The sequence below is a fragment of the Rhinolophus ferrumequinum genome, chromosome 14, assembly GCF_004115265.2.
Source record: "Rhinolophus ferrumequinum isolate MPI-CBG mRhiFer1 chromosome 14, mRhiFer1_v1.p, whole genome shotgun sequence".
Classification (NCBI taxonomy): domain Eukaryota; kingdom Metazoa; phylum Chordata; class Mammalia; order Chiroptera; family Rhinolophidae; genus Rhinolophus; species Rhinolophus ferrumequinum.
The window spans coordinates 36,036,838-36,181,016 of NC_046297.1; the positions used below are offsets into that span (position 1 = coordinate 36,036,838).

The 144,179-nt window shown below is 37.9% G+C and overlaps 3 protein-coding genes across 15 annotated transcripts; 1 reads left to right on the forward strand and 2 right to left on the reverse strand.

Annotated features, from left to right (window-relative positions):
* The first annotated feature begins 10,893 nt into the window (after positions 1-10,893).
* DPY19L4 (dpy-19 like 4) lies at positions 10,894-82,552 on the forward strand. 13 transcript variants are annotated; one of them, XM_033125896.1, is made up of 20 exons: positions 10,894-11,013; positions 16,682-16,792; positions 20,075-20,205; positions 22,608-22,732; positions 31,794-31,884; positions 32,139-32,260; positions 32,402-32,547; positions 45,815-45,938; positions 50,001-50,135; positions 52,623-52,757; positions 52,857-52,955; positions 53,491-53,564; positions 56,123-56,281; positions 56,991-57,110; positions 66,840-66,960; positions 68,794-68,850; positions 69,521-69,603; positions 72,091-72,223; positions 79,903-80,061; positions 81,659-82,552. In XM_033125896.1, the coding sequence occupies exons 3-20, from the start codon at positions 20,202-20,204 to the stop codon at positions 81,821-81,823; spliced, it is 2,052 nt and encodes a 683-aa protein (XP_032981787.1). In that variant the 5' UTR covers positions 10,894-11,013; positions 16,682-16,792; positions 20,075-20,201; the 3' UTR covers positions 81,824-82,552. The 13 variants fall into 13 exon arrangements, with proteins under 13 accessions (XP_032981787.1, XP_032981782.1, XP_032981783.1 ...); XM_033125891.1 differs by lacking the exon at positions 20,075-20,205; XM_033125892.1 differs by lacking the exon at positions 20,075-20,205 and having other exon boundaries at positions 52,626-52,757.
* Positions 75,287-76,339, reverse strand: LOC117033680 (peptidyl-prolyl cis-trans isomerase-like 3). The gene has a single exon (XM_033125903.1). It carries the CDS (start codon positions 75,861-75,863, stop codon positions 75,378-75,380), a length of 486 nt encoding a protein of 161 aa, XP_032981794.1. The 5' UTR covers positions 75,864-76,339; the 3' UTR covers positions 75,287-75,377.
* Positions 82,553-124,862: 42,310 nt separating the features above from the next.
* Positions 124,863-128,763, reverse strand: LOC117033561 (caprin-1-like). The gene is given in 1 exon segment (XM_033125678.1): positions 124,863-128,763. A coding segment is annotated over 1 exon segment (2,130 nt). The 5' UTR covers positions 128,749-128,763; the 3' UTR covers positions 124,863-126,618.
* Between the last annotated feature and the right edge of the window lie 15,416 nt (positions 128,764-144,179).

Sequence of the window (144,179 nt, forward strand, 5' to 3'; positions counted from 1 at the left end):
TGATGCTCAGTTCTCCAATATTCTCTAATCCAAATTCTACCCATTCGTTAGGACCACAGTTAAGTCTTGACTGACTTACCATTTCAGAGCTATATACATTGTCATTGTCACTTAACATATATAATCTTGTTATAGAGCTCAAGTGTGTCAGTTCTGAATTTTATGACCACAAAGACAGAAGGTATATACTTGTATTTCTTGTTTATCTAGCATATTTCTTTCTGTTCACTCAGTTTGCCCATGTTAAGCATTCACTGAATGAAGTTCAGTTCACCTGGGAAAGTTTTTCAGTCCCAGTCCTTGTCTATGTCATTTACAAAAATGATTTGTACTTCAACTTTGGGTCTGTGCCATCATCTGCAAGGAGGTGGCAGAGACCTCTAGACAAGCTGAGCTTCTGACCCATGTTCCTCTTTTCTTTGATGTCTCTGGCAGGCATTTAATGTTGCCTTCCCTGCCTTCACCAAAAACAAAGTTGCCTGGGATAAACTGGTTTTCCTATTTAGCTCCCTGAAAGTACCTTGTGTAGCTGCTCTTCTCATGGCAGAAAAGAAAACTAGGCAGTAAGGGTGATAGGGAAGGAAGAGAGAATGGGAGTAAAGAGGACTGGAATATATAAAAGACCTTCAAGATCAATCTCTTAGGTATTGTAGTTGATTATACAATTTCTGTTCTTACTTTCTCCAGCTCTGAAAACAATTTTTCTTTAACATAACACAAAAGTAGATGGAATAATAAATACCATGTACTCTCTATCAGTTTCAACAGTTACGAATCCCAGGCCAATCATGCTTCTTTTCCCCACTGTTGTATTATTTTAAAGCAAGTTCTTTGGGTCAAGTTCAAAATTGAGCCCCTGTAGGGAGGCGATGCTCTTAATGAGAAGAGTAAAAGAATAGGACTGAACTGGTGGAATATTGTTTATGGACGTCTTCGGTTTAAGGTTAAATCAATACAACTGCTTTAATCCGTTCTCTGGTCCATGCGCTAATATGAAGAAATACGGACTAGACAGAAGATGATCTAAATTTTGAGGACCACAAGGATACCAGGATAAAATTGGGGAGTAAGAGCCCTGAGTTCCTTAGGGAGAAAATTGTTTTTCTACATTTTTGCTGCCTCCTTTCTGTTGAGATCTTGAAGGCCAAGTTCCCAAGGTATGGACCTACTAGGGGAAAAAAGGTTCAGAAGCAAACTATATGACTTCACCCTTGCTTAAACCTATATTAAAGGGCAAATGTTCTTATTTCAGTATAGATTAGTGCAATTCCTAAGAGTGAAAGATGGAAGGATATTTGGGGCCAAGCTGGTAATCATTACCTTGGAAGCTGTAACAAAACTGAGAACATATAAGCCCAACAATAATAAGCATTTTGTTGGTTAAATGAATTTTCACAATAACCTATTACAGTAGGTACTACTAATTATTTTATAGACTAGGAAACTGAACTGTTAATAAAACAGGTTAATAAAACCTGCTCATGGTTGCATAGAAAGTAAATGAAAGGATCTGGAAGATAAAGATTTGAAAACTGGTTAATGTGATTAATATTCTCATAGTTGCTCCTTTATCTGTTCTGCCTCTTTTCCTAGCATTGCCCAAATATAGTTAATTGTTTATAGTGTCACACAGTAGGGCTTCATAGTGTTCCTTTGGTCTGCCTTTTTACTTTTGCCAGCATGCCATTACTTCAGCAGCTGAATTATTTAGTAGCTGCATAAGTTGCTGTTCTAGAAGTGAATGTTGATAAATGGGTGTGGGGACAGCCAGGAGTGCAGTTTCCAGGCTCTTGGCCTCACTTGGAAAGATGCTGGCTCAGGTAGTAAATGGCCATCAACTGTGATTGGATGGCCATCAGCTGTGGTTCGTCGGCCGTCAGCTGTAACCAGTGAGCCACTGGCCACAAATGTAATGACTGTGGCTATGCTAGCAGCAAATGGGGGCTAACAAGAAGATGGTGGCTGAGCTAGTAAGAGTGGATTGCAGTTAGCACAGCGGATTGCAGCTAGTAAGTGAGGTTGGTTTGCAGAGAGAAGTGGATGGCAGGTTGTGGATCATGTGGCTCCTGCTTCCTGTGTCTCCAACCCAGCTGCCAGCGAGAATATGGTGGTATGACTCCCCTATCTATGGCTCCATGGGTGTTCCTTTTTTGCCTCACCATGTCCTGCGTTCTTCTGTGGGGAGCGGGAGCTGAGACCCCGCATGACACCCTGCGTGACAATGGGTAATAAAGCCGCTGTTACTCAAATTTGAGCCAGTGTTTTATAAATAAAACCCATTTGATAGAGTTAAACACTAAAAAGCACATTTAAAAAAATGTGGAATTCTCAGCGTGTTTTGATTCTCAGCCTCCTTTGTGATTCATCCTTCCATACCTGAGAGTGTTTCTCATGGTTCCTTCCTCAGCTGCCTTTTCCATCTATTCATTCTCTGAGCAAACTCATTCATTTACTTCCACACTCCTCTGCAGAGCTATGGACATTTATACCCAACAGTGTAATAGATATTTCCATTTGGAAGTCTCCCCAGGCACTTCAAAGTCAACATACTTAAAATAGAATTTACCTTCCTCTGTCTAAAACCCTGCTGTTCCTTGAATTCTCGTTACTTCAGGAACAAGCACCATATACCATCAGGTGTTAAAATTAGAAATTCATGCTTAATTTCCTCTCCTCACCATCCTAGTCACCAGCATCTCATCAGTTTTTTGCCTCAATATTGGACTCTTTGCATCAAGTTCTGCTTTCCTCTATTTCTAGAATGCTTATTTTAAAAGAACAGTCTTAAGTTAAAAACACAGACCTCATTACATGTTTTCTTTTTAACTCTTTTATTGAAGTATGATTGAGACATAAAAAGTTCCTATATTTATGTATGTACAAATTGATGAATTTGGAGATAAGTATACACCAGTAAAATCCTCACCACAATGTCACAAACATCCATCACCTGCAAAAATTTCCTCTCGACCTCATTATTGTATGTGATAACATAGCGTTTGTGTTCTTAAAATCTTTTTTATTTTTTAAATTTTTTATTAGTTTCAGGTGCACATAGCAACATAATAGACATTTAAACCCTCATATCGTGATACTCCACCCCCCAAGCTACTACTCTTTTGACATATAGCTGTTATAATACCATTGACTATCTTCCCTATGATGTACTCCACATCCTATGACTATAGATATCTATGTATTTAGTTATAGTTGGCATTGAATATTATTCGACTTCAGCTTCAGTTGTATAGCACATTGGTCAGGCATCTACACAGTATATGAAGTGATCCCCCTGATAAGTGTAGTGCCCATCTGGCACCTTACATGATCTTGACGTTGTTGTTGCAGAGAGAAGTGGATGGCAGGTTGCGGATCGTGTGGCTCCTGCTTCCATACTGTATTAACTACCAATTTGTATTTCTTAATTCCTTCACCTTTTTCACCCTGCCCCCAACCCCATTCCCATCTATCACCCTGATAGATCCAGTACCTATCTGGCACCATACCTAGTTATTACAGTGTTATTGACTATATTCCTTATGGTATACCCTACATCCCCATGACTACTGTGGAACAACCAATTTGTATTTCTTAATCCCTCCCCCTTTCACCCACCCTTAACACCCCTGTCATCTTAAAGAAATCCCTGTAAGATTCCTTGTAATGCTTGTTTGGTGGTAATGAACTCCTTTAGCTTTTTCTTGTCTGGGAAGCTCCTTGTCTTTCAGTTCTAAGTGATAGCTTTGCTGGGTAGAGTAATCTTGGTTGTATTTCGTTGCTTTTCATCACTTGGAATATTTCCTGCCACTCCCTTCTTGCCTGCAAAGTTTCTGTTGAGAAATCAGCTGCCAGTCTTATGGGAGTTCCCTTGTAAGTAACTAACTGCTTTTCTCTTGCTGCTTTTAAGATTCTCTTTGTCTTTAACCTTTTGTGTTTTAATTATGATGTGTCTTGGTGTCGGCCTCTTTGGGTTTATCTTGTTTGGGACTCTCTCTGTGCTACCTGGGCTTGTATATCTATTTCCTTCACCAGGTTAAGGAAGATTTTTGTCATTATTTCTTCAAATAGGTTTTCAATTCCTTGCTCTCTCTCTCTTTTCCTTCTGGTACCCCTATAATGCAAATGTTGGTACGATTCATATTGTCTCAGAGGCCCCTTAAACTCTCAATTTTTTGCATTCTTTTTTTTTTTTCTGTTCTGGTTTGGTGTTTTCTGCTACTTTATCTTCTACATCACTGGTTGGATCCTCTGCTTCATCTAATCTACTGTTGATTCCCTGTAATATAGTCTTCTTTTCCGTTATTGTATCTTTTATTTCTGACTGGTTCTTTTTCATGGTTTCCATTTCCATTTTTATGCTTCCTATTTCTCTATAGCGAAATTCTCTCTGAGACCAGTGAGCATTCTTATAACCAGTGTTTTGAACTCTGCGTCTGATAGATTGCTTGTCTCCATTTTGCTTAGTTCTTTTCTGAAGCATTATTCTATTCTTCTATTTGAGACATGTTTCTTTGTCTCCCCATTTTGGCTGCCTCCCTGTGTTTGTTTCTGTGTATTAGGTGGGGCTGCTATGTTTTCCAGTGTTAGTATAGTGGCCTTATGTAGGTATGTAGTGGTGGGTTCAGTGGCACGGCCTTTCTAGTTGCCTGAGCCACACACTCTTGGTGTGTCCCTTGTGTGGGTTGTATGTGCCATCCTCTTGTAGCCTTGGTTGATAATTGCACATCAATAGAAGGGACTGACCTTTGGGCTCACTGGTTGTGAGGACTGGCCTTGACTACAGTGGAAGAGTTGTTGTGCAGGGGCTAACCCTACCAACCAAGACTTTAGTGCCTGCCCAATCTGCTCCTTGGGTGTGTGGTACTTGGAGGCGGCTGGGTGATGCTCCAGATCATTTTGAAGCTGGCCACTGGTGGCGACAGCCCCACCACCTTAGAGGGGATCCGCTGTCAAGTCCAGTCACAGCTCTTGTCCCAGTTGGAGCCACCCAAGAGGAACCACAAACAAATCTGCAGATGGCTGCTGCCTGTGCTGTGTTTGGAAGTTCTTGAGAGGCCAAGCAAGCCATGAACCAAAGCTGGCTGTCGCTCGTGCCTGCTTAGGGCTGCTCAGCCAGAGGTACAGGACACGCTCAATCCAGGTGCTGCTTGTCTGGGTTCCACGAACCTTTGAGAGACCCTAGGAAAGTCTGCAGCATGAGCTAAGGCAGGCGATCTGCACAAAAGAGCCACTGGAAGAGACCTGGGTATGCCCAAAAGTTGAGCAGGGCTGGGTCTCGAATCGCCAGGGTGTGACAAATGAACGGTGGAGACTCAGATATGGCAGCCACCTGCATCCTCACATGGGAAAGGTGGGAGGGCTCAGCAAAGAAACAATGGCCTGTACCAGCTCCCCTGTCTAGAAGAATGCTGCTTCTCCAGCCCCCGTCCCAAGACAGACAACTCAGTTCCCCCCCGTATGTCCCTGCCATCTTTCCAGCTGGTGCCCCAGCACTGGAGCTCAGAGTGAGTGATTCCGTTGGAGGGTAAGTCCTCACATGGTCCCTTTGAGAGCAGCCACACTCACTCTCACTCAGTCACAATCTCCACTGGTTTTCACAACCAGAAATTATGGGGACTTCTCTCCCTGGCACTGGAACCCTGGGCTGGGGTGCGGCTGGGATCTCTCACTCCTCTGGGGGTGGAGGGGACCCCCACAGCCGAAATATCCCTCCCAATATTTAATGGTCACACACAGGTGTGGGACCAGCCTGTTCCACGTCTCTGCCATAACTACCAGTCTGGAGGTGGCTTCTGTGTGTCCTTAATTGAAAGACTTCAGTTCTGCTTGATTTTAGGTGATTCTCAATAATGGTTGTTTTGTAGATTTGTTGTAGTTTTGATGTGGTTGTAGCACAGCATTTACCTACTACACCATTTTGGTTGTCTCCTTAAAATCTTTTTATTAAAGGTCCCCATTTAGTATATGAAAAAATCCACACACGTCTGACTACATGATAATCTATGACCTACCTACATTTTGAACTTGTTTCAAGGCACACTTCCCTTCATGCTCTACTCTTTGTTGTACTTTTTCTAGTTCTTTGCAGGAGTGATGCACTTTAATCTGTGTTTCTTCTGCGTGAAACACCATTTTGTTTTTGTTATTTCTCTTCACTAACTGCTACTCAGAAATATTTTTCAGAAGGTGTTTCCTGACTCACTAGACTCAGTAAGATCTCCTTGTAATCAGCTCCCCATATTGTAACTCCCATCATGGCAGTGTGTATCTTCTTGCCCACTGTATTCTTAGTGACTACGCAGTGCTTGCAATATATGCAATAAATATTTGTTGAAAAAAGTATATGTATTCCTAAAGGTGAAAACTAATGTGATTCTGTACAGCTTTAAGAATTTTTATAAATTTAAATGTTGATAAATAGCAAAAATTGGTTTTCTTTTGTACCATTTAAAACTATTTTTTAATTTTTTATTGTATTAAAAAAGAAAAAAAGTCATAGCAATTTCCCTTACATATAAATTGCTTTTTAAACAATTTATATTACATTTTTAAAAAATACATTTCTTTTACATAAATTGTTATGATAAGGCATAATTTTGGTGGGAAACATTTTCCCCCCAAATCATTGTGCTTTTTTGGTTTTGAGATACCTTTAATTTTGTAAGTGTGATTAGTCCTCTCACCACAGCAGGTCTAGATATGCCTGGTAAACCATGTGCACTGGCTCTGGTTGACTGACTGAGGAGTTCAGTGGCAGCTCCAGGACTGCACTATGCCCATCCAGGTCTAGCCTGAGCCCTTTGTAGGGTGGGAAAACAGCAGGAGCAATTTCATGTGTTAGGGCTTTAAGAATGGCAGATTCTTTTCTGAATTAATGCAGTTGAGGCACTCAGAGTCCACTTGCTATTAACTGCCTCCCCTGTCATAAGAAAAATTCAATCTGTTATTTACATGTGCCCAGAAGGCCTGAAAGTAATTGGTGCTAGGTGGCTTCCAATGGGGCAGTCTCAATCCATAAAGAGGGTTGATAGAGTTAGCAAAAACAAATGAAACACTAAACTAAACCCAAAACAAGATATTCAGTTAAATGGCAATTTCAGATAACAATTTTTAGTATAAGTATGGCCCAAATATTGCATGGGACATATTACACTAAAATATCTTATGTTTTATCTGGCAACTGTAATATAATTCAATTTAACTGAATTTCACAAATATTTAGAGTGCTTTACTAAAAGAAAAGAGGAAGGATTCTTGGTATAAAGTCAGTAAACTGTGTCTACTAAAATAGAAGCTTTGCCTGGGAAAATCTCAATAATAGGCCACTTAGTACCAATAATGCTTTCATCTATTTGTGAGTATTATTTCACATGAGCTATTTGGTAAAAAATCTTTTCCTAGAGGAATCTTAATTCTAGAAAAACTCCTTAAGAAAATGTCCTATAATGTCTATTATGCCCAATCCAAAACATTTAAATAGAATACACACTGTTTAATGTATCCCACCTGAGTAGATTATATAGTCCCGGTTTGACTCTGTTGGTTTGTATGATTATAGCTCTCCCATTCCATGAAAAGGAAGCCCCTTTTGATGAGTGATAATAGGGCAAATGTATTCAGGTGGCACTGAAGCAAAGCTTCAAACGATGAGGAACAAAATGACGCCTACTTGAGGAAACAACTGTGGGAGCAACTGACAATATACACTTTATCCCTTTTACAGAAAAAGTATAGGGAAAAAACCCAAAACGTTAATCCATAGTCACAATTAGAAGTAGTGACAAGCTGAGACAAAACAGCCTCAAATCAAAGGATAGGTCACACGGATAGCGTGAAATATACAGTTTATCACGTTGGTCCTCTAAGTCACACCCACAGTTAATATTTACTATTATCAACAACTTTTAAGTCAGTTCTCAAAATAGTTGTCTACGATGTGTTTTCAAAGAGTTGAAAGAATGAAATAAAACATGCCCAAAATACAAGCCAGAATATAAAGGTGGTTATGGCATTATGTTTTCAAAGACAAATCACAGTCAGTTCAGACTTCACAAAGGATATCTGAAAATAATATAAAGATGTTGTTGACCAATGGATAACTAAGATTTTTATTACATAATGAAACAAACATTTCTTATCTTGAATAGAAAAGCTGAACTATACGAACATTTTACACTAATTATTCTGTTACTGCTAAGATGGAGCATGTGACAGAAAAAATGATTTTGAAACAGCTTTGCCTGTATTGTTTTGCTTTAAAGTAGGTAAATCCTCAGGGGCTTTTATTTTATATTCTCATAACCTGGAAGTGCATTGTGGCTCAGAGAAAGGACATGATTAATTTCAAGATAGAAACCTCAGGAATCATCTTCAACTCATTTATCACATCCAACTTGTCATGAGGCCCTATAGATTTTTACCTCCAGCATCTTTTGAATCCATTCTCTGAACATTTTAATTCCTACTGCCTTATTCCAAGCTTTATTTCTTCCCCAGTTTTCCACAATAGCCTGCTAATCTACATTTCCTAAACACTTAACTTCTTACAGAACATTTCACGACTTCCTAAAAATATCAATTGCATAAGGGAGTCTTCAAAGTAGCAGAAAAACATATTGCTCTTTGAGAGTAGATTGTAAATAAAATACTATTTGAGGATTAATGAAGGTATGGCAAAGGGTAATAAAATGACCCTTCACAATTTGTACTGGAAACTGGAAGGCTATGGTTTGCAGTGGTAAAATAATCAAATTATCATAGGAAGATAGCTTAGGACCATGTATCCACTAGCTCTGTGCATTACCATCTGGAAGCAGCTGGTCTTATGGGATTATGGAATGACCTACTGAAAAGTCAGTTATAATGCCTATAATGCCTGCTGCATGGCAACATCTTGAGCAGTTTAGATTCTGTCTTTTTGGATGAAGTATATATTTTGAATCAAAAATAGCCTAATTCTCTCATAACAAAATTACAGAGGTTTGGGGATAGACTGATTCACTCTCATTATTCTTATGCGGAGATTTTAGGGGTCAAGGGAAGAACGTTTCTACTAGGGAACACAATCATGATTCCACTGATTTCTATCTGAAGATTGAATAATTATCTTTTTTTTTTAAACAGGACTTTATTGGGGAACAGTGTGTACTTCCAGGATTTTTTCCAAGTCAAGTTGTTGCCCTTTCAATTGTAGTTGCAGTTGGCGCAGTCCCCCATCCCTTGCAGGAGTTGAACTGGCAACCTTGTGGTTGAGAGGATGCGCTCCAACCAACAGCCTTCTAGGAGCTCAGCGGCAGCTCAGCTCAAGGTGCCGTGTTCATTCTTAGTTGCAGGGGACAGAGCCCACCAAATCTGTGGGAGTCGAGGAATCAAACCGGCAACCTTGTGATTAAGAGCCCATTGGCACATGTGGGAATCAAGCAGCTAGTCTTCGGTGTTAGGAGCACGAAGCTCCAACTGCCTGAGCCATGGGGCCAGCCCCCTGAATAATTATATTTTCTTTCATATTTCCATTTCACTTTAAGAAGCTATTTCCTCTATCCACTACTGTATAGAGCAGGCAAATTTACAAGTAAGTCCATCAGTCACCTTGACGTCATCATGAAGGAAATATGAGTATGGACATCACCTCAAGACCTTTGACTTGGAAAACAGTGATCCTCAGTGGCCATTGTATTGTTTTCCCATGAGGTGGAGCCCTTGCAGTGTGCTCATCTGATAAGCAGTACACTGGTATCTGCTGCCCATGTCCATGGAACCTGCCACATCTTGCAGTTTTCAAGGTCCATGTATTCTGTTCTCTCTGCTTTGACATTGGTCTTTTCTGGTCCATTGGTACCCACCGTTTCTACCTCCTGGTCCAGTGCTGAAAGCATTACAAATTTACAGGCAACTAAAGGCATAAAGAGTTCTTGGAACTGTTTTTGCACAGTACTGAAAACTGATAGCTGCTCCCCAAATATCCTAACTTGACAAAGCTGCTATTAGGAGAATCTTGCTGTCTGTTAAGAATGGGACATCCATAATTACCCCATGACTTCAGTGAGTTCTTAACGCTTTTTTCTCTTGCTTTAAAATGAGCACTTTGTCAGTTCCTAAATTTACTTCTACGTTCTCCTGGTATTTGTTAGAGAATGTCAGATATAATAAAAGTGAAGAGAAACAGTATACCAAGTTAAAAGTATGTCCCACAGCTGTGGAATATCTAAATGCATCCTGCCCCCTGTATAGAGCATAGTATTACTGTTTTTACTGAAAAATAGTTTTTACAGTATTCCTGAAATATAAAATCATGAAATGCAAAAGTATTTGTTTAATCAGTTTGGGTGGTTAAAAACACTAAGCTTCAAGTATAAACTTCTTTCTTGTAATGGTCAAGCGGCTACTAAACCCAAGCGCGTAGTTAGTGTTCTGCCGAACTCTGAAATCCCCGAGAATGCAGGCCCTGACAGGAGTCCCTAGGCCTGGGTTTCAGTTCTGGCTTTGTCCAGATTTATGATTCACACCCCGCTGGACTTCAGTTTCCTTTCTGTAAAATGGGGCCGGGATAGGGGCTGGATCTGGAAGATATAGCTGATGGTATTCTCTAAATCCATAAAGTGAACCACAAAAGTCGCGGACAAAACATGCTCGGGCTCGACACCTTTTGGTAAGGACCGCGAGAGAGGAGGTGCTGTCACGGGGCCACCAGCCTCCTTCTCCCCGGAGGAGCCTGACCTGGAGCGCTGGCTGTGAGCGTCGCCCTGGCCTCGCGTCACCTTTCTGCCGGCGCAGGCTCAGGAGCACCACCCAAATTCTTCCGCCACTCTCCGCTCTCTGGTTCCGGGGACGCCTGAGGGGACGCGGTTGGCGGCGACTCCGGAGGGGGGCGGGTCAGGAAGTGGGGGTGCGGCGACCAAGAACGGGCTTTTGGCGGTCGAAGGCTTCCGCGGCGCTGAGGGCGGGAGATTCCCGACAGCTCGGGAGTCACAGGGGTGCCCCCGGCCTTCGCGGAAACGATGGCGGAGGAAGAAGGTAACGGCCCAGGGTCCAGCTCGCCAACTGTCTCCCGACGTCTCGGGAAAGAGTGGCGTGGCGCGAGGGTTGCGGAGGCCTGGACCCGGGCGGCCGCGTGGGACGGGCAGGCGTTAAAGAACTGGCCAGCATGGGGATGTTTGTGAAGAAATTCAGAAGGAGCCGAGTGAATGGCCGGAAGTTTTGTCCGCAGAATTGGGAACAAAGGTGGAGTTAAAGTTAGGAATGGGGTAGGAAGAGCAAAAGCTGTGGGGGAGTGGTTGAGAGGGAGGGTTGTGAGCCGATAATTCATGTGGTGACGGATAAAGCTTGGTTTAGAAGATGCAGGTTTAGGTACTGATTGCGTATTTGAAAGAGATAGTTGTTTAACCAGATGACCTTCGTTGAGTGCCCTCTTAAGAGGACCATGGATACTGACAAATGCAAAGTTACCAGCTGAGAGGAGCCGTATGCCAAGGGTACAAAAAGAGGCAGGAATTTGGGATAAACGTGGTAAGGTGGTTTGGGAAGGGATGAACAAGCAGAAAAGAAGGCCAGGTTCACTTAAATGGTAGAGGAAGATAGGGCGAAGGACTGTAAGTAGTTGTGGAGAATTAGGAGGTCAGGAGTGCTTTGAGGGTGAAAGTGGGTGGGCTGGAGAAAGCTTTCCGTACCCCCGCAGGGCTAATGCCAAGAAAATTAATTCTTACAGCAGTATTTAGTAATAGAAAATGATAGGTATGAGAGAAAAATGGGGAGTTGGGAGGAACTTAGCTAATAACAGCTACGACTGGAAACATTCATGGCATAATAACTTCATGATACCTGTACTAATTTCAGGAGCAGATACATATGATGGTGTCACTTGACTGAGCAGTTTTCATTTTGGTGGAAAATATGACTTTTTACCCTATTGAGGGGGGTTGTGAATGTGATCTGTTTAGATTTAAGTCTTAGTGAACCAAGAGTGCAAGGACGGAGTATCAAGAATTCAGTGGAAAGTGATTTTTAAAAAATTAATTGAAGAAGTGTTTGCTGTTTTCTGACTTGCTTTCCTGCCCTTATGCTCACTGGCTTCATATTTGTCTTCTTTTCCTTGAGTTTTCGGAGTGTTAAAACTGATTAAATTTAAGACATTCAACCTAAAAACAGCTTCAAAAACAAAACTATAGTTTTTTAAGGAAGAATGTAATTCCATTTATTGCCTTTGTTTTATCTTGGTTGCAGTATATTATTTAAAATATTTTTTGATAATTTTTTCCTTTTCTAATTGTAAATCTGTGGGGGTAGGCTGATAAGCTAGTTTGTATGTTTCCATGAGCATTTTCATGCTTAAGTTAAAGCATGAAAAAATTAATACTGTGGTACTAAAGTCTTTAATGTTATACATCATCCAAAATGAGAAATTGTTTTAGGAGATTATAGTTAACAGCTAATTAAATAGAGATGATGTAGGACCAATTAAAAAGACCACACTATTTTGTGAAATTTACTTATGTAATATAAAATGAAAAATGATTTTTGGTTGTAGAATTACAGATATTCCAAAATAATTAAGTACATCTTATATAGGACAGATAATGGATTGCAATTATTTAAAATATAATTTCATTTAACATGTTTTTAAATTCCATAAATATTTGGGTGCCTACTGTGGTAGGTGCTGGGATATAATAGTCAACAATGAATGAGTAAAAAAATTCTCTTTTATTATAATAATGCTAGTAATGATACTTATAGCAAGCATGTCTGTGTGCCAGGCATTTTTCTGAGTGTTTTACATTTATTTGGCACTCGATACTTTTTTTCTCAAAACACATATTATCTTGTATTCACTGTATTAAAATTAGACTAGTCTAATTTACTTGTATCCACATGTTCTCTATATCCCTTTTTACTTATCATTTATGCTCACCTGGATCCTCTTTATTGTCTCACTTTTTCTCTAAGTAACTACTCTTTAGGAATCTCATCTTCCAAAAAATGTCTTTCTTGGTGCTATACACGGTCAGGGTTTTTATATTTATGCTTCCTGAAAGAAATGTTAGAGCAAAGTGACAACCTTGAGTAAAGTAGTAATAACACTTCACTTGGAAATTGCTATGTATAGTCTGGATGGACATTTGCACGCCTATTGGTAGCCATACTATCTCATGAAGAAGGTCACTGGACCGGAAATATCAGGTTGTTTTTGTAGCTATGTTATCATTTTCATTTAGTTTGACTTTTTCTTTGCAATGCTAAAAATGTAAAATAATGAAAAGAAACTTGAATTCTATCCACGAGCTTTCCTATCAGAATTAATAATCTAGTTTGTCCACTGCTTTGGCCTTTGTTACTTAGCCATCTAGAGATTCTTGGCTTTGTTTATCAATTTTGAAGTTATAAGATCAATATAAAGGAAATGAAGTGAAATTTGCACCCAATCAGATTTGTTACTTGGTGACAGTCAAAAAATCAGTTTTAGGGACAAGGTTGAAGAAATTGACTAAAATGAATTCTGTATTTTCCATGTTGTACTTTTTGCTCCCACAATTTTATGCTACTGAAATTGACATGTTTGAAAATCAGTGCATGCATTTAATATGGTAATTTTTTCCCCTTGAAAAACTGTTATTAAATAGTATTTTTAAATGTATGGCATATTAGACTTAAGAAAATATAGTATTATAGATCCTTTATAGAATATTTATTTGTATGGTCTTTATCATTGCTAATATAGATTCTTGAGAGATGACTGTTAAGATTTGTATGCTTCATAAATTATTTGGGAAACTGCAAAATTTTTGTATAAATTGTACTTTTATAAATAAAGTCCTTTTATGTGCACAGCGAACACTTTATTAAGTCCCTGTAAAGTGATCATTTTATAAAGAATTGTATTTGTTTGTTTGTTTGTTTATTTGTGTTTTTTCAGGGCCCATCATCTCCAAGTCAAGTAGTTGTTTCAATCTAGTTGTGGATGGCACAGCTCACAGTGGCCCATAAGGGGATCGAACTGGCAACCTTGGTGTTATGAGCACCACGCTCTAAACAACTGAGCTAACTGGCCACCCCAAAAAATTTTTTTATAAAAAGGAAAATGATAGTTTTTTGTAAAGAACACTTTTTATGTGAATATCCCCTTCCAAATTTATTTGTTTAATTTATTTATTTTTGCAGTTTTTAAAGGTTTTATTGGGAAAGGGGAACAGGACTTTTTGGGGAACAGTAAGGATTTTTTCCAAGTCAAGTTGTCCTTTCAATCTTAGTTGTAGAGGGCGCAGTTCAGCTCCAGGTCCAGTTGCTGTTAGTTGCAGGGGGCGCTGCCCACCGTCCCTTGTGGGAGTCAAGGAGTCAAACCGGCAACCTTGTGGTTGAGAGCCCACTGGCCCATGTGGGAATCGAACCGGCAGCCTTTGGAGTTAGGAGCACGGAGCCACCTGGCCGGCCCCCTTCCAAATTTATCTTTATCTTAAATGTATGCTTTTAGACTCTGTCTAATAAAAAGCCTTACCTAACCTATTGGTCATATACATTTGTTAACTACCTCAGTACATAGAGGGTGCCAAAAAAAATATATACACATTTTAAGAAAGGAAAAAACTGTATTAATATATACCGATAACAAAAGATGAATACAAGTCATCAGATGAATACGTTTGACTTCTGCAATTACAAGAGGTGCTCAAAGTGGTTATCATCAGGGTCTAGACATTTATGATTATGGCAAACCACTTACAGCTTGAGCAATGATGACCAGTGTTAAAATCTCTTAAAATGTGTATACATGTTTTTGGCATCCCCAGTATTTGTTAACTTGCTTTCTGAAATTATCCAATTAAATTTCTTTTTAAAAAAATCCAATACTATTAATGTGTTTAACATGCATGTGTAGCTACTAAGTAAACTCATAGTTATATTTTTTCCTTGTTATTCTTTTTTTTTTCCTTTCCCCCTTCTTCCACCTCCGACCCAACCCTCCAATCCGGTTCAAGCCGTTGTTTCTCAGTCTAGTTGTGTAGGACACAGCTCCCTGGCCCATGCTGGTATTATGAGCCTTGTGCTCCCCACTGCTGAGGCAGTTGGTCGCCAGTCATTGGTCGGCAGCTCATAGCATTCCCGCTGGCTGCAGGCCACTCACACTGGCCATCGGCCACCCACGGCAGCACACAGCAGCCCACGGCAACTCAAGCTGGCTGCTGGCCACTCACACTGGCTGCCGGTCACTCACGCTGGCCGCTGTCTGCACATGGTGGCACCCAGTAGCCCGCGGCAGCACTCAGCATCCCCGGGGAGCTCACGCCAACCTCCATCTGCTCACGGTAGCCCAGCTCCAGAGAGATTGTTCACAATCTTAGCTGTAGAGTTTGAAGCTCACTGACCCATGTGGGAATCAAACCAGCAACCTTGGTGTTAGGAGCATGGCGCTCTAACCACCTGAGCCACCGGGCCAGTCCTCTTATATTCCTTTTTAATAAAAATAATAACTTTCATCTGAAGACTTTATTTGGCTTTACATAAATCTTTATTCTTGTTGCCTTCTTCTAACTTTTGCTTTAACCCATAGAAGGGGAAAGTTAAAAGGGCATCATGAAAAAGGAATACAATGATGTTAGTTGACCCAGATTTGTATGCAAAACCCAAAATTCACAGTATGACTTTTATAATGATAATGTCATTTTCTAATGTAGTCAGTGGCTTCACTACTTACCATGACTACACAATAAATGATAGTATAGAAATGGTTAAAAATTAGACAAGTCGGACTGAACCCACTAACTGTACAGTATTTTTTTCTCTCTGTGCCAGTGTTTACTAAGTTAGGAAACAATTCATCTGATCAGCAGCAGTAGCTGATTATTTCCCCTTTTTTGATTCCTCCCTTTAGGCTCTTATTTCATAGCCTGAAATCATCACTAAGAGAAAAGGAAAACTCCTCTACTTCTATGAGGAGGAGATAAATTATTGTACACCTTAAAAACTTGATAGGACTTTGTACCTATACAACAGCAAAGCCTACCCCATAAGACAATTAATTCTAGGGAAGAAAAGTAGTTAAATTGAATTTAGTCAATTTCTGCTTAATTTGGAATCTACTTTACTGGTTTAAAAGTACTTTCTGCATTACATTTTTTTCTTGAATATATAAAGAGTTGATAGTCTAATATTGGGAAATTTCTGAGACCTTCCCAAATATTTATAGGTTCACCCTATTTTCTAATACCTAAATCTATGACTGTTGAATGATAATGAAATTCTGCAGTGAAAGTACTGTGAAATTCTGTAGAACTTTCAGGATCGTTTAAAAAATGAAGTACAGTTTTACCAATGTATTTTATTATATTTTGATTCAAAAATTATGCATGTGATGCTCTCAGGTAACTAAAATGATAAGCTAATTTATTACATATCACTTTGTTCCCCAGTCATTCTGGAAAAGAGTTTATTTTGGGATATTTTAAAAATAGCATCATCTTAGGAGAAGAGCTCATTGGTTTATCAATAGGATTCTGAAAGCACAAGCACAGGTTGGAGGCAGAACCTATATTTTTGTTTATAGAAAAGACAGTTTTGTGGGAAGTACTAAAATAATTATGAATATAATAGTCTTTGTGTGACTTTTGCCTTAGTGTTATAAAAGTTAATCATTCGGGATATAGACAGAATAATTTGATACATGTTGCAATAACTTTTCAAATATTTTAAGGACCAGCTATAGAACTGCGCCAAAGAAAAAAGCCAAAGTCTTCAGAATATAAAGAATCTGCCAAAGAAAAGAAAATTGATGACACTGCAGTTCCTGAAAGAGCCCCAAAACGTAAGTTAGGTAGATTTGGAATTTTAGTGTTACTACAAAAATAGTTATGCTAGTTAGTCTATTTTGTATTAATGTGTTAAATGTATAAACATATTCTGTGGTTAACATACAGTGATATCAGCCAGCTTTCATTAGGTTGTGCTGTAGAACAACCCCTAAATCTCACTCATTTACAACAAACATTTATTTCTGATTAAAATTACATGTGTGGCCACAGGTTGGCTGATGTAGCTTTATGTGTCACAAAGGAATAGCCCCTATTTAGGACATGTTTTTCTTGTGGCAGAGGAAAGGAACAAGAGAGCAGGCAGAGTCATGCAGTTCCTCTGAAAGTTTCTGCTGAACTGGTATATTGTCACTTGCACTCATATTCTATTAGCCCAATCAAGTCATATAGTTAAACAGTGAGATGGAGGAGTATGTTCTGACGACGGGTGACGACGGGGAAAACATTGCAAGTGACATGGTAGTGGTCAGGGATAGATAATCTTTTTATAGGAAAGGATAAACTAGTTGGGAATAACAATAACAGTCTACCCTATTCTGTCTTTTTTATCATAAATATTTTCTTCTCTCCTACAGACAAAATATATTTGTTACTTCCCCTACACCAGGGAAGAAAGTCTTATCTAGTCATGGCATCAGTCTTGAAGCCCAAGGTCTTATTATCTATATCTGGTCAGCTATGACTCATGATCCAGAGACCTATAAAGTAAAAAGACAAGTTATCTGCTCTGTGTCCAGGTCCCCAAGACCACCTCTATGTTCTGAAATTAGCTAAGAGGACTCACAGGTATCAGAATACAGTCATGTATTCACAGCTGTGATTTATTATCACAGCTATGATTTATTACAGTAAACAATACAAAACAAATTCAGCAAAGGCTTATGGGCTGAAGTCTACAAGAAACTAGGCACAAGCTTCCAGGATTCCTCTCCAAATGGAGTCACACACCACATGCTTGCTTCTTTCAGCATCAAGTTGTCATGTTTATAATTTTGTCTACCAGGGAAGCTCATTAGCCACTCTGCTCTGGGTTTTTATTGGCAGCTGATCACATAACCTCTGCCTACCACATACCAAAATTGTAGACTCCCAGGAGGAAAGCAGTAGCATGAACCACATTGTTTGTACAAACAAGTTAGGCAAAGTAAACCATTTTTATCAGTTAAAAAATGGTGGGAATCCTATTGAAATCCAAGGTCCCAAATGTCAGCCAGTAGCCTACCTTGCAAGGCATTTCTTAGCAAAGTAGTTGCAGGCCTGCTATGTTCATTCTTTTCTGTACATGCCCCTTTTCACATTATACATTGTTGGACAGGAACAGGATAACCAAAAGCTTTCATTCAGAAAGAGGAAGAGTGAGAAACATACATAGCCACTGTCCATAGCAATTCTGAAATCCTAGTAGGTAAATATGAGGTCTCCTTACCCTGGGGTAGGGAATGTTTCTTGATCAGGCCCCACTTGTTTTCCTTGGGAGTAGCTTCCTAGTTCATTGTTCTCTGTGGTCCTTGGGTCCACCCTCTGTAGATCCTTCCTTTTCTATTATCCTCCTGAACTATATCTGAAGATAGCTTTGGAGAATAGGCCATTCTTAGGAGCTGAACAGCTTTCTCAAATTGCTTCCTGCTCATATAGAGTTGAGGGCTCCTTTACATATATTTGCTCAAATAAGATAAAGGCAATAGGTCATCTACAGATCTAATTCAGGGTCTGGCAGCAAGAAAACTTTGGAAGCTAGAAAAATAATCCATATTATACAGTGACAAACATTTTATAAAACTTTCCTGTGAATAGTTGCATATTTTAATACTAATTTTTTATTATTTTAGGTAACAAGATTGCAAAACAGAGTGATACTAGAGTGCCTTGGTTATTAGCTGCAGTTAATTATAGAAAAGATGAATTTAGAACAGAATTGGCCTATTTGCAAGCAGGAATGAAGAGGAAAATAGAGAATGCAAAATATCTGGGACGTGTAGTGTTGAAGTTAGAACTTTGTCTTTTTCAACCAGTAAAAAAATAAAACTGAGAAATACTTTGAGTAACAAAAGTTGATTAAGATGACCAAATAAGGGCATGGCTATCACTCATTAAAGTTTATAAATAGATTAAGGTAGTTCCTAGTAAGTTCTTTTAATTGGACAAAGCACTCAGGGAAAAAGATCAAAGAGTGTGGTCCCACAAAAACTTGATAAGCTCAAAATACATGTAATTAAATCTTTGAGGGAGGCATATGTAGAAAAAAAAATGAGTATAGTTATTGGGATATGAAGCTGACTGGAATCAAATAAGTAAAAAGCCAACAAAATTGTTCTTTTCTTTGCAAAAATGAGTGATTTGATTTTTTTAAATTAAGGTATAATTAGCATACAATAAAATGATAGAATCTTAGGTACTAAATGAGTTTTGACACTTGAATACAGCTGAAACAAGATAAAGAACATTTCCGTTATCCCAGAAAGTTCCTTCGTATCTCTTTTCAGTAGATTTCCTCACTGTTCCCCAAGACAACCAGTCTTCTGATATTTTTCAATATTGATTAACTTTGCATTTCTAGAATTTCATATAAATGGAATCATACAACATGTATGCCTTTGTATCTGGATTCTTTCGCTTAGTATGTTATCCTATATAATGATTTTGAGATTCATTCGTGTTGCTGTAATTGTTTATCCCTTCTTGTTGGACGTTTGAGTAGTTTCCAGTATTTACCTTTTATGAATAAGGCTGCTGTGAACATACTTGTACAAATCTTTTTGTGGTCATCTCTTTTTATATCTTGTAGGTAAATACCTAGGAGAATTGCTAGCTAATCTTTTGAGAGACATGTACTATCAAAAGAACTGCCAACGTAGATTAAAAAGGACATAGTTATTCAGATCTTAAAATGATGTTTGTGTCCCTAACTTTCTACATGCAGGAAGCAGGCTGGGGAAGCTATTCTTAGGGTATCTTTCTTGAGAAGGAATGATTGCCTTTGGGAGGGAAGTGAGTATTTGTGATTAATGGGACAGACCCTGGTGGACCCTTTTATTGTTCCCAAATGTTTGCTCCCTTCTCTAAAAGTGGATTGATTATACATTCCTTCCCATTGCTGTGTGATTTAGAATGCCTTGCTGAAGTGGAGTATACTTCTGTACCCCGTTGTCAGGCTTATTATTGTGGCTTGCCTGGGTCAATGGAATGTGAGTGGAAATAGCAGTATGCTAGCTGACCAGAAGCTGTAAGAGGCACTGTATGATTCTGCCTGTTTTCCTCTTTTTTCTTGTCATGAGAACATGTACCAAGTAAGCATTGATCCCAGTCTGGAACTCTGAAGAAGATACAAGGAGAAGAGCTGCAGCTAATTTGAAGTCTGAAATTGAGTAAAGAGTTACCGCCGACCTGAAACCCACAATTAAAATGAGTGAGAAATAAACCTTTGTTTTATAAGCCACTGATAGTTTGGGGTCACCTTTTTATCACAGCAAAGCTGACTAATAGAGTGGTCATTTAAAACATTTAGGAAAATACAGTATAAGAAAGATCAATAATTCAGATATAACTACTATGAAACAGTATTTTAACCTCAAAAATATATTTTCAGGATAGAAAATGTGGGAAATAGAGAAAAGTATAATAAAAATAAAAAGTATGCATAATTCCAGATTTAACCACTCTTAAATTTTTGACAAGTTTTACTTATATTTTTTTCAATGTACTTACCTTTCTTTAAAATACTTTTTGTGAAATTGAATTCTACATTTCTTTTCTTAGCATGTCATTAGCTTTTTCTCGTGCTTTAAATATTCCTTAACTATGCTCTTATATTATTGATATTGACATTTATGTAGTGTTATTTTTTGTTTCTTTTTTTGTACATGATCAGCATTTTACAAATGAAGGGATGAGCACACAGAAGTTATCTGATTAGGCTGGTTTATGACTAACATAACCTGAAGTCAGATCCTTTTCAAAAAATGATAATTTTTAAGGCAATTTTCAGAGCCCAGAGCTCTTTATTTTCTCTAAAATATATACACTTATGTAAAACACTGATAGCTTGTTTCCATTTTCACTCTTTAGAAAAAACTTTCAGAAACAAAATATTTAGTGTTAAGGTAAGGCATTTATATACAGATGCTCTTCAACTTATATGGAGGTTACATCCCGATAAACCCATAGTAAGTTGAAAATATCATAAGTCGAAAATGCATTTAAACTGCACTGTAGAGTATCACTTTACCCCTGTGCTCATGTGCCTGACTAGGAACTGTGGGTCTCTACTGCTGCCCAACATCACAAAAGAGTTTCATACCACATATTGCTAGCCAGGGAAAAGATCAAAATTCAAAATCTGAAGTACGGCTTCTACTGCATATCACTTTGGCACTGTCATAAAGTTGAGAAATTGTAAGTAGAAACATTGTAAATCAGGTACAATCTATATAAGATTTGGTTGATTGTATTTTTTATAACAGCCTATTTATAAAATAATTAGGATTAATTTGCCAATGTCTAAGGCTTAATAGAAAAAAAAAAGTAGGAAAAAATCTACGTTTAGAAACTTTGAAGCGCTTTTGCCAAATTGCCACCATAGATAAGTTTTTGTATTCTTTTTTTTTTAAATTTTTTTTTTAACTGAGCTCTTACTGTGTGCCAGGCCAAATGCTTTACACATGCTATTGGAAACAGTAAGTTTAAAACAGTTGTATCATACTTACACTAATATTCGATTTATTGGCCAGTGTTCATCAAGCACTTTGAATATAATTCATATTAATTTAGTGATATATAACTAATCTAATGCTTCTAGTATGCTATGCAAACTAATATTTATGAAATGTTTTGAAAATAGCTAAAATTTTAATTTAGCTAAACTGATAAGTTAATTTTTACAAACTTATAGTCATTCAGTACCAGAACACTGGGCTTTGGGCCCTTAGGTCTGTGCTTATTAGTATACTTAATATTATAGCTATAGCAGGACTAAATCATCCTGTGTATAGAAAATCCAAATATTTTTATGTTATTTCATCAAGAGGCAGTTACACATTATATAACAGTTGTACATGATGTTTTACGTACATAATCATCAAAAGTCATTGAATTGTACACTTTAAATGGCTGTAGTTTATAGTAGTATGTAAATTATTCCTCAATAAAGAAAAAAATTCCTTTTAAGAAAAAATATAAGGAGTAATTCTGAATGAACCTGTATTTTTTCTTTAGATTTTCATAGTGCATTCCATTGATTCCTTTTTAAAATTAATAGACTTTAATTTGTAAAACATTTTTGATTTATACAAGAATGGAACAGGTAGTAGAGTTTCCATCTACCCCCCATACAGAGTTTTCCCTATTATTAACATTTTAGTATGGTACATTCGTTACAATTAATGAACCAATATTGATATATTATTTTAAACTAAAGTCCATATGTTATTCAGATTTCTTTAGTTTTTACCTAATGTCCTTTCTCCTGTTCCAGGATCCCATGCAGAATACATTACATTTAGTTGTCATGTCTCCTTAGGCTTCTGTTGGCTGTGACAGTTTCTCGGGCTTTCTTGGTTTTGATGTCCTTGACAGTTTTGAAGAATACTGGTTAGGTATATTGTAGGATGCCCTTCTATTGGAATTTACTGTTTTTCTCATGATCAGACTAGGATTATGAGTTTGGGAGAGGAAGACCACAGCATTAGAATGCCATTTTCATCACATCATATCAACGGTCTATACCACCTTTTGATTACTTTTTCTTTTTTAATAGAAGTGCATAAATATAAATATCATCTACATCTGATTACTTTTAATATGCTTTTTCAGATGTATTATTGCAGCGCTTTGCAAAGATTTTCATTGGCTGTCTTGCAGCAGTTACTAGTGGTATGATGTATGCTCTCTATTTGTCAGCATACCATGAACGGAAATTCTGGTTTTCCAACAGGCAGGTAAGAAGAAAAACTTTTGAGTGTGTGAAAGTTGTTTAGTATTTAATACTAATGTATGTGCTTCCCCGGGAGCCAAAGTAGATGTGTGATACATATGACAAGTGCTTTCTTATTTACAGCCCTTTAGAAACAAAATAGTATAGAAGTTGTTTTGAGAACACAGTCACAGTATCAACCTTGAAAATTTGAATAGACTGTATTTCAAGGCCATAAAATAGCAACTATGAGGGTGCTATCCTTCATGCAGTTAATTTATCAGGGACTTTTGATGATGGTGAAGTGGTATCGAGTTTAGTCAGCTTTTTAGTTAAGGCTTTGGCAGTTAACATTTCAGAAACAATCTGTAAATTTCAAAATCAAAATATACTAATGTTTAGATTACATGATTAGAATGTTTTGGGGGTATTGAAAAATAACAGGCATAACAGTATTTATTCAGATGTTGCCTCATATTAGTATGTTTAATATTTGGTTTTAAATCATATATATTCCAGATTTTTTAGTTACTGTGATTATATTCATAATTCATTTGGCCTTTGATAAGTTATTTTTAACTTACCTTCATAATCAGATATACCTGTGTTAATACATGGTGTTACATGGTGTTACATGTATTAATACATGGTGTTAATACATGGTAATACATGGTGTTACCACTTGACTCTAAAGGGTTTTGTGTGTTTTTTTTTGTTTTGTTTTAACCCAAATTGTTTTGTTATTGTTCTTATTTTACGCAGGTAGTCAGTCGGACTAAATGTTTTTAAGCCATTGATTTACCTAGCACCACCAAAACATTTAACTGAATATATTGGTTTGACAAAAGCTATTACTGTAGCATATATTTATCTCCTTAGCTCTTTCACTACATTAATTGATTTCAAGTTTATTTTTAAATGTGTCAAAAATCCACAAAAAATAAAAAGTTGATATTTTGACTATTATGCATTTCATAACATTTTGAGCTGCTTTGTACATAAATGACATTATTTTTATTTTAAACCTTTGTTATATGGTAATAAATTTACCATTATATTGACTTTTAGCAAAAATACTCAAAACATACTAAGGGTCATCAATTAGATTTAAGTATAGATAAATTAGAATCTAATGGCATTGATAACATAAAAAATTATTACAAAATGTTACTCAATATGGCGTACAAAACATCTTTGTTGTTGATAGTGCAAGTCTTAAGAAAACATATATGAATGTCACAGCAAAAGAGTTAGAAATGTTATGCAGATTAATTATTAGTAGTTCTCAATATTGGATGTATAATAGAATGATCTGTGGAGCTTTAAAAAAAATGACCTCCCTCAGATTCGTAGGTGGGGGTGGAAGGAGTTCTGGAAGCAGTATTGCTCAAAATATTTCTAAGTGATTCCATTACGTAGGCAGAATTGAGAACAACCTAAAGACTGAAAATTTAGAAGGCATTCATCAAGAACCTTGTTTTTCAAAGTATTGTGTATGACAGAGGAGTATTGGCGTCATCTGGGAGCTGTTTCAGAATTGCAGATTCTTAGCCCCTACTTGATAATCACAATCTACATTTTAATAAGATCTCCAGGAGATTCATATGCACATTAAATTTGAGAAACACTGATTAAGAGTTTACATCTTTGAAATCTTAGAAACAATCTGTTTCCATTAATAAAAAATTATTTTAAGGAAATTTATTTAGATTAATAAACTATAAATGAAAAAAAAGATCCACTGATCAAATACATCTGGGAAAGACATCCTCTTGGAGATTGACAGTGCATAATGTATACTGAAACTTGGAAAAGTCTTGCAGTAAGCCCGTTTAACTTTCTTTAATCCAGCCTTTTACACAACTTATTTAACTATAAACTCTTTTTAGGTAATACCCATTTATATTTTAAGAGTATATCTTCTTTGATCAAACTTTGGGGAAACTGCTCTGATATCTTTTGTTTTTGTATTGATAAATATACATGAAAATAAACAAGTTTGATTTTAAAATATTGTAGATATTTTTATTCCCATCCTCCCATTCTTCCCTTTTGGCACCCATCAGCTAGTTCTCTATAGCTATTGTCTGTTTCTGTTTTGTTTTGTTTATTATTTTTTTTTTTTTAGGTTCCACATATAAGTGAAATAATATGGTATTTGTCTTTCTCTGTCTGACTTACTTCACTAAGCATAATATCCTCTAGGTCTATGTTGTCGCAAATGGCATGATTTCATTCTTTTTTATTGCTGAATAATATTCTATTGTGTACATACCATATCTTCTTTATCCATTTATCTATTGATGGACATCTACGCTGCTTCTGTATCTTGGCTATTACTAGTAATGATGCAATGAAAGTAGCGTGCATATATCTTCTCGAATTTATATTTTTGTTTTCTTTGGATAAATACCCAGAAGTGGAATTACTGGGTCCTTCTTTGTTTCTTGTTACAGCCTTTTTTTTTTTTTTTTTTTATAATTATATGTCTTAATTTCTTTTTTTTTAAATGTATTGGGGTGACAATTGTTAGTAAAATTACATAGATTTCAGGTGTACAATTCTGTATTACATCATCTATAAATTCCACTGTGTGTTCACCACCCGGAGTCAGTTCTCCTTCTATCACCATATATTTGATATCCTTTTTTTTTTTTTTTAGCAAACTCTTTTTTTTTTTTTTTTTTTTTTTTTAAGATTTTAATGGGGAAGGGGCACAGGACTTTATTGGGGAACAGTGTGTACTTCCAGGACTTTTTTCCAAGTCAAGTTGTTGTCCTTTCAGTCTTAGTTGTGGAGGGTGCCGTTCAGCTTCAAGTTGTTGTCCTTTCAGTCTTAGTTGTGGAGGGCGCAGCTCAGCTCCAGGTCCAGTTGCCATTACTAGTTGCAGGGGGCGCAGCCCACCATCCCTTGCGGGAGTCCAACCGGCAACCTTGTGGGCTCCAACCAACCAAGCCATCTGGGAGCTCAGCTGCAGCTCAGCTCAAGATGCTGTGTTCAATTTTAGCTGCAGGGGGCGCTGCCCACCATCCCTTGCGGGACTCGAGGAATTGAACTGACAACCTTGTGGTTGAGAGCCCACTGGCCCATGTGGGAATCGAATCTGCAGCCTTCGGAGTTAGGAGCATGGAGCTCTAACCGCCTGAGCCCCGGGCTGGCCCGATAGCCTTTGTTTTAAAGTCTGCTTTATCTGGTATAAATATTGCTTGCACAGCTTTTTTTTCCCGTTTTCATTATCATGAATTATCTTTTTCCCTTTATTTTCAGTCTGTGTGTGTCTTTTTATCTAAAGTGAGTATCTTGTAGGCAGCATATGTAAGGGTCTTGTTGGTCAAGCCACCCTGTGTCTTTTGATTAGAGCATTTAATCCATTTACATTGAAAGTAATTGTTGATAGATTTGTAGTTTTTGGTATTTTATTTATATTTTTGTTCTTTTTCTTTTTTCTTCTTCTTAAAGAAGTCCCTTTAACATTTCTTGTAATACTGGTTTCATGGTGATGAGCTCCTTTAGCTTTTTCTTGTTTGAGAAGCTCTTTGTCTGTCTTTCAATTCTAAATGATAGCTTTGCTAAATAGAGTAATCTTAGTTATAATAGGTCCTTGCTTTTTCATCACTTTGAATATTTCCTGCCAGTCCCTTGTGGCCTGCAAAGTTTTTGTTGAGAAATCAGCTGACAGTCTTATGGGAGCTCCCTTGCAAGTAGCTAACAGCTTTTCTCTTTGCTTTTAAGATTCTTTATCTTTAACGTTTGGCATTTTAATTATGATATGTCCTACTATGGGCCTGTATGGGTTCACCTTGTTTGGGACTGTGCTTCTTGGACTTGTATGTCTATTTCCTTCGCCAGGCTAGGGAAGTTTTCCATCATTATTTCTTCAAATAGGTTTTCAATTCCTTGCTCTCTCTCTCTTCCCCTTCTGGTACCCCTAGATGCAAGTGTTTGTACACTTGATGTTGTCCCAGAGGCCCCTTAAACTATCCTCATTTTATTGGGTTCTTTTTTCTTGTTGTTCTCATTGGGTGTTTTCTGCTGCTTTATCTTCCAAATTGCTGATTGGATCCTCTGCTTTATCTAATCTACTTTTGATTTCCTCTAATGTATTCTTCATTTCAGTTATTGTGCTCTTCTTTTCTGACTAGTTCTTTTTTGTGTTTTCTATCTCCATTTTTGTTTTGTTTTTCTTTGACATTCTGATAACCAGTGTTTTGACGTCTGCATCTGGTAGATTGCTTGTCTCCATTTTGTTTAGTTCTTTTTTGGGGCTTTGTTCTGTTCTTTTATTTGGGACGTGTTTCTTTGTTTCCCCATTTTGGCTGCCTCTCTGTTTTTTTTTTTTTCCTATGTATTAGGTAAATCTGCTGTATCTCCTGGTCTTGTTAGAATGGCCTTATGTAGTAAGTGTCCTGTGGGGCCTAGTGGCACAGTTTTCCTGGTCACCTGAGCTGCGTGCTCCAGGTGTATCCTGTGTGGGTTGTGTGTGCCCTTCTGTTGTAGTTGAATCTTGATTACTGTTGCATGTCAATTTGATGGATTGGCCCTCAGGCTGATTGGTTGTGAGGACTGTGGATGAATTGTTATGCAGGGGCTGACCCTATGGAGCAGGATTCACTTTAGCAGGGCTGTGGTGCCTGCCATGTCATCCTTTGGGTGTGTTGTTTGTGGAGGTAGTTGGATGGTGCTTCTGTGTTGTCTGAAGCAGACCATTGGGTATGTTCGTTTTAGGGCCTTTTGTGGGGGCAGGGGCTCTGGTGCAGGCCAAGGGCAGCCGCTGTCTTGCCCTGCCGAGGACCACTTGATATGAGCTACCAAGTAATTTGCAGGTGGTTGCCACTTGTGCTGGGCTTGGAGGTGCCTGGAAGAGGCTAAGCTGTGAACTGAGGCCGGCTGCTGGTAGTGCCAGGCTTCTGGCTGCTTAGCAAGACATGGGGCATGCCAAAGCCAGATGCTGTTTGTTTGGGGTTTGTGAGCCTTCAAGAGGTTGCAGGAACGTCTGCAGCATGAGCCAAGACATGCCGCTTGTATGGAAAAGCCACTGGAAGTGGCTTGAGTGAGTCAGCAATTTGGGTGGAGTGGGATCTCAGGGAATCACGAGCATGGGGCTTACAGTGTTAGCTAGGTTGATGGAGACTCAGATATAGTGGATGCCTGCATGTGCAGGCCGGGTGGGATGGTTCAACAAAGGAACAATGGCTTTTGCCAGCAATTCTGTCTGGGAGAAAGCTCCCCCTCCAGCCCTAGCCCTGAAACCAGACATTTCAATTTCTCATTTGTCCCTGGCGTCTTTTGAGTTACTGCCCCAGTGTTGGAGCTCAGAGCTAGTGAGACCGTCAATGAGTAAGTCTATATGCAGGCCCTGTAATAGGAATGCCTAGGACACAGTAGCCCTCCATCTCACTCAGCCACAGTCTCTGCTGGTTTTCACAGCCAGAAGTTGTGGGGACCTGTTTTCCTGGCACAGAAATTCCGGGCTGGGGAGCCTGGTGTGAGGCTGTGACCCATGCTCCTCGGGGGGACCGCTGCAGCTGAGATATCCCTTCCAGTTTTTAACTGCTACACATGCTTGTGGGACCAGCCCATTCTTCATCTTCACCCCTCCTACTAGTCTCAACATGGATTCTTCCATATGTCCTTAGTTGTAGGACTTCTGTTCAGTGAGACACAATCAGACAATTCTCAATGATGGTTGTTCTGTAGTTTAGTTGTAATTTTGATGTGATCATGGGAGGCGGCTAGCACAGTGTTTACCTCCTCCGCCATCTTGACTGGAAGCCCTCTGCCCGTTTTTTAATCAGATTGTTTTGGGTTTTTTGGTGTTAAGTTGTATGAGTTCTTTATGTATATTGGTTGTTAACTCCTTATGAGATGTATCCTTTGTGAATATCTTCTCTCAGTTGGTTGTCTTCGTTTAGTTGTTGGTTTCCTTTGCTTTACAAAAAATTTTAGTTTGATGTAGTCTCATTTGTTTGTCTGTTTGTTTATCTTGTCCAAGGAGACATATCCAAAAAGATATTCTAAGAACAATGTCAAAGACTTTACTGCCTATGTTTCCTTCAAGGGGTTTTATGGTTTCAGGCCTTATATTTATGTCTTTAATTCATTTTTTTTTTTAATTTTATTGGGGAAAGGGAAACCCAGGACTTTATTGGGGAACAGTGTGTACTTCCAGGACTTTTTTCCAAGTCAAGTTGTTGTCCTTTCAATCTTAGTTATGGAGGGTGCCGTTCAGCTTCAAGTTGTCCTTTCAGTCTTAGTTGTGGAGGGCGCAGCTCAGCTCCAGGTCCAGTTGCCTTTGCTAGTTGCAGGGGGCGCAGCCCACCATCCCTTGCGGGAGTTGAACTGGCAACCTTGTGGTTGAGAGGACGTGCTCCAACCAACTGAGCCATCTGAGAGCTCAGCGGCAGCTCAGCTCAAGGAGCTGTGTTCAATCTTAGTTGCAGGGAGCACTGCCCACCATCCCTTGCGGGACTCGAGGAATCGAACTGGCAACCTTGTGGTTGAGAGCCCACTGGCCCATGTGGGAATCGAACCGGCAGCCTTCAGAGTTAGGAGCATGGAGTTCTAACCGCCTGAGCCACTGGGCCAGCCCCTCTTTAATTCATTTTGAGTTTATTTTTTTTTATATGGTGTAAGATTTCACTTTTTTGCATGTGTCTAGCTAGTTTTCCCAACACCACTTATTGAAGAGACTGTCTTTATGCCTTTGTCTATTCTTGCCTCCTGTGTCATGGATTGATTATATAAGCGAGGGTTTATTTCTGGGCTCTCTTTTCTATTCCATTGATCTGTTTGTTACCGAACTCAAGGGGTTCGCCACTTGTTTCATTCTATTGAAGAATGAGATGTGGTTGTTAGGCCATTTTATTTAATTGCAGCAAGTAAAGGAGACAGAGGATTCACATCCAAAGCTTTGTCTCCCCAAAGAGAGGCTTAGTTATTGCTTATATACACTGTTTGGTTAATTACATGTTGATTTCTTCTTGGCAGTTGGCCATACTTATCTGATTGGGTTCCTGTCAAGCTTATCAGTTGACAGCTGCTTCTGCAAAATACTGTGCTACATTTTAACACTTAGCAAAAATAGCATTTAGTAAGAACCACCCAGACCTTGAGACCCTTGTCCTGTCTAACATATATATCTGTTTTTATGCCAGTACTTTATCTTTTGATTATTGTATCTTTATAGTATAGTTTGATATCATGGGGTCTGATACTTCCCACTTAGTTCTTTCTCAAAATGTCTTTGGCTATTCGTTATCTTTTGTGGTTCCATATAAATTTTAGGGTTAGTGTTCTAATTCAGAGAAGTGTGTCATTGGTATTTTAACAGGGATTGTCTCGAATATTGCGTTAGGTAGTAAGGACATTTTAACAATATTAATCCTTCCAATCCTTGAGAAAGTTATATCCTTCAATTTATTTGTATCTTCTTCAATTTCTTTCTTCCGTGTCTTATAGTTTTCAGAGTACAGGTCTTTCATCTCTTTGGTTAAATTTATTTCTAGGTATTTTACACTTTTTGATGCAAGTGTAAATGGGATTGTGTTCTTAACTTCTTTTGATCGTTTGTTATTGGTGTATAGAGATGCAACATATTTTTATATATTGATTCTGTATTCTGTAACAACTGAATTTATTTATTAGTTCTCATAGGTTTTTGGTGAAGTCTTTAGTTAGGGTTTTCTATATGTAGTATCAAGTCATCTGCTTGGCTCTTTATTATACTTTATTATATTTTCTCTTTGTTGAAGTTCTCCCTAAGTTCCTCTATTCCACTCTCAAGTTTGGTGAGCATCTTTATGACTGTTTCTTTGGGTTCTTTATCAGGCAATTTACTTATCTCTATTTCCTTAGGGACTTTTTTCCTGGAGATTTTCCTTGTTCCTTTGAGAGATATTCTTTGGTGTTTTCATTTTGTTTGACTTTCTATGTTTGTTTATATGAATTACACAAAATAGGTATCTCAGTCTTAAAGTGGCCTTATGTAGAAGCGGCCTCTGTGTGCTGTGTGCCAGGTTATTTTGGCAGGCCTGTAGGAGCTGAGCTGTGCTTATGGTGTCTATGATGTCGGGGTGCTGGCCTTTGGAGTTGGAGCAGCTCCAGGTGGGGAGGCCAGGTGCATTTAGTAATGCCCTGTTTATGCTGCTTGTTCCCTTTATCAGGGCCTGAAAAGTGCTTGGTAGTGTGTCCAGGAAATTGTTGCAGGCGATCTTGCTGGTAGACCAGAGCATCTGATAGAGCCCCCACCTACCCTATGGAGGTGGAAGGGAATGGAAAGAATGGAGCTCACTGGTATCTCTAATCCCGAGAATTCCTGCAGCTCCTGAGGGCTCCCATGGTTTCCCAGCCTTCTCTTTTCGGTCTCTTTCTCTTGTTCCAAAGCTGTTCATTCAGCTCTCAGTTTTCTTGGAGTAATTGCTCTCTATAAAAGTGCATGGGAGGGGGCAAGTTCAGCATCCTACACAGCTGCCATCTTGGACCTCTCTAAAAGATTATAGATTTATGAAAACCTGATTCAGCAGGAAAAGCACAGGTTTCTTAATGTTTTTAACTACCTGTATGCTTGGTTCTATGTAGCCTAATTTTCAGAATTTTAAGATTTACTTATATTTCTGGAAGTACATTTGAAAAGCACTGATTAAATATCTACTGCTCTTGAAAAGTACTAAGTAATGGCTTGCTGTTTCGGATACTTGGGGAAGTGGAATAGCAATAGAAAACACTGCTTCTTAAACTTACTTTTTTATTATGGACTTCTAACACCTCAAGCATTTTTATAACCCTCCTTACTATTCTTGCTGTCCTTGGGGCATTTCTTTTGGTTTTCCTTCTAGATTTTCCTTATGTATAACAGGTAAATAACCAATGAGTTACAATCCATTTTGAACCTTATGTGTTTTATTAAAATGATTGCCAGATTATTAAAAAGTTTAACCTCATTAATAGAGCCACTAGTAATAAAAGAAAAATTCAAACATCTTTGAATAAAAGCTTAAGTAAATAGCATTAATTTAGAAGATGAGGAAAGAGAAGGAAGATAGCCATTTAAATTTAGGACACTGATATTTAAATATATTTTCTTTTAGGAGCTTGAACGGGAAATCACATTTCAGGGTGACAGTGCCATTTATTACTCTTATTATAAAGATATGTTAAAGGCGCCTTCATTTGAAAGAGGTATGAAAACCACATTTGTATATTTAATAACAATATTTTTCTAAAATAAAACGTATTTGGGAGCCCTTGAATGTGGAGATTTGTCTCAATATAGGTATTGTTATTTCTTGTACATAATAAAAAAATTGGGAAAATGAAGCACAGAGTATTATGTTTTGAGATCTTTTTTGATAATTTAAAATATTTAATGACCTCTGAAAAACTTGTTTAAAAAGCAGAATAATTAATCTAGAGAAAAATTTATCTATCTTTAGGTGTTTACGAACTGACACACAATAACAAAACTGTATCTCTGAAGACCATAAATGCAGTGCAGCAAATGTCTCTATATCCAGAACTTATTGCCAGCGTTTTATATCAAGCAACTGGTAGCAATGTATGTGTTTTTGTTTTGATAATAATATTTATCTCACATACTGTGACTCCTCAAAATTATTTAATGTCATCCTATTATCTCCTTCTCTCTCTCTCTCTCTCTCTCTCTCTCTCTCTCTCTCTCTCTCTTTTCTCCAATTAGGAGATTATTGAGCCAGTATATTTCTATATTGGTATTGTGTTTGGATTGCAAGGAATATATGTTACTGCTTTATTTGTTACAAGTTGGATTATGAGTGGAACCTGGCTAGCAGGAATGCTTACTGTTGCATGGTTCATTATTAACAGGTAAGAAAGATGTTTTTAATTACGTTTTACAATCTTTTGTGTCTGTGGTAGTAAGTTTTAACCCTCTCCCTGCAATATTCCAAACCCTAATCCCCACATGGGAATGTGATGAAATACCGTTCCTATGAGTATGTTATGTCACATGACACAGTTGACCTTAAAGGTAGGAGGATTACCTGGTGGGTCTGATTGAATCATATGAGTCCTTAAAAATAAAAGTAGAGAGCTTTCTCCAGCGGGTGCAGAAGGAGAAATCGGAGATATTTGAAGCATGGAAAGGATTTGCTTCACTGTTGCTGGTTTGAAGTGAGGAGGAAATGACTTCTGCCACTAACCAGTGAGCTTGTCGAAGGACTACAAGCCCTGATGAAAACTGTAGCCTTGGCCAGTGCTTTGATTTTAGCTTAAGGAGCCCCTGAGCAGAGAATCCAGCCATACTTTGCTGGGTTTGTGAGCTAATAAATCTGTGTTTTAAGCCACTACATTTGTGGTCGTTTGCCATGCAACAATTGAAAAAATAATATACCCACCTTATGTCTCTCTTTTTTCAGACATAGTGACATTGGCATATGTGGATATACCTCTTATTTCATCTTTTATTTAAAATTGATGACACACGCTTCATGAAAAGAAGGCAGAGGCATCAGATACATCACTACTAAGTTAACTACCACAGATAACGATTCTAGATTGATCTATTACAGTGTGCTTTGAATTAATAAACCCATCCCTTTTGGTGAACAAAGCAGCCTCAGTTTTTTAATAACAAGTATAAAGAATATAGAGCTTAGGGTTTCTTTGAAATGGGTGGCTGGTTTGAGACATTATAAAAATTTCCTTGACATTGGTCATTGTCAAAATTCTATTCTTTGAATGATAGCATTCTCCTTCCTCCCCATAACACTTTCCCCCTGATAACACTTAAGATTAAATTTTTAAAAATTAAACATTTCTGTTACACATTTCTTTCAGTAATTGCCAAATGAAAAATATGACAGTACTTTCAAGTTACTAAGATTCAGCAATAAGGGCTAGTATCTATTACTGGGCTTTGTTTATCTTTAGAGTCACATGCTGGTAAGAGTTTGGTATAAATAATTTTTTTGAACCAAACTTTCTTATTTCTTATTACAAAAGCAATATATGTATGTTGTAGAAAATTAAAACCAGCAAAAATAAAATAATAACTACATATTCCCACTACCTAGAAATCACTGCGCATCTTTTATACCTTGGTGTATGCATGTAGATATTTGCGTATGTATTTTTTTGCCAAAATGAGATATATTGCACATACTGTTTTATATGCTGCTTTCTTTGTTTAGCAGTCTCTACCTTTTCAGTAATTTTTTATCTTATTTAATACCCAATCCATGTTACAGTTTCCTACACTGGCCCCAAAATATCTCATAGCTGGTTTATCCAAACCAGTATTTAATCCAGGACCACACATTGCATCTGATGTTCCTTACTGCTCTTTAAATCTGATATAGTTCCTTTTTTATGACAATGGCGTGTTGAAGGGACTAAGTCAATTGTGCTACAGAATGTCACACTATATGGATTTCTCTTGCTTCTCTTCCTTGTGGTTTCATCTAGTTTTTTTCTTTATTTCTTGTGTTTCCATAAGTGGAAAGCTACGTCTAAAGGCTTGATGGATTCAAGATAAGCATTTCTAATTAGAATATATCATAGATGATAATTTTTTCATGTTCCATGACATTAGAAGTTACATGATATTTAGTTGGCCTCCCCTGACTGGAGCTGAGATTGACTGCTGGTTTGGAGGATGACAGTCTGATCTCTACAGTGAATAGTTGTGTTTTCTTGATAAGACTAGAAAATAATCTGTGTGGTGTTTTGGGGCACCAAATAAATATTTTTTTTCACTATTAATAATTCACCTAAGGGTTTTAACTCCAGTTGGTAATCTTTGCAGAAATGACTAATTTCATTAGGGTTTTTAAAATTATATTTTTCTATTTTCATTAGCTGTGTATGTTTATTTATTTGTTTATTTAATTTAAAAAATTTTTTCAGTTGTGTATATTTTATTTTTAATTATTTCTACCAGTTACAGTTGATGTTAAGTATTATTTTAGTTTCAGATACACGGCATGGTGATTAGACATTTCTATAATTTATGCAGCGATCCCCCTCAATTGTTGTAGTACACCCCTGCCACTGTACATAGTTGTTACAACATTATGGACTATATTCTCTATGCTGTACTTTACATCCCTGTGACTATGTTGTAACTACCAATTTGTATTTCTTTTCTTTTTAAGTATTTTTATTAAAATACAACTGACATGCAATATTATATTAGTTTCAGGTGTACATCATAGTTATTCAACAATATCCACCTTGCACTATACATAGCTATTGCCATATTATTGATTATATTCTCTATACTAAAGAAGTGATCACCATGATAACTCTAGCAACCATCTGACACCATACCACACTATCACAATATTATTGACTATATTTCTTATACCGTATATTACATCCCCAAGAATTATTTGTTTCATACCTGGAACTTTGAACCTCTTATTCTTTATCTTTTCCCCCCTTTTTAAAATTTTCAATTACAGTTGACATTCAGTATTATTTTATATTAGTTTCAGGTGTACAGCATAGTGATTAGACATTTGTATAATTTATGACGTGATCCCCCTGACTAGTACCCACCTGGCACTATACATAGTTATTAACATATTGTTGAGTATATTTCCTATACTTTACATCCCTATGACTATTTTGTAACTACCAATTTGTATTTCTTAATCCCTTCACCTTTTCCACCCTGCCCTCAAGCCCCCTCCCACCTACCACCCCGATAGATCTAGTACCCATCGATACTATACATAGTTATTAAATATTATTGACTATATTCCTTATGCTATACCATACATCCCCATGACTACTGTGTAACAATCAATTTGTACTTCTTAATCCCTTCCCGTTTTCACCCACCTCCTCTACCCTCCTCCTATCTGGCAACCATCAAAAATGTTTTCTGTATCTGTGAGTTTGTTTCTATTTTGTTTGTTTGTTTATTTTGTTCTTTAGATTTCACTTGTAAGTGAAATCGTATGACATTTGTCTTTTGCTGTCTGACTCACTACACTCAACTTCATACCCCCTAGGTCCATCCATGTTGTTGCAGATGGCAAGATTTCATTCTTTTTTTCTGGCCAAGTAATATTCCATTGTATACATGTACCACCTCTTCTTTATCCATTCAGGGACACCCAGGTTACCTTCACATCTTGACTATTGTGAATAATGCTGCAGTGAACATATGGATGAGCATGTCCCCTCAAAGTAGCATTTTTGGTTTCTTCGGATAAATACCCAGAAGTGATATTACTAGGTCCTTCTTTGTCTCTTGTTATACTCTTCGTTTTAAAGATAATTTTGTTTGGTATAAACATTGCTACTCCAGATTTTTGTTTTTTGGTATGTTTGTTTGCTTTCATTTTCATGAAATATCTTTTTCAATCCCTTTACTTTCAGTCTGTGTGTGTCTTTCAATTTGAAGTGAGTCTCTTGTAGGCAGCATATGTAAAGATCTTGTTTTCTTATCCATTCAGCCCCCACCTCTTTTGATTGGAGCATTTAATCCATTTACATTGAAAGTAATTGTTGATAAATATGTAGTTATTGTCATTTTATTATTAATTTTATCTGTCTATCTGTCTATCTTAAAGAAGTCTATTTATCTGTCTGTCTATCTATCTATCTATCTAAAAGAAGTTCTTCTAAGGTTCCTTGTAATACTGGTTTGGTAGTGATGAACTCCTTTAGCTGCTTCTTGTCTGGGAAGCTCTTTATCTGTCTTTCGATTCTAAATGAAAGCTTTGCTGGGTAGAGTAATCTTTGTTGTAGGTCCTTGCTTTTCATCACTTTTAATAATTTGTGCCAGTCCCTTATGGCCTGCAAAGTTTCTGTTGAGAAATCAGTTGATAGACTTATGGGAGCTCCCTTGTAGGTAGCTAAGGGCTTTTCTCCTGCTGCTTTTCAGATTCTCTGTTTGTCTTTAACTTTTGGCGTTTTAATTATGATGGGTTTTGGTGTTGGCCTGTTTGGGTTCATCTTGTTTGGGACTCTGTGTGCTTCCTGGGCTTGTATATCTATTTCCTTTGCCAGGTGATGAAAATTTTCCATCATTATTTCTTCAAATAGTTTTCAGTTCCTTGCTCTCTCTCTTCTGCTATCCCTATAATGCGAATATCGGTATGCTTGATGTCCCAGAGGCCCCGTAAACTCTCTTCAGTTTTTTGGATTCTTTTTTCTTTTTGTTGTTCTGGTTTGATGTTTTCTGCTACCTTATTTTCTACATCACTGGTTTGATCCTCAACTTCATCTAATCTGTTGATTCTCTAATATAGTCTTCATTTCCATTAGTGTATTCTTTATTTCTGACTGGTTCTTTTTCATGTTTTCTATATTCAATTTTATATTTTCTATTTCTTTACTGAAATTCTCCTGAGATCATTGAGCATCCTGATTACCAGTATTTTGAACTCTGCGTCTGTTGGATTACTTGTCTCCATTTTGTTTAGTTCTTTTTTTGGAGCTTTTTACTGTTCTTTTATTTGGTACATGCTTCTTTGTTTCCCCATTTTGGCTGCCTCCCTGTGTTTGTATTAGGTAGGGCTCTGATGTCTCCTGGTCTTAGTAGAATAGCCCTATATAGCAGGTGTGCTGTGGGGCTCAGTGGCAAATCTTCCTGGTCATCTAAGCCGTGCACTGCAGGTGTGACCCTATGTGGGTTGTGTGTGCCCTTCTCTTGTAGTTGAGCCTTGCTTGCTATTTGCATATCAGTGGGAGGGATTGACCCTTGGGCTCATTGCCTCAGTATGCCAGAAATTATGCCTCAGTATGTGCATGCTTAATCTGCCCCTTGGGTGTGTCATCCTTGGAGGTGGCTGGGTCATGCACCAGTTTGTTTCAAAGCTGGCCACGGGGTGCTCCAACCCCAGGGCCACCGGGGAGGGGACCCGCTGCAGGTCAAGTTTAGCCACAGCCCATGTTCCACCCAGGACCACCCTCAGGAGCCACAAAGCAATCTCCAGATCGCTGCTGCCCATGCTGTGCTTAGAAGTGCCTCAAGAGGCCAAGCTGCAGGCCAAGGTAGGCTGCCGCTAGTGCCAGGATTCGGGGCACTCTCAAGCCAGATGCTGCTTGTCTGAGTTCCACGAACCTTTCAGAGATTCTAGGAAAGTCTGTAGCGTGAGCCAAGGCAGGTGGTTTGTACGAAAAAGCCACTGTAAGTGGCTTGGGTATACCTGAAAGTTGGGCAGGACAGGGTCTCAGAATCACCAGGGTGTGGTGAACAACAAACAGCTTTAGCCAGCTTGATGGAGACTCAGATAAGGTGGCTGTCTTCATCTGCCCACTGGGAAGGGGAGGGCTCAACAGAGAAACAGTGGCCTCCACCAGCTCCTTCATCCAGGAGAAAGCTGCCCCTCCAGGCCGTGTCCTGAAGCCAGACAACTCAGTTTTCTACCTTGTGTTCCTGCTGCCTTTCCAGTTGCTGCCCCAGCACTGGAGCTCAAAGCCAGGGAGTCTGTCAGTGAGTTATCCTGGTACAGTGCCTTTAAGAAGAGTGCCTGGGATTCCAGCCACCCTCCGTCTCACTCAGCCACAATCTCCGCTGGTTTTCACAACCAGAAATTATGGGGACTTCTCTCCCCAGCACTGGAAGCCTGTGCTGGGACCCCTCACTCCTCCAAGAGGGACCACCACAGCCAAGATATCCCTCCTGATTTTCAATGGTCACACGCAGGTGTGAGACTAGCTTGTTCCATGTTTTTGCCCCTACTGCCAGTCTCAAGGTTGGTTCTTCATGATCTTAGTTCTAGGGCTTTGGTTAAGCAAGATTTCACGCAGTTCTCCATGATCGTTGTTGTAGTGTAGTTGTAATTCTGATGTGGTCGTGAGAGAAGGTAAGCACAGCATTTACCTGCTGTGCCATCTTGACTACATTCTTCATTCTTACAATGTAGAATTTTTCTTTATTAACAACCAGGGTTCTTTGGTTATCTTTATATTCAGTTGCTATTAGAAAGTCAGATAAATGCTTAATTTCACTTTAATTACCAATTTCTAAATAAGAGATTGTCTTAGCAGCTATCTCAGATAGTGATGAAAACTTTGTGATGGTGTCTTTTTTAATATATTTCTCAGCTTAGGGATTTTCATTGACTCTGGGGCTAAACCCGTTACCATAATTGTTCTTTTGTTGCTCAAATTTGTTAACAACTTTGGTCAGTAGGAGTCCTTTTAGGCTGGCTTCCGGGTTCTTTTGACATATCCTCTTTAATCTTTGAAAACTTTATTGTTTCTGGCTCAACAAGGCTCACCTTGTTCTTTTTCTGTGAAAGATTTAGAGTTAACCATTTCTCTATGGAACTCTGGTTCCTTTTAGTATAGAGTAATATTAGAGAATCTGGTGTGGATGCTAGGGGGACAAGATGATTTCTTGCTGTCAGAAACTGCCTGTTAGAGAATATTTTAAGTTGCCATGTACTTTTCTAAAATTCTCTTAGAATTTATTGTTAGAAATTTAATAGCACACTCATAGAAATTTATTTCAGTACTCAGTCTTGGTCTGGAAAATCTTGCATTTTAATGTGAAAAGGTATTTAGTATAAAACCAGCATTATTTAAAATATAGACCTTATAAAAGGATTGCTCTCTTGCTTATGTAATAGTTATTTGCAGTATAACAAATCATCCCAAAACTTAACAGTTTAAAACAACAAACATTATCCCACACAATTTCTGAGGGTCAGGAGTAGGGGTGGCTTAGCTGGGTGATTCTAGTTCAGGGCCTCTTAATGAGGTTATAGTCAAGAGTTGATTGGGACTGCAGTCATCTGATGGTTTTACGGGCCTGAACCATTTACTTCCAAGGTCACTTAATGTGGCTGTTTGTAAGAAGCCTCAGTTCCTTGCTAGCTGTTAGCTTAGAAGGCCTTAGTTTCTCATCACCTGGGTCTCTCCATTGGATTTTTCACAAGTGTGCTACTGGCTTCCTTTAGAGTGAATAATCTAAGTGATTATGAGGTGAGTGTGCCATAGTGGAAGCCAGATATCTTTTATAATCTAATCTCAGAAATGATACGCCATCACTCTGCTGTATACTATTCATCATGCAGACTAACTGTGGTGTCATGTGGGAAGTGACTACACAGGGTGTTAATACCAAGAGGCAGGGATCATTGCGGACCATCTTGGCGGCTGGCTACCACATGCAATGAACTTTTAATATTCATTTCATTTAATCCCTAGAGCTATCTTTATCAGAAATTTGAAGAGGAAGCCCAGGCAACTTTTTCATGTAAAAATAACAGCATTAAAAAATTAAAACTCTCTGTCAAACAGAATATTTTAGAGACCTTAGTGAGAATTGTAAGGAAATTGCCTTATTTAATGACACAGTATATCCTAGTTACTTGGAGCAGAAGTTAGGTAGAAAAATTAACCTGATCTGCTAAAATGTGTATTTTGGCAATTGAAACATTCTTAGTAAGTAGTTTTTTTTTTAATGTTTGTTTTGCATTTTGTTTTTTATTGGTATATATCTTATAGAGTTGACCCTTGAATAACAAGTGTTTGAACTGTGTGGGTCCACTGATATATGGACTTTTTTCAGTAACTATACAGTCAACCCTGCGTATCCCAGGTTTTGCATCTGTGGATTCAGTCAACCTTGGATTGAAAACAGTATATTTTTGATCCACGGTTAGGAATCTGTGGATGTAGAAGGCTGACAGTATGCATTGTTCTATGCCATTTAATATAAGGGACTTGAGCATCTGTGGATTTTGGTATGGGGGCATCCTAGAACCAATTCCTTGTGCGGATATTGAGGGATGGCGTAAGTTTTGAGGGGGTCAAAAGTTAGGTGAGGATTTTCACCTATGGTGGGTGCAGTCTGTGCCCCTAACCCCTGCATTGTTCAAGGGTCACCACTACTACAAAATATATTTTAATGCCATGAAATATGTTCTCTATTTTATTCATTAGCTTTAGAGTTTATATGTGATTGCCTAGAAAAGTATAAAAAGATTTTAGTGATTCCATTATATTATGATCATTAGTAGTGTTCTTAATGGTATTTTGTGTTAGTTGTTTCTTTCTTTTCTTTTTTAATGTCTTCCTTTCCTTTTTTTTTTTTTTCCTCTTCTTCCGCCTCCCTCCATTCAAGCTGGTATTAGGAGCCTTGCGCTATCCCCGGTCGCTGGCCACCGGCCATTCACGCTGGCCACTGGCCTCTCTTGGTAGCACACTCCGACCTCTGGCTGCTCATGCAGTCCAGCTCCAGGGAGAGCCGTTGTTCACAATCTTAGCTGTAGAGGGCACAGCTCACTGGCCCATGTGGGAATCCAACCGGCGACCTCAGCATTAGGAGCACTGCGCTCCAACCACCTCAGCCACCAGGCTGGCCCAGTGTTACTTGTTTCTTAACACCACAAGGGGAAAGCAGCATTATAAAATAGCTGTTTGTTCAGACTAAAGGATGTAGACATACTAGAAAATTCAAGGAAATTTCAGGAAATAGTACTGTACAGACAGTACTCAGGGGAAAAGTCAGAAGCAAATGACTCCCTTTGAAAAGACTTATACCAAAGAGGGCTAACCTGAGTCCAGCTTCACATGTAAGCAATATGGAAATTATTTGTGGTCCCCACTGATCTTCTCATCTACAAATATATACTGGGGTATCACTTTCAGTGGAAACATCTTTGTATTTGAAGAGCAAAGAAAATGTATCTGATTAAAAGTCTATGTTAAATTTAATATTTGGCCAAAAAAAGGTAACTAAGTACACTGGTAATGATAAAGTGGTAAGATGCAATGAATATACATGTCACAGAGGTACAGTTAACAGAAAATAATGGTAACACATGGTGCTGGTTCTGTTCTGATGATACTAACATACTCGGGATGCTTGTGAAGGTGTTAAGTTTTTTCAATTTTAGGTGGCAAGTTTTGAGAATTCCATTTTATTCCAAAGAAGTCTTCCAAAACAGAAGGGAAGAGTTCACTACTTGAACTTATTTATTATAGTATTAATATGTAATATTAATATTGTAATAACATGAAAAATTAGAAAACCACCTAAATATAAAAGAATGGTTAGGCAAATTTAATACATCAATGCAAAGGGAACATGCAGCCATTAGAAATTATACTTATATTGTATAGGTATTTTTCAACTCTTACACATTATGTATGCATTGACGTGTCAAACTGTTTTACGTGTGTAATCTAACTCAGTGTTTCTCAAACGTCAGCTTTGTATATTTTAATCTTCTGTTGGATTCCACGTATTGTCTTAAATAATTTGAATTATAATGCTGCTTAAATATAAAACATGGTAAAAGCTCCTTATGCTTAAAAACACTTAACACTACTGTTGAAACCAATTTAGTAGTGAAATAACAAACCAGTAAAATATTAACTGAAAATATTCATTTAATGTGAAAAATGATATTTTGTTGAAGCCAAATTTCTAACTATTAGTGTAAATATGATATCAGTCCAGCAGGTGCTTTCAGTATGACAAACCTACACAGCTGGGTACCATGAGATTACTCAATTCTCATCATGTTGCTCTGTTTAGGCCACTATGAAATCTGTTTTTACTACAGTGATCAGCACATTGTTTTGTTTTAATTTGGCAATACATCTTTTAGTATTGAGACCATCTCATTTTTTTCTGATTAGCCCAAGCCAATGGAAGTAATACTGTGTTGCCAACTAGACTGTTAACACAAACATGGAAGTGAGTCCTGAAATCTTTTGGCAGTAGTGAGTTACAAGGTGGTCATCCAGGTGATTTAAATTATGCTTATACTATATGATGTGTTTAAAATGAAAACAAAAATAAACTCAGCATGCTGATCTCTGTGACTATATCTGTAGGTCTATGAACCCCAACTGATCTAACAAGTATTATTTTGAACTACTAGTTTGTGCTATCTGCTAGACTCTGCCACTGGGGAGAAAACATGGGTCTTAATTTAATTTTGTCACATCCCACTGTTAGTCTTCTGGTTCTCAATACCACCAAGCATGGTGAGGGAAAGAGAGTGAGTAGCCCAGGTGTTCAGGGAGGTAGCAATGAGAAGGCGTGTCCAGGTGTGGAGATCTGATTTAGTTCAGTTTGTGTTGCAGTCACTAGAGAAGGATCCCTTCATGCCAGTGTTTCTGGTGCAGTTTTAAAAATTTCACCACACTAATCTGTGAATTGGGTAGGGATAGTGCGTGAACCTTTGGAATGGGGATTGCCAGATTAAGTTTCCCAATTCTGGGCTGATGAAGTTGTTGGCAGAATCCTGAATCGAGACTAGACATCCTCTCTTTCCTCTCCATTTCCTGACTGTGACATGTGAATCTCTTGTTTATCTTTTTTATTTTATTTTATTTTTTAAAGTGTGTTTTTCCAAGACCCATCAGCTCCAAGTTAAGTAGTTTTCAGTCTAGTTGTGGAAGGCACAGGTCACAGTGGCCCATGTGGGGATCAAACTGGCAACCTTGTTGTTAAGAGCACCAGGCTCTAATCAACTGAGCTAACTGGCCACCCCCTCTTTTTTGTCTTTTAGAAAGTTAACTTTCTCAACAATTTTTCAGAAATAATATTGTATGAAATAGGTGGCCTTTAGAATACTCTATTTCAACAAATGGTTGTAGAACAACCAAATTTGGAAAAGAAATACTTATTGCACACTGCTAAAATAAATTCCAAGTGAATTAGAGGATTAAAAGTAAACCATGAAATCGATGATTACTATACAAAAACATTATTTCAAGTTTTTAAAAACTTTGTAATAGATAAAATCAGAAACAAAGAAAGTATTTAAATATAGGGAATTGATCAGTTTATGATAGATCTATACAATGGTCTGCCATATTCATTACATGTTCTTAAAGTATATTTGTTGACATACTATGGAAAGATGCTCATAATATATTATTAAATAAAACAGTTCATTACATAATTATAAAAAAGCTAAGATCTTTTACTAGGTTATAGACACTGCTAAGTTCTTTACAGCTTTTTCATTTAATGTTCATGTATATATATTCATTTAATATATATATAAAATGATATGTATATATTCAATAATATGTTAAATGACATATATTATTGAATATATATACATTATTGAATATATATATCTCTTTTATATATATATATTCATTTACATATACATTTATAGAAGACAAGTTTTCTTCTAATACTTTTTAATGTTTTTATTGAGGTGTAATTGACATAGAATAAACTACATACAGTGTTTCCCCCAAAATAAGACCTAGCCAGACCATCAGCTCTAATGCATCTTTTGGAACAAAAATTAATATAAGACTCGGTCTTATATTACATTATATTATATATGACTCGGTCTTACATTAAAATAAGACCCGGTATTATATTATACTATAGTATAGTATAGTATATATACTGGGTCTTGTATTAATTTTTGCTCCAAAAGATGTGTTATGGGGCCAACCCGGTGGCTCAGGCGGTTGGAGCTCCATGCTCCTAATGCCGAAAGCTGCTGGTCTGATTCCTGCATGGGCCAGTGGGCTCTCAACCACAAGGTTGCCATTTCGACTCCTCATCTCCCGCAAGGGATGGTGGGCTGCCCCCCCTGCAACTAGGATTGAACACAGCACCTTGAGCTGAGCTGCTGCTGAGCTCCCGGATGGCTCAGTTGGTTGGAGTGCATCCTCTCAACCACAAGGTTGCCAGTTCAACTCCCGCAAGGGATGGTGGGCTGCACCCCCTGCAACTAACAGCAACTGGACCTGGAGCTGAACTGCGCCCTCTACAGCTAAGATTGAAAGGACAACAACTTGACTTGGAAAAAATCCTTACTGTTCCCCAATAAAGTCCTGTTCCCCAATTAAAAAAAAAAAAGAAATGAAAAAAAAAAAAGACGCGTTAGAGCTGATGGTCTGGCTAGGTCTTATTTTCGGGGAAACAGTATTTAAAATAATACAATTTGATCAGTTTAGGCATAGCCACACTAGTGAAACCATAGACAAAATCAATATAATAAACATCACCCTCAAAGTTTCCTTGTGCCCTTTGGTAAGCCTCCCTCTTCTTATCCCACCTCTACTACTTTCCCACAGTCCCCCGGAAATCAATGATCTGCTTTCTATTACTATAGCTTGTGTTTTCTAGAATTTTATATAAGTGGAGTCATACAGCATATACTTTTTTTGGGGGGGTAGGGTTTTTGTTTTTTCCCCTCAGCATAATTATTTTGAGAATCATATATGTTGGGTGTATCAATAGTTCATTACTTTTTATTGCTAAGTATTAATAGTATCCTGTTGTATGGCTGTACCACAGTTTGATTGAAGTAAATTACATGTGACATGTCCATCTTCATTACTTAAGAGAGTTATACAGCAATTTACATAAAGTTTATAAAGCAACAGTGCCTCTGTTTTTTTGTATGGAAAAATAACCATTGGGTGTACAAGATCCAAATTTAATGATTCTTGGAAGGGTAGTTCCATTGTAGTGAGGATATGCAGAGGAGAAAACAGGCTCTCAGTGAAAATTGAGGAGAAACTAAGAAGGGGCTTACAAAGACATTCTGTATTTGTGATTCTGGGAAATTTCAAAGGTCTCTAGATATATCACATAAAGGACTACTGTAATGTTAATTTTGGATAACCTGTTGATTGAGAAGATTATTAAACTAGATATCAGAAGATATGCATTATAAGTCTACTTGTGCCATCTATTAGCTATATGACTTGATTCAGTCATATCACCTCTCTAAGCTTCATATTTCATATATAAGGGGATTAAGAACTTTAGATCTGCCAGGCCTGCTAACTATGTAGTGTACATTGTACTCTAGAGAAGGGGAGCCATCTCGTTAAGGGAAGGGAGGAGCGGGGCTGAAATCCAATGTACTCACTCTAGAGCAAGCTTTGTGCTGTAGCATGAGGCTTTATCTTTCACAGCCTGTTTAAAATTCTCAGAGTCCCATCTATTCATGAAGCAGTGCACAGCAAGGCTAAGTCTTCTGGAGGAGGGTGTTGTGGGGGAAGAGACACTTAATTAGCTCAAAGATGATGGATAGGCAACAGTGGCTCTGTCTGTGCCTACCTCACAGGATTGTTATGGAGAACAATGATATGTGTGTGAAAGTGCTTTGAAAAGTAGTGTTACATAAATATAATGTCTTGCTATTTGGTATTAATCTGTGGTTTATTTTAGGGTAGATACAACAAGAATTGAATATTCCATTCCTTTAAGAGAAAACTGGGCACTACCATATTTTGCATGCCAAGTTGCTGCACTTACAGGCTACTTAAAAAGCAACTTAAATACTTATGGAGAGGTAAGATACAAATTTATTTGTCAAAATTAATTTTGATGTATTATAAATATACATAATTTTAAAGCTAGTCATATTAAGAGTTAAGTTAAATTCAGTGAAGCCTAATTCCTATGTAATAAAGGATATAGTTGGGTAATCTTGTTATAAATAACACTTATTCTGTAATCTGATTGACAGTAAATTATTTTTAGGAGAAAGGAGATGTTCTATTGTTTTAGTGCTGTTACTTGACAAATATATGAAGAATGTCTTATTTTGAAAATTAATGTCTCATTGTTGTTTTACCATTTCTCTGACTTCTGGAACATTGATGGCCTTTAAGTATCACAAGTTCAAGAAATATTAATGAAGATACAGAGTGACTACAAATGATTGCAATGTTAACTTCTGTGGTAGCACTGCATATTTTCTGTTTACCCTGTTTTCTGTGGCTGTAGGTTAGTGAGTTTCAGAAGATGGTCCCATGTAATTTACATTTGTTTTTGTTGCCATAAACCTATTTGGCAGTGAGGTAAAGTTTACAGACTGTCTCAGAATAATGATTTTAAATGCATAAAATAAAATAAATGTGATTATAAAGACAACCAATTATATTGAAATTAACTGAAACATCGCAATCCTTGGACAGTCTTCATATCTTGCATTAAGAATTCTTGGCTAGAAAAAGCCCAGAGGGACCAAGGAAAGGCTTTTATTGAACTTGGTTGTCTGGGAAATAAAATGCACTAAATGGTTTCTTTTTTAAATCTTTGCAAAATGTACTCGTCTCTTCTTTCAGTGATGACAAATGTTCCAAGTATAGCAAACTTTTTATTTCATTTTTTATAGTTTTAATGTCTCCCTTTTTTAATGTAAAATATCTAACACATTTCAGATTTGTAATTTTTCCTTTTGTTGGACTTGTATAAAGAGCTTTCTGAGCAAGAATATTTTCTTTAATCATCAGGGAGTCTATAATTGAGTGTTCTCCTGTTAGATTGTCCAGCCTTCTCTTAGGGAAGAATAGTTCTTCAATTTTTGAAAGAAGAGTTTAATATAGCAAAATGAACTGTCGAAGCTTCTTTGTATATACCATTTTTTGAAGTGAAATAAAACTTTTGTTGCCTACAAAAGAGTTTAAGTATCTTTTTAATAAAACCATTATTATTTATTTTAATTTAAAAGTTTTGCAAAAGGTAGTGTGATATGTAAACTTAGTTTTTCCTTTTATACCATATTTGATATTTTCTGAATATCTTTTTCCTATTGCAAAGTTATGTATGTATTCTTTCTAATATTTTTATTGTAACTTTTTTAAAATTAAAAATGTAACACATACACACTACACATATGGTTTAAAAAATTCAGTCACTGCAAATAGATACACAGTGAAAAGGATATTTTCATCCAGTTGTTTACCAAGGACCCTGTACTTTTTGAAGGATCCAAGAATAGCTTATACTCCTATTTTAAGTTGCATTTCCTTTCTCCTTTTTTATTTAACCACAGTGGTCTTTTTCTATTTTCAAAGTACTCATCACATTTTCCCTCTTTACCTCCCTCCCTATCTCTTTTTCTTTGTTAATAATAAAATAAAGAGCAAAAGTTGTATTTATCACTTGTTTGATTATGCATAATAGCCGTTAATCTGGTACTCAAGAGTACACAACAAGAGCAAAATATCTATATGTAAATATTAAAAGGGATAACAATATAAAGGATTTTATTTTTTTTAAATGACAGGAAAAAGCAAGTTAACCATGGTGTATTCTTAACCCTTCAGCTTAACAATTCAATTTTTTGAAAAGCAAAACTGCAATTCTTCAATTATGTTTGCCCCCACTAACCCCTCTGTGTGTGTGTGTGTGTGTGTGTATGTGTTTTGAAATCTAAAGTCTGTACCTAAAATAATAATATTGTACCAATGTCAGTTTCCTGGTTTTGACATGTATTAAGGTCATGTAAGACATTGTCATTGGGAGAAGCTGAGTAAAGGAATTCTCTATACGATTTTTACAAATTCTTACAAATCTTAAAGTAATTAAAAATATATATATGTATTTTTTATGTTAACTTTTTAATATATACTCCTTTTTGGGGGGAAGGAGGATGTATAGTTGTATAAATTTTTATCACGTGTAGATTCAAGTAATTATCATCATAATTAAGGTATAACTGTTCCATCACTACAAAGAAACTGCCTTAATAGTCACATCTTTTCCCCAATCCTAACCTCTGGCAACCACTGATCTCTCTATAACTATAATTTTGTGAAAGGTTATATAAATGAAATTATATAGTATGTCATCCTTTTTTCATTCAGCCTAATGCCCTTGACATCCATCCAAGTTGTTGCATATATCAGTAGTTTACTCCTTTCCATGGCTGAGTAGTTTTCCAGGAACATGTATGTATTAATCACATATTTTGTACTCTACTTCCCACTCTTCAAGCTAGATCTCATGGTCCCAGTTGCATCAGGATATCTAAGCTCAGGTCTTTTGTGCGGTTATTTAGAGCCATCTGGAGACATCTGTGGTTGATTATTGAAACCCATTTAATATATCACTTAAGTAATATATATATATAAAAGGCTCCCAATAAAGGCATAGTTGAAAATGAAGTGAGCTAGATAAGGGGTGAACAAGAGTGCACAGAATTTTGAAAATGTTCAGAGAAAAGAAAAACTTAGCTAATTGTCCAGATTGTGTTTGACATATATTTCTCATTGTATATTTCTATCTTATTTTCACTGCATGTTCTTAAGTAATTTGAGAATAAACCTTTGAAATTAGCAGTTTGTTTCATTATGTTGTAGCTTTTCTTCAGCATCCTCAAAGTATTCTCCAAATGGCCAGTAGATTAGTTATGCTAGATCTAGATCTGAGCCTTTGTTAATTTCAGTAACTGGATTCTCTGTTGATGGTGGTTTCAGGCCTGGTTACTGCAGTTCTTATTGTTCCATGTTAGAAGATTTCCAGAACACTTTCTCTTATAGCTATTATAATCTGAGGAATAGAAATTTATGTGTTCTACACTGCTGAGCCTTTCTGGGCCTTGTGGTTGGTATTCTTTGACCAACTGGTGGAAGTTTTCTATTTCTTATATTTTGTTCTCTGGTCTTAATCTTCTTCAGGATGCTGGAAAATTCTTATATCTGCTAATGGCCTGAGGTATTTCTCTGGAATTTATCACTGAGTATAGTCAACTCAGTCTGAATAATTTAGAGAACACAATTCTTATCTTCGGTTTCTTGATTTAACCCTTATTGTCCTTTTCCTTCACTGTTCTTATCAGAACAAAGTCATTTGACACAATAGCTGATGGACGAATTAGGAATGAAAAAACAGATACCTGGAAGAAGTAGACACTGTTGTTAGAAATATGCAGAGGGACAGTGGATTTCTCACAGACTTGGTTTCTCACTAAGGGATCATTTAGGAGATGACATTTGGAAGGACAGAATCGATTTCAGCCATACATTTTAGGCAAGGGCAATGAAACCATGTGTTTAGTTCTTCAGCCAGAGGAAAACAACTAAGAGTTTTATATGGTTGACAGTACAAGCATTGAGGAAAGGTAAGGCCACACACTTTTGATGAGAGGAAATGTAAAAAGCATTGGACTTTTTTTCATGGGTTGTAGGATAGACTGAGACATAAACAGACTAATTAAATGGAAACTCTTAGGAAAATATGAAGCACTATGGAAGTGAAAATATTTTCTAGGGTGAAAGGAGTTACTTTCACAATAACAAAAGCCCACCAGAGCCAAGTCTAGTAAAGGCCACCATTTTCTTATATTTATTACTTTACCTCTTTGGGAATGAAAGAAAATTGTACTGAATTTTATTTTTTCCTTTGTCTTCCTGAAATTCTCAATGTGATGCTAAACTTTGAAGGGCCAGTGGTTGATCTTAATTTTTTATGTAAAGATTTACTAGTAATTATGTGATTTAAAAACAAAGTTTCAAAAGAATTATGTAGTTTAAAATTGAACCAGCTACCACTTTGAGGTAACAACCTCATAGATTGTTTTACAGTAATAAAGCGATTGATATTTAGTTTCTTTTGTTTTCTCTAGAGGTTTTGCTACTTATTGATGAGTGCTTCAACTTACACGTTTATGATGATGTGGGAGTACAGCCACTATCTCTTGTTTCTTCAAGCAATATCTCTGTTCTTACTAGATAGTTTTTCACTGGAACAAAGTGGCAAGGTATTATGGCATTTTGAAATTATAATTTCTAAATCCAGAAAATAAATGTTTTTATAGTGTTATATCTTCAAACCATTTAGATTTTAAGCTTTATTTGAAAATGTTTTGATAGACTCTGATTTATACTTCGCAAGAGATTGCAAAGTTCATTCTCCTCTGTCCCTTTTAAAAGCACTTTGAAAATTCCCTTAAACTTGTTCTGCTTAACCAGAGTCACTCTGTGCTTCCTCTCCATTTCTAGCTATTTCTCTTTCTGTTTTCATTTCATTAGAAAGAAAAAAGTTGAAATATAGAACATGTACAAAACAGTATATCTATGCTGTATATATAATATTAGAATAAAATTTGAGTATTTGATCACCTGGGCCAAGAAGTAGGGCATTTCAATACCCCAGAAGCCCCTGTAACTCTTCCCCAGAAGAGTTATCCTGCTCCCTCCCCAACAGAGGCTAACTGTCCTGAATCTTGTTAGTTCTTTCCTTTTTTTTCTTTATGGTTTTTACTACCTATGTATCCCTAAAACATATGTTGTATATACTGTATTGTTTACTTTTGCCTGATTTGCTTTTGAGATTCATCCATGGTGATATACAAAACTATATCTCATTCATTTGTATTTATATATTCTATTGTTGGTGGACATTTCAGTTTTTTCCAATTTATTGTTCATGTGCTGTTATAGGCATTTTATACACGTCATGTGGCATAAGTACCACATTTTTCTATACCTGATAAAGGAATTACCAGTCAAATGATACATGCATATTCAATCTAACTAGATACCAAGTCTTTCTCCATAATGGCTGTATCAGTTTATATTCCTGCCAGAGGTCTTTAAAGGTGCCCATCAACATTTGGTTCCTTCTGTTTTTTCATCTTTTTCTCTTTTGCTATTTCTTATCTTTATTTATAAACATTTATTAAGTATTTAATATCTTGTCCAAACCAGATTTTAGGAATCTTCTTGCTTTTCTCTTTTCTTCATCCCATATACTCAGGTGGTCCCGAATACTTGTGAGTACCAACATTTAGGTTACTAAAATAGAATTTAATATAATCATTAACCAGGTATAAAGTCATTCACTTGCTAATTGAAAGGGTAATAAGAACGTGAAAGTATCATAGAGCTAGCAACTGTAGGAAGCAGCTACTACCCCTAGAGCTGAGGGAACAAAGAATTTAGAATTATTAAAAGTTAGAGGAGGAACCCTGGGAAGGGGCCTACACAGCTTTGCTGGTGTCTCAGAACTGGACAGAAGAGCCCTGTAGAAATGGGAACCAGACCTCTGAAAAAGGAGTTCTGGCCAGCTGCCATTTGGGTCTCTGGGGCAAGAGAATGCATTAAAGCTGGTTATTCAAGGGTTGGAAAAACTTCAGCTGCATTCAGCAGCTTCATGAAGGAATTGCTCTCTTGGAGTGAAGAAGCATCACTGAGATGATGCTCACAGGACCTGCAAGCAGACAGGAAGTAATAGGGAGGAACGAGCTCCTTCTTTCTTCTCCAACCTGTAATCTCTCTTGCATTTTGTGTTGGAAGAGATTAATAGGAAGTCAACCGGAAAAGCAGAAATGTAGATTGGAGAGAGTCCCATCCCCAGCATTATGAGGCAGGGGATAGAAGGATAAGTTTGGAGCTAAGAGACAGTTACTCAATAACTATAGAACCAGCATCCAAAATCAGGAAATAGAACATTATCAGCACCCAGAAGAGCCCATTGTGCCCTCTCCCAGTCATAGCTTTAGCCTCCCAACAGTTAGGTATCTTTTGTTTTGTTTTGTTTTTTGTTTTGTTTTTTAAATGGTTCTTGCCTGTTAGGGATTTTTATTTCGTTTTTTTGTGTGTTTTTTTAATTTAATTTTTCACTTTTAGCACTTTGCCTTTTGATTTATTTCCACCTAATGCCCATATTTTGTCTTAATTTTCCCTTTCTAATGGGAATTAAATTTATGATAGATTAAATTATTATACTATTAAATTTTAGGAAAAGAAATCTACTGAGACATATAACTTTCCTGGGAGAGCTTCTGATAGGACATTGAATTTAGCATTTTTATGCTCACTGTTCAGTGGACCAAATGCAAAAATATTTCTCCAGTGCTACATCTCATGGTAGTATGTTTTCACTGGGTAGATTTGGGGAACTTCTGCTAAAGATTATTATTTTGAATTTATACAGTTTGGTGTACCATAGATGGATAAGTGAAATTAAGTCAGAACCTGGCTTAAAGGTTTTACCAGTCTGATGTAGATGTCCGTGGTTTTAAAGCTTTTAGCTTTGTTTGCAAGAGTTCTTTCTAAGAAGGAAGTAATAAATTCATTACATTATCATAACATTAAAAATATGGATTGAACATTTGCACAGTACTGTCCTAAATTATAATAGACCATTTACTTTTTAATTATAGTCAAGTCTATTCTAAACAAAACTAATGAAAATATGTACAGTGAAGTTCATTTTATTCTCATTCATTTTATTTTTGTCCCAGCAGGTTCATGAAGTTTATAAAATCTATATATTTTCTCTCTTTCTGGGATATTTACTGCAGTTTGAGAATTCAGCTTTCTTGGTGTCTCCTTTATTAAGCTTAGTAGTAGCCTTAGTGCTCGTTAAGTGCCTTCAGGTAATTAGAATTGCTTTTTTATCATTCTTTTGGTGAATTTTTTAATTGTTAAATTTTTATACCTTACTTCTTTGTCCATTTGTTTCCCCTCCACCACAGCTAAATGTGAAGAAAGGAACTTTTGTAGCTAAAATAATGAAAGTGATTAATTTTTACCTGGTATGTACTCTGACAGTGACATTGAATATTATAATGAAGGTAAGTAACTCTGTCTGAGATTCATGTAGTAAACAAATTAAATAATGAAATACTGTGGACTAAAGTTTAATGAGAGTAATGTTATAGCAAGGTAATATAGTTTGTACAGTATAATTTTGAGTTGACCATCATGCTAGCATATTAGGTGAGAAAATAGGATTATTATTCTTTTCTCAATATACTTAAAAAATATATATACTTTATTTTTCATTTAATTTAAAATGTCATCATTACCCAATTAACATTAAGTGATATATGGATCAAATTGAGATGAGTCAAAGATGTTCGGAAGAGTAGGTAAGTTATTTACGCCAAGTGGGATAAGATTGAAATTTTACAACCCCATTATAGTTTTATGCTTGAGTATCAGGTAATGTGTTTAACTTAATGGTGATAAATCCCCTTGCTTCACAGTTATACCATGTGTTATTTCATTCCTATTTTTGGTTTTGTAGTCTTCCTGTGTTTTCTCTTTCATATTGCTTATAAGTATAGCTAATAGTTCTTTGTTGTAACTAGTGTTTTTCCCCTCCAGACATTTGTCCCACACAAAGAAAATGGGTACATGCTGAAATTCCTTGAAGTAAAATTTGGACTAAATATTACTAAGTAAGTTTTAAGATGATGTAAATTTACCTAACTCTACCACTTTGAAGATAAAGAACAAAAATAATCAAAGGAAGAAGTATACACCTAGTTACATACCAATTAGGAAAAAAATAATTTGGCCTATTATAATATCTAAAAGAAATCTGACATTGTTTTCTCTCATTAAAAAAAAAAATCTCATTTAAGTTTTTATAAATTATATATACTTAAACCTTAATCGCATCACAGTATTTCGAGGCTACTTTCTCCCTTCATGAGGAATAATAATATAATGTCAGGATAAATGAAAGATTAAGAATGAATAAAAAACCAAGGTAATTTTAACCATTACATCCAGAAAATGGTTACAGTAAAAAGAGTGTAGGCATAAAAAAGCGGTGGACAGTAAGATACTTATTTCATAGTAAAGAATCTCATCTAGGGGTAATAATAGTGGATTGGATCAGAAGCTGACTTTTTAAATTCAAGAATAGTGTTACACTTTTTTTGTTTGTTAAATGCATTTTTAAAATTTAAATGAAATACATGATATTATGTACTGACAGAGTCTACTTGCATAACAGAAAATATATTTTTACCTACACATTTCTCTAGTTCATATAATATTCCTTAGAGCTTTATTATCCTTTGCTATGATTACATGGGATTTTAGATACTGTGCATGGAATTTCATGTTGTGGTATATCACAGTTAACAAAGTATTTGACATTGTTTAAACACTGGAGTAATCTTCTGAAGTATAAGTCATATATGGATGTCTAGTACTAAGATAAAAGGATCCTTTAAAAGGCCAGCTGCTCCATACGGGTAGGGACCATGTCCTTTTCAGGTATAGCTATAGGCCTGACATAGCAGGCAATTAGTAAAAACTGGTTGCAAACCTCCATAATTGACTGGCCTTTTCACTAACTTTCCCTTTAACCTTGGAAGACTCCAGAATGAACCTAGGCTTAAGGGCTGCTTTTGTCCAGTGTTTCTCAGTTGATGTTTTGTAGTGCCCCTTTGTTTAGCATGTCAGGTACCAGATTTGCTTTACAAAGTAATGCACTGGGTGTTTTAAGAGTAAGACATGGTCCCTGTACTTTTGCCATCTCATTATATAATTTTTGTACAATTAATAACATGGGTGGTATAAATAGCACATCTTATCTTGAAATATGCCAATTGGATATTAGGATTTGAAGTTCACCAGAATTTCAGAAAACATTTCTGTTGAGACAGACTTTCAAGAAGCACTAAAGAAATCTTAATAAATATTTGTTGGATGTGCAGGATACTCAGCCAGAAACTCTGGGAGAATACAAAAAATGACTGCAATCTAACACATGGTAGATTACATTAAGCACTATAATTGAGGTATAAGTAAAATGCTATGAGAATGTGGGGAAGGAAAGATTAAGACTGGGGGATATGGAAAAAATATTTGTTAAATTTGGATTTGAATTGGACCTTTAAGAATTAATAACTTTAATAGGCAGATAAAAAAGAGGTACATTTGTTGTAGGTACAAGATATTTTGATGACAGCCTCTCTTTGATATAGCTGTATTGCTATTTGACACATAGTGAAACTTTAACCTTTTATTCTAAATCCAGTGATTTGTGAAGCAGACATTCTCCATCTCTCTGTGAACACTCCTGAACATCACTCCATCTCTTACCTCCTTCCCCAGGGCAAGGGATTAAGGAGGTTAGAGATGGATTGGGAGTGAGAATGCAGACAAAACTACATATGACTAGGAGTCCTGTTGCTCATATTTAGCTTGTGGTAAAAAAAAAAAAAAAAAAAAAAAAATTCATTCTTATTCTAATACCTGAAAAGCTTTATATTTCAAATATTAGGATTTCTGTCTTAATATTACTAGATATCTCTTTGTAAAATAGGTCCCAGTAGAGTTACACTCATCAATATAAATTAGGACTATCTAATAATAATATAATGTCAGCCACATATGTAATTTTCTAGTAGCCACATTAAAAATAGTAAAAAGAAACAAGTGAATTTAATTTTAATAATATATTTTAATCCAATACATCAAAAATATTATTTTAATGTGTAACCAATATAAAAATTATTGACATAGTTTGTATTTCTCTGTTTCGTTTTTTTTCTATTCTTTTTTATCTTTGAAATCCAGGGTGTATTTTGTACTTAAAAGTATATCTTAATTTGCACTGGCCACATTTCAAGTGCTAATAGCCATATGTAGCTGTAGTAGCTAGCATAGTGGATAGTGCAGATGTAGAAGATGGACAGCTAAATTTTTTGTTGTCTTCCAGATAAAAACAGAAAGTGAAACTCTTAAAGCTATACTGGGCTCTAGAGATGGTCGCATTACTTGTTAACAAAAAGCAACAATTTTATATTTATTGGAGCAGTTTGTTGAGGAAAGTTACTAATGCTATTATCTTCATTTGTAAAGGGTAGGATCTGCCTGTTACAAGTGAATGGATTTAGGATATGTATTTTGTCTAAGTTTTTACTGAGATAAACGGTACTTTTACGTTCTGAAGTTTAAAATAACCTGTTGTTTTAATATGCTTTTTTGTCTTCTATAGGAATTTTACAATGAATTGGCTCCTATGTCAAAAATCCCTGCAGGCACCATCTCAAGATTTTTTTTTGCGATTGACACAGTCTTCTTTGTTACCTTTCTACATTTTAGTGTTAATTATTTGTTTTCTTTCTATAATGCAAGTTATTTTTAGGAGAATTAAGTAAGTACCTATCATAATCACATTACTAATATATTTTGGAAATATGTAAAATACTCATTTTTAGTATTCTTCCAATATTTGTGTACTTGTTTTAGAGCTTCATTCTCTCTTCATCAATATGTAAAATATCATTTATCACCAGATAAAATTTAAATTTAAGTTTATATATTTAAATGTGTAATGTCCAGATTTAATGTAGGAATAACCAGTTAAACTATCCCAAACTCATTCACTAATTTACTCAGACTTTTACTTAACATAAGAATAATTTCTTCTATTTAACTTAAATGAAGCTAGTAGTATAAGTAATTTTAAATTATAAAGTTTGAGTATTTTAAATATTTGTATCACGTTTGAAAGGAGGTTATGTGTGTAGCGTCTTAATTTTGAGAATTTAGTTGTTCAAATTACGATGTAATTATTGGTTTAGCAATCACTAGTTGAGTGATAATTGATGTTGGAAAGGATCCTAAAACATTTTTTAAATTATATTTCTGAACTTTCATTTTTAGTCTTCATTGAGTCAGTTACATTCAGGTCCTAAAAACCATTATAAAGACTTGGAAATATAAAAGTTAGTATTTGACTAGGAGAATATACTTTCAAATTTTAAGAACCATCTATATTTCTTTTTATGAAAAAATTTAAGATCTTTGATTTTTCAAATATATATATTTAAAGTGGTAAAAAACACATTTCCTTTCTGTAGTGATAAGTCCCTGAAAAAAGCTGTTACTCTTGAAGATGGACGAATTGGAGAAAGGCCAGAAATAATTTATCACGTGATTCACACTATTTTATTGGGTTCTCTTGCAATGGTTATAGAAGGGTAAGTGTACTTTATTTGATCTATTTGTTTTTACAAATAATTGTCCTTTCTAAGTGAATGCTTTCAAGAATACGTTTATAAAACTTTATAAAAATTCAAAATCTACAAACTTTCTTAATCTAACTGGAGTTTACACAGGTATTTATAGTACGGTGAACTGACATTTACAGATTTATTCATTTGTTCAAAAACTATTGAATGTCTTCCAAGGGCCAGGCATTGTGCCGAGTGCTCAAGGTACAGTGGTGAACAAGGTGGACATACAGTCTCTAAACTTATGTGACTTACGGCCTAATGGAGGTGACAGCTATTAATCATATACAAATAAAATTGCAACTCTGATAAGTGAAGGAAGGATAAATGGTGCTGTGAGAACAGATGAGTGTAAAAATGGAATTTGACTTGAAGACTTCTTTCAGAAAGGCTTCCTAAGGAAAAGGTACTTGAGTTGAGACCTGACGGGAGAGTAGCAGTGAATTAGGTGAATAGAAGAAGGAAGGGCATTCCAGTTAGAAGCTGTGCATATGCAAAAGCTTGTGATAGGAAGAAGCATGGCTCATTTTTGGGAGGGACCTGATGTGAGTGGTTAAAAGGAATTCAGTGTGGCTGAAGTACAAAGAGCATACATAGCATCTTGTAAGCCTTATTAATAAGGATTTGGGGGTCGTTGTTTTTTCTTTCATCCTTTTCCTCTTATTCCTTTTCCTTTTATTACTTTAAATTACATGTCAGCTCATACAAAGTACATTGGGACTCCATTTAATGTTCAGTAAGGCCAGATTATTTCATTTGCTTGATCATTTTAATGTTCTATATACCTTCTTAAATTTGTTAAGCAAAATAAGTATCCATATATTAATATACAGATAAGTTACAATTTTTAGGGAGTGTGAATCCTTGAAACATCTTACACTATTTATATACACTTATTATTAAGTCTTTAGTTTTCAAACGTTTTTGTTCCTGCTTCTACCCAAAATCATGCCACCTTATTAATAAACTTTATCAAAATGTATTCATTTAGCAGCAGTTTTCAGTTTTTTCATATATGTTACTGTTTTAGCAATGGTGGGAAGTATAAAAATATTTAAGATAGGATTCCCCTTCTCAGAAACTCACAGTCTAGGAGGCTAAATGCAAAGTTCAGGAGTTCCCAACACCCTCACTTCTGACACCAACTGCAAGTTTGGGCATTCCCCAAACCACCCTTAGGTTCAATAACTCACTAGAATTCACAGAACTCAGAATAGTTGTTATACTCAGAGTTATGGTTTATTACAGTGGAAAGATAGAGATTAAAATCAGCAGAGGGAAGAGGCTCATTGGACAGGGTCCAGGAGAGACTAGGCATAGAACTTCCAGTTGTCCCCTCCCAGTAGAGTTACCTAGTTCTCTCAGGAATGACGTGTGACAGTATGCATGGAGTATTGCCAACGAAGGAAGCTCACCTGAGCTTTGGTGTTCATAGTTTTTATTGGAGCTCTGTCATGTATGTATAAGTGGATGACCACCTGCATGGCTGACCTTAGTATCCAGCTCTTCCAGATGTCAAACTGATAACCATGTGGCCGAAGGCCCCCAAAATAAATCACATTCTTAGCATAACCTATTAGGCATGAACCCAGGTAAACAAAGATACTCTTTTCATACAGGACTTTTCCAAGGGCTTGGAAGTTACCTCCCAGGAATTGGGGGTAAGGACCAAATCTCTCTTTGGGCAAGGTTAATCCTTTACTGCATAGTAAATAAGATGGATGAAAATAAATATAATAAAAGGCAATATGTGAGACTCTGCATGTTAATTAAAGTTAAAGTCTTGTATAAATTGTAATTTATACAAGAGCAATTCCTTTTCTAGATGGAAGTGTTACATTTTAGAAGTTTGTAGTTTTTTAACCATCTCTTTATTAGACAGATTACTTGTATGCAAACTGAATGCTTAATAGCATGCAGATCATTGTGTTTAAGTTGTTTTGTTTTTTATTGTGGGAAAAAGCCCATATTTTTATTGTGGGAAAAAGCCCATAAAATTTACCATCTTAACATTTTTAAGTGTATATACAGTTCAGTAGTATTATGTTCATATTGTTGTGAGATGGATCTCCAGAACATTTTTATCTTGTAAATTTGAAACTCTATACCCATGAAACAACAACTCCCCCTTTCTCCCTTCCACCAGGCCCTGGTAACTCCCATTGTACTTTCTCCTTCTATGATTTGACTACTTTAGATACCTCATATAAGTAGTCATACAGTATGTGTCTTTTTGTGCTGGTTTATTTCACTTTACCTAATGTCTTCAAGGTTCATCTATGTTGTAGCATGTGACAAGATGTCTTTTTTTTAATAAAGTATGTATTTTTTTCTGCCTTTTTTTTTTTTTTTTTTTAATTTTTTACTGGGGAATGTTGGGGAACAGTGTGTTTTTCCAGGGCCCATCAGCTCCAAGTGAAGTCATTGTCCCTCAGTCTAGTTGTGGAGGGCGCAGCTCAGCTCCAAGTCCAGTCATCGTTTTCAATCTTTAGTTGCCGGGGGCACAACCCACCATCCCATGTGGAAATTGAACTGGTAATGTTGTTAAGAGTTCGCGTTCTAACCAACTGAGCCATCCGGCCGCCCCTCCAGCAGCTCAGTGGCAGTCATCGTCTTCAATCTAGTTGTCGAGTGTTCAGCTCACTGGCCCATGTGGCTATCGAACCAGCAACCCTGTTGTTAGGAGCTCACGCTGTAACCAACTGAGCCATCGGCTGCACCCAGGATTTCATTTTTTAAGGTTGAATAATATTCCATTATATGTATATAGTATATTTTGTTTATCCGTTCATCTGCTGATGGACATTTGCGTTGCTTCTACCTCTTATTATGAACATGAGTGTGCAAATATCTTTTTGAGATCCTTTTTGTTCTTTTGGGTATATACCCAGAACTAGGATTGCTGGATCATATAGTAGTTCTATTTTTAATTTTTTGAGGGACTTCCATACTATTTTCCATAGCAGTTACACCATTTTACAATCCCGTCAGCAGTTCGCAAGGATTTCAATTTCTCCACATCCTGGCCAACATTTGTTATTTCTATATTTCTGATAGTAACCATGCTAATGAGTGTGAGGTGATATTTTATTGTGTTTTTGATTTGCATTTCCCTTATGATTAGTGATGTTGAGCATCTCTTCTTGTGCTTGTTGGCTGTCTATCTTCTTTTGGAAATACCTGTCAAGCCCTTTGCCCATTTTTTAATTGGGTTATTTGGTTTTTTTGTTGTTGAGTTTGTAGGAATTATTTATATATTTTGGATATTACCCCCTTATCAGATATATGATTTGTAAATATCTTCTCCCATTCTGTAGGTTGGCTTTTCATTCTGTTGATTGTATTACATTTACGTTTTGGTATATCCATCTCTGGAATATATGCAGCTATTCAAAATTATGTTCTTAAAATCATTCAAGAATATAGTATACTATGTGAATATAATAGTAAATGAAAAGGCAAGTTACAGCATGATCACAGTTTTGCTAAAATGCATATACGTGTGTGTGTGCACATATTACACACACACACACACACGAACATCAGAAGGAAATAAAGTGATTATTTTGAGTGACTAGATTATGTGTAATTTTAAAAAATTATCCCTCTATACGTTTTAGGTACTTTTCAAATTTTACAATCCGAATGATTACCCCAGAATAAATACTGCCTATGAATCAAATGTATTTAGGATTATCTGAGAATATTGAAAGGAAAGTTTCTGCACAGATTGGTATCTCATTAATGTAAATTCTCTTTATTTATATGCTATGTCCCTGCTTGTTACTAACTTCTGGGATTTCTAAAAGTAACTTGATTTGCTTTGATTAGTTAACATTGGAGCTTTTATGGTTAGCATTCAATAAATGATACTCTTTTCTTTGAAGTTTGCATTCAGTTGAAAAATAATACAGAGTAAGTCAGTTGGAGATGAAAAATAATTTTGATTCTGATAAAAGGTGTATTGGAGAACACTTCTTCATGTGTGATCAAAAGGGCTTCTGATACCTTCTACCTCAAACGGAGTTTAGTCTCGAAACATCAGACCTTCTCTCTTGAATGAGCAAAACTTTGGTAAGCCTACTGCACCTTACACACACAACCTGTGGAAGTAAGATCCAAAATATAGAAGCCGAGAAGTGTTTGAGCTGGATATGCATGAGTCCTTATCTTACACTTACAAATCAGATATATCACTCTGATGAGAAGTGATTAAGGTTCTGAAGTAGTGGGGTGACAGTGGAGGTAGGGAATGGTGAAGAATGTTGATCCAGTATAACATTTTCTAGGTTAAATTTACTTTAATTATGACTATAAGTACTAAATCACAGTGATTTTGGCAGTACCTGTGGTGCTTTTCCCAACAGAAAACATGGTGATTTTCTCACTATGTTAATTTTTATAGGTATCTTGAAATGTTGTATTTATACATTACTACTTCAAAAGTACAGTCGTTATTAGACCTGCATTTAATGTGTTACTAAAGAAGTACAAATATTGCTGGTTATAAATTTATTGTTATTATTTGATATCAGTATTTCAATATAATTGGTTTCCTTTGTAAGCCCATATATTTTATTTTATGCAGTTAGGAATGTTTTCTTTTTCTTTTTTTTTTTTGGTGGAAGGAAAAGTAGGTTTTATTCCACAATGCCAGCGTTAAGAGAAGACAATGGACTCCCTGTCACAAAGACTGCCTTGCCTTCTCAATATTGCCAAAAGGTTTTTTTCAGAAATGTTTTCTTATAAGGGGTCCATAGATTTTATCAGACTGCCAAACCCATGACTAGTGGGAATCTCTTTATGAAAACATAAAGCAATAATAGTGGTTCACTCTAATAGTTAGCATTCCATAATGCCTAATAAGTAGGGTGAAGAAATTTATTAAATCATATATATTTTAAGTGATTCATGTTTCAATTCTCATCTCATTGTCTTGCAATAGTAGAATTTTGGGGCATGGTTTACGTTTTTTCCTCTTTTCTGTTTTATTTCTCTCTGCTAAAGAACCTTTTGTGATTCCCACCATTCTTCATTCTTTGGTCTACCATTTTAAATTCAAGATCCTTTTTGTGAATGTCTAATCCACATTATTCTATCACTCATCTACAGTTCTTTAATTTACTCACTATGCCTATAAGAACATGATCACCTATTCATGTAAATAAGATACATGGTCACCAAGTCTAAGACAGAGTGCCAAACACTCTGCTAGGTAGGCAGTAGGGATAAAAGATATACAAGAAGATCAAGTCTTTCTTTTCAGAGAGTTCTTGTTCTTGGTAAATAAACCAAGAGTTAGAGTAAAGTAAAGAAAGTACTATCCGAATAGTATACATGGGGTGCTTTGGTCAGATACTACCCTAGTTGTGGAGGGTGGGTAGGAGAGTCCTGTTTAAAGAAAGTTTCCTAAATGGGGTGACAATATTGAGAGATAGAGCTTGGCCAGACTCTCAGTTGTCTTGTGTGTTTGTAATCAGGGCAGAAGGATTTTCAGGGAACTAAAACTATGGGATAAATGTTAGGGAAGTGGGCCGGCCCTGTGGCTCAGGTGGTTGGAGCGCCGCGCTCCTAATGTGGAGGTCACTCGTTTGATTGCCACATGAGCTAGTGAGCTGCGCCCTCTACAGCTAAGATTGTGAACAACAGCTCTCCCTGGAGCTGGACTGCTGTGAGTGGCTGGCAGCCACTGTGGGTTACTGTGTGCTGGCATGGGCTACCGGCCGGCAGCGGAGCTGTGTTGAGCTGCTATGAGCAGCCGACCAACTGGGGAAGCACAAAGCTATGAGCATGGGCCAGGGAGCTGTGTTCTACACAACTAGACTGAGAAACAATGGCTTGAACCGGAGTGGGTGGGGAGGCGGAAGAAGGAGGAAAAATAATGTGAGGGAAGCAGCAAGAGATAAGTCTGGAAGAATAAGCAGGGACCAGAGGTAGGTGTTTTAAACAGAAATTTGACATCATATTTGCTTTTTAAGTAAGATCTCTCTGGCAGCAATGATTGAGAAAGGTTTGAGAAAAACAAGATTAGAGTAAAATAAACCAATTAAGAAGGTGTCACAATAAAATTGAGAGTAGCAATGGAGATGAAGTAAAGGGGCCAAAACTAAAATATTTAGGAATTGGAAACTGCATGAGTAGTAGTAGTAGTAGCAATAGTAGTAGTAGTAGGGACTATGGTGGAGGGACCCTAGGAAGAGCTGCAACTCAGAGCCAAAGGAGGAATATTTTTAAAGACACATTTATTCAGCATCATGATCAGACTGTTAGATTTAGCAATGGACAGCAGCAGCATGGATGCAAAAAAAAAAAAAAAACTACATTAAAACCCTTAGTTGGAATGCTTTACACTTTCCACAGAACAGAAACTAAAATAAAGTGTTACACAATTAGTTACAAAAACGCTCTGTGAATTTTTTGCCCATACACATGACTATTGTCTAAAACATGTCTTCTTTGTAGCAGCTAGGCCCTGCCACCACTGTGCTTGGCTGGGTTCACAAATCTGTTGTAACCTGTAGCTTCCCTGTCACTTCTCGGGCTCTCCTGTCCTGCTAAGCTTTGTTTCCTGGCAGTAATTAAAACTACCATAGCTACTGCTGCTGTTGGAACCTATGCCATAGCCACCTTGGTTTCGTGGTTTGGCAAAGGATTGGCCTCCACCACTATAGGGGCCAGAGCTTCTGCCTCCAAAGGAGAAAAGAGAAAGTTTCCTCCTTTCATGGGTCCAAAGTTTGAAAATTGGTCATTGTAATTGCCAAAATCACTGTAGCTTCTGCCACCTCCAAATTTGCTTCTTTCATCATTACCAAATCCATTATAGCCTTCCCCACTGCCAACATATCCTCCACCATCACAACTGCCAACAAAGACACCTCAAACCACCGAAGTTTCCTCCGTAACCAAAGTTGTTTTTCCCACTAAAACCACCTCCATAACCGCCACCGAAGTTCCCAGAAACACTTTGACCTCTGGCTAGATGAAGCATTAGTCATCTCTTTTTTCGACAGGACTTTCCTTACTTCACAGTTGTGGCCATCCACAGTATGGTATTCTTGAATGACAATCTTGTCTACAGAGTCATGGTCATCAAATGTTACAAAAGCAGAGCCTCTCTTCTTGCCACTTCCTCTGTCAGTCATGATTTCAGCCACTTCAATTTTCCCATGCTGTTCAAAATAATCTCTTAGGTAATGTTCTTCGGTGTCTTTTTAAATACCACCAACAAAAATCTTTTTCACAGTTAAGTGGGCACCAGGTCTTTGAGAATCTTCCCTTGGGACAGCCCTCTTTGGTCCCACAACTCCTCCATCCCCCTTGTGTGGCCCTGCCATCATGACTGCACCCACCTCCTCCATGGTGGCACTCATGACAAACCCAAAGCCTCTGGAGCGCTGGGTGTTTGGATCTGTCATCACCACACAGTCTGTGAGCATTCCCTATTGCTCAAAATGACTTTTCAGACTCTCATAGGTTGTTTCAAACTGAAACCTCCTACGAAGAGCTTCCACAGGTCTTCTGGTTCTTTGGAAGACTCTAACTTAGGATGACCATGGGAGGGGAGACTTTAATGATGCTTACTTGGCAGCGTTCCACCAGCAGAAAGGCCAAAGGAGGAAGTTTTAAAGGAAGACATGATCAGAGAGTAGAAGATGAAGGAAAGACTGAATGTGGACTTCAAGGAGTCTGTCTGTAAAGGGTATCAGAATCTAAGGCAGCCACTAGAGAGGTGTGCAGTTGTACCTGGATGGAGAAACTTACGTGCATTATGGGATGGGAACACTGAGATTGTTCTGCAAACTCTGCTGAAAGATTAATCATATTTGGAGACGTAGTTGGAAACAAAACTGGAAAGACAAGTCAGGGACATATTTTAGAGGGCCCTGAAAACCATTTAGATAAGTTTTCACTTATTTCAATAGGCCCTGGGAAATCATTAAAGAGTTTTAAACAAAAGTGTCTTACAGTAGTTATGTTTGAAGAAGATTCATTTGGCATTTGGTAGAGTTGGAGGACAGTCTAAAGATAGAGATGTTAATTAGGTTCGTACAATAAAATGGTAAGGAAGGGATGGATACAGAGAAATAAATGGATTTGGCATAGTGGTCTAATCTCCAGAGCAGGGAGTTTGTGTTCCAGGGGATGTTGTGTGCATATGATTCCATGTGAATGGTGTCCCCTGGAGCTAAAACTAAACTAGTATTGATTCTGCTGACTGGAAGAATAAGTTGATATTATCAGAAATGGAGAAGTTAAGAGGAGATAACGGTTGACCAGAGGAAACTAAAGGAATTCCTCTGTCCTAGCATTATGTATCCTGTACACATCCATCACTTCTCTCAAGGCCCAAGTTTAGTGTTCGTTTCTTAACCTTCAATAAGTATATTTTTCTCAAATTGGTCATTTTGCTTTCACATAACCTTAGATTTTATATAAACCTTTTGTACTTATTTTCTCTTTCCCTTATGTTCCATTATTTTCCATCTTGATAAAGACTTGAGGCCTGTAGCCATGTCTTATTTTTCTTTATTCCTCTCTAGTACTTTGGTCATCCTGCAGTGCACGATTAATAAATGTTATTAGATGAATAAATATTACTTTATTTTCCCCATTCCATAGCTTTGTTGTTTTATAAAACCATAGTAGTTCATATTTACACTCGGTCTCAAGTTCTTTTAGCATCTTTTGAGTTTAACATCTAGGAGTATGTCATGGAAGAATCTCATTGTTCTCCATAGTATTAATTACAAAAGCTATCTTCTGAAATGTTATTTTTTCCTAGGTAATCTGTATGAAGCACTAACATCTACAAATGTTTCTAAACTCTTTCTTCCATCTTCAGGTTTTACCATTACCTAGGGTGATGGGTTGGTTCCTTGTGTTTCCTCTACAACTTACAACATGAAGTAGTGTACTATCTTTTATTTGCACAAATTCATTTTTCCACACACTTGGATTTTTAATCTCTTTAAGAGCCCCAATTTTTTAATCCTTGTTTTATAAAAATTAATCTCAAAAGTAATAATACAGATTATAACAAACCCAAGTAATACAGAAAGATATGAAGTAACAAATGAAAATCCTTCCATCCCACTCCTGGTTACCACTATTAGCAATATCTTTCCAGATGTTATTTTTTGACTGTACCGTTTATCTACATTAAAATAAACCAAGCAAAAACACCAAAAACTAGGCAAATAGTATACATGAAATTTTGTTTTTTATTTAATCATCTCTTTAATGCCTATTAAAAGATAATTAGGTCTTGAACTTTTTTCTATTAAAATAGCATGCTGCATTTAAAATCCTTGTATGTGTATTTTTATACACTTATGCTAGTATATCTGTAAACTGGATTACTAGAAATGGGATTGTCTTGAAATATTTAAAATTTTTATGGTTTCTGCCAAATTGCCTTCTGAAAAAGTTTAAGTTTATGTGATCTCCAGAAGTATAATTTTGCTATACTCTCTTCTATGTTAATGCTGTTTCATCCTTATTTCAGTAACCCACGTCTTCTTGATTATTTAAGAAATTAATAACAATCTGTTGCTGAAAATTAGAGGCTAAGCTTTTTCATTTTCCCTTAACATTGTGGTATTTTCATAGGTAATAGGAAAGAACTCAGAAAAGAGAAATCAGATAATAATGATGTTCATTGGATATCTTATATGTGACTCTTTTTGTCTTTTCCAGTTTGAAATACCTCTGGACTCCTTATGTGTGCATGTTAGCAGCATCTGGTGTATGTTCTCCTGAACTTTGGACGACACTTTTTAAGTGGTTTCGATTACGAACTGTACACCCAATATTGTTGGTAAGTCATTGTTATTTCAGGTTAAGTACTTGTTTCTCTTCCAGTTATCTATGCGTAAATGAAAACCATATTAAATACCACTGAAATAGCATGAGTGAATCAGATTATGACTTACAGGTAGAAAAAGAGATCCTGTGAAAAACATTTATTTATAATTTCTGAGTATAAAAGTAATGCGTTTTAATGCAGACAACTTAAAACATAAAAGGTAAAAAAAGTGCATTAATAATGTGAGAGGCTATCAAGAATTTTTGTATCTTTCTTGGTTTGATTTAGAACTATGGTATGTTTTCAATGTGCATGTACCTGCTATTTGCAATGTGCTTGAAATACAAAGACAAATAAAACCTGATTAATTTCATCAAGTAGATTATAGTCTCCTGGTCATAAAAAGAGATAATAAAAAGTATTGACAGGATGCTATTGGAACATAGAGAAGGACTACTTAATTTAGTTTCTTTGGAATTCAAAGACTTTCCAGTATGACATTTGACAGACCATGAGATACAAGTCAAATGAAGGGGAAAGTAAGGGTAATTGTGGTAGAAGGAATAAACACAGATAGGCAAAGAACTTGATGTAATCAAAGAGAATAAAAACTGAGGCAAAGAAAAAATATGATATATTTAATTTTGTTGGCACATAAAATGTGAGATGGGGGTGGTCAAGAAATGAGACTAGAGAAGTCGAGAAGGCTAAGGTCACAGAGGCCTTTGAATGTCATCTTGTGGCCCTTGGTCTTATTCTATAGGCGGTAGGAAGGCAGTGAGATGTTTAAGGGTGTGAGAGAGTCAGGCTGACATTTTCTCTCAGCTTACTCTTACAGTTTGGTGATAGATAGGCATAACGGTGACAGACTGGAGCCAGGAAGAACACTGTCACTCAGGTACAGGCCATGGTGGATGAAAGTAATAAAAGCTTCAATTCATTGAGTGCTCACTATGTATCAGGTACTGTTCAAAGCATTTCACATGCTATTCAACCCTTACAAATACCATATTGGCTAAGTTTCATTAACTTTTTTGTAGACGAAGAAACTAAAGCTTAAACTCGTTAAATAACTTCCCTGAGATCACATAGCTTATAAATCTGGAAACCATGATTCATACCCAGGTTTTTCTGACTGCAAAGCCCATTCAATTAATACTGTGCTTTACTGGAATGAAAAAAATGGTTGGACGATTAATAAAACTTGGAGCTTGATTAAGTATGGGAGAATGAGGAAGAGAGAGAAATCATAGGTATTTCCTGGGTTTCTGGTTTGTAAGACTATAGATCACGGGGTCACCAGTGGACATGGAACAATAAGAAGAAGGTTCTGGAAGGAAGATGGTGAATAATTATTTTTAATAATAGTCATGTTGTATTAGGCCAGTCTTTTTCCAAAGGAATTTATACATTTTTATTTTAGCATACTAGTATGTTGATACATACTAGCTATTTTTCTTTTGTTAATTCATTGTCTTTTTGTCATTGTTAGTTTTTTAGGTTCAGTAACCTTTATATGCTCATCACAACTTAAATTCCTGGGAAAATTGTCAAATATTGATTTCCTATTTGAAATATTATATGAGTGTTACCATTTTTATGTTCTGCCTTAAATTTATATAATAAATATATGTCTCACTTTACCTCCAGTTTAGTTATGTCTTAAACTTATCATTAGTCTTCACCCATCGCACTCTATGAACTAGTTTCATGCTGACTTAAAGTTATCCGACTGAAATTTTTATAACTATATTGATATGTGGTTGGTCATAGAATCAATGTTTAGTCCTTTAAAGTACATTCTGAAATATATTTATCCATAACATTTTTGCTTTAATATTTTAGGCTCTTATTCTGAGCATGGCTGTGCCCACTATAATAGGTTTCAGCTTATGGAAGGAGGTAAGAAAATCAGATTTTTATATTAAAATGTACTTTATTTACAAAGTAGTGATAAATGTGTATGTGTGTGTAGGATACTTATATTGAGACAGTGTTCTAACAAAATAAAGTCTGATACTCTTAGTAATGCTTAATTTTTTATCATTAGGAACATGATAGAAAAGATAAAACATTTTTAGAATGCCATCTGATGCAATTTTCTGTTGTCTGATGCTGTCATTAATTCAATTTATAATTGGCAAAGGAAATTGCTGAATAAATCAGTCTTAATATTAAAAGGTATTTTGGGTACTTCAAAATTTAAATATCTATAAAATAATATAAATTCTTTAGCTTATAACATGAAACTAATTGCCAATAAACATGTGAATTATTTAACTCAAAATTAATTAATTTGCTTGTCATGTGTGTGCATAAAAGATACAACTGATGATTGTTTGGTGATGATAAAATTATTTACTGAGTTTAAATTACCCATAAAACAGATGATTTGGATTGAGAAGAATGAGCAGGTCACTGAAAGAAAGTAAAGAGTTATGACATTTTTTCAGTAAGAACAATATTGTAATATTGTTTGCGTTGTTAGTTTCTTAGTCTTTTGAAATACTCTAGAATAGTTTTAAATTTTCTAGATACTTACACTTTTTGGGGATTTTGTTTTGCTTTTTAGTTTTTTCCAAGATTAATGACAGAATTAACGGAACTACAAGAATTCTATGACCCAGATACGGTGGAACTTATGACCTGGATAAAGTAAGAATTGAACTGCCCAAGACTATTAAACTATTAATTAATAATTATATACTATCTAGTGGATTCAGGAGAAATAATAAATTAATGTTTTTTCAAATTCTCATAAAATTAAGGAATTTTCCACTGTGCTTTTAGGGATATTTAATTTTTTATTGGACTTATAATTCTAATTTTCTAATTGAACTTCTTTGAAAATAAGCATTGATAAGTTTGAGATTTGAGACTCTTCACCATCAGACACCTAGCAATGTGGAATAAAAAGGAACAAATATCCTTTTATTTAGATAGTCAAAAGGATGCTTCTTTTGCCTTGGGTTGAAGGTGGATGAGTGGTGAATTGCTAGTCTTGATAATGAAGTTTACCAAGATTTTTAATTTCAATTTTAATGCCCACATAGGACAAGAGATGTGGCCTTCAACTTATGAAAGCAGAGAATTGTAATTGAGATACCTTTTTCCCTCTCTCAACACACACATATATAACTAAAAGACCTCAGAGGGTGAAAGAATAGACTAGCGAAAGATCCATCAAGTGGCAGAGAAAGATGATGACAAAGCATGTCTTCTTTGGCCTCAGGTCTTGGTCAAAAAAAAGGTCTCTTTGAATTTCAAGCAATGGATCTGAATTCACATGAGTTTGTAGTTTGAAATTACACTTGACTAATCCAGGAAACCCCAAACCAAGAAATCAGCATAAAAATTGGTTCTAGAGTAATGTAGAGTGCCTGACATACCAACCCAGGCTACAGGGATTCCACAAATAAAGCTTCATGAAGATGAGCTCTAAAATTACAAAACACATGAGGAAACCGCCTAACATAGCAAGAATCAGCTGTCTAAAATTAGAGTTCTAGTTCTAGCAATTTCTAATAATAAAATTTGTGTCAGTTAGTTTTACCGCATAATAGATTACCATAAAACTTAGTGGCTTACAATCAATAAGTATGTGTTATTTTGCACCATTTTGTGGGTCAGCTGAGTGTAGGCAATGGGAAGGATTTTTCTGCTCTGGGCCAGCTCAGCTGGAACTGGATAGTCTGGCATGGCTGTCCTCACATGTCTGGGGTTGGGTAGGTATCAGCTGAAAGGATAGAATTGACTTGGCCACATGCCCCCTCATCATCCAAATTAGCCTGAGCTCATTTACAAGGTAGTGGTTGTAGAGTTCCTAAGAGCAGCAAGAGAGGGCAAGTCTCAATGTCGAGCATGTTTTGTCTCTGTTCACATTATGTTTGCTGTTGTTTGTTTGCCAAAGCAAGTCACATAATCAAGATGAGAGTTTCCTCCTAGAGCATAGCTATACGAAGAAGAATCATTGCAGCCACTTTGCATCCAGTCTGTCCCATGGATAGGGACTGAAATAACTACATTGAAAATTATTGAAGACATAGAAGGAGAAATTAAAACATGAAAAGGAATGAAACACTATCAGAAAAGGCCAGGAAACTAGGTGGAGGGGAGACAAAAAAATGTTTCTAAAAATGAGGACTAGCTTTATGGAATAGGTATATAGAAATGAGAATAGAACTTATTGTAAGGTCTTATACTGTAATGACACCCCTTGAATATATAAAAATTGTTTTCTGTAGATTATCCATCAACACTTTTTGTGAATTGTATTTACTGTTGTGGAACACTGACTATATAGGTTTGTGTTATCATTAACAAAAGAGGGAATTATATCTATGTGTGTGATTTATCGTAATACGTATTTTCAAAAACAGTAGAGCCCTGAACATAGGACATTGTACATCAAACAACTGGACGTTTATGTTACTGTGGTATGATTATTCTGTTTCATGTTAGTTTCCCCATTACTGGATGCTCCCTGAGGATAATGGCTGTGTGCCATCTCTATTTTTAAATAAATGAAAGCAATAGAGTAGCCCTTTGGGACCTGCATCTGAGTTTCATATTCTTGCAAGTGGCATGTATCTGGGACTTTGGATCATGGCTCAGAGTGGAGAAGTCCTACATGGGATACCTGGAGACAGATGCGTGGTAAAGATAGAGAAGGAGCAGGAGGATAGATGGATCTGGAAAGAGGTGGGTTGTGGTGGTTAATATTTGCAAAAAGATGAATTTGACAATTCACAGTATCACCATTGAATTGATCACACTATATAAAATAGTTATATTCCTGGCATTTTATCCCATTACCTTGCATTATTTTTTAATAGCGTTATTACCACCTGACTTACATGTTTATTGTCTTCCCTCTACTCCCTCTTGAAAGCAAGGGTCTTGTCTCCACTCCCCTCCCAAAAGAATTTCTGTATCTTCAGCACTTAAAATCATTCCTGGTACATAGTAGGTGCTCAGTTTTTTGAGTGAATCTAGAAATGAAATGAAATGAAAGCTGACATTGAAACTTAAGTATACAGTACATTGTAAGTTGCCTGATATTTCAGAGTTGGTATAAATCAGTGATCTAAATAAACAGTATACTTACCTTTCCAGTGTACAAATCTTTATGGTTTTTTGCAGAAGGCAAGCTCCAGTTGCAGCTGTGTTTGCAGGGAGTCCACAGTTAATGGGTGTGATTAAATTATGCACTGGATGGATGGTAACAAGCTTGCCTCTTTACAATGATGATGATCTTCTCAAGAGAAATGAAAATGTAAGATATTTTAGATTCTACGTTTGGATCTTTTCTAATATCACTGTTTTTGTATAGTTTTGTAATGATGCATATGTTCCTGGTTAATTAGGAAAATCCAATTAATTTAGAAGAGTTAATTAGCTTTAGTTTTTAAAAAGCCGCATAATACATTTAACCAAGAGAAGAGCCAAAATTAAAATATTAAAGGTTTTGTGAATGTTTCTTGAAGAAACAATTTTCTGCAAAGTTTAAAAGGAACTGATGTGTAATCTTTCACAAAGAGAAGCATAATTTTGAAAATATTGTTCTGAAATTATTGAAAGAAAGCTATCGATTAATGTCTTGATACACTTTGTATTTCCAAGCTAAAATTCTATCACTGTGATTTATTTTTCAGTATGGGCTGTTATACTTAGTATAACATTAGAATGGTATCTAACTACTGTTGTTCAGAGAATATATTATTTTGAATGAGTTTAAATGGTAACTTCATATCTGGAGGCAATGACCAACTGAATCTGAGTTCCAAATATTCTGTTTTTCAATTTGAGAGAGTTTTATATAGTTTTTAAGTATAGTCTAAGCTAAGAAGAAAATATAGCAGCATAGAAGTTAGACTATAGTATGGAGATTAGACTCTAAGTAGGCAGACTCTAGAATTACAGTATCTGGACTCACATGCTGTCTCTGCCACATACTGGCTTGTTACCTTGAGCAATTTCTTTTGGGGGAGGAGGTGATTTCCACAATGCCTTTTTAAAGTGAGACATAATGACACATAGCATTATATTAGTCTCAGGTAAACAACATAATGATTTGATGTTGTATATATTATAAAATGATCACATGAAATCTAGTTGACATCTACCACCATAAATACCTACAAAAAAATTATTTTCTTGTGATGAGAACTTATAAGATCTATTCTCTTAGCAACTTTTAAATATGCAATACAGAATTATTAATTATAATCACCATGCTGTATGTTACATCTCCATGCCTTATTTATTTTATAACTGGAATTTATGCCTTTTGACTCCCTTTACTCACTTTTCCCACCAACCACCATCTGTTCCCTGGTTATGTGTATATATTTTTGTTTGTTTTTTTGTGTTAGATTCCACATATAAGTGAAATCATATGACACTTGTCTTTCTCTGTCTGACATATTTCACATAGCATAATGCCCTCAAGGTCCATCCATGTTCTTGCAAATTGCAAGATTTCATTCGTTTTTTATGGCTGAATAATATTCCATTGTATATATGCCCACATTTTCTTTGTTCATCTATTGCTGGACATTTAGGTTGTTTCCATGTCTTGTCTATTGTAAGTAATGCTGCAGTGAACATGTGGGTGCATATATCTTTTCAAATTAGTGTTTTCAAGGGGCGGCCAGTTAGTTCAGTTGGTTAGAGCGCAGTGCTCTTAACAACAAGATTGCCTGTTTGATTCCCACATGGGCCACTGTGAGCTGTGCCCTCTACAACTGGATTGAGACAATTACTTGGCTTGGAGCTGATGGGTCCTGGAAAAACACACTTAAAATAAGTAAAAGTTTAAAAAAAAAAAATTAGTGTTTTCATTTTCTTCAAATACATACCCAGAAGTGGAATTGTTGGGTCATGTGGTAGTTCTATTTTTAATTTTTTGAGGAACCTACATGTTGTTTTCCATAGTGGCAGCACCAATATGCAGTCCCACCTACAGTCATGGGGGTTCTCTTCTCTCCACATCTCCACCAACACGTATTTCTTCCCTTTCTGATAATAGCCATTCTAACAGGTATGAGGTGATATCCTATTGTAACTTAGATTTGCATTTCCCTGATGATTAATGATGTTGAGCATCTTTTCATGTACTTGTTGGCCACCTGTATGTCTTCTTTGGAAAAACATCTATTCAGATCCTCTCCCCGCTTTTATTTTTTATTTTTATTTTTTTTATTTTTTTATTTTTTTATCATTGGTACCTCAGTTTAGTGAAAGGTATATAGATGGTAACAAGAGGATAGCTACAAGCTACCTCCTAAACTGTAGTCAAGAATCAAACATTTAGATTAGCAATCTACAAAAGTGATACAAACAAAAAAGTGTTTACCAGTTTTAGGAATACCCAAAATATAATCAAGGTGATCTAGGCAGTGAGTGAAACATGGTTCTTGATAAAATCAATGGTAGAGTATGATAGCTGCCCTGATTAGGTAAGAGCCCTCTGGTGGAGATAAATTTGTTAGGAGAGCAGCTTCCATTTACTTACCACAGAACGCTTACTACATGCCAGAAGCTTCATACATATTTCTTTTAATCCTCACAATAGTCTATGAAGGATTATTATTTATGGATGAGAAAATTAAAGCTTGGAGATGTTAACTTGCCTAGAGTAGGGGACAGTGTTGTGATTCAAACAAGACCAGGACTCTACAACTTGTGTTCTTAACTAACTACTTGCAGTTTTCAATGGATAATCTGTAGAACTCTATCCTGTAATACTTTAAGATATGCTTTAAAAAAATGTTTCATGGGCAAATCAGTTGGGAAATTCTAAGTGTTTACTGTAATGCAGGACTTCTCTGAGCCTTTATTATAAATCTAAAGACTAGATAAAATAGGAAATGGATTGGCTGGCCTTTCCAGACCATCTTTTTATCTTGTCTTTCCTCTAACTGCACAAAGTGAATAATTAATGGAAATGGTATTTCCAGGATGTGGACTAGAAATGGTAGGAGTATATAATGAGGGTGCTCAAAAATGCCTGACAGGGGTCTCAGCATTTAAAAATGAATGTTTATATGTTGTAACAACAAGAAAAACCAGAAGGGTTTTTAAAAAAATTAAACTTAAGTACATTGGACAATAGTTATAGTAAAGAATATGCTCTAAGGATGGGAGTAAAAGCTGTTTGGCTCCCCTTGGTACCACTAATTCATAGATCTTAGTTGTAAACAAGCAGGATGATATAATCTCTGACATAATTAAAACAGGGAAAACCAGGTGGCTGGTTAGCTCAGTTGGTTAGAGCGTGATGCTAATAACACCAAGGTTGCTGGTTCGGTCCCTGCATGGCCCACTGTGAACTGTGCCCTCCTTAAAAACAAAAAAACAAAAATTGGCTAACCACGATAGGTATGTCCCTCAAATATTTGCCAAGTTTTTGTCCGTGTCCAGTATAGCTACTGAGCAAATGGGTTGGCATGAATAGTTATGTCCTTAATGTGTACATCATTAAGAGGTCGATATGTTTTCTCATTTACTGGTAACTTCTCCAATTCATCTAGAGTCTCCAGACCATCTATTACCTTTCCAAATACTGTGTATTTCATGTCCAAATGTGGCTGTTTGCCATAGGTGATGAAGAACTGAGATCCATTGGTGTTTGGGCCATTATTAGCCATAGATACGACACCTCTAACGTTGTGCTTAAGATATTCACTGTATTCATCCTCAAATTTCTTGCCCCAGATACTATTACCTCCTCTTCCGGTACCTGTAGGATCTCCTGTTTGAACCATGAAACCCTTGATATTCCTATGAAATATACAGCCATTGTAGTAATTACTGGGACAGAGAGCCAAGAAATTTTCACATGTTTTGGGTGTCCTCTCACAGAAGACTTCTATTTTAATATCACCTACATCTGTATGCAGTGTCACCGACATTTTTCTTACTGTTACTTAATTTCTCACAGTCTTATTGAGAGAAGTTCGAAAACAAATCTTTAACCACTTCGATTAACACAACTGTAGCTAAAACAGAAAAGATGCAATCGCAGATACCTCCGCCAGGTCTCTAAATTGAAAATTAGTATCTTTCAGCCCTCCTCTCCCCGCTTTTAAATCAAGTTGTTTTTGGTTGATATTGTTGAGTTATATGAGTTCTTTATATATTTTGGATATTAATTCATTATTGATTGTATGATTTGCAGGTATCTTCTTCCATTCCATAGCTTGCCTTTTTATTGTTGATGCATTCCTTTGCTCTGCAGAAGCTTTTTAGTTTGATGTAGTCCCATTTATTTTTGCTTTTGTTTCTCTTGCCTTCAGAGTCTGATCCAAAAAAACATCGCCATGACCGATACCAAGGAGCTTACTGCCTATGTTTTCTTACAGGAATTTTATGGTTTCAGATGTTATATTCAAGTCTTTAATCTATTTTGAATAATATTTGTGTATGGTGTAAGATAGTAGTCTGGTTTCATTCTTTTGCATGTGGTTATACAGTTTTCCCAACACCATTTGTTGAAGAGACTGTCCTTTCCCCATTGTATATTCTTGACTCCTTCATCGTAAATTAGTTGTCCATATATGTTTGGATTTATTTCTGGGCTCTGTAGTATTTTTTATTTCCAGTTATAGTTGACATTCAATATTATTTTATATTAGTTTCAAGTGTATAGTATAGTGGTTAGACATTTATATAATTTACAAAGTGATACCCCCCATTAGTCTAGTACCCACCTGGCACTATACATAGTTGTTATAATATTTTTGACTAGGTTCTCTCTTCTTTTCCATTGATCTGTGTGTCTGTTTTTATGCCACTGCCATACTGTTTTGATTACTATACCTTAGTAGTATACTTTGAAATCAGGGAGCGTGATCTCTCCAGCTTTGTTATTCTTTCTACAAATGATTTGGCTATTTGGGATCTTTTGTGGTTCCATACAAATTTTAGAATTATTCTAGTTCGGTGGAAAATGCCATTGGAATCTCAATAGTGATTGCATTCAATCTGTAGATTGCTTTGGGTGGTGTGGACATTTCAACAATATTAATTCTTGCAATCCATGAGCATGTCATATCTTTCCATTTAGTTGTGTCTTCTTCAGTTTCTTTAATTTTGAGCAAGCTTTTGAATCTGGAAATAATAATAGTTCTCACCTCCTAGTTACGAGAATGAAATGAATAATGCACCATGCCTGAAATATAGTACAATTTGTTAGCTATTCTGTCATTATTATGTACTATTAAATTATAATTGTATGTGCACACACATACACAAATAAACACACAGAGTACAAAGAGGAGTTTAAAAGCAGTAGCAATCAATTCTGCCTACAAAAATCCAAGTCTTCATAAAGGGCATTATCTTGATCTGGGCTTCAAAGGATGAGTAAAAACTTCTTTGAAAAAAGAATACATATGATTCCAGTCTGAAAACGTAACATGAACTATGAAATTTGTATGGTCATTAAACTAGAAAATAAATTGAGGCCATATTCTGAAGGACCTGGAATGTCATGCTGGAGAATTTAGACTTAACCTTGAGGCATTTGGGAATCATCAAAGGCCTTTAATAAGCCTGGGGATGGAATGCTTAGATCTGTATTACAAAGTTTATTATGGTCATAGCAGAGAGAACAGAATAAAGCAGGGGAAAAGTTAGAGACGGAGAGATCTACCTGAGAGTAATTGACCTGAGAGACAACAGCTGCCTCTAATTAATATTTGCTGCACTTCAAAAAGATAGTGTTCCTTACACAGGATATATACAGCATATTCCTAGACTCTATTTTTTGTGCATTTAAACCAACCAACTCTGACGTGGCTTTGTTTTCTTTTGGTTGTTCTTTTTCCTAATATAGAATTTCAGAATCTCTTATAATTAGGTCAGAGTTTTAATTAGGTTCTAATTAAATTTAAATATTTTAGAGTTTTAAGTTTTATGTGACTTGGCTATGAGAATAGGAACCTTTTTCCCCCCCAAACCTTTGTCTTTCTCTCTGATGTATATAGCAAGTACTGAATAAATTTGGTTTTAAATTAAAATTCAAACCGAACTTTATGAACGAGAGACCATGTCATTTGAATTAGACACTATTTATAATAATTCGTAACATGTGACTGATTTTTGTATGATCTCCTATGCCAGTAGTTCTCAAACCTGGGACAGTATGCCCCCAAGGGCCTTTTGGCAACGTCTGGAGACACTTTTGGTTGTCACAACTGGAGAAGGGGTTCTATAGGCATCTAGTGGGTAGAGATCAGGAATACTGCTAAACATACAACAATGCACAGAACAGCCTTCCTTCTGTCCCAACAAAGAATTATCTGACCTAAAATGTCAATAGTACCGAGGTTGAGAAACCCTGCCCTAGTCTATCAGTAATGTAATCGCCATTGAATAGAAGTGTTTTTTAAATGCCCCAAGAGTATGTTACAATTTTGCCAAACTTAAAACTAAATTAAAATGTATGTAAAAATCTATAAGTAGGTATAGGCTGGATAGGATAGAACCATTACCATTGAAACTTACTTAGCAAAGTGCAGTGAGTGAGCAACTTGCTCTTGATTTATTAACATTCAGTGTACCACAAAATGTTCGGGTGAATGTCTAACATGTCAGTGGACATTGGACAGAAAGGTGCTGGATAGACAGCAACCATAACATGTAGTAGGCAGCTACTGAATATTTTGCAAATAGATTGGTAACTTGTGCAATCTAGATTTCAAGTCTCAAAGTATTTTCAGGACAAATAGTATGTGATGCTTTTGGCTTAACATTTGTGATTTATTATTTTCTGAAGGGTAATGAGCTGATCCAGTATTAGCATTTCAAAAAAACTGAAAAACCTCATTATGTATTAATATCCAGAGCTTATTATCTCAGAAGGTCAGCAAAGTTGTAATGAAAAATGCCATGGAATCCAGACATGAGTTGTAAGCATTCTTGGCTCATTCAGTACTTTGTGACAATGGTCAAATTATTTTTAACCTTGCTGACTTTATCTTATGTATAAAATACTCTGATACATGGTAGTAAAAAAGATTAAAGAAACTATTACAGCTCAATAATAAAAAGACAAACCAATTTAAAAATAGGCAAAGACCATTTACAACAACAAGGATGAATCTTGAGGGCATTATGTTAAGTGAAATAAGTCAAATAGAGAAAAACAAATACTGTATGATACCACTTATATATGGAATTTTAAAAAGCCAAACTCATAGAAACATAGAATAGACTGGTGCTTACCAGGGTATGAAGGGTGGGGAAATTGGGGATGTTATTCAAAGGGTACAAACTTCCAGTTAGAAAATGAGTAAGTTCTGGGGATGTAATGTACAACATGGTGATTATAGTTATTAGTGATGTATTATATACTTGTAAGTTGCTAAGGGCGTAGATCTTAAATGTTCCCACCACACAAAAAAAAATGGTAATCATGTTGCCTGATGGAGATGTTAGCTAACATTATGGTGGTAATCATTTTACTATATCTAAGTGTATTAAATCAACACATTGTACACTTTAAACTTTCACAGTGTTGTATGTCAATTATATCTCAATAAAGCTGGGGGGAAATTGCAAAGCATTTGAACGTACATTTCTCCAAAGGAGATATAAATGGCTAATAGCATATGAATATAAGCTTCCTGAGGGCAGGAATCAAGTCTTAGTGAATATCTTTATTTTCTACAGATACTACTCAGTAATAAGAACATAGTAAATACTCAGTGCATACTTTTTTGGTTTTTTGTTTTTTTCTTTAAAAATATTTATTTATGTAATTTTTTTTTTTTTAACCCAAGGAGGGCACAGCTCACAGTGGCCCATGCGGGGATCAAACCGGCACCCTTGGTGCTACCAGCACCATGCTCTAAGCAAGTGAGCTAACCGGCCACTCCTCAGTGTATAGTTTTGATTAACAGAAGTTTTAAATGTCTTTTAAAATAACTTTTGGTTATATTCTTTCAGATCTATCAAATCTATTCAAAGCGATCTGCTGAGGATATTTATAAAATACTGACATCTTACAAAGCTAATTATCTAATTGTAGAGGATGCTATCTGCAATGAGGTGGGAACTATGAGAGGCTGTAGGGTTAAAGATTTGCTAGACATTGCTAATGGCCATGTAAGTAACCATTTGAAAGTTAAATCTTTTGAGAAAAATGACTTTATTTAAACTTGTAATCTTCAAACTTTAGTTTTGGAACTTAACTAAGAATATAATTTAAAGCTTTATAACAATGGAGGGAGCTTATCAAAAGTAGTTTGAAGTATTTTTTCAATGTACAAAAGAAAAGTTGAACATTTTTGCAAAAGAAAAATTTTACCAATACCTGGATTCCTTATTCATTGCCTGTACTTGTACATGTTCATTTATAAATAAAACATAGCATAATTTGGTTATTTTATTTTTAATCTAAAGAGCATCTGGTTGCATTGTTATATTTTTAATGTTAAGAAATTTCTTGTGATTTGATACATATCTAGAAAAATTACTAAATTATCACAGTTCTTATATTAAATCCCTATTATCCACAAAAGTTATTTAAAGCCACTTTAATTGTTAAGACTTAGCTATATCTTAATTTTGCATTGATTTCAGTTATTTTACCAAGCTTTCATACATCTCAGCCTGGAATGTATGTACTGTATGTCTAGCAACTAAGAAGACTGACGGTAATTAATGTTGTCTGGAATAGGTGTCTTTATTCCTGGAAAAGTTGAGGGGGGACCTTAGGAAAAGTTTAATGGTCATTCTAGGTTGGAGTGCATAGTCTACTAAGGTTACGGCCAAGATGTTTTCTGTCCCTTCCTAAATAATTAGCTCTTTGTCTTATCATCCCAGACCAGTTTAGAGGTGAGAAGTTAGTTTTTTATGATTTTCATCTTTCTCTTTCTTCATGACTCCTTAATCTTGTGATATAAACTTACTCTTTTTTCTGCTGCATGTATTTTGAATTTTGTCCCTTGGTACTTGATGTCTGATCTTTGGCTTAATTGGCAACAAAATGGAATTTTATTAAACATCAGGTATTCGGTGATTACCACTATATTGCTATCTGCTATCTGGAGCCTTTTTTATTCTACTTTTTTGCTCCATTTTGAAGGTCAGTTTACTTTCATATAATGCCAGGCATGGACTTAAAACCACATCTTTTTACTCTTAAAATTAGCTCTCTGACATCTTTTATAGGTATTAGAATAATATTTAGTGTTTTATCATAGAAAACCCTTCAAACTAGCCAAGTTATCTTAGTGAACATCATTAAAGTGAGAATGTAAAGGTTTGCACTGGATAAGTCACAAAAATTTACTTATTATATAATTGTTAGTCAATTCTACACCAGGAGAAGTGTTTGAATGTACATTAAGAATATAATATGTTCATTTCTCAGCCTTGGTAGGCTCCATCATAAAGTTCTGCAGAGGAGTAATAATGGACTATTGAGACATAGCCTTCTAAATTTTAGGATGAAATCTTTTAAAAATTGGAAACACTTTATACTGATTTTTCAATATCAATGGGAAGCTCAAAAGTTTAGTGTACATCGTGACTCTCTTATGAAGAGGCTTCTATTTTTTAAACAATGTGAGGTGTTTGCTAACAAGGTGAGAAAGTCCATGTTTGGCATATATTTTTCATATAGTCATTTGTACATTGATTGCATTTGTGCTATAAGCTTAATAAGCTTTTTAATATTACGTTTTATATCTTTTGATAGGTGGATTGTGAAGAGAGTGACAAGTTAACCTACTCAAAATATGGGCGATTTTGTCATGAGGTCAAAATTAACTATTCTCCATATGTGAATTATTTCACTAGAGTATACTGGAACAGATCCTACTTTGTGTATAAAATCAACACTGTGATATCCTTTCAGTCTTGAAAATAGCAGAACCTTCATTTCAGATTTATACCATCTGAAGTAAAATGTGATTTTCTTCTACCTATGTGGTATCACTTTGGAGATCAGAGTATGGACATTTGGAATGTTGCTGCTGCTTTTCCCTTCCTGCTGTTAACTGAATCCAGCATTCTGTGGGGAATAAAAGATCAAGCATTACTGTCCTTTGGAAAAATGTCAAATCTTACCACTGTGCAATGTTCCAGCCAGGTATTCTTGTTACATGATCTTCAAAGAGTTCACTTTCTAAACTATTTTGGATTTTTCCTCATAAATCTTCATTCTATCATAACATTGATCTTGAATTTGAATATGTTCAGGGTCAGAGTATATTTCTCATAACATTCAATATATACTTAATGTGACATAATTATGGAATAGAAGGAAATAATTATTCTTACCCTCAAGGCAATTTCTGAAGGTATTTCATGTTTATAATAGAACTGAAATATTACAATAAAAAACTAATTTAAACGTTAGCTGAAAATATGTGGCATTTAAGTTAAAATGGAAATGATATAAAAAAAAGTGATTTTTAAGGATATATGTAGAGATATATCCAGATTATCCATGATACTGCTCTCATCATCTGCTGCTTATATAGGTGAGCACTTTCTAAGCAGTATACAATGCATGATATTGCATTTTATTTTATGACTATTAAGTAGTTAGCTTTTTTTATACCCATAAATTTGGTACCAATTTAATTGTGTTAAAACAGTAACTCGGGGTAGCCGGTTAGCTCAGTTGGTTAGAACGCAGTGCTCTTAACAACAAGGTTGCTGGTTCGATCCCCAGTTGGGCCACTGTGAGCTGTGCGATCCACAACTAGATTGAAACAGCTACTTACCTTGGAGCTGATGGGTCCTGGAAAAACACACTTAAATAAATAAAAGTAAAAACAAAAAACAAAAACTAACCCTTGTTACTTATCTGTTTTTTAAAATAGACATTTACGAGAATATTGTTCAGGTTTTAAAAAATATAGGTATGGGGTATACAATTTATTCACATGTTTCCTACTGAAGTATTAAGTAAAAATTCTATCAGAATAAAAATATGTACAATAAAATGAGTAACAATTTCTGGAGCTATGTGCAGATGCTGTTAAACATACCTCTGCATACAGATACATTTATTATAAAACACAAGTGCTGTTATTTATGAAAATGATAGTCTTCAACATTAAGAATAAAATGGCAATTATAAAAAAATTCACTCTACAGTTTTACAGTCTACTCTATTCCTTAAAGTTAGATGCTTTCATATTTTAATCATTCTTAAATGATTAATTTGGCTTTATAAAGAGATTCAGGATAGATATATCATTTTAATAAGATGGGATGTTTTGTTTTACCTTATACACCTGTTCAGTGAAGGGGCTTTCAAAATTTTCACTTTCTAGAGTGCTTTAAAAAATGCAATTTCATTACTCTAAATTACTACATTGGACGGGAGCATCTTTCCATTATCTTTATTTTCTATAATATATATATAATTTAAAAGTACGAAACCACATTCACTCTTAGACTAGCTCTAGGATGCTTTGCTTTTTTGGAGCTTACAAATTGTTTGATGGCAGTGTCATGTATCTGGTGCATTAGTTTTATTGGTTCTCGTTTCATGCTTTTATGTAATTTTTACAAGTTATATCAAGATAGCTGCAGGCAGGATATTTCAGGTTCTCTGTACAACTTAATAGTGACTCACTAATATTTAGCTTCAAGCCTTATGAAAATATTACCATAATTACCTAAGTACGTAGTGGATAGTCACATGGCAATACTTGTGATTAGAGCATGTAAAACATTATAATTTAAAAATCAGCTTACGTATTTTGACAAGGAAACAGAACAACCTATTTTCTATGTAGCATGGAATGTTTAATTGAATTTTTATTGATTTATATTATGATCAAATATGCTGAATTATTTTGTTGTGGGTTTTTTGTTTGTTTTTAATTAAAGTTTATTGGGGTGACAAATAGTAAGGTTACATAGGTTTCAAGTAATACATCATCTATATATATCACATTGTGTGTTTACCACCCAGAGTCAGTTCTCCTTCCATCACCATATATTTGATCCCGATTATTTTCTTCTTCTGTTTTTGTCATATTAGTGCATTGCTTTTGCTTCTGTTAACTTATTGCTTAAATAAAATAGATTTGGAGAAACTTTTAATTGGATTTTTTAGATAATGAATTTTTTATTCAGATTGGTAGAAAAGGAAAATGTGAGCTTTAATATAGAAATAGTAATATTGGATATGAGAGATAAGCTTATTTGCTTCTATTTTAACTGTAGTTAAAACAGTAGTACTAGAAAATTTTGAATGAAGAGCATTTAATAAATTTTCTTATTTGTAGAGTAACAGATGATTAAAAATTCTGCAAGTAATTTTGTTTGGGTAACTTATAGTTAGTAGGTTTGACAGTAAAGATCTGCACGGAGCAAAGTTTATGGTTTTTGTGTGGAAGGAATTTCATGAAGAAATCCAAACAGCTCTTGCTGTTGCAAAACTAGTGAAATAAGTGCCTTAACTTCTTTATTTCAAAGCTTACTTTTTATTTTCCAAAAATATTATTCATTTCTTACTTTTCCAAAAGAAAAATTTGGTAACTTTTCCTCATTCTTAAGTGGAGTCTTCACTATGCTATTTTCACTAGTAACTTTAATTCATTAATAAGCAAATCTTTGTTAAGGGTCGCGATGGGATTTCTAGCCTGCTAAATTCATTTTTTTAGCTTCCCAAGTGCCAGGCAATCCAACAAATAAAACTTACCTGATAAGGTATGTGATATTGACTCTGTGCTGGTTTGTATTTTTTCTATCTTTGGCTTCTGTATCTTGGTACTTTTTGTTAGCCTGCAGATTTTACAACCTGGGGAGTATGCATTGTACTTCAGAACTTCTTTTTTTATTACTTTTGTGTATACAGACAGCATGTTTTTTCAGGATATAAACCCAAATCACTAGAAAGAAGCCTCAGTGTTATGGCACTCCTCCACACAGTCCAGATTGATCCAAGGAAAAGCAGAAATGGAGGTCAAAAAGTGTGTTACAAATTAGGGCTGAAAAATACGTTTGTTTTTTAAAAATAAATTATGAATTTCTTGAAGGACACAAGGATACCCATCTTATTAAAGTGGTTTTTTTTTTTGAAAAGTTAATTGTTTTGGTCCTTTCTATTTTGAACTATTAAAACATTTTGATGCCTTTTGTGGATAAAAGTGGTGCCTCTCTATGAAATTGGTGGGGTTTCTAAAAGTTGTTTATCAGTCAATTTTTTTTGGTAAATTTGTTTTAAATGCATGAATATTTAAATGGCATATGTTATGAATGATTCTGTGTATTTAAGAACCTTTTACAAAGCAAATAACTACTTCCTGATTTATATCTTAATATATTATCTTCATTTGTCCAGTTTTTAAAATACGTAGTGTCTACTGTTGCTATTTGCTAATAATTTTAGATACCAATATATATTAAAATTACAGCTCTGAAAAGTTGCAAATAAAATTGAACAATTTCTTATTGAAATAATAACTCATTATTAAATTTTGAATGTGTAGAGTTAACAGTTTAAATAAAATTAGATTTAAAAATTGCAAAGGAATATATTTGACTCAACTATTTTCCATCCACTAAGGTTTCTAAACATTATACATGTTTTCCGTAATGAAAAGGGGCATTTTAAAACAAGATTTGCTGGATTTAGCATAAAGACATCTTTGAATCATTTCTGTTTGTAAGTCTCTTAGAATTTGCAATATTTTAATCTTGACATATATAATCCTATGTGCAGTTCTATAAGAGATACGCTGAACATCTAACCATTGTATTTAGTGGAATAATAGTATCAGAAAGAAACATGAATTCCCAACTGATAGTTTGAAATATCTCCTAAAAAATCCTTTTATATTTTAAGTTTGCATAGCTTTTTAACAAAGATGAACACAACTGCTTTATGTATGTTGACTTGTGAATCATATCTTTATCATGACAGTGAATATTTTGATTGTGTTTTTCCTGTAACTAAAGTTATGTATTTGCAAAAGAATAAAAGTTAATTTCAATAAATGTAAATCCTTTAAAAGAGTTGGGGTATAAACTAGTTTATTGTAATGTGTACCTATTATCAAGAATAAAACTATTTTGTGCTTAATTACACTCCTTGTTTTGTTTCCATAATAAAACTCTTTCAGAAAATTTTAAGTTGTCTTTTATTTATATATGAGCCTTTTTTGTTAAATCTTTATTGAGATATAATTATATACAAATTCACCCACTTAAAGTATACAGTTCAACAGTTTTTAGTATATTCACAGAGTTGTATAATTATCACCACAAGAAATTTTAGAACATTTTTATCACCCTAAAAAGAATCTACATACATTTTGGCTGTCACTCTCAACCAGTCCATACTTGACAACTCCTACTGATAGACATTTCTGTCTCTACACTTGTCTGTTCCAGACATTTCATATAAATAGAATCATATATAATGTTTGGTCATTTATGGCTGGCTTCTTTCATTTAGCGTAATATGTTCAAAGTTCATTCTTATTGTTGCATGTATCCTTTTTTATTGTCACATACTGCATTCTATGAATATACCACATTTTGTCTATCCATCAGCTGATGGACATTTGTGTTGCTTCCACTTTTTGGCTATTGTGTGACTAAAATTCTGCTATGAATATTCGTGTATAAGTTTGGGGGTGGACATACTTTCATTTTTCTTGGGTATATGGGAGTAGAATTTCTGAGTCATGATAATTATGGCAACTATTTGAGAAACTGCCAGACTAGTTTTCAAAGTGACTGTACCCTTTACAATCCCAACAGGGTATTGATGAGTCAGAAAAGGGTTAATAAAAGTGACCCTGAAGAGGGACTGCCCAGGCCTGCATCCCTTCCCCAGGAAATGCCCAGGCTAATCCCCTAGAAGTAAAATGTCAAACACTCCTAAAAGAACAGAAGACCCAACTGGTATTAATTGGTTCTTCACACATGTGCAAACTGTTAACACCTGTCCATTACTTGACCTCTAACCTCATTATAATACAATTAAAATGAACATTAAGGCTTTCCCCCATTGCCCTGTGGGTTTTTTTTGTATGCATTCTGGTAAGAGCCTGCGCTGAAAGAAATTCATTATGTAATCAACCTATGTCAATCAAATGACCTCAGTCTATAGTCATACCTCCTGCTGTAAGGAAATTTACCTATTCTTTTCCTATATAAGAAAAAGCTAACCTAAAGTTAGGTGCAGTTGTCTGCCCCGGCAATTTCTGTGCCAGCATCTTTCTTGAATAAACTTACTTCCTTGCTCTCCTCATTTCAGGCTGAGTCTGAATTTGTTCACCTTTTGCAAATGACCAGGGGTTAATTTCAATGACACAACAGGTATGAGGTTTCTAATTTCTTCACATCCTCACCAACACTTGATATTCTTGATTATAGCTATCCTAGTGGGTGTGAAGTGATACATCATTGTGGTTTTAATCCATATTTCCGTCATGGCTAATGTTGAGCATCCTTCTGTGTGCTTAATGGCCATTTCTGTATCTTTGGAGCCAATGTTCATTGGAGCAATGTTCTTTGGAGCAATGGGCAATATTATTTACCCATTTTTAAAGCGGGATGTCTTTATTAATGAATTGCAAGGGTCTATATATTCTGCATATAAGTCCCTTACCAGATAATGTGATTTGGAAATACTTCCTTCCATTCAGTGGGTTTGCTTCATTTCCTTGATAGTGTCCTTTGAAGCACAAATGCTTTTAATTTTGATTGCACTGTTATTCACATTTGATGTTATTGATAAAGCATTTTTACTATGATGTATTTGAAGTAGATTTTTCTGCGTGTATCCCACTTGGAGTTTGTTGAGCTTCTTGGTTGTATACATTAAGAATTTCTTAAAGATCAAACTGGAATTTTTGTATTTCCATTACACCTACATTGGTGTGCTTAATGGTGACCCACATTTCTCTGAGGCTCTTCAATTTTCTTCAATCTTTTTCCTCTTTGTTCTTTGGGTTACACAATCTCTATTAAGCTACCTTCAAGTTGGGTAATTCTTTTGTCAGTTCAAATCTGTTGTTGAGCCCCTCTTGCATATTTTTCATTTCAGTTATTGCACTCTTCACCTTCAGGATTTCCATTTGACTCTTTTTAAAAATAATGTCTATCTATTGATAACTTCTGTTTACAGCAACTCTGGATATTGATACCTCCTCCCCCCATTCCCTGGAGCTTATTATAGTTGGCTTGTTTAATTCTTTAGTGTCTGGCTGGACTTATTTTAGTGATGTCTATTTACTCCACATTGTGGAGCCTCTGATGTTTATCCTCAGATGTCACTTCCTTTAGCATGTATACAGTCACCCTGGTTTTAATAGGACTCCTTACTATCTCCTTGATCCTATCCAGCTGTTAAGCTCCACTAGTCATCAGCTGATTGCTCTATTGTTTTCAACAAATTACTGGGGTATAAATTACTCCACAACCTGATCCAATTAAATCCTGGCTCCTTTGAACAGATTGTTTAGGGGGTCAATATTTGTAGTTTGTTATAATGTCAGGAAGGCTCTTAACTCCCTTTCCCTGGTTCTTTCTGGTGACTAGGTGGCCTTTCATTTCGTTCGTTGTAGGTCTTTCAAAGCCAGCTTCCGCTTGCTTCCCAGTAAAATCTGTTTTGAGTACCCTTAGGCTTTAACTTCCCTACACTTTTTCAAATAAAGTCACTTCCTCTGCAAACAGCTTTGAAGCTCTCTGTTTTACATTCTGGTTCTCTCCCTGGGCAAAAATTCCTGAGCCACAGCTCTGAGCTGGAAGTGGTGACAGGTATGCAACTCTGACACTCCTACTTTAAGAGCAGGCTTTTGAGTCAGGATGGTAGCCTCTCTGGTCTTCTTTACATGTCTGTCCTGGTTTGGAACCTTTGCCAATTAGCGAGGGTGAGGGTGATCAGGAGCCCACCATTAATGTGTCATATCCAAGGAAGAGCTTCTACCCTAGCAGTGGGGGCTGGGTGAAAGAAGATAGCCCCTTGCCTCTTGTTCTCCCTAACTTGGAATTTAGCTTCGGCAATGCATGGCTGGGAATTAAAGGGGGAGAAGTAATCCTGTATTCTTGGCTGTACCCAAAGGGAGTGGAGTTTCCATCATACTGAACTAGGAGAGGAGAGGGTGGGTAGTGGTTCAAATGCCACATTTGCTACAGATTCTGCCTGTTCTAGTTTCAGTAGATTTTTTTGAATAACTAATTCTTCATTTGCTGTGTGCCCTTAGGGCAACTTCCAGAGCTTTTAAATGGCTGTTTTCGTAAAAGTAATTGTTATCAGGCTTGTTTCACCGGGTACTCCTTAAGCTGCCATTCCAGATGTGGAATTGTATACATGAACTTTAAGGCTATTAATGACTGGAAAAAAATTTATTAGATCATTTACAGTAGTTACTAATTGGTTTTCTCTCTTGATGGTATCATTGGTAAGGATTTAATAGTTACTGCTTTATATAGATTAAATAGTTATTGCTTACCTGAAACATTGTGACTAGAACTATTAAATGAGGGAGGGAATGGCTATTTGTCAGTCTGATAAACTAAATGTCATATAGAAATAAAAAATAGGCTCAAGTAATTGCTGCAAATACTCAGCTATAATACTAGTTAGTGGACTTCATAATCACAATGACAAGATACAATAAAATAAGGATGTTTACCCCATAAAGTAATTGATGAGAAATAAAATTTTAAGTAAAGCATTTTTAGTTCCTGACACATAGCAAGTGTTTTGTAAATATAAGCTGCTACTACCTCAATATCAAGTTTTTACCCAGTTCCTAATACATAGATAGCAATGTAAGAACTTGCACAGTTCTTATACAGTATTTTTTTTTAAATGTTAAGTATTCCATTAGGAATTAATCCTGCAAGAGTTAATTAACCCTAAGGATTGGTTTATTAAATAAAATACAAGTATTTTGGACCAAGTAACTTGCAATATACATTTACATGATTCTAAAGCCTTACAATTCTTGTAAGCAAAAAAGTGAGACAGGAGGCCAGATGGCTCAGTTGGTTAGAGCACGAGCTCTGAACAACAGGCTTGCAGGTTCGATTCCCACATGGGCCAGTGAGCTGCGCCCTCCACAACTAGATTGAAAACAATAAGCTGCTGCTGAGCTTCCAGAGGGGCGGCCAGTTAGCTCATTTGGTTAGAGCCCCAGCTCTCACCAACAGTGTTGCCGCTTCAATTCCCGCATGGTATGATGGGCTGCACCCCCTGCAACTAAAGATTGAAAACGGAGACTGGACTTGGAGCTGAGCTGCGCCCTCCACAACTAGATTGAAGGACAACGACTTGGAGCTGATGGGTCCTGGAGAAACACACAGTTCCCCAATATTCCCCAATAAAAGTTTTTTTAAAAAGTGAGACTATATATAGTTGCAGGGGGTGCAGCCCATCATCCCATGTGGGAATTGAACCGGCAACACTGTTGAGAGCTGGGGCTCTAACCAACTGAGCTAACTGGCCGCCCCTATAATTTAAACATTTTTTGAGATCCTTTCTTAAGTCCTTACTTAGTGAACATTACTATGAACAAATCTCACTCATTTTATTAACTTATGATTGGATTTGAATTTTCAGTCATCCTTAATGATGAAATGCAAAATATTTTCATGGTCGTACTTTATAAGTCCAGCCCTGAAATTTACCCTGCTGTAGTCACATGAAAAATGTATGTGTGATCAGAATTAGAGTCTGGTCTCTTCCAATGATCACCTGCTTTCCTGGAGCAGAGAACCAACTGGAAACTCCTATTTAACAGTTGCTAACTTAATCCAGATGAAAGCAAAAAAAAGTGATGTTAGTTTGTTCCAATCTCAACTGTGGTGGAATCCTGTAGTCAAGCACTTCATTTGCAAAGAGCAGAAATTAATTTACCTTAATAAAAGTTGGGGAGGGAGGAGTTTCACTGTAGGAAAAGTGCAGGAGCCAAAACTTCATAATAGTGTCTCTCATTTGCTACATGGTCCCTCAAGGGTCTCTGCATCTCATTGCATCTCTGTTCTCTTAACAGTTAGTTACCTCTGCTTACTCATTTCCTGCTTTCTTATTACTTTGGCTCTGGTCCATTCTGAAATCTAGGTCATGGCACTGACCCAGCTTCAACTTCCTTTTATTAATTGCCTTGATCTATTATTACTTATTTCAAATTTCTGAGAGAATGCGGCCCAGCTTGAATTTTTGGACTAGGCTGTTGGCCATATCTAATAACAATAAACACTTATTGAGCATTTACATTGTGCTAGTCACTATGCTGTATGTTTTGACATAATTCTTTCATTTAATCCTTTAACAACTCTGCAATTAGTATTATCATGCCCATTTTACAGATAATGGTTATACAACAACTGGGATTTAAAGCTGAATTTGCTCTTGGCTGGCTTCTGGCATCTACCCTGGATTTATGGAAATGGCAGGTCTAGTAGGATGGGGACCTCTTTAGCGGAACTGAGCAGCAACTTCAGCCAGAAGTGGCTCCTTATCATTCTCAGCTGCGCAAGCTTTGTCCTACGAAAGAGAAGTCAAGAGATCACGGGATAGCTGCTGACATGAGGGCTCAGTGTGGCAGTTCTACTACAGCCTCCATGCCCGCGGTCTGAGAGCTGGGACCCCTAACCAGCATCTAGACTACTGCAGCAAGGTTGGGCACACGTTGGGAAGAGGCCCGAGCAGGTGGACTGCGCTGAGACCGTTTCCCGAATCGGTTCCCGCTGGGAGGTATCCTGACCCCGGCCAGTATTTAGAGGGGAACGCCATTTGGCATTAATGAATGGAAATCAAGTTGACAACTTGAAGGGAAGCACGCCCCGCCCCCAGCAAACGCCTGCAGTAGAGCCTTCGCTAACTGACGAGGAGGCGAATGACGAGGGGAGGGGCCGACGCCAATCGAGGGGAGCGGATTGGCAGCTGAGGATCCGTGGCGCAGTCATTCCACTGGCACTTGGAAGCTCGGGGCTGTAGGTTTCCGCCGCTGAGGCTGCTCTGCTTGTGTGTGCCCCTTGTTCCCGCTCCTTCCTTTCCATCTGGGTTTTCAGAGAGACCCGCTCTACCCCAGACGGTCTCGGAAAGTTGCGTATCCATCGCCCCTTCTTGCCGGCTTCGCGGAACCCGGGAGGGCATCACACCTCGTGCCTTGTGACCTACTGTTCACCGGTGCCCCAAGACCCGCACTTCTCAGGGGTCGGCGGCAATTTTCAACAGCTCCGAGGCGACCCAGCAGCGCCTGGTGAGACTCAAGCGGGGCTCTGCAGAGAGATGACTTTGAAACCTCGATGGTCTTGAAGGAAAGACTCCAAACAAGTGACATAATTTTATGCAGCATGTCAGAGCAGAAAGTTTATTAGTAAAAGAGAGTACACTCCGAGACGTGGAGCGGGCTTCCCCCAACAGAGGGGGAAGCCTCGCCTTACATGGAGTGAAGGCTTTGATTTCTATGGGTAGAATTGCCTCCCCCTCGCCCTTCTCTGATCTGTCTTTCTCCCCCTGAGACGCCTAGTCCCCTAGCATTTAGCAATGCATTTCTTTGATTTAGGGGCATGTGTAAACACACCCCCTTGGTTTCAGGGGATGTGTAAACACATCCTTTTGAGGTATGTGAAAACCCGGAATCCTGCCAGGCAGCTGCTAGGAGTCTTGACCCAAGTAGGAGCTCAGCAAGGGGCTTTCTAACTGGGGTTAAATTTTTCCTCCTGCTTATTTCTACCGTGTTTTCCCCAAAATAAAACCTAGCCCACCATCAGCTCTAATGCGTCTTTTGGAGCAAAAATTAATATAAGACCCGGTCTTACTTTACTATAACGGTATCTACCTGCCCTATTGCATCCAGGTGCACCCACCTCGCAGACACAGTACCTGGCGGGCTGGGCGACTGCTCTCCAAGTGGGCACTGGGTGGTAGTGTGTGGTCCCAGCGCTGTGGCCATTCCCCAGGCTGTGGCAGCACGGCTGCAGCCCAGGAAAGTGGAGCTGGCTGGCTGCATTGCGACGTGGGGGCACAGGAGGAAGCGGAAACGAAAGCTTCTGCGGCAGCGGCCCGAGATACCCTGGAGTCCTGGGGGTGATGCTCACTGGCTTTCGGTCTCGCCCAGAGGTACTAACGTTCGCACGCGTTGTTTCCGATTTTAGAGGGCGGATGGGAGTAGTCAGAGTTTGGGCACAGCCGCAAATACAGATGGAGTGAAGTTCCCGGGTCTCCACCCCTCCCGAGCACTCTGCGGCGCTGACTTTGCCCGAGGGTTCAGGGACCCTTGCTCTTGGGTGCGCTGATTCATTGCCACCTTCCCCGGGACTCTCCTGGTAGAGCTGGTCTTCTCTGAAAATTGCAGGGGAGATTGGGGTGGGGGGTCAGAGGAGACGAGGTATTGATTCCATTAAATTTGTGTTCTTGAAGTTTTCTAAGTGCGGGCATGGAGGTGGACGGATTTTGTGTCTACTTCGGAGCTCGGAACGACCTAGCGAGGAGTTCAAAGCACCCTGATAGGAGGAAAGGGCAGACCTGGCCGAGACTCAGCCGAAAGCGAAGTGTAGCGGTGGAGTGCGGCCCGGGAAAGGCCTGAGGGCTGTGCCAGCGCAGCTCTCTTGTTGCTCCCTGGTGCCAGGTCCGGAATCAGGGTTTTCGAGACCTGAAGTTGTACGATTTGGGAGAGTTTTCAGTGCAGAACGCTTTTCTTTTCTTTCAGGACACCAGAAGGCTAAGTGCTGCCTTGCCCGCTGATTCAGGCTAACAGTAGCTCTGCCAGCTCAACAACTCCGCACGATTTTTAAAGGTGTGCAAGGTATTCCGCATAGAAACTGCAGTATGTAGAGATACCAATGAGTTTTATGTCATATTCATAGGCTTACATGGGGTGGCGGGGTGAGGAGTTGCTTGACATTTCATTCAATCAGTAAATGTTTATGGAGTGCCAGTAATATGCTACAGCCTACAAAGGCAAATAGCATGTCCTAACATAAATTCCCTGATAGCAGGGCTGTTCTGGTTCCTACTGTATAACTTGGCACAGAGTAGGTCTCAGGAAGTGATTGTTGAAGGAAGTAGGGAGGAAGTAAAATGTTCCTTGTTCTTCTAGTCCGGTGAAGAAGACAAGTATGGAAATAAACCATTAATATATGTTATTAGTACATTAACCTAATAAGTGCTGTCTGGAAGAACAGAGAATAATTAATACAACCTAATAAGTGCTGTCTGGAAGAACAGAGATGTCCTAATTTTACTGAAACTTCCTTCAGCCAAATTTGGAAGATACCCAGAGTACAGGATGAACAAGAATTTAATGAGAGGGACAGAGATTTTTTATTTTTTAACAGGAATTTATTGGGGAACAGTGTGTACTTCCAGGTCTTTTTCCAAGTCAAGTTGTTGTCCTTTCAATCTTAGTTGTGGAGGGCGCAGCTCAGCTCCAGTTGTCAGTTGTTAGTTGCAGGGGTCACAGCTCACCAACCCTTGCAGGAGTGGAGAAGTTCAACCGACAACCTTGTGGTTGAGAGCCCACCGGACAGAGATTTTTAAGTAGAATACTTTGTTTTTTTAATCTCTCTCTCTCTCTTTTTAAAAATGAATGGTTTTTATGCGGAGATGTTGAGGCATAATCAGATAAAGGGAATATTATATATATAATATATATAATATATTTCCCCTTTTTATTCCAAAAGGTTTTGAAATAGTTTACATAAATATAATAACACAAGATAAACTTAACTTTAAAATAAGTGAGGGAGGAGGTAAGAATAAGGAAATGAGGATGTATGAAGAGTTAGGTTATGTAAGTTGTTTGGCTTCTAGATGGAAAAGGGAGGAGTAGTGAGGAGAGGTGCCTGAGAGACGTGTGTGTGACATGAGAAGGGGTCACTTAACAGATACATGAATGAGTGCATGTTTTTAAAAATACTAAAAATGGAAGGTCTGTAGTTAACAGTACTGTACCAATGTCCATTTCCTGTTTTGATATTGTACGACAGCTCTATGAGATGTCACTATTGGGAGAAGCTTGGTGAACGGTACAGGGGAATCTGTGTATTATTTTTGTAACTTCCTGTGAGTCTATTATTATTTCAAGATAAAAAATTTTATTAAAAAAATTATAGGGAAATATTCAGAAGGGATTAGCACAAAATATTCCAAGTGATGAAAAGCAAGGACCTACAATCAAAATTACCCAGCAAAACTATCCTTTAGAATCAAAGGACAGGTAAAGAGCTTCCCAGACAAGAAAAAACTAAAGGAGTTCATAATCACCAAACCAGTATTACAAGAAATGTTAAAGGGACTTTTTTAAGAAGAAGAAGAAGACAAAAAAAAAATGAACAAAACCATGAATAATAAATTAGCAATAACTACATATCTATCAACAATTACTTTCAATGTAAATGGATTAAATGCTCCAATCAAAAGACATAAGGTGTGGGTGGCCGCTTTGCTCAGTTAGTTGAGCTCAGTTGGTGGTGCTCTTAACAACAAGGTTGCCAGTTTGATCTCCACATGGGACACTATGATCTGTGCCCTCCACAACTAGATTGAAACAACTACTTGACTTGGAGATGATGGGTCCTGAAAAACACACTTAAAATAAATAGAAGTTAAAAAATAAAAGACATAAGGTGGCTGAATGGATAAGAAAACAAGACCCTTACATACGCTGCCTACAAGAGACTTCCTTTCAGATTGAAAGACACACACAGACTGAAAGTAAAAGGATGGAAAAAGATATTTCATGAAAATGGAAATGAAAAAAATCTGGGTAGCAATACTTATAACAGACAAAATAGACTTCAAAATAAAGGCTATAACAAGAGACAAAGAAGGACCCAGTAATCCCACTTCTGGGTATTTACCCAAAGAAACCCAAAACACTACTTCAAAGGAACATGTGCATCCCTAGGTTCATTGCAGCATTGTTTACAATAGCCAGAATATGAAGGCAACCTAGGTGTCCATCAATGGATGAATGAATAAAGAGGTGGTACATATGTACAGGGGAATATTACTCAGCCATAAAAAAGAGTTAAATCTTGCCATCTGCAACAACAGAGGGTATTGTGCTGAGTGGAATAAGTCAGAGACAGACAAATGCCATATAATATCACTTATATGTGGAATTTAAAGAACAAAATAAACAAACAAACCAAACAAAACAGACTCATAGATAACAGAGAACATTTTGATGTTTGCCAGGTGGGAGGTGGGTTGGGAAGATGGATGAAAAAGGGGAAGGGATGAAGTAATTACATCAAATTACATCAAATTACAAATGAGTAATTACAAAATAGTCATGGGGATATAAAGTACAGCATAGGGAATATAGTCAATAATATTGTAATAACTATGTGTGGCATCAGATGGGTACTAGATTTATTGGGTGATCATTTTGTAAGTCATAAATAATCACTATGTCGTACACTGAAACTAATATTGTATGTCAATTGTAATTGAAAAATTAAAAGTTATTAAAAAAACTATAGGGCTTATGGAATAAGTGGGGTTCTCAAAAACTTCATCAGAGACACATTTTTTTTTTAACTTTTTTTTTTTTTTTTTAAAGATTTTTTTATTGGGGAAGGGGAACAGTTCTTTATTGGGGAACAGTGTGTACTTCCAGGACTTTTTTTTTTTTTTCCCCAAGTCAAGTTGTTGTCCTTTCAGTCTTAGTTGTGGTGGGTGCCATTCAGCTTCAAGTTGTTGTCTTTTCAGTCTTAGTTGTGGAGGGCACAGCTCAGCTCCAGGTCAGGTTGCCGTTGCTAGTTGCTAATTGCAGGGGGCGCAGCCTACTGTCCCTTGTGGGAGTCGAACTGGCAACCTTGTGGTTGAGAGGACGCACTCCAACCAACTGAGCCATCCGGGAGCTCAGTGGCAGCTCAACTCAAGGTGCCCTGTTCAATCTTAGTTGCAGGGGGCGCTGCCCACCATCCCTTGCAGGACTCCAGGAATTGAACTGGCAACATTGTGGTTGAGAGCCCACTGGCCCATGTGGGAATCGAACCAGTGGCCTTTGGAGTTAGGAACACGGAGCTCTAACTGCCTGAGCCACTGGGCCGGCCCCCAGAGACACATTTTTTAAAAGAGATAATAAAAATGGTAACATAGTGTTACACATGGTAAGTGGTTACAAAATTCATAAGTACTATAATAAATATGACATTTTACTTTGAAAAAAATTGGTATAATTTAACACACTTACAGCTCTGCTTGTTGGTACTGTTAGCTTAAGTATGATACACAATGTTCAATTATAGTATATGCCTTTCAAAGATGCCTTTTTTACTCTGAAATTCTTTTCCCTACCACCTCCTAACCCTTCTTACCCCCGCCCCCACACACATACCTCTGTTCCCTCAGCTTCTGCTTTTCTATTAACTCTTTTTGGAACTCACAATATGGTGCTCATTGACTAATGCCCTTTGGACCTTAGATCATTATTCAAAATGTGTCTTGCATCCCTGTCCCCATGTGGGAATAGAGCAGTGCCTACAACTGTTGCCTTTATACCCATGCACACAATTAGTAAGTTGCCAGTTGATGTAAACAAAAAGCATAGAAATTGGCAAGTCACACTTAATTGAAGCAGTTGTCCTTGTTTGTATAGCTCCTGCTGACTATTTTAACTATCATTTTAATCATCCTAAATTTGCCTCACTTTAACAGAATTGCAATCAGCCCTAGGTCTGTCATTTTGACTGTGCTTTAAAGCTGTTGTGGCATAGTGTGACACAGTGAGTCAGATACAAGTTTTCAAGTGTAACTTTCTTGATAGTTTTGGTTCTTTAGAAAGCTAAATTTCTCAGTTGCCCATTTGGGGAAGGCACGGGGTAGGGGTGGAGGGTTTTTCTTTCTAAAGATGGGGGCTGCTAGTTTGACTTTCATTGCATTTGTTTTTTTAGATTTGGTTGTAAATATGTAAGTATGCATGATATGTAAGCTGTAAATATGAAGTATGCGTGAGATTTATAGCTGCAAGGGTAATCTGAGTGCACATATTTAACTCTTCAACTGAGCTGTGGCCAGAAGAAATAGTTTCAGAGTCTAGGCAACTCAGCCTCAAGTGTTGTCAGCCCCTGAATTTGAGGTCATAACTTGGATTGCCTACATGGGTTAAAAGAAGGAAGTCAAGTTATATGACCTTTGATCTGGCCTTTGGGGTCAGTATTAGGGTGTTCCTTTAAAAATCTTAGGAAAGGGCTTTTTGAAAAATTTGCAGAAATGGGCAGGCTTTCTTTCACTTACAGTGAAAGAAAATAATGTTGGATGTTGATTGTTTCTAATTGCTGTCCCTAGTCATCACTCCCATTTTCAGTAATAACAGTAACATATAAGGTATGACAATTAAGTTCACGAACTCGTCCTAGCAAAAGTGCTATATACCTCATTGCAGAATATCACTATGGTCACTTTCAAAGTACTCCCCTTGGGAAGCTATGCACTGTTGCCAGCACCTAGTCCACCCTTTAAAGTAATTTTGGAACTCTTTTTCTGGAATGGCCGTCAGAGCTGTCATGGTATTACCCTTGATGTCCTGAATGTTATCAAAATGTCTTCCTTTCAATATTTCCTTTATCTTCCGGTAAAGAAAGAAGTCATTGGGGGCCAGTTGGGTGAGTAGAGAGGGTGTTCCAATGCAGTTATTTGTTTACTAGCTAAAAACTCCCTCAAAGACAGTGCCGTGTGAGCTGGTGCACTGTAGTGATGCAAGAGGCATGAATTGTTGGCGAAAAGTTCAGGTAGTTTTCATCTAACTTTTTCACGCAGCCTTTTCAGCACTTCCAAATAGTAAACTTGATTAAGGGTTTGTCCAGTTGGTACAAATTCATAATGAATAATCACTCTGATATCATAAAACTTAGCAACATCGTTTTGACTCTTGATTTGGACTGACAGAACTTTTTTTGTCCTGAAGTTGGCTGACTTCCATTGTACACTTTGACACTTTGTTTCAGGGTCGTATTGGTACACCCATGTTTCATCACTAGTGATAATGGCCCAAAACATCATCTTGCCTCTCCAAAAGGTCTTGGCAAACTTCGATTCTCCTTTGCTTTTGTTCATCGGTGACCTCCTTCGGGACCATTTTTGCACACACCTTTCTCATGCCAAGATTTTCAGTTAAGATTTTCCTACCTGTTTCTCTATCGATGTTTATTTGGTCTGCTATGTTTCTCACAGTTAGCCAACAATTTTGATGCACAATCGACGAATTTTTGCAATGTTTTTTTTTTTGCAAAAATTCTGCTTGTTACTGGCTCCCCTGACCTCTCTTCACCAGTGACACGTTGTCTCCCCTCAGAAAAACATTTAATCCATTTGTATACTGCCATTTTCTTTATGGTATTACCCCCATAAACTTGGACTAATATGTCCCTGATTTCACTTCCAATTCTTGCCAAGTTTAACAAGAAATTTAATGTTTGTTTGTTGCTCTAATTCAAGCTCAGACATTCTCCCAACAGCACACAAAAATAGGCAACAATAATGAATGCCACTCAGCAAGACACTGACACACAGCAACGTGAACACAGCTGTGGGACACTGATTTACCAAGGTCGTGAAACCTTACTGAACTGTTTGTACAGTGCTGCCAATGTAAGCACATGGTGGCAAGTTCGTGAACTTAATTGTCACACCTTGTATATGTATATATGAGGTGTGATTAAGAAATATAGTGAATGTTTAAATTTAAAAAAATGTATTACAATGAAAGACACATTGCCCTTAATTCCCCTCAAAATACTCCTCCTCACTTTAAACACACTATCCCATCGTTCTTGCCACTTTCTGAAACAGTTCTGGAAGTCCTTTCTCGTGTCTTTAGTTGCATTGTTGTGGCTGCCTAGATGTCCTGAATCGATTCAAAACATTTACCTTTCATGGTCATTTTGACTTTGGGGAAGAGCCAGAAGTTGCACGGTGCCAGATCTGGTGAATAAGGTGGGTGGGGACACACCGTAATATTTTTATTTGACAGAAATTGTCGTACCAGAAGTGATGTGTAACATGGAGCCTTTCCATTGTGATAAAAAAATATGGTGGATGCTGCTGCCTAGTGCCACCCAATCTTCAATACCAGAAGCAGCGCATCAAACCTTAGTAGCAGTGTGTAACAAGTTTCAACTTGTTCGGTGCAATCAATTGGGTATGAGCTATGGTTAAGAGAAAGTGTGTCTTAAAGTGGCATAAATCATCCTCCATCATGACAATGCTCCATGTCACACTTCGCTTCTGGTATATGGCAATTTCTGTCAAATAAAAACATTACAGTGTGTCTTCATTCACCTTATTCACCGGATCTGGCACTGTGCCACTTCTGGCTGTTCCCCAAAGTCAAAATGATTCGTAATATCAAAGCAGCCATGACAGCACGACTAAAAACTTTCACAAAAGAGGCCTTCCAGAACTGCTTCAGAAAGTGGCAAGAACGATGGGATAAGTGTGTTCAAAGCAAAGGGGAGTATTTTGAGGGAGATTAATGGCAATGTGTCTTATACTGTAATAAAACTTCAAATTTAAACATTCACTGTACTGTTCGATCATACCTTATATGCATATATTATATACAACACATATATACACAGATATACATAAACACGTGCATATACACATGTTTGTTTCTGTAGAGAATCTTGACTAACACAAGCACTTATTATGGGGCAGGTGCTGTTACCCTGTAGAGTTGATATAAATCCAGTCTGGGGCAGGAGGAAATGACCATTTTAGTTAATTATGATGAATTTTTTATTTTCTTGAGGCTTTCTGAAGTATTGAAAATTGCCCACAAAACTTTTGTTACAATTGTTACAACATTTATGAAAAGCAATTTGACAATATATATTAAAATCTTGAAAAGCAATCATAGTCTTTTTATCTCAGGCATTCCGTATCTAGAAATTTAAAGAGATGATTTTAGTTTAAACATGCTATTCATTAAAGCAAAAACAAATAGAAATAGTAAGAAGTGAAAGAAAATACCACAATGTCCTACAGCAGGGGAATAGTTAAAGCAGTGTTTTTTCCATTACAAAATGCAGTGTTGCATAGCTATTAAAATTTGTGCTTTTGAAGAACATTTTATATATAGGAAAATGCTCATGATAAAATACAAAGCAAAAAAATCAGAACCAAAAATGTATGCAGAGAATGATTCTAATGTTGTTGAAATTTAAAGTGTGCATATATATGTGTGTACCCTTAAATGGTTTCTTCCCAGCGGTCTCAGTCCATTTGAATTTTTGTTTATAGGTTTCTCTATTTTCCTGATTTCCTACACTGGATTGCTTTCAAGCTATACCATTTAATTTCAGAAAGATCTACTAGCTGACAAATGCAGCCCCACCATTAGTTGACTTAGGCAGTCATCCAGGGCCTCCCAAAGGCCAGAATATTGCAAAGCCATAGATTTCAGATGTCAGCACTGTGACATCCTAGTCTAACGAGAAAATGTTAGACTTTCTCCTTCGCATTAACATGTTCCTTCTTCTCCCATAACGTGAACCTTCTGTAAAGTATACAGTATGAAGGTCTCCTTATTTTCAACTATTTGAAAAGGAGACAATTCATCCCGAAGCACTTCATCAGCAGAATTTGTTGAACTGCGCACTGTCAGCATTCACTAGAATCGATAAAACTATAATTTAAATGTATAAAAGATAAAGGATCACATTTTACCTCATTTCACGTGCAATTATTCCCACTGTGCTCAGTGATCTGGGTTAGGACTGAGAGAAACTTGAGGGAATTCAACCCACGAGAACTCAGCAATTCCCATCATGAGCCGCTCAGAGAATCACGTACAGCATCTGTCGGAGCTCACCTGCTAGCACATGGCAGGAGTTGATTTGGCATTTCATATGCAGCAAAAAATAACTAAAAATCACCAGCACTCAGTGACCTCAGAACATTAAATAAATATTAGGTAATAGAATTATACACAATCCAAACATGTCTAAAAATGAGAGAGAAAACATGACAAGGGCAGGAAATTTGAATGAAGTAGAAAAAAGGACCGAAACAAGATAATGTAGATGAATACAACTAGCCTCTTGTTGACTTTGCCCAGGCCCTGGTGGCTCCAGAAGGCACTGTGCTCACAGGCAGGCTCCCACCTGATGACCACCACCATCTTGAGGTCCTCTTCTGTTTAAGGACCCCACACTGGCAACGAGGGTCTGAGAGAGAATCAATAGTAATGAGCTCAACTCTGTGTTTTTCAAGCCAATGTCCTTCCAAATGCACTCTACAATTAATTGACTTCCCACAAGAATTAGGTGGATTTGCTTAGTCAAGTAGCAGTTTCATAGCAACAGCACGCTGTTGTGAACATAACTCACACTGCCTGAGGAAACTCAGCACTTCATCATCCACTTTGGCCACACAGAGTTAGACAGAGTCAGTACCTATCTGTGTGGGGGGTTCTTGTCCATCGCTAAGACACATACATGTGATTCACTCTCTTGAAGTCCAGCTGCAAGAGAGAACTAAGGTTGCCTGGGGCTGAGATTGAGAAATCAGCATTCTCAATGATGTGTACATTCTGAGTTGGAATCAGAGGCACACTTTGAAGCTTGTGAGGAAAGGAGGAAGAGAAGTGTTGTAGAAGATCTCTAAGGGAATAATACATTATATGCCTTTATACAAAATGAATCCCTTCTCACCTTACTCCAAAACACAATATAAATAGACTTTTACTCGTCGTGAATATGAGAGCTAGTCATTTTTTTTTTTTTTTAAAAAGGAGAACCAATTTGGAGGAAATTGGAAATTGGCAAATACAGCAGGTCCTGGAATAATGTCATTTTGTTATTATGTTGATGAGAAAAAAATCCCTCAATTCCTATGCCTGGAGCCACTGTCTGTGTTGAGTTTGCACATTCTCCCCATGTCTGCATGGGTTTTCTCTGGGTACGCTAGTTTCCTTCCATATCCCTAAGATTGTACACACGAGGTGAATTGGTGTGTCTATATTGTTCCAGTCTGAGTGAGTGTAGGCATGTGAGTGCACCCTGAGATGGAAGGGTGTCTTGTCCAGGGTGCATTTGTGCCTTGTGTCTGAGCTGTTGGAAGAGGCTCCTACCACTGGAACAATGCACTGGAATAAATGGGTTGGAAAAGAATTCTCTTATTTGTTTTTACTAATCTTACTTAAATGTTTATACAGCTCACATTTATTTCAATGTTTAATATTAGAAGTGTTTTGCATCTTTACTTAGAAATTTGGTATTGTTTTTGTGACCTGAAGTGTGCTATAGGAACTTAACTCTTGTTTATATCAATTAGCCTATGGTAAAATTGGTTTGCTCAAAGTCGCAGTTTCCAAGAACATATCAATGATGTTAAGTGAGGCCTTACGGTACATGAAATTGACAATGAGAGTCAATTCAAAACTCAGTTCAAAGATGATTCGTGATCTTTAGCTTTTTTTTTTTTTATTTAATTGGGGTGACAATTGTTAGTGAAATTACAGAGATTTCAGGTGTACAATTCTATATTATATAATCTATAAATCCCATTGTGTGTTCACCACCCAGAGTCAGTTCTCCTTCCATCACCATATATTTGATCCCCCTTACCCTCATCTCCCACCCGATCTTTAGCTTTTTATCCAGTTCAAGTAATACAGAATTGCGCCAGGCTCCAGCATTGAAATAGAGCTCTGACTGATGTTTTCTCATAAGGTTCCTCTGCTGTTAGCACCTCCGATCATGTTAGCACTAACGTAAGCATAAACAGTATATCCCTTCAAACACATACTTACAAATTTGTGAATTTCTAATGTTATTATGTGATAATAATAATAGTAGTACATTTTGTATATGAATAATTAACATCGTTAACAGTTGCATTTTATATTCAAATATATATTGCTTGGATTCCAAAATGACATTCATAACATGAACAAGAGAGAAATTGCAGTGAAGTCTAACCTGTAAAAGTGTACTGTGGAGATTTTGGAGCTCTTATGTAGAATTGGAAATAATGGAAAATTGACAGTGAAAAATAAAAGTAGAGCATGAATAGTCAATACCCAATTCTTCTATGATGAAGGAATGAAAATAATAACTACCATAACTAGTCACCACAGTGACAATTTAAGATGAATTTGTCAACTCTCAATACACAGCACAAGGCCTTGCATTTGTTATGAGCTGAATAAACGTTTGCTGAGTCAAATTTAATCTTCCCAAGATGAATGTTTATAGGAATGGTGAGATAATTGTGGCAAGTACTCTGTATAAAGTCTGTGGGTTAGCATGAATAAAGGCAATGTATTTTTGTCTTACTAACAAAAACAAAAAAAGAATACAAATGTTATTATTAATTAGTTATTAATAATAAACTTCCCCTAAGAAGTCCCAGGTGAATGAGATTGTTGACATTGTGACTGATATTAGGCTTGCCTAAGGCATTTGAGCACTAGTGTATGCTTTTCTCATACAATTTTAGGTACTAAGGAAAACTCTCATAAAGTCCTGAGGATCACGCACAGGAGACTCTAGCAGAACAAAAAGAAATGCAAAGAATCCAGCATCTGGAATCTTCCATCTTGTGAGGGCAGAGCTCACCTCCCATTCTAGACATTAAAATTGATGGAAACCCTCTACCCACCAGTTCCCTTGCAGCCAGGGCTCAGGATGTAGGTTCTGCTAATCAGATTCACTGGCTGCTATTTGAATGGGAATCCAATGATCTGAAAGATGAAGAACTCTACAGAATCCACTCTGTCAAGTCTGGGAACAGAGGCGACAGTACTTCCAGCTTCCAGAATCTGTAGTAGCTCCAGTTCCAATGTCAGCTTTTGGCTTCTGCTGCCTGCATTATTAGCTTTATGCTCTGGTGTCCATGCCCATTGTTGTTAGCAGTAGTATTCTTATGGGATTAAAAAAAAATAAATAGGGCCAGCCCGGTGGCTCAGGTGGTTGGAGCGCGCGGGCTCTCAACCACAAGGTTGCCGGTGGACTCCCACAAGGGATGCTGGACTGCGCCCCCTGCAACTAAAAATGGCAACTGGACCTGGAGTTGAGCTGTGCCCTCCACAACTAAGATTGAAAGAACAACAACTTGACTTGGAAAAAAGTCCTGGAAGTACACACTGTTCCCCAATAAAGTCCTGTTCCCCTTCAAACAAACAAACAAACAAACAAACAAATAAAGGATAAGTAAAGCAATACAATAGGAACTATATCCCAATGTTATATGCAAAAAAAATAAACATTAAAACTTTCCGAATGGGCCGATTGTTTAGAATTATTTGCAAGGAATAACAAGAAAGCAGATATTATGACTACTGGATGGCTACTGGACTGAAAATTTAAAATGTTGTTTAGAATTAGCATCCCTATGTTATGTTATCTATACCAATTGAAATGTCTTCCTTCTATTGATGTAATTGTTTCCCTTCTTTTTCTCATAAATACCCCTTGCCTTTTTCTCCTAATCAAAACACTATTTGGGTTTCTGCCTGAATCAGTGCTTCTCGAATAGCTATTCTTTTTGGATCTCAAATAAATAGTCCCTTGCTCTGGCCTTAGTTTTAGGTTATCAGCACATAGACAATGCTTACTAAGTGTTCAGTGGACAAGCAAATGAGAAACAATTTACCCCAGAAAAGGAAGCCCTCAATATATAAGTTCATTGCCATATATTGTTATTATAATATAGAACACACACACAAAAATAACTATAATGCCAAGAAGACACAAAGTTAATAATTCCATTTTAAATTTTCTTGTGGATCAGATTTTTGGAGTCAAAATGTCATTTCTTCTTAGAGGAGGAATTCAGCCTGAAAGGCTGAGGTTTTAATACCATCTTTGTTAATAATTCAAAGTGTCATCATGATAGTTCACAATGGCTGAGTGCTTACTGTGTGTCTCCTACAGATGAGGACACCAAGGTTCACAGGAGCTGGCTAACTGACTCAATGTCACCTGGCTAGAAAGTGATGGAGCCATGATTCATGTCCATGTCCTGACCACTAAACACACTGCTTCCCTCTTCAGGTCAACAGTCTTTGATGAAACCCTCTATTTCTAAATGTTAAAAATTTGAGCATAAAACAATATTTTTAAGCTTTAAATGAAACCACCAATAAATAAATACATAAATAAATGATGCTTTTACATTTTCTAGAATTTTGGTAACACTTTCATTCTTTTGGTCTAAAGGGGAAGAACCTTCCCCTACCCCCTCCTTAGCCTTAATGAATCCTATATTCATCCAGTCCTCCTCCATTTGTCACTCTTAATGTGAATAAACTTTTCCTTTCCTTAGCAGAAAGTAAACATCTTGTTTATAATCTTTTTTTCCTGCACTAACATCACACAGCACTGGTGTGGCTGGGTGTGCCTCAAGGTCAAGGACCTTTGTTTTCCCCCCACTCACCACATTCCTTCTAGCACTTACATCTCTATGGCATGCCTTCCCACACCTACCTCTGTATCAAGCCCAGGGCCTGACAGAAGCAGAAGAGCAGTGGTTGAATGAACGAATGAATGTCTAATTAGAGTACTATGTTTACCATCCCTACGCACGGGCAGAGCCCAGGACAACAGGATGGGACAGGCACTTGAGACTAGGAGTTTTGCTGCCTCAAACCCTTGGGTTATTGACAACACTAGACCCCAACCCAAACCCCCTCTTTGAGCCTGAATGAAACAAGCTTCAGTTGGATTTTGGGCATGCCCTCTGCACTGCTGCCTTCCCACCAGGAGAGCCAGCTGGCCAGTTCTCCTAGCCACAGTTCCATCCAGCTCTAGTTTCATCCTCTCCCCAACCAGCCCGTCACTCAATTTAGGACTATCTGTGACCTTTTTACTGTATCGATAGTTGATAGGTTTGTTTCCTCCAATTTTTTTCTCCATAATGACTGGTAATAAAATACTTAAAAATGAAAGAAGCTTTCACCTGGAAGCAAAGGCCTACCAGGGATGTTCTTTTGGCTGCAGATGGACTGCTGGAAACCTGGGCTGCAGTCATTTTCAGTGGTGAGGTGTGCCATGACCTGCAACCACCAAAGTTACTAAAAGCAGAAGTGGTTAAAACTGACTGCCAGAGGAACAGGATGTTTGAGATGGAAGTCTACTGCTTTATGACAGGCCTTGAAAAGTTAGCAGAAACCCTTAGCCATTCACCTCCTCAGAGGGGCTTATAAGGAGATAGCCGCTGAAACAAGCTGACCTATGACTCCTGCTGGAGAGGATTGGAGTTCTGGGGCCGGAGGGGCCATGTTCAGAGGGGCCCCAAGGAAAGAGACTAAGCAGAGTGTTCAGGGCTGCCAGGAGGAGTCCCATCTATGTGGCCTCCTGTGTGCCCTTCTTGACCCTGGGTCGAGCTTTCTCAAGGTCACACAGCTAGGAAATGATGGAGCTAGTATTCAAATCTATGTCTGAGTCCAAAGCCTTGGTTTCAACTAAAATGAGTTATTTATATTAAAAAGAAAGTTGAAATTTTAAAAATAAAGTTATTTCTATTAAAAATAGGCATAATATTTTTATCTAAAACTGTTTATTAAATATAGAAATAATTTATTATTTGGATGTATTCTGAACTTGGGTGCAATGTTAGAATTGTTTCCTGAAACTATTGAATGATTTCATACTGCTTACTAAACACAGTACAGTCAGATTCTTTTCTTTTTAAAGACTTTTATTAAAATATAGCTAACATACATTATTATATTAGTTTCAGGTGTATATCATAGTTGTTCAACATTTATACACCTAAAGAATGATCACCATGATAAATCCAGCAACCATTGGACACCGTACCACACTATCACAATATTATTGACTATATTCCCTATGCTGTATATTACATCACCATGACATTTTTGTTTTATACCTGGAAATTTGAGCCTCTCATTCCCCTTCACCTTCCCCCCCCCCATTTTAATTTTTCAATTACAGTTGACATTCAGTATTATTTTATATTAATTTGAGGTGTACAGAATAGTGGTTAGACATTTATATAATTTAAGAAGTGATCCCCCTGACTAGTTTAGTACCCACCCTGTCACTATAGTTATTACCATATTATTGACTATATCCCCTATGCTTTACTTTGCATCCTCATGACTATTTCGTAACTACCAATTTATACTTCTTAATCCCTTCCCCTTTTTCACCCACCCTCATTACCTCTCCCAACTGGCAATCATCAAAATGTTCTCTGTATGAGTTTGTTTCTGTTTTGTTTGTTTGTTTATTTTGTTCTTTAGATTCCACATATAAGCGAAACCAACAGCATCTGTCTTTCTCTGTCTGACATACTGCACTAAGTACAATACCCTCCAGGTCCATCCATGCTGCCACTGATGGCAATAACTTCCATGACCAAGCAATACTCCAATGTATGTATACCACCTCCTCTTTATCCATTCATCCATCAACGGACACCCAGGCTGCCTCCACATCTTGGCCATTATAAACAATGCTGCAGTGAATATATGGATGCAGACATCCCCTTGAAGTAGCATTTCAGATTTCTTCAGAGAAATATCCAGAAGTGGGATTACTGGATACTTCTTTGTCTCTTGTTTTGAAATTTATTTTGTCTGACTTAGGTATTGCTAACCCAGCTTTTATTCTTTTCCGTTTACATGAAATATTTTTTTTTCCTCATCACATTACTTTCAGTGTGTGTGTGTCTTTCGACATGAAGTGAGTCTCTTGTAGGCAGCATATGTAAAAGTTTTATTTTATTTTCCTATCCATTCAGTTCCCCTTCTTTTGATTGGAGCATTTAATCCATTTCCATTGAGAGTAATTGTTGATTGGTATGTAGTTATTGCCATTTCATTATTCACATTTTTGATTTTTTTTCATCTTAAAGAAGTCCCTCTAAGATTCCTTGTAATACTGATTTGGTGTTGATGAACTCCTTTAGCTTTTCCTTGTCTGGGGAGCTCTTTGGTAGAGTAGTCTTGGCTGTAGATCCTTGCTTTTCATCACGTTCAATATTTTGTGCCAATCCCTTCTGCCCTGCAAAGTTTCTGTTGAGAAATCAGCTGACAGTCTTGTGGGAGCTCTCTTGTAGGTAACTAACTGCCTTTCTCTTGCTGCTTTTCAGATTCTCTCTTTGTTTTTAACCTTTGGCATTTTAATTATGATGTGTCTTGGTATTGACCTGTTTGGGTTCATCTTGTTTGGGACTCTCTGCGTGCTTCCTGGGCTTGTATATCTATTTCCTTTTCCAGGTTAGGGAAGTTTTCTGTCATTATCTCTTCAAATAGATTTTCAGTTCCTTGCTCTCGCTCTTCTCCTTCTGCTACCCCTATAACGAGAATGTTGGTACCCGTGATGTTGTCCCAAAAGCCCATTAAACTTTCCTCAATTTTTTGGATTCATTTTTCTTTTTGCTGTTCTGATTGGGTATTTTATGTTACCGTATCTTCTAAATTGCTGATTTGATCCTCTGCTTCGTCTAATGTGTTTTTGATTCCTTATAGTGCATTCTTCATTTCCATTATCGTATTCATTATTTCTCACCAGTTCTATTTTATGTTTTCTAGCTCAATTTTTATGTTTCCTGTCTGTTTGTTGAAGTTCTCCCTGAGGTTACTCAGTATCCTTACAACCAGTGTTTGGAACACTGCATCTGGTAGATTATTTATCTCCATTTTGTTTAGTTCTTTTCTGGAGCTTTGTTTTGTTCTTTTATTTGGGACATGTTTCTTTGTCTCTCCATTTTGGCTGCCTCCCTGAGTTTGCTTCTATGTATTAGGTAGAACTGCTATGCCTTCTGGTCTTAGCAGAGTAGACTTATGTAGTAGGTGTGCTGTAGGGTGCAGTGGGACAGTCTCTCTGGTCATCTGAGCTGGGTGCTGCAGGTGTATCCCTTGTGTGTGTTGTATGTGCTCTCCTGTTGTAGTTGAGTCTGGGTTGTTGTTTGCATGTGATTATATATACCACCAGCCAGGAGGAATTGACCTTCAGGCTGAATCCTTGTGAGGAACGACCACGACTACAGTGGAGGAGCTGTAGAGCAGGGGTGACTCTACAGAGCAGGATTCACTCTAGCAGGCCTCTGGTGACTGCCCAATCTGCCCTTTGGGTGTGTTCTCCTTGGAGGTGGCCAGGTGACAGTCCAGGTGGGTCTGAAGCTGGCCACCAGTCCTGTTAGCCCCAGGGCCTCCTGGGAGGAGACTCATAGCAGGTCATGTTCAGCTGCAGCCTGTGCCCTGCCCATTGCCACCTGGGATGAATCACAAAACAATATGCAGATGGCTGCCAGATGCACTAGGCTTGGAGGTACCTTGAGAGACAAGCCACAAATGGAGGCTGGTTGCTGCTAGGACCAGGCTTGGGGATGCTCAGCAAGAGGTACAGGACACGCTGAAGTCAGATGCTGCTTCTTTGGGTTTTGTGAACCTTTGAGAGATTTTAGGAAAGTCTGACACATGACCCAAGACAGGCCATCTGTGTGGAAAAGCCACTGGAAGTGGCTTGGTTGTGCCCAAAAGTTGGGTGGAGCAGGGCCTCAGTGAATCACCAGGGTGGGGCAAATGAATGGTGTCAGCCAAGTTGATGGAGACTCAGATATGGCAGTTGCCTGTGTCTGCATGCAGGGATGGGGAGGGCTCAACAAAGAAATAATGACTTTTTCTAGCTTCTCAGTCCAGGAGAAAGCTGCCCCTCCAGGCCTTGCTCTGAGGCCAGACAATTCAGTTTCTCCCCTCATGTCCCTAGTGCCTTTTGAGCTGCTGTCAAATCGCTGGAGCTCAGAGCAAGTGAGTTTGTCATTGAGTAAGTCTGTGTGTGGGCCCTTTAAGTAGAACTCGTGGGACTCCAGCTACCCTCCATCTCACTTAGCCACAATCTCTGCTGCTTTTCACACATTGAAGTTATGGGGACTTCTCTCCCTGGCTCTGGAACTCTGGGCTGGGGAACCTGGTGTGGGGCTGGGACTCCCATTACTCCTCCAGGGCTGACCTCTGCAGCTGAGATATCCCTCTTGATTAAAAAAAAAAAAAATTGTTTTAAATTGGGGAATATTGGGGAACAGTGTGTTTCTCCAGGGCCCATCAGCTCCAAGTCATTGTCTTTCAATCTAGTTGTGGAGGGCACAGCTCAGCTCCAAGACCAGTCACCGTTTTCAACCTTAGTTGCATGGGGTGCAGCCCAACATCCCATGCAGGAATTCAACCGGCAACCTTTTTATTGAGAGCTCGTGCTCTAACCATCTGAGCCATCCAGCCACCCCTCCAGCAGCTCAGTGGCAGCTAATTGGCTTCAATCTAGTTGTGGAGGGTGCAGCTCGCTGGCCCATGTGGGAATCGAACTGGCAACCCTATTGTTCAGAGCTCGTGCTCTAACCAACTGAGCCATCTGGCCACCCTCCCTCCTTATTTTTAATGGTCACACACGGGTGTGGGACCAGCTTATTTCGCATCTTTGTCCCTCCTACCAGTCTGGAGGCAGCTTCTTCTGTATTTCCCTACTTGTAGAAGGGTTTTGGTTTAGCTAGATTTCAGGCAATTCTCAGTGATGGTTATTCTGTAGTTTAGTTGTAATTTTGATGTGGTTGTAAGAGGAGGTAAGCACAGTGTTTACCTACTCTGCCACCTTGACCAGAAATCTAAAAACAGCATTTTTTGAACTCTGTTTTTCACTTACAGAGCTAACTGTCCTCCATTTTCTCTGTTATTTTCCACTCTTATCCAGCCCAGCACCCTATAAGACTTATTTCTATGGATTCTATAACTGGGGTCCCTTTGTCTTTGGCTTCCAGTTGGATTCAGCCAATGGAAGGCACCGACAGGAGTGGAGATGGAAGGGGAGACAGGTCAAATACTCATTTCCTGCCCACCCCTATGGACTCTCTTCTAGTGGTGCCTTACTTTGGTCTGTGGCACCTGTCTTGTTGCCCCTCTTCCAGGCTACAGTTCTCCCCAGATTCTGATAACAGTCCTCCACCCCTCCTCCCATTGCCTCTTCATGGCTGACAGTGGTAGCTCTGGGTACTCCCCCATCCTTTGTGTGTCCCTTATGGCCACCCACACCTCTCTTCAATTATCCATTTGAGTGTGCCACCTGTTTCCCATTGGGGTCTTGACTGCTATGCTTACATCTCCTTTGCTGGTGTGCTTTCTGGAACAAACACACTGTAAGTCACATTCATAAATTGGGGAGGCCTGGGAGCCCCCAATGTGGTAGCATTGGGCCTCTGCTACCATGCTTATCAGTGGCCTGGATGCCAACCACACATTCCAGATTCCAGGAAAGCAGCAGCCAGTTGTGACACTTGCACTGGAAGAGCTGTTGACTGACTTTAAATCATCCTCCAGTCCTTCAAGAGGAAGTCAGGCCCTGGGGTAAACTATCTCCACAGACTTAACAAGGATGAGTTTAGTTGTGGAATCACAGATACTAATCACAACTTTCTCGTTCGTTAGCAGTTTTCACAGTGGTTTTTTTTTTTTAAAAAAACAAAACATTTTATTAATATTTAGACAGTGCAATAGAAGAGTCTTGGAAATGCAAAATACATATACGAGTATGTTTATTTTCTGTGGGTTCTTCTCAGTTGTATCACGCTCAGGTTTTTTTCTCCAGCTTTATTGATGTATAATTAACAAATAAAACTGTATAAATTTAAATTGTACAATGTGATGATTTCATACACATATATATTGTGAAATGATTGCCACAATAAAGTTAGTTAACACATCCATTAACTCACATACTTACCTTTTGTGTGAGTGGTGAGACCATTTACGGTTTACTCTCTTAGCAAATTTTAACTATACAGTACAGCATTAGCTACAGTCCCCATGCTGTACAGTAGATCCCCAGAACTTGTTTTCTAACTGAAAGTTTGTACCTTTGACCAACATTTTCTTTTTTTTCTTTTCTTTTTTTTCTTTTTTTTCTTTTTTAAATTTATTGGGGTGACAATTGCTAGTAAAATTACATAGATTTCAGGTGTGCAATTCTGTATCACATCATCTATAAATTACATTATGTGTTCACCACCCAGAGTCAGTTCTCCTTCCATCACCATATATTTGATCCCCCTTACCCTCATCTCCCACCCCCTAACCCCCTTACCCTCTGGTAACCACTAAATTACGTTCCCCAGATTAATTTTCAAACCCCGTGGCCATCTTGTGGTTACTGGTTGTTTTCGAATCCCCTCACCTTCCCCTTTACCCCCACCTCCCCCGCCCACGTAGCAACCCTCAGTTTTTCCTCTTTGTCTCCAAAAATGTTTCTGATTAGTTCATTCACTTATTCTTTTCTTTAGATTCCGCATATAAGTGAGATCATATGGTACTTATCTTTCTCTGTCTGACTTATTTCACTTAACATAATGTTCTCTAGGTCCATCCATGTTGTTGCAAATGGTAAGATTTCTTTCTTCTTTATGGCTGCGTAATACTCCATTGTATAAATGTACCACAGTTTCTTAATCCAGTCATCTACCGATGGGCATTTTGGTTGTTTCCCTGTCTTAGCTATTGTGTATAGTGCTGCAATAAACATAGGAGTGCATAAAGATTTTTGAATTGGAGTTTTGGATTTCTCCGGATAGATACCTAGGAGTGGAATTACTGGATCATAGGGTAGCTCCATTTTCAGATTTTTGAGATACCTCCATACTGTTTTCCATAGTGGCTGCACCAATCTGCAATCCCACCAACAGTGCACAAGCGTTCCCTTTTCTCCATATCCGCGGCAGCACTTGTTGTTTGTTGATTTATTGATGATAGCCATTCTGACTGGGGTGAGGTGGTATCTCATTGTGGTTTTCATTTGCATTTCTCTGATGGTTAGTGAGGTTGAGCATTTCTTCATATGTCTGTTTGCCATCTGTATGTCCTTTTTAGAAAAATGTCTCTTCAAGTCCTCTGCCCATTTTTTAATTGGGTCGTTTGTTTTTTTGGAGTTGAGTTGAGTGAGTTTTTCATAGATTTGTGATATTAATCCCTTATCAGATATATCATTGGCAAATATCTTTTCCCATTCAGTAGGATCCCTTTTTGTTTTATTGATGGTTTCCTTTGCTGTGAAAAAACTTTTCAGTTTGATATAATCCCACATGTTTATTTTTCCTCTTAGTTCCCTCGCACGAGGGGATATATCAGTAAAAATCTTACTCCGGGTAATGTCTGTGAAGTTTCTTCCTATATTTTCTTCTAGGTATTTTATGGTTTCAGATCTTACATTTAAGTCTTTAAGCCATTTTGAATTTATTTTTGTATATGGTGTAAGGAGGTGGTCCAGCTTCATTTTTTTGCATGTGTCTCTCCAGGGTTCCCAGCACCATTTATTGAATAGACTGTCTTTACCCCATCGTACATTCTTGCTTCCATTGTCGTAGATTAAATGGCCATATAGGCATGGATTAATTTCTGGACTCTCTATTCTGTTCCGTTGATCTATGTGTTTGTTTTTTATGCCAGTACCATGCTGTTTTGATTACTGTAGCCTTGTAGTATAATTTGAAGTCAGGTATTGTTATACCTCCCACTTTGTTCTTATTTCTCAAGATTGCTGAGGCTATTCGGGGTCTTTTATGGTCCCATATAAATTTTAGGATTATATGTTCTACCTCTGTGAAAAACATCGTTGGTAGTTTGATAGGAATTGCGTTGAATATGTATATTGCCTTAGGCAATATGGACATTTAACTATATTAATTCTTCCTATCCATGAACATGATATGTGTTTCCATCTATTTATATCTTCCTTCATTCCTTTCTTCAGTGTCTTATAATTTTCTGAGTACAGATCTTTTACTTCTTTGGTTAAATTTATTCCCAAGTATTTTATAGTCTTTGGAGCAATTGTACATGGGATTGTTTTTTTAATTTCTCCCTCTGATGTTTTATTATTGGTATATACAAATGCAACTGATTTCTGAATGTTAATTTTGTATCCTGCTACTTTACCAAATTCATCTATCAGCTCTAATAGCTTCTTGGTGGAGTCTTTAGGGTTCTCTATATATATAGTATCATATCATCTGCATATAATGATAATTTTACTTCCTCCTTACCAATTTGGATGCCTTTTATTTCTTTTTCTTGTCTGATTGCTGTGGCTAGAACTTCCAGCACTATGTTGAATAGAAGTGGAGATAGTGGGCAACCTTGCCCTGTTCCTGATCTTAGGGGGAATGGTTTTAGCTTTTCCCCATTGAGTATGATGTTAGCTGTGGGTTTGTCATATATGGACTTTATTATGTTGAGATATGATCCCTCTATTCCCAGTTTCTTAAGGGTTTTTATCATAAATGGCTGTTGGATTTTATCAAATGCTTTTTCTGCATCTATTGATATGATCATGTGATTTTTATTTTTCATTTTGTTAATGTGGTGTATCACATTAATTGATTTGCGGATGTTGAACCACCCTTGCATACCAGGGATGAATCCCACTTGATCATGGTGTATGATCTTTTTAATGTATTGCTGAATTTTGTTTGCTAATATTTTGTTGAGGATTTTTGCATCTATGTTCATTAGAGATATCGGCCTGTAGTTTTCTTTTTTTGTGGTGTCTTTGTCAGATTTGGGGATCAGGGTGATAGAGGCTTCGTAAAAAGTGTTTGGGAGTCTTCCCTCCTTCTGGATTTTTTGGAAGAGCTTGAGGAGAATAGGTAACAATTCTTTTTTGAACGTTTTGTAAAATTCACCTGTAAAGCCATCTGGTCCAGAGCTTTTGTTTGTTGGGAGATTGTTGATTACGGATTCAATTTCCCTGGTGGTAATCAGTCTATTCAGGTTTTCTGTTTCTTCTTGAGTTAGCCTTGGAAGGTTGTACGCCTCTAGAAAATTGTCCATTTCTTCCAGATTGTCAAATCTGTTGGCATATAGTTGCTCATAGTAACTTCTTAAAACTTTTTGTATTTCTGCAGTGTCCGTTGTCACTTCTCCTCTTTCATTTCTGATTTTATTAATTTGGGTCCTCTCTCTCTTTTTTTTAATGAGTCTGGCTAAAGGTTTGCCGATTTTGTTTATCTTCTCTAAGAACCAACTCTTGGATTCATTGATCTCTTGTATTGTTTTTCTGGTTTCTATTTCATTTATTTCTGCTCTGATCTTTATTATCTCCTTCCTTGTGCTCCCTTTGGGCTTATTTTGCTGTTCTTTTTCCAGATCCCTTAAGTGTGACGATAAACTGTTGATTAGTGATGCTTCTTGTTTTTTTAAGTAGGCCTGCAACGCTATGAATTTCCCTCTTGGACTGCTTTCGTGGCTTCCCATAGATTTTGGGTCGTCGTGTTTTCATTTTCGTTTGTCTCGAGATATCTTTTGATTTCTTCCTTGATCTCCTGCTTGACCCATTCATTATTTAGTAATAAGTTATTCAGCCTCCATGAATTGGTGTGTCTTCCAGTTTTTTTCCTGTAGTTCATTTCTAATTTCATAGCATTGTGATCAGAGAAGACAATTGGTATGATTTCAATTTTCTTAAATTTATCAAGACTTGTTTTGTGGCCTAACATATGGTCTATCTTGGAAAATGTTCCATGTGCACTTGAGAAAAACGTGTATTTTGCAGCATTGGGGTGAAATGTTCTGAAAATATCGATTAAATCCAAGTGGTCCAATGTATCATTTAAGGCTGTTGTTTCCATATTGATTTTCTGTCTGGAAGACCTGTCCCTTGTTGTAGAGGTGTGTTGAAGTCCCCTACTATGATAGTGTTACTGTTGATCTCTGTCTTTATGTCAGTCAGTACCTGTTTTATATATTTAGGTGCTCCTATGTTGGGTGCATAGATGTTTACTAGGGTTATGTCCTCTTGTCGGATCGATCCCTTTATTATTATATAGTGCCCATCTTTATCTTTTAATATGTTCTTCATTTCAAAGTCTATTTTGTCAGATATAAGTATTGCAACTCCAGCTTTTTTCTCATTTCCATTTGCATGAAATATCTTACTCCAACCCTTCACTTTCAGCCTGTGTGTGTCTTTTGTTCTGAGGTGAGTCTCTTGTATACAGCATATACAAGGGTCTTGCTTTCTTATCCAGTCAGCCACCCTATGTCTCTTGATTGGAGCATTTAATCCATTTACATTTAAAGTGATTATTGATAGGTACATAGTTATTGCCATTTTTAAATTTGTAGTTAGGTTGTTTTGATCTTTCTTCTATTTACAGAAGTCCTTTTAGTATTTCTTGCAATGCTGGCTTGGTGGTAATAAATTCCTTTAGCTTATTTTTTTCTGGAAAGCTCTTTATCTCTCCATCAACTTTAAATGATAGCCTTGCTGGATAAAGCAATCTAGGTTGTAGGTTTTTGTTTTCCATCACTTTGAGTATCTCCTGCCACTCCCTCCTGGCCTTCAATGTTTCTGTAGAAAAATCATTTGATAGTCTTATGGGAGTTCCCTTGTATGTAACCCTCTGTCTTTCTCTTGCTGCTTTTAGGATTCTCTCTTTGCCTTTAAGCTTTGCCATTTTAACTATAATGTGTCTTTGTGTGGACCTGTTTGGGTTTATCCTGGTTGGAACTCTCTGCACTTCCTGGGCTTGTATGTTGGTTTCCTTCATCAGGTTGGGGAAGTTTTCGGACATTATTACTTCAAATATGTTCTCAATCCCTTGCTTCCTCTCTTCACCTTCTGGTATTCCTATGATACGCATGTTGTTGCTCTTGATGTTATCCCAGAGGTCTCTTAAGCCATCCTCATTGTTTTTTATTCTTTTTTCTTTCTGTTGTTCCATTTGGGTGATCTCTGCTACCTTGTCTTCTAAGTCGCTGATTCGATCCTCTGCTTCATCTAACCTGCTGGTAATTCCTTCAAGTGAGTTCTTAATTTCGGTAATTGTGTTCTTTTGTTCTAACTGGTTGTTTGTTATGATTTCTACATCCTTCTTTATGTCTTCTCTAAGCTCCTTAAACATTCTTATCACCAGTGTTCTGAACTCTGTCTCTGAAAGGTTGGTTACGTCTGCTTCATTTGGTTCCAGTTGTGGAGGTTTCTTCTGTTCTTTTATTTGGGATGTGTATCTTTGTTTCCCCATTCTGGCTGACTCTCTGTGTTTGTTTTGATGTATTAGGTAGATCCCATAGAGTTCTTAGTTCTTGCTAGGTTATCTTATGTAGTATGTGTCCTTTATATTTGACTTGCACTACGTCGTTCTTCTCCTCTGTGTGTGCTCCAAAGGTGACTCTTGTGTTGTGTATATTGTCCTGTTCAAGATCTTTAATTGCTTTTTGCTTGTGAGTAGGTGGGGTTAACTCCTAGGCTGACTCGTTGTGAGACTTGGCTCTGCCCACCGCAGGGCATTCTGCTGCGTGAGGGTTGACCACTTAAATGTGGTTTGGCCTCTATGGGCTCTAGTGCCTGCAGAGAATTCCCTCTGGGTGTATGACTTGTAGGTCAAACCTGGTAGTACTCCGGTTTGGTCTGGAGTTGGCCTCTGGATATGTTGAATCTTGTGCCTCTTAAGCTGGGCCCTGGTAGGGCAGTTTCAGAACAAAGCAAATCACCAAGCACAACAACAACAACAACAACAACAAGAAAGAAAAAATTCAAATACATTCACATGTAAAAACACCCGATAACCCCCACTCGACACAGGCAAAGATATCAAAGATATAAAGACAAAGCAAAACAAAACAAAACAAAGCAAAACAAAAAGCTCCAGTCTTGGCTTAAGCCCACCAAGTAATGTCCAGGTTGTCCTCTGCTGTACCAAAGAGCCCCCTGCTTATTGCACAGGCAGAGCCTGTCACCTGGTGCCCAGAGTGACTTTGGGACTGTAGACTTAAATGCGTGTGCCTTAGGGGTCTGGATGACAGTTTTTACAAAATCAGTGCAGTTTCTGCCCTTGCCTGCACATATGCACACTGAGAGTAGCACCACCATCCTTGTGTCCAGTACTCCTGAGTCTTAGGGCACTTCTTCAGTGTGTGTATGTAGGGGTGGGGGGGGGGGTGCGGGTGGGAGATTTCTGAGCTGCTGAAAGCCCAGAGCTGCTCTGCTGCTTACTGCTGATCCCTGGGAGTGCGTCTCAGTTGTCATTTCCCCACCTAAGCAGGCCAGAAAGCGTGGGAGCTGGTAATGGAGGGGTCTTCTCTCTTCCAGCCCAGCCGCGCGTCACCCTCTTCCGCAGGCCAGAAAAGGTGGTGGCTGGGGGTGGAGGAGTCTCTTCTCTCCTAGCCCAGCCAAAATCACACTCTTCCCAGCCTCTTCCCTGGGTCAGGGCTGCCTGTCAGGCTTCCCAGTGCCTGAGCACTAAGGCTCCTCTGTAATCTGACACTACTCCTCAGTTCAGGGGCCAGTTTAAGTCTCTGGAAGGGCGGGGGTAGGACTGGAAGAGCAGGGCGGGGGAGGGGCCCAGGTATGGAGTCTGTGTTCTTTGTCTGCCCCAGGGCCCACTAGCCGCCCTCCTGGCGGGAGAAATCAGCCGTGGGACACAGGGAAAGAGCCCACCTCCTGGTCTCTGTGCTCTCCGTTCTGCCCTGGGATCCCATGCTGGTCTCTGTGCTCTCCGTTCTGCCCTGGGATCCTGTGCGTGCCCGGAACAGCGGGTGCCACTGCGGTTTTCGCCGCCGCAGCCGCTGCCGGCAGAGACCCCGCGGGCCCGCGCGTTTTCACTCCGCTCCCTTCCTTCCTTCCTTTTCCTGCTCGCCCAATTAGCGCACCTTCAAGTAATCCTTTGCTTCAAGTAATCCACGAGTCTCTTAGCTGTTCTGTGTGATGAGCAAAGAGTTCTTTGATGGGTTATAGGTCCCGTTTGTAATAAGATCTGGAGGAGAACTCAGAAAGTGCGCCTTGCTGCTGCCATTCCTATGACGTCATCTGACCAACATTTTCTCATCTCCCCCAACCACCAGCCCCTGGCAGTCACCATTCTACTCCCTGTTTCTATGAGCCTGACTTTTTAGATTCCACATATAGTATTTGCCTTTCTCTGACTTATTTCACTTACAACACCCTCAAGGTCCATCTATGTTCTCAAAAATGCAGGATTTCCTTTTTTATGGCTGAATAATATTCCATTGTCTATATATTGTGTGTGTGTGTGTGTATGTGTATATATATATATATATATATATACCAGATGACAAACACTTAGGTTGTTTTCATGTCTTGGCTTTTGTGAATAATGCAGCAATGAACATGGGGGTGCAGATACTTCTTCCAGGGTGTAATTTCATTTCACATTAACTATACAACCATGTGCTGAGCACTGTCTTAAGCACTTTACATCAAACAATTGTTAAAAAGCAACAACGAGTAGAAAAAGAGGTTTCATAAGGAAATCCCCTCTGAAATATTCTTAAATAGCAGTTTAGTTTCTATTTAGAATGGTTTGAAGGAGTTTTGTCAGAAGACAGGAAGTCAGAATGAATAAATGATGCAGGTCTTTCCCAAGTTTGTTAATTTAGCAGTAAGTTCAGCTGTGAGTGACAGAAAATCCAAAACAATAAGAATCAATCAAGACAGAAGTTCATTTATCTCTTGTAGGAAAGAGACCCAGAAGTAAAATGTCAGAAGCCCAGGCTCCTTTCTTCTTTGTAGTTCTGCTATCCTCAGCACTCACCTCATGGTACAGGATGGCTACTCCAACTCCAAACATCCTATTTACTTTCCAGCTAGCATAAAGATGAATGGAACACAAAAGGGGATACACCATTTCATTTAAGGACACACCAGAAGTTGCACACACCAGTTCTGTTCATATATCATTGGCAAACAGTCATATAGCCGCTGCTCCTAGCTTCAAGGGTGGCTGGGAAATGTAGTCATGGTTCTGGGTAAACATGTGCCCATCTGAAATACCCAGAGATAGTATTCTGTTGTAAAGGGAAAATGGGTTTTGGCAGACAATTAGCAGTATCTGCCACACCAAACTGGCCAGATTTTCTTCTCTGCTCCTGTCCCTGTCTCCACCACATTGCAGTTGCCTTTGCCTCAGTTAAAGCCCTTAAAGCCCTTATCATATGTGACCTAATTGCTTCAATAACCAGTTCACTGGTCCCTCTGTTTCCATTTTCACCCATCCCTCCAGCATTGTGCTGCCATAGGATCTTTCCCTGATCTTAATCAGCTCACTTTGAATCTCCCTGAGGGTAAAATCCAAAGTTCCCAGCAAGGCTTTCAAGGCCTGCCAGATATGGTTCATGTCTTTGATCTCTGGTTTTGTCATGGTTTTTATACCTTACACTCTGATGCAACCACAGGAACGTACCTGTTGCTTCCCAATGGTGCCACACTCCCTTATCCTCATGGCCCCTCTGCTGGAGGACATGTCACCTACCATGAGAATGACTCAGCTTAGATATAGCCTGTTCTAGTCCTCTCCCCACTGCTGACTTGTCCGGTACCCCATCCTGTGCTTTCACAGCTCTGTTGAACAAACTCAAAGAAGAGTCTGGAAGCTTTGCTAGAAATAAGTAATAAAGATTTATTTAAATGTTTTAGGGTTTGCAAAATAGAAACACAACTAGGCACTACCCAAAATATTCTGAAGAAGAAAGGGAAGCCAAGGGTTCTTATAGTAAAAAGTACATTCTTGAGAAGAATCAGTCCTGCATTCTTAGTCTCTGGATTAGTCTAAGATGAACAGTGGTCTGAATATTAGATGTTAGGTGGTCTGGATACCTGAACACTTTTCCTTAGTCCTTTAGGGGGGTAATCAATGAGTCATCTGCAGGTTTGATGTATATACAGCAAACAACATAAGACTGGAAAGTTGTGGGGACAGAGTCCCAGTTTCCAGGCTCTCGGCCTCACGTGGAGGGGTGCTGGTTTGGGTAGTAGATGGCCGTCAGCTGTGGCTAGTTGGCCATCAGCTGTAACCAGTTAGCCAATAAGCCACTGATATAACTGCCGCAGCTGCGTTGGTTGGTCAGTCGGTTGGTTGGCAGGCAGAGAAGCAGACAGCAGGTTGCAGGTCGTGTGGATCCAGCCTCCAGTGATAGTATAGTTCCTCCAGTGAGACTATAGTGGTATGACTCCCCTACCTATGGCTCTGTGGGTGTTCCTTTTTGGTCTAGCCATAGCCTGTGTTCTTATGTGGGGAGCGGGAGTAGAGACCCCGCAGGCCGCCTCGCACGACAAATGGTGCAACGAGCAGGGTCTCCCGCATGACAAATGGTGCAGCAAGAAGGGTCTCCCGCATGACAAATGTTCAAAAGTTTAAGTTCCCAGCTGGTTAAAACAAGAATAATTTCATCATACCTCAACCTACTTGATTTTAATAATTTAGCAGCTAGACTATATTGACTCCATTTTATTTCTTCACTCTATTTCTTGACCCCCTCTATCAGAGCATTTATCACACTGTAATTAAAATGTATATATCATGCAGGGTTTTTGGTCCTGCTCCCCACATAAGAATGCAGGATATGGTGAGGCCAAAAAGGAACACCCACGGAGCCATAGATAGGGGAGTCATACCACTATATTCTCGCTGGTGGCTGGGTTGGAGACACAGGGAGCAAACACCTGCCAGTACCCCAGCAAGGGGTCTTCCTGCACCCCAGTCTCGCTGGTGGCCAGATGAGACACAGGAAGCAGGAGCCACACGATTTGCAGCCTGCCATTCGCTTCTCTGCCAACCAACAAAACAGCGTAGCCATGGCAGTTATATCAGTGGCTAATTGGCTAGCTGGTTACAGCTACAGCTGATGGCCAACTAGTCATAGCTGATGACCATCTACTATCCGAGCCAGCACCTTTCCACATGAGGCTGAGAGTCTTGAAACTGCTCACTGGGACTCTGTTCCCACACCATAGCACTCTAACTGTTTTCTGGAGAACCAAGGACTCAGACTTCACTCCCAGATTCAGGGCTGGGCATGTTATGGAGCACATTCAAGTAGTCTTTTGAGGAGACTCACATGGTAAGGACAGGCCGTCTGCCAACAGTCATGTGAGTGAGCCATTTGGAAAGATCTTCCAGTCCCAATCATTCCTTAGATGTCTTGCAGACCCTGCCAACATCCTCACTGAAACTTCTTGAGAGACCCTGAGCCAGAAACACCCAGCTTAGCCAGTATCAAATTCCTGAACCACAAAAACTATAAGATAATGTTTATTTTTTAAACTAAGTTTTGGGGTATTTCATTATATAAGTATCAATAATAAATACAGTCATGTTGATTTGATTTCTAGTTTTGCAGGAGAGGAAAATGAAAACTTGATGAAATAAATTTGTGTTAATTTAAAACTACACAAAGGCTAATTCTCACCATTCTTATATTCAACCAGAAAACTGGTTTTACCACTTTTCCTAATAACCACAACATTGTTGTGGCCTAATAATGTTGGCCTAATAACCACAACGTTAGTCTGAGTTTTGACTCCCTGCAAGTGTTTTGAAGTTTTGAAGAAAAAAAAATGAGCAAACTGATAAAACACATCGTAACTCCATAATGTCATTCTCTAGCAAAAAGTGATTTTAGATTTAAAGAAATAGGTTTTTCTCAAGCACCACTGAAATATTTCAAAGGATACAAAATGGAGCCTGTCACGCAGAATCTCTGGTCCCACTCCTCGCACAAGAACGCAGGATATGGTGAGGCAAAAAGGAACACCCACGGAGCCATAGATAGGGCAGTCATACCACCATATTCTCGCTGGTGGCTGGGTTGGAGACACAGGAAGAAGGAGCCACAATCTGCTGTCTGCTTTTCTGCCAACCAACATACTAACTTGCTAGCTGCAATCCGCCGTCCGCTTCTCTGCCAAGCAACCAACCAACCAACCAACTCCCTCGCGTAGCCACGGCAGTTATATTAGTGGCTAATGGCTAACCGGTAACAGCTGATGGCCACCCAACCCCAGCGGATGGCCAGCTGATTACAGCTGATGGCCATCTAATAACCAAGCCAGCACCTTTCCACGTGAGGCTGAAAAAGCCTGGATACTGCTTTCCAGAATTCTGTCCCCACAGAGCCCCATGGAATCACATTAGTGTCATACAAGTGTTAAGGAGCAGCATTGTAGTATCCTCCACTCTTATCGCTATGGATATTGAAATTATAGAATATGGGAAGTAGGGCAGAAATCAGTCTCTGTTCCTTAAAGAATGCAATTTAAGGGAAAACCATTACTGAAGCCCTGGGTTATGGAGTTGGCTTCCAGACTAACCAACTCAAAGGAAGAGAGATGCTTTTTCAGCCTCATCCTCCCACTTGTCCCAGTGTTATGCATCACTTCCACTCAAGTTATGAGAAATAAATGAGAAAAAAAATTTTGCCAGTGTCATTTCCTACTTTTTCTCCCTACTTTGAAACAGAACCTTATTCATGACACAGCTTTCCTAAACTAAAAGCCCTCTGCCTGGGTCAATATAATTAAACTAAGAGAGTCATCTGTTAGTTGTCATGGGGTTGATGTGAGAGGTAGGAACAACTGGGTAGAAAAAGTGGTTAACTGGCCTTACTCTTAAACAGTGATTCTGAAAGTGTTCTTTCTGGAGCAGCATCCTTAGTGTCACCTGACAATTTGCTGGAAATGCAAATTTTCAGACTCTACCCAAACCTACTGAATCAGAAAGTCTGGGCATGGAGCCCAATGAGCTGGGGTTTAACAAAATCACCAGGTGGTTCTGATGCATGCAAAATAATAGCAATTTGGTCTCAAAGTTTGATGCAAATAAGAACCACCTGGGAAGCTTTTAAAAATTACTCCTAATGCTCAGGCCAATTAAGTAAAAAAATCTCAGCCTGTGAGATGAAGCCCTCAGTATTTTTCGACTATTTTTGAGAGAAATTTTACTATTGTTGTAAAATGGAGAAGGTGCAGAGATATCTTATATATCCTCCTGCCCCCACCTATGCCTAGCCTTCCCCATTATCAACATCCCCCAACAGAGGGGTACATTTGTTACTATTAATAACCTACAATGATATAGCATTATCATCCATGATTTACATTGCGGTTCACTCTTAAGTTAGTACATTCTATGGATTTGGACAAATATATGAGATCTGACAATTAAGATCGTGAATTTGTTGCGATGCTGTTGCTAATCTTTTTTTTTTTTTAATAGTCAAGAACTTAGTTTATTTTAAAATAAACATTGAAGATACCCCTTTTTCCACACCACCCTACAAAACTTTTGAATGCGGAATGTTCAACAGCCTATCCATTTTCGTAGGTTACAAAACCAGCAAAAACTCCAGTTGTCTAATGATGAGTGTTTGAGAATAGTTTTTTTTTCTAAAGTAGCTGAGCACCTACTGGAAAAATTCCTTAGCTAAAGGCTAAAAGCACAATTCAATTTCTGTACAGAAAATACCATTAACTTAGTAGCCTTTGCTTAATAGGTGGGATTAGTTCTCTGTAAAGTCAAAGTGGAATTAAGCAGCATTAAGTTCATAGGCTCCCAGAACTAGTGCTCAAACTGCTAGCATATATTCCAGCAGTCTGTACATTACTACACTGTCCAACTCCACCAAATGTGTGACTCTCCCTATGCATGGAAGGGAAGAAATCACCACTTTGAATATAAATACCTCCATGAGGAAAGGATAATTCAATTAAGGTTAGACAAAAGATAAGTGCAAGTACTATAGAAATAGCTGCTGGAGAGAACCATAAAATTTGTAACACTAACAATACATGGAGTGAACCACATAAGCTGCTAAATGTTGAACACCAGTGTTTCAAGATACAACTTTTATAAACATGTTTTATTTGTTTTGCTTATACCATCAGAACTGAAACTACTGACTGTCATTTCCCTAAAATAGGGAAACCAATCTAAAACTCATACTGGTGCTTTTCAAAAGATAGCAATTTAAAAGGGTGGTAGCAACAGGCATTTGATATGTTTGTCTTTTAAAAACCTTCAGGCTGCAGGAAAAACATGTGACCAAGAATGTTATGATTATCCAATATAGATTTTCATCAGTACCTGTAACCAATTTAGGTGACAATACAGCAAGACCCAAGGATTAGTGACAGACAATGTACATCATAAGGAATGATATATGGTACCAATCCTTACAAAAGTCATTGTCAAAGAAACTGTTACCTGTTCAAAAGGTATCTAAATACTTCACATTAAATACAGAAGCGGCCATCTGGATTACATCCCATGTTTGTTGCATATTTTTCAAAAAGTGCCAATCAAAGCCTAATTCTGCATTTTGGCTTTGTCTTAATACAGTATCAGCTATTAAGAAGCAATTTACATGTGTTTTTAACCACAGTCATTTGGCCAGAGGATGAACAATGCTGTGTCAAAGTTGGTAGCCAGCCTTATATGTGTGATTAAGGGCCCATGCATAATTTGGTATGCACCTAAATGTTCAGTGCTCCAATTTAACTGGAAAAGCTGTGAAATGCAATTCTGCCAAACCACATTCCTCCTTCCATCATCCTTTCAAGGGAAATATTTTTGTCAATTACCAGTGAATAATGCTAGGGCTGATTTGTAGATTTTATCCAATGTCAAAAGTCAATCTTGCTTTTTCCAAGCCACTTCAATTAACTATGGAGATATTATCACCCCATAAAGTATATTGTGTTTTACTCCTAAGCAAGGGTGAGGAATCTGAGAATCATGTGCAAGGCTCAAGATGACGCTTAGGACAGAACATGCAGAGTAAAAATAGTTTCCTTCCATATCCAGGTAATACAAAGCTGACAACTGTAGTCCTGTCTTTATGGGATGAAAACAGTCCCTTTACAATAAGTTTCCTGAAAGGGAGAACAAATAGATAATAACTCTTCTCATAAAATATTATGATACACTGGCCAGTGTGTTTTTGGCGATTAAACATAATCCTGAGAATCACATTAATTCACTTGCTGAGTGTTCATTTGCGGCATCCCTCTGTTGGGTCTTGGGGGCCCTCCACGACCTCGTGGGGCTTCCTGTGGTCCACTCTGCCCAGAGCCTCGCTTGAAATTCTGCTGATATCCATCCCGCTGATAGCCAGAGTAGTCCCGGGGAGCACTGAACTGAGACTGTGTGTAACCACTGTTTGGAGTGTTAGAGAATGAAGGGCGGTAACCATCATAGCCTCCTCTGAATCCATTGGCAGGGCCCCTGTAACCATTCATCAAACCTCTAGCACCATGGGAGCATCCACGAGACACACCACGACTGTTGTAATAGGGCTGACTGCTACGAGGAAATCCAATGTTCTGCTGGGGAGGCTGCAGGTGGTTAGCAGTCACTTGATGGGGCTGGTCCTGGGAACCATGGTAAGTGCCAACCACTGTTTGAAGCTGTTCTTGCTGAAGCTCTGTTTGTTCTACTTGGTGAGGCTGACTGGAAAAGCTCTGGTTATAACTGGCTTGGTACTGATTTTGCTGTTTTAAAGTTTCTGGTTCATTAACAGGAGGAACTGGGGCATTCATATTGAATACCGTTTGCATGGATTGGAATGGAGCTGCATTCACATTGATTCCACTGCTGTATAAAGGTTTGCTTGTCCCAGCCTGGAACACCTGGGGCTGAGAAGCAGCAGGAAGGGATGATGATGCTGTAGTCTGGTCTGTATTTAAAGAGATTGTTGCCTGAATCTGGTCAATTGGTTCCTTTTGTGGTCATTGCTCTGTAGCATGAGAAGGCTGGTACAAAGGTTGAGATGCTGTATACCCCTCACTTGTGGATGAAACCAAAGGAACCTGTATAGCTTCTGGTTGTACAGTAACTTGATTAGGTTGAGCAAATCTAGATTCAGAATGAACTGGAGGGCAAACCAGCTGGGGCATGTCCATGTTTTGTGCTGGATTCATAGGCTGTGCAGATACAATGGCAGGATCAAGTGTCTGGTTTTCAAAATCCAGCATTGAATCCTGTATGAAATTGTAAGGCCCCTGCATTTGTGCCATAAGGTCCTGCACTCGCTGTCTTCTCACAAGGGGATCTGCCTGAGCCACTGGTGTCAGAGAGTGGGGCTCTGGTACTGAAGGAGATGCAGCCTGAGGTTGCTGCTGGAGTAAATTTACCACCTCGACTGTTTCAACTGTCCACTCATCTACCTGCTCCTTTTCACCACTGCTGAACTGTGTTTCGGCCATAAATTGTCTATTTACATACTCTGTTGCTTCAACTTCACTTTGTTCAGTGTATTCTTCTGCTGGCTCAGGTTCAGTTTCAGCCACCTGGTCTTCAACTATAGGTGCTGAGGCTGCCTCTTCTTCCTCACATAACCCGTTCTGGTGGTTGTGGGTGCTGTCAAAGTAGTTTGACTGGAAAACACGCTCAACAATTTCCTTTAGAGCTTTATAGGTTGTTCCACATACAGATTTTTCTTTCCCTTCCAGAAAGTCCCACAGGTGAATGGAGGCATGTTCATACTGCTCATTCAACCTCAAGCTCGTATCCACTTCAGGGTCTGCTAACTTGTAGAATTCATCCAACAATGACAATTCCTCTTCAGACAATATTGGCACTCCATTCAAACCTTGTTTCAGGTCAGTTCGCACTTCATCGTCTCCCAATTTGTCCAAAACATACTGTAGCTCAAGTACAGTTTTTAAACGTTTCTGTTCAGCTTCTTCTCTCATAAGATGCTCCCGCCATGCTGTTTTCTTTATTGTTTTCTGAATATCTTGACTTAATGCCATGAAACTCCTCTGTAATTCTTTTGCAAACTCCAAGTTATTTGTGACTTCCTGGTAGTTAGATACAGCATCCAGCTGATCTTGATTAAGCCTTTCCCCTTTGTTCATTCGCTCCTGGTAATCATCAAGCTTGCCCTTTTTCTTCTCCAGGTTCCGAAGTTTCTTGTCGATCACCCCAAGAATCTGCTTCATGGCCTCAGTCTGGACAGCGCTGGTGCCGGTTGCGGGGTGCTGAGAAGCCGGCGCAGCGGCCCGGGCCCCCACCGCCATGTCACTCCTGGAGGAACCCGACGCGGGTGGCGGTCTGGGCGACATGCTGCCACTTCCGCTGTGGCTAGTGGCGGAGGGCATCGTGCGCACGCGGAGGTTGCTGGGGATCCCGAGTGGGCGATTGAGGGGGCAAGGGTGGCGGTACCTTCCGTGGACGCAGGCCGCCTCGCCCTGTCCCCGCTGCACCGAGAGCCGCAGCTAGTGAGGCAGAGAGCCGGGAGCGGGAGGGACTTAGCCAGCCAGCACTCTGGGGCAGAGGGGGTGCGCTAATCTTTTTTGATATCAGAGGTGTCGCGTCCAGCGCAACACAGGCAGTGAGGGTGCGAGAAGGGGCGGCTTGGGTTAAGTTTTTAAGAAAGAAACAAACAGAGACTTAATGCAGTTAAATTTCTCCGAAGGCCAGGGGTCTCTCAGTCTCAGAGGACTGGAGCCCAGAATAAGGCCGACTGAAGGTTTTTATTGATAGGTATATGTGGGGACAGAGCCCCAGAAAGCAGTTTCCAGGCTCCCGGCCTCACATAGAAAGGTGCTGGCTCAGGTAGTAAATGGCCATCAACTGTGATTGCATGGCCATCAGCTGTGGCTAGTTGGCCGTCAGCTGTAACCAGTGAGCTATTGGCCTCTAATATAACTGCTGTGGCTAGGCTAGCAGAAAATGGGGGCTGGCAAGAAGATGGTGGCTGAGCCTGCAAGCGGCACAGTGAGGGTTGAGAATTGTGTTGTTCCTGGTTCCTATGTCTCCAACCCAGCTGCCAGTGAGAGTATAGTGGTGTGACTCCCCTACCTATGGCTCCGTGGGTGTTCCTTTTTGGCCTCACCGTCATATCCTGCGTTCTCATACGGGAGCAGAGATCCAGCAGGGTCTCCTGCACGACAAATGGCACAGTGAGCAGGGTACGGTGCCAGCCAAAGCTCTCTGAAGAGCGGTGGAGCAGTTTGTGTGTGTGAACACGCAGTTGCAGGAAGACCAGGAGGAGCAGCTGCTGGAGACCTGGACCCCCGTGGAGGGGTGGGAAGACATGGAAGGTTCCCCAACAATCAGAGGCCGGAGAAAGCGAAGGTTGTTGTGGCTCTGTGAGCTGGGAAGTGCTTTCTGAGGCAGCCCGGATACAGAACTTGTAGTCCCAGGAGGAAAGGCTCGCTGAGTCCTCCGTGGGAGCTGAGGGTGAGGTCAAGGTCATCCCTCATCCCCAGGAGAGCCCTGGCAAATGACTATGGACTATGGGGAATTGCCTTCCATCCCTAATTTAACGGACCACTTGACTGTTTGGGAACATACCACCATGCAGTGGAACTGGTGGATGTTTGCTTTTGTGTCTTGACTGGCCTCCATCGAGAATATGTAAGCACCTTGACTGTGAGCCGCTGTTGTTCCAGCACGATACCCTGAGAGGCCCAGAGAGAGTGGCAGTGCCCTGAAAACCCTGGCTGAGTCTAGGAAGTCTGGCTGTGTCCAGAGAGAGTGGCAGTGCCCTGAGAGCCCTGGCTGTGTCCAGGAAGTCTGGCTGAGCCCAGAAGTACTGGTGGTGCCCTGAGAAACCCTGGCTGTGACCAGAGAGCCTGGCTGTGTCCAGAATATTGCATTCACCTCCAGGCTCCTCGCACAGGGCCCCTCGCAGAAGACGCTTGTCGCATAGATTGTGAGGCGAGACCCTGTAGGGGTGGAGTGTGGGGATAGAGCCCCAGAAAGCAGTTTCCAGGCTCTCAGCCTCACATAGAAAGGTGCTGGCTCAGGTAGTGAATGGCCATCAACTGTGATTGCATGGCCATCAGCTGTGGCTAGTTGGCCGTCAGCTGTAACCAGTGAGCTATTGGCCTCTAATATAACTGCCGTGGGTAGGCTAGCAGAAAATGTGAGCTAGCAAGAAGATGGTGGCTGAGCCTGCAAGTGGCACAGTGAGGGTTAATTGTGTTGCTCCTGGTTTCTGTGTCTCCAACCCAGCTGCCAGTGAGAGTATAGTGGTATGACTCCCCTACCTATGGCTTCGTGGATGTTCCTTTTCGGCCTCACCGTGTCCTGCATTCTTATGTGGGGAGCGGGACCAGAGACCCCGCAGGCCGCCCCGCACGATAGTATACAAATACAAGAAAGTAACATTGTTTCTTACACGGTCTGTGAGACTCATACATCATAGCAGAAAAATGTTTATTCCAATCACCCTTTGTCTATAAACAGCCGAAGCACAAGGTCCCATGATATCTTACTTAAGGTATGTACCTTCTCAGGGTCAAGTCTCTCATATTGTAACAGCTCCGTTGAGATAAGTGGGAGAACTGACCTTTATTGTCTTCATGACTTCTCTCACAAACAGGTGCAAGGGAAAAGCCAGAGCTGGCAACAGCTTTTCCCAGGCAGGGGGAAAGGGAGGCAAGGCCCCTTCCCATATTTTTTTAAGGCAGCTCATTGGGGGTCCCCACTCAGTTCCGCCTGGCTTAGGTTGTATCCCCATGAGATATCTTACCCGTCTTTGGCTGCAAACCATCTTTTGGGGACCAGACAGAGAGACATAAGGTGTAAACACAAGGATGGAACAGAGTCCCAGAAAGGCACAGTCTCACAGTCTCTTCTTTCCTTAAGGAAAGACATGGGGGGACAATTGGCTAGGCTGTTGTATGACTACAGAGAGGGATTATTCATTATGAATTTATACCAACTGGACAAACAGCTAACCAAGTTTTCTATTTGGAAATGCTGAAAAGACTGCGTGAAAAAGTTAGATGACCTGAACTTTTCACCAACAATTCTTGGCTCTTGCATCATGACAGTGCACCAGGTCACCTGGCACCAGGTCACCTGGCACTGTCTATGAGAGAGTTTTTAGCCAATAAACAAATAACTGTATTGGAACACCCTCCCTACTCACCTGATCTGGCCCCTAATGACTTCTTTCTTTACCTGAAGGGTAATACGACAACAGCTCTGATGGCCATTCTGGAAAAAGAGTTCCAAAATTGCTTTGAAGGGTGGACTAGGCGCTGGCATTGGTGCATAGTTCTCAAGGCGACTACTTTGAAGGTGACAATAGTGATATTCTGCAATGAGGTATGTAGCAATTTTTCTAGGATGAGTTTGTGAACTTAATTGTCTGACCTTGTATAATGACATGTGCCCATTATTATGGTATCATATAGAGTACTTTCACTGCTTTAAAAATCCTCTGTGCTCCACCTATTCTTCATGACCTCAACTGCTGGCAACCACTGATCTGTCTCCATAGTGTTTTTTTCCAGGATGTTATATAGTTGGAATTATACAGTATGCAGCGTTTTCAAATTGGCTTCTTTCACTTAGTAATATGCATTTAAGTTTCCTCCACATTTTTTCATGGCTTGACAGCTCATAACTTTTTAGCACTGAATACTATTTTATCATCTGAATGGACCACAGTTTTTTATCTATTCACCTACTGAAGGACATCATGGTTGCTTCCAAGTTTTGGCAATTATGAATAAAGCTGCCATAAACATTTGTGTGCAGGTTTTGTGTGGATATAAGTTTCCAACCCCTTGTTGAAGGGAGTTATTGTATGGTAAGAGTATGTTTAGCTTTGTAAGAAACCCCCAAACTGTCTTCCATAGAGACTGTACCATTTTGCATTCCTACTAGCAGTGAATGAGAGTTCCTGTTACTCCACATCCTCACCACCATTTGGTGGTGTCAGAGTTCTGGATTTGGGCCATTCTAATAGGTGTATAGCAGTATCTCATTATTGTTTCAATTTGCATTTCCCTGATGAAATATGATATGGCTCCATCTTTTCGTATGCTTGTCATCTGTATACTATCTTCCTTGGTGAGATGTCCGTTAAGTCCCTTGCCCCATTTTTAAATCTGGATGTTTGTTTTCTTATTGTTGAGTTTTAACAGTTCTTTGTGTATTTTGGATAACAGTCCTTTATCAGATGCAAATATTTTCTCCCTGCCTGTGGCTTGTCTTCTCATGTCATTGTCTTTTGTATAGCAAAAGTTTTAAACTTTAATGAAGTCTAGTTTATGAGTTATTTCTTTCATGGATCATGCCTTTTGTATTTTATCTAAAAAGTCATCTCCATACCCAAAATTATCTAGGTATTCTCCTATGTTATTTTCTAGAAGTTCTATAGTTTTGTGTTTTACGTTTATATCTATGATCCTTTTTGAGTTAAATTTTGTGATGGGTGTAAGGTCTACTACTGTGATTCATTTTTTTTGGCATGTGTGAATCCAGTTTTTCCAGTATACCCATGCCATTTATAGAAAAGACTATCTTTGCTCTATTGTATTGCCTTTACTCCTTTGTCAAAGATCAGTTGACTATTTACGTGGGTCTATTTCTGGGCTCTCTATTCTGTTAAATTGATCTACTTGTCTATTCTTTCACCAATACCACAGTGTCTTGGTTACTGTTGCTTTGTAGCCCTAAGGAAATTTCAGGAAGAGTTAGAACAAGATAGCCAGGAGAAATAACAACCATACCATGGATGAGTGCTAGAACAAATCCTACTGCCTCTGCTATGACGTTAGGTCACATGCAGAGCCCTAGACACAAAGGTAGGAAATGTTGATTTTAGATTTTCTACAGAAAGGAAGCCACTAGAAGTTCACAGGGATGAGCAATGTTTAGCTGATTTATTGTGAATGCCACAAGGATCTAATTTTTAAAAAGAATTATGCATACAAATGAACTGACTGGAAGGATATATAGGCTTTCTTCTTTTTAAATTTTAATTTTTAAAAATTTTAGCTTTATATAGGTATAATTGACAGATAAAATTGTAAGATATTTAAAGTGTACATCATGGTGATTTGGTATACATATACAATGTGAAAGGCATTCCCCCCATCTAGTTAATTAATACATCCATAACCTCACACATTTATTTTTTTGTGTGTGAGAGAGAACACTTAAGTACTACTCTCTTAGAAAATTTTAATTATACAACAGTGTTATGAACAATAGTCACCATGTTTCACACTAGATCCTCAGACCTTATTCATTTTATAGCCAAAAGTTTGTGCCCTTTTGCTAACCTGTCCTCATTTCCCTGCCCTTTCCTTTCTTTTCATGGTTCTGGGATGCACCGATATCAGTTACCATGGTTTAAATAACGCCAATCCACCAACAATACAGATAAAATTCCAGGTACCACAGTGAAAGGGTTCCTTGACCTAATTCCATTGTGTGTAGAGAAGTTCCTCACACTAACAAGCAATTCTCAGATGCCAACAGGGTGTCTGGGAATTCAACTCAATTCTGGCACTGTTTATGGGGAGACAAAAGCAGATTCCACAGGTAAAGGATTCAGTCCCCCAAGACTGCCCTCTACTTCAGATGCCAGTCGCAAGCCCAGCTATAAATCAGAGGTGCCCATGAACCTCTGATTTAATTGAACTTTAGTTCAATTAATTTGCTACAATGGCTCACAGAACTCAAGAAAACTGATTTATTCACCAGATTACTGATTTATTACAGAGGATATTAAAATATATGTATCAATAACCAGATGAAGAGATAATGTAGGGTAAGGTCCTGAACGAAGGGTCTTCTGTCCTTGTGGAACTTGGAGCTTGGCACAGTGGTACATGGAAGTGTTCTGGTTTCCCAACATAAAAGCTCTCTGGAAAAGGGTTGACAAGCTGTTCTTTTGGGTTTTTTGGAGGTTTCATTATGTAGTCATAATTGACTAAGTCATTGGCCCATTGGCAATTGATTCAATCTTAAGCTCCTTTTCCCTTCCTGGAAATCAGCGGGGTGGAACTGAAAGTCTTATCAGCATGCAAAGGTCAAATATAAAATGGACCCAGACATGATTGCAGTTTGTATTTGAATCACCTAAGGAACGGCAACTAAGTCTAGGTCCTATCCCCAAACCTGTGACCTCTTAGGGTCAGAGATTATCCTTTCTTTTTCTCCTGTGTGGTCAGATTTCTGTTACCTCAAGGAAGTATGGAAATAAGTATTACTGTAACTTCAGCAAAATAGCAATATAGGTATTATAACCCTAGGAAGGCATTTGGACAAATATAGGGGGGGAATGAAGATATTAATTAATACTTAATTAAATATTAAATTAATTAGTACTTTGGAATAAAGATTTAAGTATAAGTAGTAATACTTTTTGTAATTGTTTTATGTTTTGACTTCTTTTTAAAGTACTTGAATTAGCCATATTAAATGATGAGGTAAAAAAGGGTTAATAAAAGTGAGCCTGACGGGGGACTGCCCAGGCCTGCATCTTCTCCCCAGGAACCACCCAGGGTCATTCCCTAGGAATAAATCAACGGTGTCTAAACGCCCCTAAAAGGGGGAGATAAGACCCTAACAGGAGTAATATGGTTTTGAAGCTTGCATAAGCTGCTGGAAGCTGTCCATTATTTGAAATCTAGCTTCATTATAATACAATTAATATAAAATGAACATTAAGGCTTACCCCCCACCCCCATGGGTTTTTCTGTATACATTCTGGATAAGAGCATGTACAGAAAGAAACTAGTTATATAACCAACATATGTCATTCAAATCACCTGTGTCTATGTCACCTCTCCTGCTGTAAGGAAATTTACCTACTCTTTCCTATATAAGAAAAAGCTAACCTAAATTTAGGTGCAATTGTCTGCCCTGGCAACTTGTATGCCGGTGTCTTTCTTCTTGAGTAAACTTTCCTTAATCTCTTACTTTTTGAGGCTGTGAATTCCTTTACCTTTTGCGAATGAACAGGGGTTAATTTCAATGACACAACACTAAATTTATTAATTGTAGTTCACTTTTTTAAAAGATTAAATTGTAATTAATATTGAAGTATTTAAGAAAAATTGGTTTACAAAAATGTGTTTATTGGATATATAAATTTAATTAGTTGAGAAATAAACAAAGTACAAATAGCAGTGAATCCTCCTCTCCAAGCACAAGAAACCTTGGATACTATAGAATTTTATCCACAAATACATGGAAAGTATTAGTACTGTCATTAGCCCCTTGAATCAAATGACATTTAATGATCAGCCCATCTGTGACATACATTAGAGAATAAACAAAGCCACCTTAAATTCTTTTAGGAAAAAGGTGGAGGAATGAATGGATGAACATTGGAAATTGTATGCACTGGTAATCAAACAAGATGATTAAGTTTTTATAAAAGTATAAAATTTTATCCAGAATCATTTTCCCCAAAATCACAAATGCCCAAAGGAATCTATCCTATAATAGTAAGCTAGCTCATTTCATAGTTGAGACTGATTGATTTCTGTCCTCATCACAAAACTCATGATGGTACATTCTTCTTTCCCTTAATTAAAAACATTTATCTCAGAAGATGTTGGCTCCTTTTCAGATATTATTTTTGGAATGACCTCCCCCATGAAAATGTAATACCACAGACATATCTGTTTATGTACTGAATGTATATTGTGCTTTATGTATAAAAAGTGAATTTTGCACTATTCCAAGAACCAGTTTTCAGCTCTTTGAAGCTGATAGCACTCCCTTTGATAATTCTTGGTCTAGAGAGCCAGCATATCTCAATCTTTTTCATTTTGTCATTTTAGGGGAAAAGGTGAATGCTGCTGGTATATTAGTGAGACTCAAGGACTCCTTGGGCAATTCTGCTGGATTACACTCTACACCCTAGGAAACACAGTTTAAAATCCCCTAATTTCCTTTGAATGGCAGATTATGAGACATAAATCATCCTCGGCCATCAATAACTTCACTGATCAGCAAGGAGTACGTTCTTCTCTTTCTATGATAGAATAGTGAATTCCATTGTGAATTTTTCGTTGGTCCAAATTTAATTTAGTATGTTTTTCTAGAACATTTCTATGGGAATTTCATTGCTGTAATGTTAATGCTATCTAATTAAGTTCACTGTATCAGCATTTAGAAGCTGAAATCATGTGGCAATAAAATGAGTCTTACCTTTAGTAAGAAAATGGACTCTTAAAAGCAAGAAATGTGTCATGGACCTCCAAGGCAATGCCATTCTATTGATTGAGAACCCTTGCCCAGGGGTGCACTGTGAAATGCTGCATTGTAAAATGAAGGCCTCATGGAAATGGATAACTGAGTTATTACAGGGACAAAGCATTCTTGTGATGCAGTGGTAACTGGCAACAATGAGGTATGCTAAGGTTTTAGGGATTACAAAGAACAGAAATTGTTATGGGCATGGAAAGAAACAAATCTCAAGGAATCTGAGGACAGGAAACTCAGGGTAGGTGCAACATAACTTAAAGACCCTTTAATTCTCTGCCCAGCAGCAGGCCTGAAATGGATAATAAAAAAAGTCTTTCGGCAGTTAAGCTACTCTCTTTGTCATAGAAGCTAAAGTTGGTTTCTTATCTCTGTTTCTTTTTGCATGTCTGCTCCATTCTCTTCTCTTTGTAGACTCATTACCTCTGCTTATAAATTACTGCTTCCAGCCCCTCATCCTCATGATTTTCTGGATTGAGGGCCCACCACAAGCGAACATTAGTCTCTGGGCCCCTGAGTTCATCCGGTGAAGGCATATGACATGCTGACTAGCCCTTGAGTTAGGTGACTGTTCCTGTCTCTCCTAGGAGAATTGGGAGACGGCTCTACCAAACTGTCAGAGCAGAGTAGGTTGGAGTCTCACAGATGACCTGTTTCTATCATCACCAGGAGAGCTCTGCTTTGTTCCTAGTTAACGCCAAGAGTTAGTTTCCCTACACATTTGCAAAAGGAATGTGGCTCTTGATGATAATCATTGTGGCTGGGTCAGCATCATTCCAGCATCTAGGTTTCTAGTTGCCCATAAAAGTCTGGTAGTTCCTCATCTCAAGTTCTGTGTTTGTCTCTTACAATTTAGGTTGCATGTGTGGTGTGCAGCTAAATGGAGGACCTTTGCCTCTGGACAGCAAGAATTTGCAGCTATGGATGCGGACAGACAGGACATCATACGTGGTTGCTACTCCTCAGTCTGCCACACTAAGTCCTATCATAGGCTTTTTTGCTGTGTGGACTTGTGGAGAAAGCATGAGTGCAGGTGTGCAGAGCATCCTTCTTTCCTTCCTCACTGCTGACCTTGTCAACAGAATGAGGTGATGTAGCTCCTAAAGAAGTATATGAGGGAATTGTGTCAGTTTTGGTGTTGCTGAAATGACAAACTGGATTATTTCTCTTTCATAGAGGTCCTTCATGGATTTTATTGTTTATTGGGTGTAGTGAACTTCAAGCTCGTTAAATGTGGCTGAGAATTCCTTTCATGTAAGTTCTAGAACAGTGCTTCTTGAACACATATGGTGAAGAACAAGTTTTTTTGTGGGTTTTAATTTCCAATCCACCACAGAATGATATGTAGTCCTACTGTTTAGGACTAGTTCACAGCTCATACTGCATGTTGAATTCACCACCCAAGTTCTCTAGCACCCAAATTCTTCTACATGTGCTCAACTAGATGGGGCCACTGATCATGCGCTTGGATGTCAGGACAATAACCAATTGCTGTAAACATTTCCAAACTATACTTTCAATTCTAGTACTTAGCTTAATGCAGACCATTTTGTGGCCTTATACAAGTCTGCAGACCACACTTTACATATCTGTTCTCTGCTTGTGTGTATATATGGTCTGAAAGCAGATTATGTAAAGAAATCACATTATTCACTACCACATTCTCATTTGTTCTAATTCTGAGATTGTATGGATAAGACTTTGAAAACTCAGCTTATGCTATATTATTCAGTGGCGTCAACTGCTTGCTAAGAGCTGAGTACCTGCCTTAGTCACTGATGATTCTTCAACAGCATCAGGAAATAGAGAGTGAGTATGGCCCATGGTGACATGGTTGGCATGTTAATATGACAGTACTTTTCTAGATACTGAGAATGTCAGTAAAGTTCAGGGGTCTAATTCTCAAAGTATACCTTGAATTATTGTCCTATTTATATATAGAGGGCTTTTTACACTTTGAAAACTTTAGTGTAAAAGTATAATACTTGGAAGTCAAAACAAAAAAATAGACAAAAATAACAGTTCCCGTGATTTCTTGTTCTCCAGATGCCCAGCTGACAGAATGGAAATGGAAGTGATAGACCAACAGCCAGTAAGAAGGGTTGTGCACCTTCTCCCTGTGAAATCTGGAAATGCAGAAATGGAAGCACCTGTCAGAACCAGTACACGACCAAATTTGTCTGCCAGTGTAGAAAGAGTTATAAAGGAAAGTGGTGTGATGTTGTCCAGGTGAAAGTGGAAAGAGCTCAGGGACTCAGCTCTGGCTCCATTGAGGCAATCACCACATGCCTGTTCCTTTTCTTAGGCAACTAAGGTCTACATTCGGTAATGCATTCAGCTAGGAATTATTTATGGGTAATACAAAGACAGATGTTTGTGACATGGATACTGACTTATAAGTGTTTTAAGTTCATTGCTGATTGTAAAACCTACGGAGGAATGAATTTTAAGGAGCCGTTTAGTAATGCTGTAGGTCAGATAAAGGAGAGATTAGTAAACGTTTATAGATCTGGTTTACAGGGAAGCATGCACATGCATGTGAAATGCAGGTGCTACATGTTCAATAAAACGATTTATTTAGTTAGCGAATAATTATTGGGTATCTGTTATATACTAGGGACTGTACCAGTTAACAATGCAACTACTATGTTGCTTTCCCTGTCCCCCATGAAAGATTAGAGTCTAGACCAGGGGTGTCCAAACTGCGGCCCGCGGGCGAACTGCGGCCCACAATCCATTTTTAATTGGCCTGCAGCAAATTCCAAAAATATATTTAGTTTACTTAAATAAGCCAGGTGAGGCAATATGTACTTCACCTCGAGTGAGTGGCCCGGCTGTTTGTGTATTCTACCGCATATGGCCCTTGGTAAAAAACGTTGAAAAAAGTTTGGACACCCCTGGTCTATACTGTTAAGTAAGTAACTGCAAGGAGGTGAGATGCGTGCCAGGATGGAAATGCACAGTGATATGGCAGCATATAACAGGGTGCATATCTGATGCAGGAGTCAGGGAAAGCCACAGAGAAAGTTAATTTTAAGTATAAGCAAGTAATGTTTCATAGCTACAAGATTCACTTATTATTTCTCTTGAAAGACCTGTTTTTGGAAGTTCTTATGAAGATGTGATTCGGTTAGGTGTTGCAGAATAGCTTATATAAGAAATAGATTACTTCCAATCACAAGCTTCGTGTCTTATACCTTCTTCCATCCTGGGAAGGTGATCCCTTCTAGTCTGGTAGATATGGACACTACCCCAAAAGGCCACAAGATGGCATAGTTCCCCCCAAATACTTAGCAAAGTTTTAAATTATCTGTTCATAATTGAATTGTATTGCATTTGCTTTTATAAAAATAGGGAAATGGACTAATTCAAATTTGTTTTTATTTATATGATTCTCAGAGGAACTTCACGAAAATATCTTCATCATTAGGGTGCATAATAGTAATAGTATCTATTCATTTTTTTTTTTTTCATTGTAACTTTGGTTTCCTACAGTGTAGTCAGCAGGGGAAGTCAAGATTTCAGAAGGGAAGAGTTTATGACCTACCTAAAGAACAAGAAAGCGAGAGAACGTAAGAGAAAATATTTTAAATTATCATGAAGAAGGAAGAAGAGAATATGACAAGGTACTACTGTTTATTATCAACATAAAATAGAAACTCCTACTTAAATAATTGAATATATGAACCTTGTAAAGTGCTCTGTAATTACATAATCATTGTAAAATGTTTGCTAGAATTTCACTTATTCTTTTTTTATTATTGGGGGAATATTAGGGAACAGTGTGTTTCTCCAGGGCCCAACAGCTCCAAGTCGTTGCCCTTCATGGTCAGTTGGGCACTCCAGCATCCCATAGCCCGCAGCAGCACTCAGCAGCCCACGGCAGCTCACCGCAGCTCCCACCAACCTCTGGCTGCTCACCACAGCCCAGAGCTCCAGGGAGAGTTGTTGCAGGGGCAGAGCCCACCATCCCATGCAGGGAATTGAACTGGCAACCTTGTTCCTGAAAGCTCGTGCTCTAACCAACTGAGCCATCTGGACGCCCCAACTTATTCTTAGGATGTTACTAAACTTGGTACCATCTCATTTGTGAATTTTTTCTTGATCTGAAGTTAAATGCTCTAGTACCTTTAAGGTCCTGTGAGATACTTCAGGCCATTTGATTAATTGATAAAAAAAACTACAAGCTTCCCTTCCCATCTTCCTTCTCCAAGTAGAAATGTCAACACCCCACATCCAGACAACCAGGGGCAAAGTGAGGGAGTATTGTCACACAGGCCAAACCAGGATGAGTTGGTCATCTTATTGGTGTCCAAGAAAACAGGGTGGTGGAGTAAGAGGTTGTGGAGAGAGGGTGATGGAGAAAGTATGGTAAAATATTAACAACAGAGACATCTGAGTGAAGGGGATGTAAGAGTTCTTGCAACTTTTCTGTAGGTTTACAATTATTTAAAAAACAAACCAACAAAAACACAATAGCAAATATCTTCTTGATGATGTAGAGCAGTAAGTTTGGGCTTTGGGATCAGATAAAATAGGGACTTAAACCCCTATTTTACCACTAAGTAGGTGTGTGATACTGGACATGTTCCTTAACTTCTTTGAGACTCATTTTCCTCATCTATAAACTGGTCATATTACTGTTAATTGTATCTACCTATTGTAGCATTGTTTTGAGGCTTAAATGATATGTATAAAATACTTGTCATAGTGCCTGGTACATAAATTCCAAATAAATACTGTACCGTGTTTCCCCCAAAGTAAGACCTAGCCGGAGAAATCATCTCTCATGTTTCTTTTGGAGCAAAAATTAATGTAAGACCTTATTTTACTTTAAGACCTAGTCTTACTTTTCTATAAGACCGGGTCTAACATAACATAACATAACATAACACAACACAATACCCAGTCTTATTTTACTATAAGACTGAGTCTAATATAATATAATATAATACCGGGTCTTATATTAATTTTGCTCCAAAAGATGCATTTAAGCTGATTGTCTGGCTAGGTCTTATTTTCGGGGAAACAACATGGTAAGATTTCATTCTTTTTTATGGCTGAGTAAAATTCCATTGTATATATGCAGTCTGACAATTATGTTCGTGAATTCATCCTAGAAAAAATGCTATATACCTCACTGCTGAATATCACTACAGTCACATTTGAAGTACTCCCCTTGGGAAGCTATACACTGTTGCCAGTGCCTAGTCCACCCTTCAAAGCAATTATGGAACTCTTTTTCTGGAATGGCCATCAGGGTGTCATGGTATTACCCTTGATGTCCTGAATGCCATCAAAATGTCTTCCTTTCAATATTTCCTTTATCTTTGGGTAAAGAAAGAAGACATTAGGGGCCAAATCAGTTGAGTAGGAAGGGTGTTCCAATACAATTATTTGTTTACTGACTAAAAACCCTCACAGACAATGCCCTGTGAGGTGGTGCATTGCTGTTATGCAAGAGCCATGAATTGTTGGCGAAAAGTTCAGATGGTCTAACTTTTTCACGCAGCCTTTTCAGCACTTCCAAATGGTAAACTTGGTTAACTGTTTGCCCAGTTGATACAAACTCATAATGAATAATCCCTCTGATATCAAAAAAGGTTAGCAACATGGTTGCAAACAGTTCATGAACTTAATTGTCCGTCCTCATATGTACCTCTTCTTTATTCAATCGTCTATTGACAGGCCCTTGGGTTGCTTCCATATCTTGGCTGTTGTAAATAAGCTGCAACGAACATAGGGCTGCATATATCTTTTCCAATTAGTGTTTTGTGTTTCTTTGGATAAATACCCAGAAGTGGAATTGCTGGGACATAAAGCAGTTCTATCTAATTTTTTGATGAACCTCCAAGCCGTTTTCCACAGTGGCTGCACCAATTTGCAATTCCACCAACAGTGCACAAGGGTTCCCTTTTTTCTACATCCTTACCAACACTTGTTTGTTGATTTATTGATGATAGCCATTTTGACAGGTAGGAAGTGATATCTCGTTGTGATTTTAAGCTGCATTTTTCTGATGATTAGTGATGTTGAGCATCTGTTCAGATGTCTGTTGGCCATGTATATGTCCTATTTGGAGAAATGTCTATTCAAGTCCTCTGCCCATTTTTAAATTGGATTGTTGGTTTTTTGGTGTTGAGTTATATGAGTTCTTTATAAATTTTAGATATTAACCCCTTATCAGATGTATCATTAGCAAAGATCTTCTCCCATTCAGTAGGATGTCCTTTCATTTCGTTGATGTTTTCCTTTGCTGTGCAAAAACTTTTTTGTAGTATTCCTATTTGTTTATTTCTTGTTTTTCTTGTCCGAGGCACATATCAGAAAAAAATATTTCCAAGGGCAATGTCAGAGAATTTACTGCCTAAATTTTCTTTTAGGAGTTTTATGGTTTCAGGTCTTACATTTATGTCTTTAATCTATTTTGATTTTATTCTTATATATGGTGTAAGAAGGTGATCCAGTTTAATTTTTTTTTGCATGTATCTGTTCAGTTTTTCCAACACCACTTATTAAAATAGACTGTCATTTCTTGATTGTATATTCTTACCTCTTTTGCATAGATTAAATGACCATATAAGTGTGGGTTTATTTCTGGGTTCTCTATGTTGTTCCATTGATCTATGTGTCTGTTTTTATGCCAGTACCATGCTGTTCTGATTATTATAGCCTTGTAGTATAGTTTGATATCAGATAGCATGGCACCTCCAGTTTTGTTCTTCTTTCTCAGTGTTGATGTGGTTATTAGGGGTCTTTTGTGGTTCCATGTAAATTTTAAGATTATTTGTTCTAGTCCTGTGAAAAATGCCATTGGTATTTTGATAGGGATTGAATTGAATCTATATATGGGTTTGGGTAGTATGGACATTTTAATAATGTCAATTCTTCCTATCCATGAACATGGTATATGCTTCCATTTATTTACACCTTCTACAGTGTCTTATTGTTTTCCAAGTACAGGCTTTTACCACCTTGGTTAAATTTATTCCTCGGTTTTTTTTTGTGTGTGTGTTTTTTTTTGATGCAATTGTAAATGGGATTGTTTTCTTAATTTCTCTTTTTGACAGTTCATTATTGGTGTGTAAAAATGCAACTGACTTCTGAATATTAATTTTTTAAAATAAATTTTATTGGGGAATATTGGGGGACAGTGTGTTTCTCCAGGGCTCATGAGCTCCAAGTAGTTGTCCTACATTCTAGTTGTGGAGGGTGCAGCTCAGCTCCAAGTTCAGTTGCCATTTTCAATCTTTAGTTGCAGGGGGCACAGCCCACCATCCCATGTGGGAATTGAACCGGCAACCTTGTTGTTGAAAGCTCACACTTTAACCAACCGAGCCATCTGGCCATGCCCTGAATATTAATTTTGTATCCTGTTACTTTACTGAATTCATTTATCAGTTTTAATATTTTTTTGTGGACTATTTTAGGTTCTCTGTATATAGTATATGTCATGTGCAAATAATGACAGTTTTACTTCTTCCTTTCCAATTTGGATGCCTTTTATTTTTTTCTTGTCTGATGGCTGTGGCTAGGATTTCCAATACAACATTGAATAAAAGTC

Coding starts and splice junctions, on each gene's coding strand:
- DPY19L4 (XM_033125889.1), top strand. CDS start 11,184: ATGGCCGGAAGTTTTGTCCGCAGAATTGGGAACAAAG. Junction 22,733..31,793: donor TCTGGTTTTCCAACAGGCAG/GTAAGAAGAAAA, acceptor ATTTTCTTTTAG/GAGCTTGAACGGGAAATCAC. Junction 52,758..52,856: donor TGCTCGTTAAGTGCCTTCAG/GTAATTAGAATT, acceptor CCTCCACCACAG/CTAAATGTGAAGAAAGGAAC.
- LOC117033680 (XM_033125903.1), bottom strand. CDS start 75,863: ATGTCGGTGACACTGCATACAGATGTAGGTGATATTAAAATAGAAGTC.